The sequence below is a fragment of the Emydura macquarii genome, unplaced genomic scaffold, assembly GCF_026122565.2.
Source record: "Emydura macquarii macquarii isolate MOO-44397 ecotype Brisbane River unplaced genomic scaffold, CSIRO-AGI_Emac_v2 contig_2636, whole genome shotgun sequence".
Taxonomy (NCBI): Eukaryota; Metazoa; Chordata; order Testudines; family Chelidae; genus Emydura; species Emydura macquarii.
Window position 1 is genome coordinate 41,653,333 of NW_027132773.1, and position 144,179 is coordinate 41,797,511.

At 42.3% G+C, this 144,179-nt stretch overlaps 1 protein-coding gene across 2 annotated transcripts; it reads left to right on the forward strand.

Moving 5' to 3' along the window:
• The first annotated feature begins 17,531 nt into the window (after positions 1–17,531).
• GNAI1 (G protein subunit alpha i1) lies at positions 17,532–71,230 on the forward strand. Of its 2 annotated transcripts, none has more exons than XM_067564542.1 (9): positions 17,532–18,121; positions 39,601–39,640; positions 39,723–39,864; positions 49,784–49,941; positions 52,084–52,212; positions 64,667–64,796; positions 66,088–66,241; positions 68,835–69,041; positions 69,163–71,230. In XM_067564542.1, exons 1-8 carry the CDS (start codon positions 18,004–18,006, stop codon positions 69,023–69,025), a joined length of 1,062 nt encoding a protein of 353 aa, XP_067420643.1. In that variant the 5' UTR covers positions 17,532–18,003; the 3' UTR covers positions 69,026–69,041; positions 69,163–71,230. The 2 variants fall into 2 exon arrangements, with proteins under 2 accessions (XP_067420643.1, XP_067420642.1); XM_067564541.1 differs by having other exon boundaries at positions 17,533–18,121; positions 39,598–39,640.
• Positions 71,231–144,179: the final 72,949 nt, after the last annotated feature.

Genomic DNA, 144,179 nt, shown 5'->3' on the forward strand with positions numbered 1-144,179 from the left:
CGGTGACCTGGGGAAGTTCAGACTCCCCTCTCCTTGACAAAGTATCAGCTATAATATTGGCACTCCCCGATCTGGCCCCCTCCCTCTTTGGACCCAGTCTGTGTCCCAACCGGCTGTCCATAAACTCATCAGCCATTTTGCCTGCACTCCGCAGATACTTAGGCTTCTTGTTCCGCAGCCACAGCTTCAGGTCATGGGGACAGATATCGTACAGTTGTTCTAGACCCATCAGTTCAAAGACGTCCTCCCTGCTAACAGCCCCGACTCCAATGACCCATTTGCAGATGTACTCTCTCATCAGGGTGGTGGTTTCCAGGTAGGTCATCCCCGGGGTCTTTCGCATGGCCTGAAATCTCTGCCGGTATGCCTCGGGGGTAAGCTCAAACTTGAGCAGTAGAGCCTCTGTGAACTGCTCATAGTCCTTGGTCTCCACCCTGTCCATCTGGCTGAACACTCCTGTGGTGTTTGGCCCCAGGAGGCGTGTCAGGTACAGCAGCCGATCTGCAAGGTCCACCTGGTGCAAGCTACAAGTCTTCTAGAAGGCAGTAAGGTAGGCATCTATATCCCCTCCCTCCTCGAACGAGATCAGCAGATTAACATCTGTTTGCCTGGCGGAGCAGGTACACCGGGGTCTGCCACCATTCCCTGCCCCTCTGCTGGGCCAACTCCAGTTCATGCCTCCTCTGTTTTTCTTTTTCCTCTCTCTCATCTTGTCTTTGTCAATCTTTCTCTTCTCTGTCATGTTCTCTTTGCTTTTTTTGCTGCTCTAGCTCTTTCAATTGCAGCTTGATCTCCAACCACCTCACATCCAGGGAGGAAGGAACTTGGCCGTGAAACTCCCCTGCTGGCATCTGCCCCTCCAACTGCTCCAGCCCCCCTGGACATCCCATTTGGGTGAGGGTCCATCTCCCAAGAATGGTCACTCTCCTCCAGCTGGGCAATCAGCTGCACCCTTGTGAGCCTTCCAAAGCACAACCCTCTCTCTCTGCTCAGCTCTAAAATGTCCTTCTTAAGGAGACAGTGGTACTCCATCTCGCTGTTCCCTCTAACTCTCCCCTTAAACGCACTGCTCCTGAACCACTAACTGCCAGACACTCATCCATGGGGTGCATCCCACCACTGCCATCACATGTGATGGAGTCCCTCAGGAACGCAGCCAGTCAGGACTCTAGTGCTTTGGAGCCTTGGGTCTCCACACACCAGTGCAGCCTCCTCCTGACTCTGGCCTCGGAGGGTCCAGCACCCCTGCTCTGCCAGAACTCCTCCTGTGGGCCCCCTCTGGATGGGACCCTGGGGAGTTCTTCCATGCCCCCAAAGGGCCATCCATGCACCCCACCTTGCAGTCAGAAGTGATTCAGAGCCAGCGTGGGCATCAGAAGGGTTTATTAGATCTCAGGATCACAGTGTTGAAAGACTTTGCTAGCAGCTTCATTAGGAGTTACAGAAGTGACCACCCGAGGAGTCCCAGAGCCCCCATCCTTGGGCTCTGCTCCTGGGCAAACCCCCCATGGGGCACTGGCTCTTTCTGCTAGGCAGCCCATCATTCCCCTGCCCCAGAGCCATCCTCTTGCCCCTCCCCACCCTACCCCACATGAGAAGCTTTCAAGGGCAGTTATAGCCAGTGAGTTTCTGACAGCCTAACTGCAAAGAAGGTCAAGGAAGCAGGGAATCTTGGGTCTCTATACAGATTGTGTGGGACTTGCAGGTACTAGGCCTGAATTAAACTCACAAAGTGGAGGTGAGGGTTTTTACATCTTCTCAGCCTAAGACTCCCTGATAACTCTTGCCCAGCACAGATATTAAAACTTAAATAGAAGGTTAACAGGGAAAGCGGATCTTACTAAAACATGATCCCCACCTTAAACAAACTAAGCAAGAGCATAGATCTAATTTTAAAGGAAAGTTCAAATAGATTTTTAAAAATTTTGTTTTTTCCCCCAAACACTCAGTGTACTGACAAGTGTTCTAACAACTTCTCTGGCCAAGGGCTCGTCAATAACATTCAATACAGAAACTTTCCTATTTAAACTCCTTATAGTTCCCTATCAATACAAATGTTCCCTGTTTTTGTCCCCTCATAGAGATTTCTCAATGCCCAGCTTTCCTTATCTAGATTCTTAAAATTCTTTGAGTAAAGTCCCATGACTCACTTTAATAGTTCTGCTTCAGTCAAGGGGAAACACCTGAACCTCCCAAGTGCAGCTAATAAGAGATGCAGCAAACATCTTCCCCTCTCCCCCCAAGAAATTAATCTTAGCTATTAGATGGTGATTCTGTTTCACATTTGCGAATGGAAGAGTTCCTAAGAGGTTAAAAGTTTCAGTTTCTCTTTTTTATTCATGAAGAAAAAAAAGATTTAGAGGAAAGGAAATAAACTGTTACTCTACTACATACTCTACTATGTAAGTGTATATTTGCTTCACCCATTGTAATTTGAAAATGTTTAACCTATTTAGGATTACTCATCTTTCAAAGTAGGTATGTTTTTATATAACTTACCCTTTATTTTGATTTGTCTTGGCATTTTATTAATTAATTATTAATATACTCTGACTATTGTTGGAACAATTTTCAGAGATGGGGAGAAACAAATGTCTGACCACTGGTGAAATGCAGCAACAGGGAAAGTATCTTAAAGAACAGGATTTATATGCTTCAGGGCCAATACCTAGCTAGCTGGCTTATACACATTACTGAATGTTTCAGATGTTGCTGCTTACAGAGTTAAATCCTGGTCCCATTTAAAGTTAATGGCAAAATTTCCATTGGCTGCAATGGGATCAGGATGTAACTTATAACTGATCATTTTGACACTATTTTGTCTAATAAGCATTAATTCTATTGCTACAACATCTATAGATCAAATTATTAGTGAAAGCTTTTTTCCAGTTAGTTGCATTTTTATGAATACATTAAGTTTTCATTAGCTGGAGTTTTAATATCTGAAATCAGTGGACTTAATCCTGCAACCCTTACTCATATTACATGCATATGCAGTGGGTTTAATTGACTTCACCAGGGCTTCTGAGAGTTAAAGTTGAAAAAGTAGACCCAACTGTGTATTAGTAATAACAGAGGTGTGCTCTCCAGCAGTACTGACAGGCTTGGACAGTGGTTTCACAACTGCATTGCATTAGTAAAAGAGCAAGAAAAACTCCCTAGTTATGTGTTAATTTTTCTTTGAGGCCTAAACAAATCCATTGAGCGCACCAAGGTGGAACTTTTCTAACTTTGAAAGGAAAGATTATGTTTAGAAAGGTAATTTATAATTCCATGACCCCATTAAACATAATGTATTATTTAGCTAAACATCCTAATGGTATTAAATTTACTGTGGAAACTAAAAATTATTAAATTTGTAAACCATTTTGACTTTCCATAATAGATATGGAGAACAATATACTGTATAAGAAGAAAATGACAGTCTATATATTGAAAATACAACCTAGTACACACATTATGGATATTAACAGATAAGCACTATAATGGTACAGATAACATTATCCAAACAACCTGGGCCAGTTTTATCTCAATATACAAGGAAAAGGACTGTCTGCTCAAACAAGGAACACTCAAATTAAACTGACTGAGGGGCTAGTTTACTCATTCCTGTTTGTAAATTGAAAATAAATGCCTTAAATGTAACCCATATTTCCTTTAATGAGTCTAATAATTCTTGCTTTCCTTAAGAATTATTTATCAAATATAAAACAAAATATTTATTTACTTCTATATCCCTGATCAGCAAGTATCTGAGCATCTTCCACATATATATATCCTCATCCCTCTGATGTAGGGAAGTATTATTTCTCCATCTTACAGAGGTGAAATGAGGAACAGAGACTAATAGGTGAGTCAAAAGTTACACCAAAGTTTGGCAAAGATGAGAATCTAGGCACCTAACTTGGGGCAGTGAATCCCCACTGGGTGGCAGGGCAACTATTTGTTAGGCCTTGCAAATCTCAGTGTTGCAATGTAAAAGTCTCCTTTGTAAATTTAGTCCTAAGTGCTTTGCTGGATTAGGGCCAGAGTGTTGAGTACCTTGCAGGATCCAGCCTATGAGGAGGGAACATATTAGCAAAATGAGAATATGTGTAAGCATAATAAACCATGGCAAAAGCCTTCCTTAGGTCTGCTGAATGCTAACCCACTTGCCAGTATTTATTTATAATAGACATCCAGAATTACAGGCTTGATCATAGTTGTACTGAAGCCAATGACACAATGCCCATTGACTACAGTGGTGCAGGATCAGTTTTCAAATCAGTATATGCATATTAGATCAGGACACAAACCATTCTGCATTGTTCAACGAACACTAAATGATAGCAAACTGTTGTAAGCAATGAATACTTGCACCTAGAGGATGAGTGCTACTGCCAGAATTTTAGTCATATTCAGCCACATTTAAAATTTTAGTAAAAATAAATAGTATATATATATATATTTTGCAAACTGTATTCTTTGCTAGCTGCAAGTATACATGAAATCCATACCCTTTTCCTGCATTTGCAATTCTCAATCTAATCCATTAAATCAATAGCCTTTTATTCGATTTGTAGATTCTGAATTTATGAGATTAATTAAATGGTTCCTTATTAGCTTAACTTGTTTTCCTATCTCTCTGCCATTTAAATCACTCAAACTTCCATTTTTCTATATGGTTATTATACAGATGAAGTTTCTGGATATCTGGTAGCATGCCCATCATCATGGTTTGTTGCAGACTTGCCATGACAGTCTGTTGTTAACTTTAATGTCTTTTTATGGATTCAAAGCTTCATGTGCATTTCCATTTACACTTGAAACTGGAGAGTTGATTCCAAAAGTTATTTGCATTAACTGAAGGAATGGAAAGGTCACATACAATTTAAAAGGGAACTGTCTCTGTCTAAAAATGGTATGTTTTTAAGTTAGTTTAAAAAGATTCAGGTTGGTGGTATACACGGATTATCTTGCTATTTCATAGTGTGTATGTATATGTGTGTCAGTGTCAATTGCATTGATATCAGTATTAACCCTTCTGACTTAAAAACAATAAAAAATACTCTGTAGTGGGCACTTTGATCCATGCTTCAGGTTTTCATCTGATTACCTGTAGGGATCAGGAGGGAATTTTTTTCTCCCCAATGTATTCTGGGTTGTTTTTTTCTCCTTCCTCTGAAGCAGAGATGGGCCTTACTGGAGATAAGACAATGGATGGGGTTAGCTGATGCTCTGAAGCAGTACAGAAAATTGTTTCTCAGATGCTTGGCTGGTGGATCTTGCTTACAGGCTCAAGGTCAAATGGATGACCACTTTCAGGATCTGGAAAGAATTTCCCCCAAATCAGATTAGCAGGGACCTTAGGGTTTTTTGCCTTCCTCTGCATCATGGGCTGCTTGCTAGGATCATTTGGCTACCTCTCACCAAATCAATTCCCTGCCATTGCTGAGATCGTGGACATTGGTGCAATTCAGTCTCTTCTATTCTCTGCATTTAATAGTTTAAACTCATGAGGGTGGTAAGACTTGAGACTAAGCCAGGTTATTGCCCTTGATGTGGGGTAACTGGGTGGAGTATAGTGACCTGTGATGCAGGGGCCTAGACTGCATGATCTGGTGGTCCATTCTGGCCTTAAACTGTATGACATGATACAGCTAAGTTGTGTCTCTAAGAGCACCTGGCTGAATTATTTTAAGGTCCTCGTTCAAAGCACTAATTTTTGGCTCCCCAGATGATCAAACCACAGAAATAACTATATAAACATCTGTGGAATCTACTCATAAAGATGAACCTGCTCAACTTGATAACTTGCAGATTTAGAAGACGTGCTAATGGGTCAGGAAGACAATTGAGATGGTGGATCCATTCACTCTGCAAAATCTAGCTATTTGACTACTAATCAAAGAAACCACCTTAGAGTTAAATAGACTGTAAATCCTTAGAAATCCAAATAACTCTGCAATCCTTCATAGACTGATCAACTGAAAGGACAGACAAATTTTAAAATCAACTAACAGCAGTGCAACAAAGTGATAACATTGTCTGAATAAACACAAACAGATCCCAGTATGCAACACTTCCAAAAAAAAAAAAAAAAAAGTGAAATCCTGGCCCACGTTGAAATCAGTACAAGACAAGGGGGCCAGGATTTTACTCAAACTCTCCAGAAGTACCAAGCATGGCTGTGAGACAGCCTTCACCCCAACTATAGTTATCTTCCTTCATAACTTCAAAGACAGAATTTTACAAGTTGCTATGAAAGAGAGATCTTATTGACTCAAATAGGAAAACCTGTCATTTTTCAAGGTTTTTCTCTCCTTTTCTGGAGCAGAGAACTATATTTAGTCCTGCAAGAAAATTATGCAGAGATGAGGGTATCGGATATACTTTACTGTTTACCCAGCAATCATTAAGATCTTTAAAGGAACAGAAACTTTTGTTTAAAAAGCCTAAAGAAGTTGTTAAATTTGCAAAGATTCAAGAGCAGAAAAACTTAACACAAAGAATCTTTCTGGAATTCTTGTGTTAATTTAAGTATGTAATTTTTAATTTTACATGATTAGATATTTTAGATATATTTGAATTAATTTTTCTTATAAATTATATGTGCTTAGCTTCAGTCTTTGTTAACTAATAGGGGACATCTCTTGTAATTTTATTACAATTTAACTTTTGATCATTCTGATTCAGAGAAGTCTTTGCCTTCCATATATTCTGAAGACTATGTAGAAATAACGGTGAGGTCTGTATGAAATTTGATCCATGCCTTTTTCATTTATATAGGCCCCTAAGAATTCCTTATCATAGACTCATAGACTTTTAGGCAGAAGGGACCATTATGATCATCTAGTCTGACCTCCTGCACAATGCAGGTCACAGAAACTCACCTACCCACTCCTGTAATAGACCCCTAACATATGACTGAGTTACTGAAGTCCTCAAAAAATGGTTTAAAGACTTTAAGGTACAGAGAATACACCAGCGAAGCATGCCACATGCTACAGAGGAAGATGAAAACCCCCCAGGGCCTCTGCCAATCTGCCCTGTGGGAAAATTCCTTCCCAACCCCAAATATGGTGATCAGCTAAACCCTGAGCAAGACTCACTAGCCAGACACCCAAGAAAGAATTCTCTGTAATACCTCAGAACCCACCCCATCTAACATCCCATCAAATAGGCCATTGGGCATATTTACCGCTTGTAATCAAAGATCAATTAATTGCCAAATTAGGCTGTCCCATCATACCATCCCCTCCATAACCTTAACAAGCTCAGTCTTGAAACCAGCTAGGTTTTTTGCCCCCACTGTTCCCCTTTGAAGGCTATTCCAGAACTTCACTCCTCTGATGGTTAGAAACCTTCATCTAATTTCAAGTCTAAACATCCTGATGACCAGTTTATATCCATTAGTTGTATCCATGTTGGTGCTGAACTTAAATAACTCCTTTCCCTCCCTGGCATTTATCCCTCTGATGCATTTATAGATAGCAATCTTATCTCTCCTCAGCCTTTTTTTGGTTAGGCTAAACAAGCCAAGCTCTTTGAGTCTCCTCTCATAAGGCAGGTTTTCCATTCCTTGGATCATCCTAGTAGACCTTCTCTGCACCTGTTCTAGCTGGAATTCATCTTTCCTAAACATGGGAGACCTCTTCTGAACTTCTTTTCTTCCTCATATTTTCAAAAATTCACCTTTTTACCTGACCAAGACTGCTAAATAAGCTGAATTCAGGCTTTTACTCTCACACATATCTTACCTTTAGGTCCAACTGTGCAACCTCTAAGGTGGTAGAACCTCCATCCTTAGAGGTTTGTAAGGCCCAGCATGACAAAGCCCTAGCTGGGATGATTTAGTTGGGGTTGATCCTCCTTTGAGCAGGGGTTGGAGTAGGTGACCTCCTGAGGTCCCTTCCAACCCTAATATTCTATTATTCTAACACTTAGGTTGATGAAAATTTACTTAAGACCAGTTCAATGGAACTGCTTACATGAATAAGTGTTAACCAACATGAATAAGGGTTGCACAATCTGGCCCTTACTGATTAATGACTAACACAATTGAATGAAAAGGTTTCAATGGGACAATTGAATAAATATTAATATTATTATTAATAATTTTTAATCAATATTAATAAAAAGAATATGCAAATTTCAGTGATTTTAAATTTCAGTTGAAAAACTGAACTCTGAGGAAAGGTTAAAAAACTGGTCAAGTTTAGTCTTGAGAAAAGAAGACTGAAGGGGGACCTGATAAGTCTTCCAATATGTTAAGGATTGTTAGAAAGAAGATGGTGATCAACTGTTTTCCATGTACTGTGGGTGTTTAACTGGTTGGAAAATCATTCCCACAGAGTAATCATCAGTGGTTCAGAGTCAAGATGGAAAGGCATATTGAGTGAAGTCCCACAGGGATTAGTTCTGGGTCTGGTTTTGTTCAATATCTTTATCAATGATTTAAATAATGGCCTAGAGAGTGCACTTATAAAGTTTGTGGACGATACCAACCTGCGAGGAGTTGCAAGTGCTTTGGAGGGTAGGATTAAAATTCAAAATGATCTGGACAAACTGGAGAAATGATCTGTAGTAAATAGTATGAAATTCAATAAAGACAAATACAAAGTACTCCATTTAGAAAGAAACATTCAGTTGCACACACACAAAAATGGGAAATGACTTCCTAGGAAAGAGTACTGCAGAAAGGGATCTGGGAGGGTCATAGTGGATCACAAGCTAAATATGAGTCAACAATGTAACGCTATTGCAAAAAAAGAAAACATCATTCTGGGATGTATTAGCAGGAGTGTTGTAAGCAAGACACAAGAAGTAATTATTCTGCTCTGCTCCGTGCTGATTAGGCCTCAGCTGGAGTATTGTATCCAGTTCTGTACACCATATTTCAGGACAAATTGGAAAAAGTCCAAAGAAGAGCAACAAAAATGATTGAAGATCTAGAAAACCTGACCTATGAGAGAAGATTGAAAAAATTGGGTTTGTTTAGTCTGGAGAAGACTGAGAGAGGACATGATAATAGTTTTCAAGTATATAAAAGGTTGTTACAAGGAAAAGGGAGAAAAAATGTTCTCTTCAACTTCTGAGGATAGGACAAGAAGCAATAGGCTTAAATTGCAACAGGGGTGATTTAGGTTGGACATTAGGAAAAACTTCCTAACTGTCAGGATAGTTAAGCACTTGAATAAATTGCCTAGGGAGGTTGTGGAATCTCCATCATTGAAGATTTTTAAGGGCAGATTAGACAAATGTCTGTCAGGGATGGTCTAGACTATGCTTGACTCTACCATAAATGCAGGGGACTTGAGTTCTCTTCCAGTCCTATGATTCTATGTCCACTGAAGGCAGAACAAGAAGTAATAGACTTAATCTGCAGCACAGGAGACTTAGATTAGATATTAGGACAAACTTTCTAACTATAAGAATACTTAGGTACTGGAACCAGGAATGGTTGTGGAATCTCCATCACTGGAGATTTTTTAAAAACAGATTAAACAAGCACCTGCTAGGGATGGTCTAGGTATACCTGGTCCTGCCTCAGAGGGGGGACTGGCTTTGATGACCTTTTGAGGTCCCTTCCAGTCCTACATTTCTAAGATTAATAAACAGAATATGTACATTTCAGTGCATCCTCCCCTGGACAACACTCATTCTCCCATCCTTGTATTATCTGCACCTCTTACCGCTGCCACACAGAACTTGTAGACAACAGGGAGAGAGTCCAAGCTACATTTAAGCTACCTTTGTGTCCTTCTGATCCTGGGCTGTGTTGGGGGCTGGAGTGGCCCCGAATGTAACTTAGACAGTCCCAGAGACTTTTCTAAGTTATGGCATCCTTATGATCTGTTGCTTTATGATCTGTTATATGCCTGGAATCTCTGCAACATGCTCCTAACACACCCATCCTGCCCCAGCTACACCGCATATGCCAGGGCTTAAAATGAGGTCCTCAAAGGGCAGTTTTTTGGCTGTCTTCCACAGTGCTTATGTTGCAGAAATCTTCCTTCAGCCAGAATTGGTACTCTTTACACCACTCTGGCCCTTTTACCAGGTGTAAAGAGGCCAGAGCAGGGTGTAAGATACTCACCACTTTTGTCTTTGGATTTCAGGATTGCTCTCCATTCTAATGTGGGACATTCTTCCCAAAAGACTCCACATATGCCTGGGGAAACCAAGCAAAATCGTTTCTGCCAACCATCCTGAACACATCAAGTAGATTCTGACCACCAGGAAATGTCTGAAGAAATATCACTGTAATTCAATATCTGGAAGTGCAGCACAAAAAAAAAGCTGCACTGAAAATGTCAAGGGCTTTCAGACAGTGAAAGGAATGTTTTACTCAACTTTGGCAAAATTTTTGCTGATGAGAAAAATTGTTCATGAGTTGCCAAATTCACATCAGATGTGTGTTCCACTAGATATTCAAATCTAATGACATTTATGAATATGAGGTTTACTGTGAAGGAAATTCCATTTGTCCATGCCTAAAGGTGAACTTCAAATATGACTAAAAGTGAAATAATCATGATTTGATGTGCTGAATGCCCCAAGTACTTTAAACTGGTTTTTAAAAAATGCTTAACTCTCCTACTTGTGGCTTCTCATTCCTGCTCTGATGTGACAATCCTAAATGCATAATTATGTGACATCGAGGGTGCCGTTACAGCCCTGCAGAAGCTCAGAATAGTATTTTTAGATATTACAATTTTACAATATTACAATTTTGGAGAAGCATTATTTATTAATTTAATAATTATTTGTTATTTTGTAGGAGCTAAGAAATATCCTATCCCTCTTGCTTACTTGGGGCATTCAGCACACCAAATCATGATTATTTCATTATCAGTTCAGGTTGTCTGGGAATGGTGGGACATGGGGCCTTCTTTTGTATGATTGTTCATATTATATCTTAATAAAAAAACCTTTTCAAAATTTAAGCATTATACTACAAGAAATCCATTTACTAGAGCAGCTATGGCCTGATGCCATAACTCTACTAGAATCCTCATATCTATGACATCTCAGACCACTGCTCTCTGAGATTTCAATAACTTATAGTTGACCAGTGTGACTTGTGGGAAACCTGACCTTTTTTGAAAGGTTAATTTAAAATAACTTAAGCACTGAATGCCCCTCTACCTCTGTTATTTCAGGCATTTAAAAACACTTAATTTATCACAAAACATTTGAAATTAATATGCAAGGATTACTGGATTGCATAGTATGCCCACACACAACTGATTCTCCTCTCCCACTACTGTAATTAGAACTAATTCTACTGAAGTAAACAGAAGTTGCACTATGTATCTGAGGGCAGACTCAAACCCTAAATTATAAGGCATTCACCCAGCTCCTCATCTATCCAACCCTGTTACCCTTGTGCAACACGCTACATTTTATTTTCCCTGAAATCCCCTATGGCACTGATAGTAATTACTTGTACGCATTGCATTCTTATCAGTATATTCAAATTTGTATACTGTCCAGTTGCCTTCTCAGTCTACATAACATTATCCAGCTATGATACTATGAGATTTACAAACCACATGTTTAGTGGTTTTGGCTGCAACAAAAATTCTGGTTTGCATTAAATGTAGATAGGCAAGTTGATCACATAGATTTGATGAAGTCCATAGTGGAAAACCCATCCCTAGAGAGGTGTTACATCTAACATCTGGATGCTGTTCTTCACCAATGAAATTAATGAACTGGGACAGGACTCTAAACTAGTTTATTATCATCTCAGGCAAGTCCTGACCATTTTAGGTTTTTATTAACCACATTCCTGCACTGGTTATTTTACAAATGTTTGGCATGAATTTTAATGTCTAACAGGAGTATAATTTCCTATGGCATGCAATGACTTTTATTGTATCATAGTTGTCTATTTAAATAGGAGAGTAAATTATTCACAAGACCTTCAAGACCATTTACAATTTACCATCTCTTGATGGGACTCCAACCAAAAATATATTATTAGGTGGTGTGCTGAAGGTTATATAGTGGCTTCATGGGCCTGGATCCACAAATGGAACTTAATTGTTGGACAAAGTGTCACAATACCTAACTTTTAGGCACCTAGAAAATCACAGGAAGAACACTGCAATCCACAAAGGCTGAGTTAGGCATCCATGCTCCCTATACAATGAATAGGAGAGATAGGCACCTTAGAATGTGATGCACTAAGACAGCACACTAGAAAGGGAGATGCCTAAGTTAACCAATAGGAGATGCTAGTGAAAGGGGTGTGATAAGTCCCTTCCCTCTCACAAAGTTTGGTGCCTAAATCTGGGTTGCAGGGAAGCACCTATCTCTACTTGTGTTTCATAACCCAGGGAATAATAGGCATTTGGCTGCCTAAGTTGTGTATAGGGCTGGATCAGAGGTCGTCTAACTTAATATACTACTGCTACTGACTAGCCTATGGAATATACTAATGTGGGTCTCTCTCAGTCTCTCCTCTTAAAGTTTTTCCACTTTAATTAAATAATTGAATAACTAAATATTAATTGGGTCAGGTAGAGTTAAAATGATTCTTTAGCCCAGGAGTTAGGGCACACATCTTAGAGGAGGCAAAAATTGCTGTTCAAATCCCTTTGCATTAGTAAGAAGAATTTGAATTAGGGATCTCCCACATGCCAGGTGAGTAACCTAACCACTGGGCTAAAGGTTTGAAGGGACGACTTCCTCTCCCGTCTTTCCCCTACCCCATCCGTGTTGGGTGGTGTTAGGTGGACTCTCAGTGTATGCCTACTGGAGTGGGGCCCACACCCAAGTTAAGCAGCTGAACATTGTTTTTCCCCTGGTTCATGAATCACTCTGGGGCTTAGGTGGGAGATAGGGGCCTGAGCACTCAGACGGAGAACACAGTGCACAGGCTAAGAGGCAGAAACACAGGCACCTAAGGAACTTTTATTACAAACACATAGGTGCTGAGCGACTGTACGTGTCTATAGGGTTAGGCAGCAGCTGAGTAGCAGTTTAGTGGATTGCAGTCGTGCCTAAAAATGAGACTTAGGCCCCTAAGTACCATTGTTCTTCCCACCCTTATAAGCATACACGACTGAGAACAGATCATAGCCCATTCTGTCAGGCCTGGTACATCCGTTATATATAACAAATGCCACAAGACTACCTAAAAATGAGTTAAAGTCAATATGGGAAATGCCTATGAAACAAAAGCAAAATCCATCATTTATATGCGCTAGTTTTGGTCTAGAATGAGGTCCAATTATGCTCCCATTGGAGTCAATGGAAACTGAACTAGGTCCTCAGTTCTCTGGGCAGGGACTATCTTTTCGTTAGGTATTCATACAGTGAGTAGCAGAGTGCAGTCCTGGACTATGATTCGGGTCCCTCGGCACTATGGTAATACAAACAATAAATAATAATGGAGTGTTACAGTTACAAAAATACCAGGCAATGGGGAACTGGAACTCAAGTCTCCATCCAATCAAACTAATTGCATACTCACTAAGGATTAGATAATGCAACTGTTACTCATATTGAAAAACACTTTCATAGGTTGTCCCAGGAATTTCAGTAAGGCTATTGGGCTGAGTGGTCACCAACAAGATTATGGGTTGCACAGTTTAGCCCTATGTATAATACCTAGAAGATAATGTGACCCTTCTGCTAGGTATTGTCGGCAGTAACAATGGCTGGATTCAAATGGATAGGGATGCCTCTTGAACTAACCAAATACCACCAGCTCAAGCTCTCACCCAGAATTTTCTGGGATTACTACATACTTAATGTAATTAAGGTGCCCTTAATAGGAAATAATTCTCCACTTAAGGCAATGAATGTATTCATTAAATATTTAAAACCTTTATTTGGGAAAAAGGAAACAATATCAGTTAGGGAAAATGTATCAATATGAATAAAAAAATAAAACGTTTCCCCATGGTAACTTTGGCAGTAGTCCACTAATTCTGTTCCCCACCCGCTGGTGCCAACAGCCACTAGCTAAATATCCCTTTACCACATTACTTCTGACTTTCCCATCCACTGAACCCCACTTCTGTTGGTGTAAGTGAGTAGCATGGCTCCAGAGTCCGGAGGTGCAAAAATTGGTCAGGCCTGTCTCTAGTCCCTCAGATCTGGCTAATTGTGTCCTGTGACTATACAGCTATAGAGTGGAGTCGTTGTGTCCTGCATTAGTAGTTTCAGCTTTATTCAGTAGCTGCCCAGGAGGGTCCTCATTGGAGTTCACTCAGATCTGCTGTCATCCCCAGTTGCTTCAGCGAAGAGTTGCCCCTGTGTTGTCTCCTGCCAAAGAGATCTCTCAGCTGCACAGGATCCTCAGTGGAGGGGAAACAGTAGCATATAGGACACTAAAGCAGAGTCCTGGACATAAAGTAGGAGATCTTTCTTCTCTCTCAGTTCAGTTCCACTATCCAACAAATTCTGAGTTTGTGTACAGTTATGCATCGCTATAGGAATTCTGGGTGAAAAGCTTAAGCAAATGAAACTCTTTGTAGCTGTACTTCACCCTGTTCACCCATGGTGAGGGCAGAGAGCTCCTTCCCCTTTGTAGCTTGGTGGTAAAGGACTTACAATAACATAACACGACTGTTCAACTCCACACATACTTCAAGCCAACAGAAGAACAAAATGTCTTTAAGACATAGTCTCTTTTGTTATGTGCACCAATCGTAATTCTTTGTTCACCAGTGTCCCTCAAAGTTTCTAAAACAGAAACTCTGGGCCAGATCAACTTGTATAGTGGTTATTCTTGAAGAGGAGAGGGGGAACTCTGATAGTTGGAGGTTCTCCCTGATGGTTCTACCAGTAAGGCAAAATTTGTTTCCACCCTCGATGGCCTCAAGGGGACTCATCCTTTCAAAGCCACAGAATTCCTGTACTACATCCAGTCTAATTACCTCGTGCCCCCTGGCTTTCATGATTCCAATAGAAGTCGTACTCCCATGAAATACCCTAGTGTCTGCTGCCCCAATCCCTCCCTCAGGGAGAGGAGAGAGTAGTAAAATAGCTCTACAGATTTTTAGGGAGCATATGATGCCAAAGAGAGCAGCTATCCACTCTACTCCTCTGCCCCACCTCACTTGCAAAACCCAGGCTTTTGCACATGTGGAAAAAGGGGATGCTGTGGAGAAGACATTCTTCATTTTTGTACACATCCAACCCAAATTCTATAATTACAAATTCCATGTCTCAAGGGGAATGACCTGTCCCATTGTCAGAATTTGAACCACTGTGCTGAAGAACAATACATACATGCTGTGACTGCTAGCTCAAAAGGAGTAAGTTAAAAGTGACTGAACTCAAAACTATTTTTCTTTAATTGTAGATATGTACAAAAGAACTTGGTTATTTTACAAAAGCTCATCTGGAAATTCATACACATCACTTTTGCAACCCCCCCAAACAGCTATCCTCATGACCCAAATCCCCCTGATTTTATTTTATGGCCGCCATGCCTCCATCCATTTTAATCTTCTTTAAGGATTGCTGTTGTAGCATTATGCACCTCCTTCACAGTAGACCACAGGACCACAGGAATGGTTTGTTTTGATATGTAGTAATGCTAATAAACAGTAGAGCTAATAAAAATGTTAATTTTTTTAATGGAAAATAGTTTTTGGGGGGTGAGGGAAGGAGGGAACTGAAACTGAGCATGAGGAAAACACATGTGGCTTGAAGAGGTGAGAGCTGAGTGGGGTGGGAAGAAGAGAGGAGGCAGATTCTTGTGGTGGAGGAGGGAGGATGAGAAAAGATGCATCCTTCCTTCATGCTGCTAATTATACACATTTAGATTTAAGACTTCTGGCCCAAGCAGATGTTTTCCTCTGCTGGTTAACCAAACCATTTTCCTTCAAATTTGGCTTCATTTTATTTGCTCAATGAGGACTTAAATCATGCCAAGTTTGAAATGTTATGTTCAGACAGTTTGTGAGTTTAATATATTTTAATCAGGAATAATTTCTTCAATGACAAATGAAAAATTTTCAGCCATAATTTGATACCAGATAAACTCAAACTTTAAAAAGAAGTACACTTTGGTTGAAGTCACTTTGGCTGTGGACGTTTTCACAGAGGGGACTTTTTTAGCGTGTGAAAGTTAGAAAGAATTGTAAGTTTCTTATCTTTAACTAAACTATAGTCTTCACTATTCCCAAGAGAGAACCGTGACATCCCTTTCAGCGACAGTATCATTGATTGGCATTGTCTAGATCGATTCTGTTTCAGGTGTGTGTGCACCCTATGTGCATGAGCCCAAGTTCTTTTGGCCAACAAGCTCAGCTGGGCCTACACTTGCACCCCCACTCCCATCCCCTGCACTCAAGGGCCTAAATGGCAGAGCTGGCCAGGTACGGCTATAGTTGGGCAAGGGCACTTTGGTGGTAGGGAAGGAAGGCGGGGCATGCAGGCCAGGGACCATGAGCCCCAGTTACTGCAGGGTAGACAGGCCCACTGACGGAAATTCTGGGCCCCAGGGCAGAACAATCAATGACCCCCTAGAAAGGGATGGCTGAAGTCCGAGTGGGCTTCTGCCAGAAGCTTTCATTTATTAATAACCACGCAAGTTCCCGGGCGATTACTCAGCTCGCTTGGGTCTCTTGGACTCCCCAGGGAGATTACTGATGAAGCCAGAACCTGTGTAGCAGATACCAGCTCCTCAGCCCCCTGGGAACCTGCATGGAGCATAATAAATAAGCTTGGCTCAGAAGGCAGAGAACATGAGCAGTGGGGGGTCTCTGGAGAAGTGGGGTGAGGCGGAGAGGAGGAGAGGTATCTATCCTCCCATTGGCCCGGGGCCCTTTGCCCCCCTTGTCCCTCCTGTCGGCAGGCCTAAGGGTAGGTCAGCCACCCCTCTTGCCAGCTCCTGCCCTGCTGCTACTGACATGACTGGAGCAAGTTTAATGTGGGAATTTCCAGCCCAGCCCCTAGCCAACGTGGACCATCGGCCGGGCTGGCCACCCCACTGGGCCGCCCCCTGGGGCTAGCAAAGCCAATCAGCGCTGCCCCAGCCAGATTCCCTCTCCCCGCACGATGGAGAGCGAAAGAAAGGCCCTTCACACAGGACAGGAACGGGGGGGCTGTCGCTTAGGGCGGCTCTGCTCCCCCCCGTCAGCAAGGGGACAGGGCAGGTCCGGGCGAGGTCCGCTCCTCCCTCCCTTTGACTTTTGATTCCTGGGGCTTAAAGGTATTGGAGGGCTCCTCCGCCCCTCCCCCACTGCAGGGAGCCTGGGGCGGGGCTGAATCTCCCCGGCACGGCACGGCACGGCACAACCACGCTGAACGGGTGGGTTTGCTTTCCCCAGTCAACTTCCCCGCTCGTGTTGGTACAGTCTTGAATAACTCACAGTGACTCCACCCTTCAGCGACAGTGGTAGAGTCCAGTACTACAGTTATTGAAATTCAAAAAAAAAACTCTCAACGTTCTTTAAACAGTCGGCCCGGTGACGTCGCGCAGACGCAGCGTGGGTTGGGACAGGAGAAGCAGCTTGCCCCTTTCCCATTTTTCATCCGGGTTTCCTATCCCCTTCTTTTCCAATTCCTTTCTCCCGCAGGCTCTGTGAGGTGCTGCCGTGCGCATGCGCACTGGTCTCCCTGAGCGCGAGGAGGAGGGGGGACAGTGAAAGAGTGCGGGCGAGCGAGAGGCTCGCTCCCCCACCCCACGCGAGGTGGTGTTTGGAGCGCGCGCGCGGGCGTTGCTTGCTGGCGAGAGACGGGCGGCGCCTGTTGGGAGCTGGCCCTGGGGTTGCGCGTGCGGCAGCAGCATCATTGGGCTGAGGGAGCTGACCGGGACTCGGAGGCGGGTAGGGCGCAGCGGGCCGCGGCTGGTGCCTGCTCTCGGGGACCGTTGGCTCAACTGACGCCCCGTCCGAGACGGCTCGGAGCCTGCTCTGTGCCGCGGGTCTCCCCGGTGCGCGTGTGCGGGGTGATCTGTCACCTCCACGCCTATACGCGGGTCTCCGGGGGGCCGGAGGGGGGAGATCCTGAACTACTTGCCGCCCCTCGCACGCCCCACAGCCGGCCGCCGAGATGGGCTGCACGCTGAGCGCGGAGGACAAGGCGGCGGTGGAGCGGAGCAAGATGATCGACAGGAACCTGCGAGAGGATGGCGAGAAGGCGGCCAGGGAGGTCAAGCTCCTGCTCCTAGGTAAGAGACCCGGCGGCAGCACTTCCCTGGCTGGGGCGGCGTCCCCCCCCCCCCACCCCGTGCGCTGCTCTGTGGCTGCCCGGCCGGGGCTCCTCGGGGCAGGGACCCTGCCTCGGCTGTGCGCTGGTGGCAGTTGGTAACTCTCTCCCCGGGGCCGGGCACGGTTCTGGGGAACGCTCCTGCGCGTCCGCTGCCGAAGGCGGGGAGGTGCGGGCACTTAGAGATGTTACTGCCCCGTATGATGGTCTCTCTGGAACGGCGCCGTGGATGGCCTCCTCCACCCCCCTTATAAGTTCTCGGCGTGGGGGGGATGGGAAAGGCAGCCTCTCCCGTGGAGGGGCGTCCTTGGCTTCTGCTGGCTTAGAGGAGTGATCAGAGTGTGCAGACCGCGCTCTTGGGTTGGCTGATTTTACTCTAACATGTACTCCCTGGAGACACGCTCATTCACTTTACACTCGCCTTTTGAAAACAAAACAAAACAGACGTTAAAGGAACCCACAAGAAGGTCCTGCTTTAACTCTCCCAGTGCTCTCCTTCCACCAGCAACACTTACGTTTTACTCTAAATATCTGCCTTAACGTGACCGTTTGTGATTGGGGGTGTGTGTGTGCGCAGTGTGAGAGTCAATGAACCGCTCTATCTTTGTTTCCTGCATTATATGTAGTTGTGGCAGTCGTTTGTTAGTCTTGCCCATGATTATTTGGTGTGTGTGTGTGTGGGGGGGGGGGGGTTGGGGGCATATTTTTAAAAAACGTATGTGTGTGGGGAATGAGGGGGATGGCTCTTTAAACCAAAAGGTTTAAGAGGTTTCCGGAAAATTGGAAATGAGCGTTTTAAAACATTTCCGTAAGTGCACATGACATCATCCTTAGAGTATGTCTGCATGAGCATTGTTGTCAGTATTTGTTGGTAAGGGGTGTGATAAAACACTCCCTTAACCGACATTAGTTTCACCAACAAAAGCACTAACGTGGACAGTGGGATGCTATGTCTGTAGGAGCTGCTGTTTGTTGGGGTAGATTAATTATGCGGAGGGGAGACCTCTTTCCCTGATTGGCATCGAGCAGGCTACATGGGAGACCTTAGAGCAGTATAGGTCTCTACTGTAGACATAGCCTGAGTTACAAGTTATTTTTAAATTAATCCACAAATAAGGGAAGTGAGATTTGCACTACATTATTATTGTAAGGTATCTTGTATTATACATTTTTAAAGTACAAACTGAACAGGAGTATATTTACCAGATATTCAAACTCAGTGAGCTGCATGGTTTTTCTCTCTTTCAGAAGCTTCACTAGTAGTTGATGATAGTTTCAAAAAGAAAAGTTTCCTGATTTTTCCTGGGAAATGTTGACTTTGCCAGAATACTACTCTGAAATATTTTTTGCACAAGAAACAGTTATTGTTACATTAGACCTTTTTAAAAATTCTTTTCTATTCTAACTTCCAAAATGGCATGTTGGATATTTATTACAGAGGAAACTTAAGGTGAAACAAGCCTTGTGTAGAGAATAACAAATGTAATCCTACACTGCATTCATGCACTTGACATTTTTCTTATAAAAGAAAGCGACTGAGAATATTTTTCAGAAAGTGTCAGGCCTGTTTGGTTATTTCAATGCATCAGCAGCCATTGATTGTTGCATGAGATGTGTATATGGGGTCATTGTTAAAAGTGCAGAAGTTCTAGTGTTTCTGTTCCTGTAAGTGAGAGAAACTGTTCCTAAAGGCCCCAACCAAAATAATTTTTAAGCATTTCACCATTTTCCATGAAGTTGTTAACTTGTGCATGTACAATGCATAGTTTCATGACATCCATAGAAGCACACTTTGACTATAACCTGGAAAAAGCATGATTTTTAGATAATTGTATTTTCACTTTTTATATTTCACAATTGATAAAGTCCTCTCAGTAACTGTTTTCTCCTTAATTTAAGCTTTACAAATTCAGTATTTGTAATATAGGAAAACTTTTGAAGAAAAATACACATTCTTCTCCTCAGTTTTCATGCAGTTCCAGTGTATACAGCTATTCTGCTCATACCAGTACATTTTGAGACTAGCATATCCCAGGCTTTAAAAGCTTGCTTCAGTTAAAATGTGCTGTGAAAACTGGAGGGTTAATTCCTATTGCAGCTGGATTGTATAATTCTTGCACAGAAAGAAGCCATTGAAATTAATTGGACTCAGATTTTACATCATTAAGGACTGCATGATCAGGCCCATAATTCAGGTTAAATGTCTTAGAGTTCTGGTAAATGCCTTGACCTACTTATGTGGCTCAACATCTGTCCTGCACCAAAGTTGGTTTGTTTCTCCTGTTGTGTTTTCTTGCTATCATGTAGACTTGTCTGTCTATCCCAAATGATTAGTTAATAAGACAACATGAATCTAAAGTCTACAAAAACTGATTTTATTTCAGTACTTTGACTTAAGAGTTTCTTATTGGGACTTGTGCTATATATTCAAATGCAAGGTGTTATATATAATGAAAATATTAGTATTTCTTGCTTTTTTGTTACACATTTTATTAAGGGCTTGTCTAAAAGCAGAAATTGTAGTGGGTTAACTAAAGGTGTGATAAACTGATTTAGGGTCAACTATTTGTGTGGATCATCTCTCACTGGATTTGAATCTGGCTTACATTGATTTATCTTGCCATTGTTAAATAATAGCTGGGTTTAAATATTGTCCAAAGACAAAGTTGCACTGATTTAGTTAAATCAGTTTAATATAACATCTTTAGTTAAGTCAGTGCAGCTAAGCTAGGCCTTAGAGTATAGCTTGCTGAAATTTATTTTTTTCTTATCTGTTTTGAGTCAAAGTATATTACTGTCTTAATGCAGTGGTTCTCAGCCTGGGATACAAAGAGGTCTTCCAGGGGGTACCCAAGTCATCTAGATCAGTGTTTCTTAACCTGGGGGTTGCAGCCCCCCAGTGGGAGTCGGGGTTTTAGGGGAATCGTAAGTGCAGGCATGGCATTAGGGTGTGGCAAGTAGGGCAGTTGCCTGGGGCCCCGCAAAGCTAACTTTCATGCTTCAGCCCTGCTCGGCCTTCAGACAAGGCTCACAAGTGGAAAACAGGCTCAAGTACCACATTGAAATGTAAGTACCATATTTTATTCCAATTGATTTATTTTTTAATTATATGGTAAAAATGAGAAAGTAAGGATTTTTCACTAATCCTGTGTTGGGACACTTTTTGTATTTTTATGTCTGTTTTTGTAAGCAAGTAGATTTTGAGTGAGGGGAAACTTGGGGTACACAAGACAAATCAAACTCCTGAAAGGGGTACAGGGGTCTAGAAAACCACTGTCTTAAAGTACTGTTTTACTTGGATAATTTTGTTTTCTATATAGTGTTATGTCCCACATTCTTAAGGATGATCTTCCAACAATCAGAGATTTTTAGGGTATATAATCTCTCTGCAAATAACTCTCATTATTGTAAAACTTCATTTATCTTGGTGTACATTTTGTAGAACTTATTATTGGATTTTAGTAAATAAAGATGGAAAATGCCCATTGTTTTTGGAAGAAATGTCAAAATTAAAAAAAAAAATCCCATGAAATGTTTTTCATACAAGAGGTGAAAAATGTGCAGTTTCTGACAACTGAAAACTTTTTAAACAATTTTTTTGTCTACTTTTTGGTTGAAAAACTAGAAATATTCGTGTTGGTTAAGAGGCATTTTTGTTCAAAAATCTTTTAATGAAAATATTTTGATTAGTTCTGTATGGTAGCTTTGATGAATTCTTACATTTGTACAAAGTTTTTTAAGTATTGATTTAGACTGAAACAGGCAACTTCTAAATATGTAGAAATTTTGTTCAAGCACTTAATAGTCCCAAAGAGTTGATTGTTCATAAATTTCCATTTCTTGATTGACTTTTTTGAAAATAACTTTCCTGATGACTTGGCTTTAAGTAATCCTTTGGCCTTTTTCTTAATTAAACGTAAGCCCATGTATTCATTGGTAACTCAGAGGCAGCTTTCTGAAAAGCAGGGGGTATATCTTGACTGGAAATTCAGACTGACTTTAGATAGTGGAAGCAGTTTTGAAAAGCAAGTAAATTCCATTTTCAAAAGTGCCTAAGTCACTTTTGAAAATGTTGCCACCCTTTCATTCCTAGCTACTTAAAGAAGGCAAATAACAGTATAAGCTGTCAGAGTTAAGAGAGAGAGTCTTGCACATTGACATGAGGAAAATTAGATTGAGGCCCTGCAATTAGCATTGTCCTTGAGCCACCTCCTATACTTCTCTCCACCTAGGTTATCATTTGCATATGACTTCAGTGATCATCTTTATGCTGATGACTCAAGGTGCATCCCTCCACTCTTTACCTGTCTCCTGATGTCCAAACACAGAGATTGCCCTGTCTTGTTCTCATGGATATCCATCTGTCACTCAAGCTAAACAGCTCTTAAACTTTCCTTCCTTTTCTCAGTTACTGTGGACACCACCACTATCTTTCCTGTCATTCAGATAATTTCCTTTGACTTGGCTCTCTCTAGATCCTCACATCCCTGCGTTGGTCTGTTTCCTGCTGCTTTATCTTGCAGAGAATTTTGCCAGTCTAGCTTTTTCCTCTTTCCATGCAGATAAATCGCTTGTACAGGCTCTCATCCTCTCACTTCTCAACTAATGCAATATCATCTTCTTTGGCCTTGACAAAATCCATTTTTGCCCCATTTATATCCATTCAAAATGCATCTGCAAATATTCCTGGCTCATGGCTACTTCAGCCATGTCATCCCTTTTTTCCTCATCCCTCCAATGGCTCCTCTTCCCCCCTGCATCAAACACAAATTACTTGTCTTCACTTTCTTATCCACATTCTACATACTACACACACTACAGAGAGGTTGTTTTTGTTCCGTAAATGATGCCAGTCTTTTGAGCACCCGTTTAAAAAAAAAAAAATAGCACAAAGGTGTTTGATGAAGTTATCTCCCAAGCCATATATTATGCATTAGAAGAACTTCCTGCAGACATCTGAAAAACCACAGCAATGTGCTCCAAATCTTCTTTAAAGCTCTACTCTGCTGTGAGGCCTACAAAAAATTTCATGTTTGCATAGCTGGTTTATTGCAACCACTAAATTTCATGCTGACCAGTATCTTTTTCTTTGTTTCTTTTATCTTTATCCACCTCTTGTGTTTAGTCTTGCACTTAGTCCCTACCCCCAAAGAGTTTACAATCTGTCTTTGTTTATATACAGAACAATGGGACTCCAGCCTCCAGGTGCCACTATAATACCAAAATAATAATTATGTGGAGTTTAATGCCTGTATGGCATCCCATTTAAGTCATTGCAGCCCCTGGCTCAAATACTAAACTTAGGTAGAACAAATGAAAACCAAAAGACTCCCACAGCTCAGCTATCCTCCTGCTCTGTGCAGGCAGACCTATACATCTGTGGAGATCTGATTGCAAGATTAGGGTTTTAGTTCTGTTTTACAATTGTATTCCAACTATCTATTTAAAGGTGGTAGACTTTTTCTTCACATTTATTTGCTCAGTGCAGTATTATGAAGATATTGTAAACAGCTCTTGTTACTTATTTAAAGCTGTACTGTTGAGATGAAGGTCTTTAGTCATTTCATTTGTAAGAGGTTGTTTACTGGCTTATTCTTTCACAGTAATAAGCACTTTAACCTAAGAAGTTTTTCTACAAAATTACCACAGAGAAAATAACAGTGCTATCACCCATATAGTTGTTGTGCAGAATTAAGATGTTCTTCTGGGAAATATACTGATCTTTCTAGAAAGGACCAGAAATATCAAATGCAATTCCTTTTTTAAATTGCTCAGTACATTTGTAGTGTTGTGTTAATTATTTAATGAAAACTCTTGAGTTCTGCTTTTTCATATAAGGTGTAATTATGCAATTAAATGCACACAATTTCTACTTAAGATATTTGAATTAGCTTTGAATATTAAATATTTGAGTTGTATTGATTATTTTAATATTTGTGACTTGTATAACAATTTTCTTTGGAGCTATTGGTTATTTTGAAAGAAATATAAACGTGTTCGACATTTGTTTCCGTAATTACATATGACTTTCTCGTGAACAGTTAGGCCCCACTCTTGCAAGGTGCTGTGCACGGGATGACCTCCTGACTTCAGTGGGGCTTTGCCCATCTGAAGCATCTTACGAATGGAGATTTAAGTAATTAATATGGTTGATATATTGTGTGGTTACATAAGAAAATAAAGTGTATGTCTGCTGATAGAAACCTTGTGAGGGGGGTGGGGAAATGAACATTAACATAGGAATATAAAGGAGAGAAGAATAAGATGTTGTTTTGTCAAGTCATTTAAAAGTATGTGAAGTACCTCTTTTGCAATGTTAATCTTAATATTTATAAAAGATGTTATCTCACCCACCTTGTCTCTTTAATATCTGGGGACCAACATGACTACAGCAACACTTCATACAATCTTAATGTTTAGCTCACAGTGATATAACATCTTCCCATCAATAGGGCATAGAGAACTTAATTGATAGCTGGAGACCAGATATTGTCATCACGGAAGTTGTTTGTCCCTGGATGTTTCAATATTTACCATCGGGCTTTGTCTAGTTTAAGCTTATTATAATGTGTCCAAAGATATCAATTGACCCGTATCTTGAACTGTGACCAGGAATAAGTACTTGTGATGGTGGGGAACACTAAATTAGATCAGGTCAGAAATGTAGGCAAGTGCTGTATAATGTAAGGCCTTGACAGTGAGGACAAGAAGTTTGAATATATTACACAGGGAAATGGGTGCCCGTGAAGTGACTCAAAATAGGAGTGACATGGTTGAGCTAAGAAATAATTAGGGCATGGATAAGCAATTTGATTATTGGGGTAAAGGGAAAAAACACTCGTCTTTTGTGCCAAGACAATATTGTGCCCCAGGAATCTGTGTTCTTGGCACAAGATTTGGACTCCAGTCTTTGCCTTGGAGTTGCAAAGGGATGCCTTATGCATCTCCTCCATGGATTGGGAGGGAATGGGAAGTCAAAATCCTTTGGTTCCTAGGACTTGGCAATAGGTGGGGAGGAAAAGGAAGAAGCAGCTCGTTTCCATGCCCTCTCCTTCCCAAACTTGTTGCCTCTTGCCTGAAACTCAGTTGCTTCGTAGCTTTAGGCATGGAAAGTGGGATGCTGGAGGTGGTGGATCCATTTTCAAAACCTGCACTGTTTCTCTGAAATTGAGTGCTGTGTGGGTGATGGAAAGAAGCATCTCAGTCAGCATGCTGCTTCCCAATGCACAAAATGATCTAAAAATCATTCTCTGACTGTTTCCACATCTCTTGCAATCACAAAGGATTTGGGTAGAGTCAGTTGTGAGGTCAGCTTTTGGCCATTTCTAAGTGTCATAGACCCAATGTGATTGACTCAACATAGCAGTGATTTTTTTATCATACTTACATGAAGTCAGATGTATTAATAGCCAATATCGGCACCATTTCTAATTGGAAAAGCACAGCTTTACAATGTTTGTTGTATTTATTTTAGTTTAATTGTTATGGTTTAAAGTGTTCCTCTTAGAACTTAATACTGTTCCTTACAGTTCTCCCATCTAATAAGTCTGATAAGCCACTTAGCTGAAGAAGGAACAGAAGATGCTTTTCAGAACCACAGTGTTAAGTGTGGTGGGAAAACAGATTGCTTTTCTCTTGGATTCAGGGATTATTGACAGGACATTCATTGCAACTTCTGAATAACTGAAAAATCTAGTCTCAGTGTTGACATTGTTATACAAGTACAGTCTTTTTCCTTAATAAAAGGATATTGAAATCAGAAAATAAGATGTTAACAGGAAACAGATGAACTACCTGTTTTTTATAAAATTGATCTTTTCAAAGGCATTTTACTAGCAAATATTGCAGTTCACTGGGATAATATATTGATTTTTAAGTAAATTGTCATGTGTAATAATCCTGTTTATATACTTGTATTGTACTTGACATCATATCTAGCAAAGGAACCTAATTAAATATTTAGTAGGAGATAACAGTAACTAGGCAACAGAAAAACAGTGAAGGAATCTCTGCAATGATAGCTGTAAATGGGCTTGCTTTACAGAAGCATGCAGTATACTGTAAAGAAGATATTACATGTTTGAACAGTTGAAATTTTTACCTTCGGTGATACAATGATTAACAAAAGTGTCTATTTTTTTAAAAACCTCTCTGTAGTTGTTTGTGTGCTATAGCTATTGGAAATCTAATGATAAATGTCACTTAAAAAAGAATGTTCTTGGGCCCTGATCCTATATGTGCTTAGCACATTATCTTTATTCACATGGGTAATTCCATTGGAGTCATTGGGGCTACTCATGTGCATAAAGCTCAGTACATAATGTAAGTGTTAGCAGCATCTTTCTAAACTGTTTACTGCTTTCTTTTTCCCCTTGTTAATAAACAATTACTTGGTCTTTTGGTGGTGATGAGCTTTACAAACTAATGTTTCAAATGTGGCACATCTCATGAATTTAACAGGCCTTTACTATGGGCATGGTATCTGAGTATCCAATTTTGAAACTGAAATAACTTTTCTAGGATTCCTGCGTTAGGTAAAATATGACCCATAAACTGCTTTTGTTACTACTGGTGGAGCTGTACCCATGATGTCCTAACTCTCCTGGTTGATGAGGCCTTAGTTAGTTGTTTAAGCCTGTTTGTGGTAACAGTCTTCCTATCATTATATGTTGCAATACTTTCACCAGAAGTGGTCTGGGTCATGGGATGGAGGAGCTTTATGCAGAAATTTGTGCGCTCTCATAGAATGGGTGTTAGCACATGGAACAAAACACTTCTGATCTCTGGTCAAAAAGCAGACCTTATATATTTGTCCTGGAAGTGGATTTCTTAACTATATGGTGATTCAGTTACTGATCCCTGACAAATTCAGTAATCCCATAGTAAAACCATTATATGCTGCTAAAGCTTTTAATGTAATTGCCTGGGATTCCCAAGTAATGTGATTTAGCACCTCAGTCCTTGCTAGTAGGTGTTGTCATTTTACCTCTGCCCTGTTTGAATGTTGTCTTTCTGGGCTGTTCAGGGTTTTTGTTTTGTTTTTTTGTTTTGTTTTTTTTGGGTGGTGGACATAAGAGTCATCCTCAATAGTGTCCTCAGAAAACCAGTAAGTCACTTCTATTTAGGTATCTTCCTTTATGCACTTAAGCCAAAATTTTCACACTTATGGGTAGCTGCTGGCTTTTGCACACTACACCTATAAATGTTAATGTGCTGAACAGCTGAAGCCTTAATAAAGCCAACTGTTCAGCCATACTAAAGGGAGGATATGACTCTCTCTTCAAAGGGGAACCACTCCTCTCAAGTGGGGGAGACTGGGAGAGCATATTATTTGAAACTGTTGGAGGACATGAATTTGTGCTTGGATGATTTGAAAGTTTGATGTATTTCAAAGCCCTGTCAAGCAGAAATAGTTTGGGACTAGTTACCAAAATGTTGGTTAAATATAAAATATATTTAATATATATTTAAAAATAAGTTGGGAAAATAAGTATAAGCAGTATTTTTGTTTGTGTATAGTTTAGCACAAAGATAATATCTTTTAGATAATATATATGTGAAACATTCATCTGCATCTGCAAACACATTTTGCATATATAACTTAGAACCGGAGTTTTAAAAATAGGTTCCTGTATCTGAGTTCCTTAATGGTTTGCTTTGGAACATTGGTTAGAGCTTTAGGCCCTTACCTAGTCTCTTTAATCAAGAAGATTAAAGTTGGCTACACTTGGATTTTGGCTAAAGTTGGATTTTGCACTCCTGGTACTATACCAGTGCAAGACATCGAGTGTCAATGCCCTTCTCCAATGTAAAGCAGAGCACTAGGGCAAACTCAGCTTTCTTCTTCCAAGGCCTCAGTGTATTTGCACTTGTGGGATATGGCTCCCCAGGTATCAAGCTGTGGAGCTGCCTTGAAAAGCCATGCCAATTGACTGGTCCATGAGAGCTCTTTTGTGAGGATGATGTTATTGCTCTGCTCTCTAAGGAGGTGCAATCACCTGAGAACGTCTTTTCCTTGACTGTCAAATTGTATTGATATATAGAACTTTGAGGCAGAGGAGAAGGTGGGCCAGCCCTTGGAACTGTTACTGGTAAGTGATCTTTCTTCTTTGAGGGCCTCCCACAGGCAGTGGATGATGATCGGTGAGGAGTTCTTAGCTAAATATGGACTATATCACCATTCTCCTAAACTGGTTATTGTAGTGCCATGCTAAATCCAAGGAATAGCATCTGGTGAAAGGGTGCACTGAAATCCAAGTTTCTTCTTTGCTTATTTCCACAAGGGAAATCTGCCTAAACCATGCTACTGATAATATGGTGGTTCTTATTGGGATTTAAACCGGGGGTTACGGGTTTCAAAGCTAAAACATAATCTATACATCTAATCCAGTGAGAGTCTGTTTTATAATGGATTATCCTTGGCATCTCTCCCCATCTGTTATAAACAATCTATTCAAATTATTTAAAAAAAAAAGTCTTTCTGGTAAAAACAGAGTACATCTTTACATCTAGGGAATGGAGATGTTTCCCCCGAGGGGGACTGGAATCTGCATCAGGGGAAATATATTGAGAGAGGTGGAAATCTGAATCCATTTTTAGGTGTGAAACTCGGGTGAGGGGTCTCAGAGTGACCGTGTCCTTGTGGACCACAATGTGAAGTGGAGTGGTCTTCAAAGCACTAATTCACTCACATTCCTAGAAAATGTATTTGGTGTGAGAAAGATTTGTGCCAGAGGCTCATAAAGAGAGGCCCATCAGCTTTGATAGGGTAATATTTTGGTCCCATGAAAGCAGGGGCTCCCTAATGGAGGTAAACATATTCACTATGCCATTAAGGAACCTGAATATTGTAGGGTGAGAGAAGAGGGTTTGTCAACATAATTGTGATGAGCAGATATTGCTGTTATATAGACCTTTAGGAAGGTCATGCTATTAGTTAACATTTTTAATTAGCAGATTATCTTCAACACTGCAAACTGGAGTGTGGCTAGGTTGGGCTGCAGAATTCTCCTTTGCTGTTGAGACAGAAGGTCTGGGAACAAAAAGAGTGGATAGATATGGTGGCTCTCTGGCTGCAGGAAGTCTGGATACCAGTGCAGATGAGGCCACAGTGGGGCTGTTAGTATGAAGCTTTTTCTGTCCAACCTGATCATTCTTATGACTCGGACGATATATTTATCCTGGAATAAAAAACCCATGCATGGCTGTGGTAGACCTGGGTCAGCTGATCCAAGTTCCTTGGGCTTGTGGGGGGCCCAGAGTTTTGGTTCCAGTCCAAGCCCAAATATCTGCACAGCAATTTTTAGTCTCACAGCCCAAAAGAACCTGAGTCAGCTGACCCAGGCCAACTGCGTGTGTTTAATTGCTATGTAGATGGACCTTGAGGGTCAGGGCAATGGAAGGGAAGTCCTATAGGAGATGATGGCTCAAATACAGCAGAAAGCTCATCTGAAAGAGCTTTTGTTTCTATGCACCTTTATGTAATACACTTGATATTTGGTGTTTTTGTTCAGTCCACAGACTTGTTACCTGTGGCCCCCTCTTGTTACCAGTGGCTCCCTCTGTAAAATAGTATTGGTTTCATGGACCACTGGTGTTGATTCTGAGACCTCCTGCTGAGTAATGAGTCTTCCTTCATATTTTCTTCCCCAGAGAAAAGAAGTGAAGAGCTATTGGGTAGATTTGTTTTGGATGCATCACAACAGGAGTCTAGCAATCCTTGTATTCAGTGGAAGTCAGCTGTTGAACAGTGGGGTTCTGGAGCAGAGGTAGTCTTGCAACATTATATTTTCTGACGAAGGGTGGGCTTGGCCAGTAGAAAATATTGATCATGAATATTCCTTGTTTAAAACAAAAAAAATTACTACTGGCTTGCTGGGTTATCATATCAGGTTGTAGCCATGCATTCCTATCCTTGTCCTCCCTTATACTTCCTTTCATCTCTTAAAACCACTTGTGTGTTTGTCTTAATCTGCTTTAGCAGTACTGCTTATATGAGTAAAGTTGCTAATGTATAAAACTTAACAAGATCAGAGCGTAGAAATATGTTCTTTGGGGCAGGAGTTGTTTTTAATATGTATTTGCACAGACCCAGCATAATAGAGCTCGTGAGTGCTATTGCAATGTTTATATAGGAAATATTAGTATTAACAATTACTGTGTTCAGAGATTTTATTCAGTGGAGGTGCCAAGGGGGAAGTGATGTGATCTTTGCAATTGCATATGGGAGGGAAGGTGGCTGACTAGTCAGTCTCTGTTAAGATATGGTGCACATACTGGAAAAAACTTGAGAAACCTGGCCTATGGGAAATACTTCTCCCCAATGCATGGTCTGTTTGTTTGGGCTCTGTTTTGGGTCCGGGATTTTGACCCTCAGGTAATTGGCTATATTCTGGTTTCATGGTTTCAGTAGATGCAGGATTTTGTATTTGGAATTTTCCTTTGCAACCATAACAAGAAACTTAATTCTTTTTGGTTTTTTTAAGTGGAAACTTGTTTTCTTTAGAAACTGATGGGTAAGCACTTTATTTGCCACAGTCATGTATTGATGTGTTGAGCCTTCGTATGGAAAGACTTGGAGGTGATCTGAAGATACCTTGTTAAATTTAACTTAAATTTCAGGTCAGGAATCCAGAGATAAATATGGCTTTTAAAGGCTTGTCTTTTAAAGTTTGATAAAAGTGGAAATTATGGATTATTTTTAGGATTATTTTAAATTCCAATTTTCTTATGAAACATTGGACTACTTCTAACATACTCTTGTAGAAATAATGATGTAAATGAAAAATCCTAAATTACCTTATTTTTTGTCGCTTGGTTTAGACCTGATGAATTTTGTTACAATAATAAGTAATTCAAGTAATTTGACTTTAAACAAACCAAAACAATGTAACTGGGGGCTATGTGTGGTAAATCATTATGCTCTAATCTAAATACTTAACTGAGTTGTTGCATGATTACCCAGGTGATAGGACTTTAAATAAAATACAAGTAACTTTAAGTAGTACATATTCTATGTAACCAGCTAAATGCATTGTAATACATTGACTTTGTCTAGAGCAGTATTTAAAGACCAACCAAAGAAGAAATAAAGCAGTGTTAATTCATCTTTCATCTTAGTTTTCCAGGGTGCTTGCCAAAAGTCAGAGTGGATTGAAAGTTTAGCATACATGTGGTTTCTATTTCTACCTAATATCTGAGCGTTGGCTGATTTCTAGATCTTGAATTATCTCATATCTTCTGTCCAGCAAATCAATGTCATTATCACTTCAGAATCTTTTATGTTACTCTTGTGGCTTCTAACAGTGATGCGATGATCTTTATTTCATGCTTCAGTGCTTCATGGTTGAGTTACTGTAATATTTTCTATAGTCTGTAGGTACTATCTAGATAACTCTTTTTGTTTTGGAATTTACAAATTACTTGAAATGCAAACTTCTGAGAGAAGTTTTAAGGACTTAAAAAGAAAGTTAAGTGCAGTTCAAGAGAAGACCTAACATTAAGAACACCAATGTGTTAAAACAAAAAAACTCAGCTTGTGTATGCTTAAAGTTTCAGCATAGTTTCTACTTATGCCACTGGGAGGGCTTTTCCTGTCAGTATAGGTAATCCACCTCTCCGAAAGGGGGTTGCTAGTTCAACAGTAGATTTTTTTTCCCTGTTGATCTAGCACTGTTTGCACCAGTGTTTCTCAATTGGTGTTCCGCGGAACCCTGGGTTCTGTGAGAAAGTGACATCGCGCCGCCGAGAGCAGCTGTTCTCCATGCCGCTGAAAAAGGGAAGATGTCCCGGATTTTTCGGCAGAGGGTATTGAGTATGAGTGTAATTTCCCCACAGAGCCTAAAGGGTTCCGCAAGGAAATTTAATTGAGAAACACTGGTCTACACCTTTGTCATTGAGGGTTGTGGATTTTTCACACGTCAAGCGATGTGGTTATACTGACCAAATTTCCTAGTGTATACCAGGCCTTAGTCACTAACCTCTACACAACCCTAACCATGGCCCTGTTTAAAAAAAGGAAATAAACAACATTAATAAGGGCAGAGAGAAGGTGGTTTGGATTCTGGTGAGTAAGAATGTTTCTATTCGATGATCTGTATGTGCATAGAATGTTTAGCCTATTTCCATAATTTTTAATGCATGTAAGCTAGCTTTTAACACGTATATGTGTTCAGAGATACTTCTCCAATGGTGCTTTGCAACCTTAACTGTAACTTAGTTTTGTTTTGTCATTTCCTCTGTCTTTTTGTCTGATTTTAATACAGTGACAGGCTCTTACTATAGCACCTGGAAAAGCTGGGTGCTATATGAAAGTTTGTCAGTTAACATTTTCTCTGCCCTTTTTGAAACCTGTTTTCCTGGAGCAAATAAGGTTATTTTACTAATTTATTGGCCCTATTCCTGAGCCAGACTGAATTGGAAGCCCAAAACTAGCTCTGTTTCACAGCTCCAGGTTCCAGCTAAACTCTCTCTCTGGCTTCCTCTTTGCCTCACCTTCAATCCAGTCATTCCTCTTTTAATATCTACAAGAGGAGGTTTGTGCTTAGACCTTAGTCTGTGTCCTGGCCATATCCTAAGGTGCCAGCATAACATAGCTTGGGGCTTCCCTTCTTTGCTGGTCATGCTCCCTTGTGACCAACACAAATCTGTCACCCTCCAACTCGTGGCAGATTGGAATGCAGTTAAGTTCTTAGCACACAAAACTTTAGTTCTTTGTATATGGAAACTTTAATTGTTGGGCAGTTTAAAACTTTAATTGATAATCAACTGATGAGGATCTATTTTCATAATGAATTAAATGTTTTTGGTTTTTTTTTCCTGAGAAACAGGGTGGATGAGGTAATATCTTTTATTGGACCAGCTTCTGTTGGTGAAAGAGACCAGAGGCGTTGTCTGCACCAGCACTTTTGGTGGTAACATTTTTGTCTGGCAGGGATGTGAAAAACCACACTCTTGACTGACATAAGTTTCACCGACAAAAGTGCCGGTATGGACAGTGCTATGTCTCCTGCCGACATAGCTACTGCCGCTCATTGGGGGTGGTTTAATTATTCTGGCAGCAGAGGTTTCTCCTACCAGCATAGAGTGGGTACATGGGAGAGCAGCTGCAGTGCTACAGCTGTGCTGCTTTAAGGTCTGTAGTGTAGACATAGCCAGAGCTCTTCTTCAGGTTTGGGAAAGATAATCAGTGTTACAGCTAGTACTGTAAATACAGACTATTAAGCACAGAGAGTTAACACATGTTGCAAGAGACTATTCAAGATGAAGTGGGCTATTAACACCTCTGCTGTCACAGGACAAGGGAGGGTTAGTGAGTTGGGCTATGACTACACCACAGCTTATGTCTGCATTATTTATGTTGCTCCATAGGCGTGCGCAGCACATTTTATTAGGGTGTGCACCCAGGGAATTTTCATTAGGGTGTGCACACAGGGAATTTGCATAATCTTTATCTGGGGTGTCAAACTCAATTCCACCGGCGGGCCACATTTGAATTATCCGCCGGCAGAATTCTCGCCGTGTCCTAGTCTCCGCCGAAAAATGTCACGAAACTAGGACTTACAGCGGCAGATCGCGGCGTCTTCCCATCCGCCGCAAAATTTCACAGCTCCTTCTTTTTCGGCGGCAGCTGTACCAACCGCCGAGAAATCACGCGCCCTCCAGTTTTTCAGCGGCAGCTCTACCCTCAAACACATCAAGATGGCACCGCGTGCCACATCCAAAAAGGTACGTGGGCCATATGTTTGAAACCTCTGCATTAGGGTGTGCCTGGGCACACCCGTCACATCCCGTGCGCATGCCTATGCGTTGCTCAGTGGTGTGAATAAACCACTTCCCTGAGTTTGCTGTGCCGCTGTAAACTTCTAGTGTAGCTGTGCCCTTAGACTGTTGAAATGAGACACAGAACCAAACCAGTGTCTATTGATTCTATGGTTTTTAGTGTCTAGCACAGGTTTGAATTAAAGTTCCCAGGCTCATCTTTTGAAAGTGTTATGCAGGTTTCCTTTGAGGATGAGGACAGAGAGGTCAGATGATCAGAGTTATCATTTTGAAAAGTGTTTGCCCAGTTGTGATAGGATGATGATGTCTTATCATTTTTCTGTGAAAGTTTATTCAAGAATGTAGTGATTTGTCTGGTTTCACCCACATAGTTGTTGGGGCATTCGATGCACTGGGTGTGATACAGAACATGTGATAGGCATGAATAGGATCCATGGCTCTTGACGGGTGTGTTGGGGGGGTGGTATTGATCATCGTACTAGTGGAGATATGTCTGCATGTTTTGCATCTGTTATGGTAGGGTCTGGTGCCATTTTGAGTTGGACTCTCTTGTTTGGTGGGGAACTTGCTTATGATGATGAGATTGGCAGTTGTTTGAAGGCTGGAAGAGGGGGTTTAGGAAAAATTTCTTTTAAGATGTGGTCTCCATCAAGTATGGCTTGTAATGGTTTTGTGAAACCCCATGTGGGTTCTGATGTGGGGTTGTAAGTGACAGCTAGAGTATGCGGTAGGAGTGTGTGGGGGATTTCCGTATTGAAACAGAGTTTCTCACGGTATTCAAGTGCCTATTCTGTGGTGGTTCAGTCTGCATCTCTTTCTCATCTTGGGACCAACATGGTTGCAAACATTTTTTTTTATCAGTCTCAATTTCAAAGTAATGTGGCATATGCCTGCAGTCATGAAACTGTCTGTGAAATTGGGAATTCCGGAATGCTTGCTATGTAAGGAATATGTGGGCTGATGAAGCATGACACCCGGTATAGTTTTAATCTAATAACTTTTGACCTCTTAGCATTTCAATTTTTAATTGTAGACTTCTAAATCTGTAGAAGAATTCTACTTCATACCTAGTTTGAACATAAACTGATTTCTCCAGTCAAGTTAGAGGGATATTGAAAATGGGTCTTAAAATGGAAGTTTAGATACAACATTAGCTATGAAATGATGACCAACTTCTCTGTTATACCATATTTTGATACGTTGGTGCTTAAAATAATATATTATTATAACTTCCATATATTCTCTTTGCTTCTTAAATGATTGTATTTGATCATTCTGAAATACTGTTTATCAGACTTTTACAGCCCTAATCAGCTGTTCTTGAGGAAATTTGTGTGTGTAGTTATTTTAACTTGTGAACAACTACTTTGAAGAAGCTAGTGCAACTGAAGATGGAAAGTTTAACAATTGCGCCCATCTAATTTTGTGTAGTTGGGGATTTTGATCCAGACTATTTTGATCTCCTCTATCACTTATAATTTATTTACAATTTACCTCATCATTCATAAGCAGTGCTATCCACCACCTTTATCTTTATTTCTGTCTTTCCTGAACAGCACATACCCTTCAATACCTGTACTACAGTCATGACTACTATTCCATCATATATGTTATTTCTATATCAGCTGGTTCCTCTTCTTGCACCAGTAAGTCTAGTTCCTCCATTTTGTTACCCAGGCTTCTTGCATTGGTGTACAAACATCTTAGTTGTTTCCACTTGACTTCGCACAGACTCCTCACCCGATTATGTACAGTCATTCTACTGCCAATATCATTTACCAGACTGTTAGCGTCATTTGTTTGTGTTGAGCGGGTGGAGAACATTGTCCCTACCAAGTTTCTGCTAGAAGTAAGAAGTAGGCCTTTGAGGACTTAATCAAGTTCTGTGACATACTTTGTTATCAATCTGCACTGGCAGCACACTGGAGTCACTGAAAAGCTGTGGCCCTCAGTTCATGTACACTGAACTTTCCCTTAACCGGTGGCCAGCATAACTGACCATAACCTGTCCAGTGCCAGGCACCAGATAAGCCTCCACTAAAGTGCAGTGGTGCAGATTTAGTTTAACGAGGGAAGCATCTCCCCCATGGAGCCCTGACAAGTTAGGAAGGCCTGTAAAGAATATCCCAATACCTTAGGACTTGGTCCCTTTAAGGCAAGGGTCGCTCACACCCCTCCAGCCAGCTGCCTATCCTGTGACTCAAGCAACCCTTTCATAGCACCAGCTGTGTCACAAAGAGTGAGGAAGAGTTAAAGAAAAGGGTGTAGAGATCTGGTGTGTGCTTTGCCCTAGTGCTGCATCCATCTAAGGGCTTGTCTACAATGAAAATACGGCAGCGGTGCATTCTGCCCTCAGTATAGGTACTCCCTGAAAGGCAGTAGCTAGGTCAACAAGAGAATTCTCCCACTGGCCTAGCACTGTCTATACCTGGGGTTAGGTCGATTTAACTGTTGCTCAGGATTTTTCATTCTCCTTTCTGATGTCATTAAACCAACCTAATTTCCTAATGTAGACTATACTTTAGACTTCCCCAGGATAAAGGGTGGGGTTATGTTGAGAGAAAAAAGAACAGGCTCAGCCTTTGCATGGAAAAAGTCTGAGCTCCCATGCTGAGAAAGGATAGTGGTTTCAGCAAAGGACCTAGGGAGGACTGGAGAAGTCCCCTTATAAGCTTCTGGAAATACCTCTGATATAATCTCGGTTTCAAGTCCAAGGAGGGCTACACTGGAGACAGGAGCAGTTCTAACAGCAGAGGCTCCTGCTGGATGATTCACCCTCCTCCATCAAGGAGCAGGAATCAAACACAGGAACTGCTCAAGCATAAGCAACCCTAAAAATTGGCTTCTTCACATACCTAGCTCTTAGAATCATAGAATATTAGAGTTGGAAGGGACCTCAGGAGGTCATCTAGTCCAACCCCCTGCTCAAAGCAGGACTAACCTCAGCTATATCATCCCAACCAGGGCTTTGTCAAGCCTCAGCTTAAAAACCAATAAGGATGGAGATTCCACCACCTCCCTAGGTAACCTATTCCAGTGCTTCACCACCCTCCTAGTAAAAAACTTTTTCCTAATGTCCAACCTAGACCTCCCTCCCTGCAACTTGAGACCGTTGCTCCTTGTTCTGTCATCTGTCTCTTAGGAAAGTGATCTGGGGGAATACGTGAAAGTATTCCAGCTTCTTTAGAGTGCAGTACATAAATCCTCACTGGAAAATGCCCAAGGCAGGGACTTGAGGGGGCAATTTATAAGCTGTAGCTCTGCCTGCAGATGTATTCCATTGGGCCCTGCTTCTTGCTCTTGTAGTAGAAAGTATAGAAGTGGAGAAACCAAAGCAGCAGCCACTAGTGGCAGGGCGTCTCCTGTTTTTCCAGGTGTGTGCCCTTTGCCGATAGTTATAGGAACTATGTAGTCAGGTTGTATGGAAGGTACAGTTCAAGAACTCCAAAGTGAGACAAGCGGCAAGAGAGGAAGGTGGAGTATGGTGCCTCATGATCCCCTTCTATCCCAATGGAAATCAGATATTGAAATTGAAATTAAATCCGAGTATTGTTCATTAAAGCTCTGCAAGGAGAGAAGGCAGAGTTCTCCCACTTCCTGTGGGAATTAAGTGTTGTAATTGTCCCCCTCCCTTTCTCCTTGCTTCCCAATCTGACCAGTATGATTCAGATGATGTGGAATATTAGGTAGAAATTGTGCTATATTCCAAAGAGAAAGGAACATGCCAATATTAAGCTCTTGCTCACCACCTAAAAAAGCTAAAGATGAGATGCAAAGAGGGCAAATAGCTTATTCTGATTTGGAATCCGTAGAGAAAATTGTGGTTTTGGGATTGTTTAATTTGAGGGGGAGAGGTGGATTAACAAGGCTGTTTTTAAAATGTTAGGCCCACAAGACAAAGCTATTATTCACTATCTAAAACTTTTCCCCCTCATCCATTCTTGGTACAGGAAGACCCTGATCTCAGTAGATATAAATGGTGTTCTGAATGATTGTGTAGATTAAAAATTCCCTCAAGCTAGTTTTCCAGTCCTACTCAATAGCCCTCTTTTTTTTTTTTTTTTTTTTAATTTCAATGTCATGTCTGGTTTTGGCATGGTTGGTGTATTTTTTGTTTGGTTGTTTTTATTTATTTGTAGTGATGTAGCATGCTGCATCAATTAAAAAAGTTATTTGCATTAGTACAACTTGCCCCAGTTTGATGCTAGGGGGAAAGTTGTCACTTTTTACATCAGTACAGTGGAAGATTGCACCAGTGCAGCTATGTTGATGTAGACAAGCCCTGGGGGTAGGATGGAGTTATGATTATATTCCAGTATATGGTAGGCAGGAGGCACCACCTTTATTAGACATACTAGCTAGAGGCAGATAGAAAAGTTGCAGGATTCATTTAGCCAATCCTCTCTCCCTTTCTAGCAGTTGAGATGGGGAAACATTTGGCCCTAGAACTCACTGGCTCCCTTACTTTACCTATCATGTCTACCTGTGGCTGTATGGAATGTTATTGTGGTACCATATATAGGTTCTATCGATAGGAGTTTGGGCTGGAGTTTCATGAGTAGTGAAGCTATAAGTGAGTTATAAGGTCATCCCATATGAGTCTTGAGAAGAATATTTCTGTGTGCGCGCACATGTGCACGCACACACAAATACATAAAAATCAATCTACAGATTATGGTAAAATTTACCATCCCAGGCACAGAATATACATCTATTTTTTACTATGATGATGGTTAATAAAAACCCCAGAACACATACTTGCCCATGGAAGAGAGGGAATCATTCATTTTTATATACTTCATATGAATAACAACTTATTTATACAAATGATTTTTCAGAACTTTTTTTAAAAGAAAAATTGTTCTTAGACGTAGGCCTTGTCTACACTAGCACTTTCGCTGGAAAAATGTACGTTGCTCAGGGTGTTTTTTTTCCCATGCCTCTGAGTGACAAAAGTTTTGACAGCATAAGTGCTAGTGTAGACAAGGCCTCATTATCATACAATTTTTAGGCAAAGTCAAACTGAAAGATGTGTTATAAGTGCCAGAAACTGACTAATGAGATGATAGACATAGTGTGGAAAAAGGCGTATGTAGTTAGCATTAATGCAGTCCCATTGTGCCTGTTAGTTCGCACTAGCAGGGTCTACATGGGACAGGTGCAGCACAACACTTTGGTATGCATCGCAACTCTCACACCCCTATTCTGCATGGTGGGGCCATGTAGACAAGCCTTTAGATGTCACAGTAATGACATTTTGATTACACTGTCTTTCAGGGAGCATTATGAAAATGTGAGTGGTATAGTCAGTGGATTCTACAGATACGTATTTGGCCCTTTGTTTGCATTAGAAACTCCTGCAGTTTTTTAAATGAGACAATCTTGGGTGGCTTGTTGGAGCATAAGTCTGAATATAAAGTCATTTCATAGTGAAATCTTCTTCTATAAGTCCCAAAAGCAAGAAATTGTAATTTAAACTTCCTGTCTGATGTTAAAAGGTAACTTGTAACAATTGTATTTTAAAATCCTTCAGTCATTTATCAGCTGTTAAGGAATTCTTGAAATGTGAAAATCTAACTTTTGAGCTCCTAGCTTTGGAAACAAAGGGAAGTCAAGAAGGATGCCTTTTAATAATTTTTACACTTTTTTATTTTTCAGGAGCTGGTGAATCAGGAAAAAGCACAATTGTAAAACAAATGAAGTAAGTAACGTTAAAAGACATAAAAGGAATAATTTGCTTGCTTGCATTTGAATAGAAGATTTAATATCATTTTCCTCCATAGGATTATCCATGAAGCTGGTTATTCAGAAGAAGAATGTAAACAGTACAAAGCTGTTGTCTACAGTAATACCATTCAGTCCATTATTGCTATCATTAGAGCAATGGGGAGATTGAAGATAGACTTTGGTGACCCAACCAGGGCTGTGAGTATTGAAATACATACAAACACAGACATACAGCTAACATGTCATATGTTGTTCCAGCATCAATTGTTGTCCATTTTTATTTCATGGTAAAGATACTAGAATTCCCCCCTCCAGTCGCCCCCATCCACACTCAAGAGAAGAAAAAAATCCAAATTCCTTAATGAGAAAAATACTTTTCAGAAGAGCACAGAATCTAAAGAACATTGACATTATTTGCACAGACCTACCATATCTTACCTAATGGGTACAGATGAACAAAAAAATTAATACTCCACTTGTAACATACCATATAAATGAATGAAAATTTTCCTTTGCAGGGGGTTTGATTTATTAGAGCACCATAAATGGCATTGTATGTGGTATATGGCTGCTCAATTTGCCTTTCTTTCTCATGTGGAGAAGGGATTTGAACTTGTTTCTTACCTCCCAGGTTAATGCCCTAACTGCTACTCTACACCGTCATTCTTTCCCAGTGCGAAATCATTTATTTATTGGAACAGCTTCAACAGGAGACATTGTGAGGGTATGTCTACACTGCCGAGTGAAGTTGATTTATTTTAAATTGACTTTCACCCGCCAAATTTTAGAAGTTGCAGGAGTGTGATCACACCATGCTCATTGCGTTGGAATATTGCATCCCCAGTAGCCATGCTTGGGTTGACAACCAAAGCAGTGCAGCGTGGGTAGCTATCCCACTGTGCAACTAGATGCAGAGGCTTTTGGGAAGGTTGTCGTCCTCCCATGATGCAACATGTTCCTTCCCTCTCCTTTCTTGTCCCAAACAAATGGACAAATGCTTTTTCGTGCCATTTTTCTAAACCCTTCAGTCTTTGCTGCGCTTACACCGTTTCCGGAGAGGCATGGAGCCCGCTCAGCTCTGCACTATCTTTGTGAACATCACAAACACCTCACGACTTATCCTGCAGTACTTTCAAGGCTGAGACAGGAGCCACAGTACGGAAAATTGCAATGTTACTGAGGCCACCCTGCTACAAGCCATAAGGCAAAACAATTCCCGTTTGCTGCAGGCTGTCATGCAGCATCTTCAGTCGGTTCTGGTCCTGGGAAACAAGCACTGACTGGTGGGACTGCATCATTATGAAGGTGTGGGATGATGATCAGTGGCTGCAGAACTTTCGAATGCGGAAGGCCACTTTCTTTGAACTTTGTAGAGAGCTCTCCCCATCCCTGAAACGCATGAATACTCGCTTGAAACCTGCTCTGACAGTGGAGAAGTGAGTGGCCATCACTCTGTGGAAGCTAGCAACCCCAGACTGCTACCAGTCAGTTGGGAATCAATTCGGAGTTGGTAAATCCACTGTGGGAACTGCTGTGATGCAAGTGTGCTGGGCCATTAATAGACTTCTGTTAAGAAGGGTAGTGAGTTTGGTAAAGGTGCAGGACATAGTGGATGGTTTCCCAATGGGGCTCCCAAACTGGGGGGGCTGATAGGGATATGCGTGTCATCTATCTTAGCATCCGACCACCTTGCCACAGAGTACATAAACAGGAAGGGATACTTCTCAATGGTGTTGCAGGCCCTTGTGGATCACAGGGGACGTTTTACCGACATCAATGTGGGGTGGTCTGGAAAGGTTCATGATGCATGCATCTTTAGGAACTCAGGTCTGTTAAAGATGCAGGTGGGCACTTTCTTCCCTGACCAAAAAATAAATATTGGTGATGTTGAAATGCCAGTAGTGATCCTGGGGGATTCTGCCTACCTCTTACTCCCCTGCCTAATGAAGCTCCACACCAGGCAACTGCATAGCGAGAAGGAGTGTTTCAATAACAGGCTCAACAAGTGCAGAATGGTGGTGGAATGTGCATTTGGCCACTTAAAGGCAAGATGGTGCATCTTGCTCACTAGTTTAGACCTCAGTGAATGCAACTGTTATCCATGCCTGCTGTGTACTCCATAATGTTTATGAAACAAAGGGGAAAAGTTCCCCCAGGGTTGTGTTGTGGAGGCTGATAGGCTGACTGCTAATTTTGAGCAGCCAGATGCCACTGCAATGGTGAGAGCCAATCGCAGAGCGCTGCGCCTCAGGGAAGCATTGAAAACCTGTTTTTGGAATGAATCACAGTAATGTACATCTGTCAGTGTTGTGCCTTCCCTTCCCATCCCCCACCTTTGCACCATCAGCCCCCTCCCTTTCTTTCTCCGTCGAAAATCCCCACTCTCTCAATGAATAAAGGAATGTTTTTTAAAGCAGTACAGTTTTATTCGTGACCTAGTTCAGTGGGGGGGAAAGGAAGATAATTTAACATTCTCATCAGGCTGCTTGGCCATCCAAAGCGAAGTGTGACTATGCAAACAGCAAAGCACAGAGATTTTCAGTTCTTAAAGGGGCCATCACCTCTTCCTGCTCCCCTCCACTGGCATGGAGAGGAGCACGTACTGCACCCTGCTCAACCTCCTTCTAGAGCGCTTGGGGGTGGGGGCTGGTAAGAAAGTGCTTGTTGGTTTAGTGTTTTGAAGAGGCTAGAGGGAGTCTGTCCTGCTGCTGCTCTTCCTGAAGCTTTACCCGATGCCTCAGCATGTCAGACTGATCCCTCATAATACGCATCATCTGTTGCGTTGCACACTCCTGCTCCTGTGCAGATTTTCTGTGTTCCATGTCCATGTTTAGTTTTTCTGGCTAGGACATTCACTAGGCTCTGAGCTCTGTTTCAGCAGTTGTGGAGGCATTCATTAGTTCACTGAACATGTAATCCCGAGGTTCCCCCCCCCCCCCCCACTTTCTAATCTGGGAAAGGCACTCTGCGGGAGTAGAAAATGGGGTGAAGGCCAAGGTGTCCACTGTAAGGCAAGCAAAGTTGCCATTGTTAGCTGACCCCATGGAATAAAAAATGTTACAATGTAAAAAGAACTCCCTTTCATGTTTACAAGACAAAGCCCAACCCACATAGCAATCTGTACCTATCGCATGGGTTGGAGTGGCATTCCAGACATGGTAAGTAAGGGGCCCTTGCATCCATTTCAGGGAAGTCTGTAAGCACTAAATTGCCTAATCCACACATAACCAAGGAGAGGGATCATTGTGCTCCCCTTTACCATCCCAAAGACTGATTGGGGAGGAGGTGGTCAAAAGGGATTGGAGGAGGGTGTGGATGAAGTGTTGCTGGAGGACGGGAGGGGAGGAAAAGGGAGGGGCACCAGTTCCCAGACCCATAACGCCCATGCCAACAATATCATGGCTAGGAATTGTCTGTGTAGGGGCCTAAGGACACCATCCACAGCAGGGAAATAACACACAGTGAGTATATTGGTCGGGTACTGTAAACTTGCGCCATCTTCCCTAGGTGACCATGTGTGATATCAGTCTCCTGAGGGTAAGGGATGGAAAGGGAAGATTTCCTGCAAGCATTGGGGTACAGTCCTGGCCCTTATGCTGCTGTGCTGTGTTCTGCAATGATGCCTGCTTATTTAATAGCAGAGGTGGTGGGGAAAAGTGTCCTACCATGGTGGAAGAAATAAGACTTCCCTCCCCAGAAACCTTCTGCAAAGGATTGCAGAGTACGTACATGAAAGTTTCCTGGAGATATCCGCAGAGGATTCTCAGAGCATCCCTGTGCACATAAATAGTCTGTTCAGAGGGTAACCCTCTGCTGAAGTTTACCAACCTTCAGGAAGCCCATCACCACAAAAACACAAACTCCTTTTTTCCCAAAAATAAGAAGCTAGATTGGGGACGTAACCACAGAAATGTGATTTGCTGTACTCACTCACCAGATGTGCCTTCCCCGGCATCTCGGTGTGTAACACTGTCCTGTGCCTGTCTGTGCTGCTCTGGGGTAATGAACAGGTCCTGGCTCTGGAAGAATGAATACCCAGCTCTCCTGCCCCATGTCCTTATCCTCCTCGTCCACGGAGTCCTCATTCATCCTGGACTGGGATTCTTTGGAGGTATCAATGCTGCATGGTGGCACAGTGGTAAGGTCACCGCTGAGAATCACATGCAGCTCCTCATAAAAGCAGCATGTCTTCAGTGGCAAGCCAGAACGACTGTTTGCCTCCCAAGTTTTCTGATATGCCAGCCTCAGCTCTTTGATTTTAATGTGGTACTGCTGTGCATCCCTTTTGTGGCCCTTCACCAACATGCCATGCGATATCTTCTCATAGATATCTACATTTCTTTTTCTGACTCAGAGCTGAGCCAGAACAGACTCTTCGCCCCACAGACTGATGAGATCCAAGACCTCAGGTTGATGCCAGACTGGAGTGCATTTGGGGTGTGCAGTTGCCATGAGCAGTTCAGCTACAAAACTTTCTCCACACTGACCAAACAGGAAATGGGGATTCAAAATTTCCTGGTGCTTGAAGGGAGGAGCTATTTCCTGTTTACATGGCCAGGCTGCAGTAGAGTGCAAATGTCCAGAGCAGTCACAATAGAGCATTATGGGATACCTCCCGGAGGCCAATTACATTGATTTATATTGCGCTCTGCCGACACTGATGCTCGTTAGACCCATAGAATTCAACTTCAGCACCCTGCCACTTGCAGAGGTGGTTTTATTAAGTCGAATTTTAGCGCAATTTACGTCGGCAGAACTGCCATGCCAGCGGAGAAGCATGCTTTAGGTGATCGACGTACGCCACATTACATCGACCTCCATCAACCAGGCCTGAGACCCTGCACCAGACTATCCCACAGCACAGTGCTTGGGACGCTCACCTGAGAAATGGGAAATCCATGTTCAAATTGCATCTCCACATCAGGCAGAGGGGAGAATTGTACCCAAGTCTCTTTGGGTGAGTGCTCTGACCACTGGGCTAAAGGTTATAAGGTAGGCTTCCCCAGCCCTTTTGCATGAATTTAGGTATGTCCTGAGCACGCCTGCCAGATCAGGCTCTGCAGGTGAGTTTGGTGGGGAAATGCCTAGTTTGAAGATCTCACTGGGGCTGAGGCATAAAGAAGGTACCCATGCACCTAGATTGAGGCATCTGTGTACGTGCACACTGGCAGAAACTTGGCAGTCTGGAGACTTTAACGGGATACTCAAGTGCCAAGGGATTTCAAGTGCCTACAGAATTAGGCATCAGGTGAACTGGGGTTTTGATGATTTCAGTTGCACCCAAATGTTGGATTTAGGCACCTAAAATGGCAATCCATACCCTAGAATAAATAAGTTGTTGCATCCAATGAAGGTCAAGGTCAGTGTGTGGAATTTTCATTGGGTGCAACAGCTGAAGCAGGAAATAGCCCAGGTATGGGCTAGTCTTTGCAGAAGGGACGTAGAGGAAGGGGAGTGATTCCACAGATCATGTACTGAAGAAACTTGTAAAGTACTTAGACAGGGTCTCAAGTCATATTTACTTTTCCCTCTCACGTCAAGGTTACAAGTTTGAATGACAGGCAGGGGTGGGAGGGAACAAAGAACAAGGGGAAGAGAAGTGGTTTTATCAGGAAAGATGTTCCATTTTAAATGTTGATGCTTTGCAGTTGTATACCACTTTCCATTTGAAAATCTCAAAATCACATTTTATTAACGTAAATTAATATAGCCACAATGCCCCTGTGAAGTGGCCGTTATCATAATTTTGCAGGGAACAGTGTGTGAACAGAGATTTTCAGCTGTCTAAGACCACCAAGTCAGTGGCAAAGCTGGGAGTAGAACCCAGATCTTCTGATTCCAATCCCATGTTCAGATTATTAGATAATGACTTTTTGTTTTTGACAATTGTTTGTGGTGATGGTGAGACAGAAATGATATTGGTTTGGCTAATGGTGGTTACTCGTAAAATTAATTTCCTTGTTATATATACATTTTCTTGTTTCATATGTGTGTGTGTGTGTGTGTGTGTGTGTATGTATATATATGTGTGTGTGTGTATATATATATATGCGCCCAGCACCTGCTTATTTTGTACACAGCTAGGCTATATGACCTTGTTTCTATCAATATTACCCTCATTTTCCTCACCTGATTGTTAGTTTGTTCTCCAGCTGGTTGTGGATTACCTTAAATTAGATTGTAAACTCTCTAGGGCAGGGATTGTTCAAGCTGTGTGTTTGTACAGTGCCAGTTCAATGGAGTCCTGACTCTTAACTGTTGCTTCTAGGGGGTAATATTGTAAAAAGAATTCAGTATTAGAGATTGATGTTGGACTGACAGCTTTTGGGTGAGTGAAGGCTTTTAATTGTGATGGTATTCAGTAGCAATTAATATGTTTAATGGTAAAAAGAATGTGATGGAGGGGTACATTTGTGACTCATTAGGAGGAGATGACTAAATACTTTTTTTTGTTTTGTTTGGGGAATGAGTGAGTGTGTGAGAGACACTTTTTTCCTTTGTGTACTGCATAAATTTACAGTCAGGTCACTTGTTTCCTGTCTGCAGAAAGAGGACATAACCCAGTGCTGTTTTTGTTTTTGTAAAAAAATTACAACAGGCGGGAGTTCTGGGTGTTTATATGACGTTTTACTATATCACTCTCACTCTGTTTGGTATTTTGATGCTTTGAGAAAATAGGTAATTTAAATAGCTCTGTGGACTTGGCTCTTCACTGATTGGCTTCCTTGATGGAGGACAAAACCTTCAGCATATGTATCTCTGTAGTATCACCATTTACTTTGTTTTAAACCTTTCAGCAAACAGGCCTGTGTGTTGTGTGTGTATTTAAAATTTTATTTCCAGAAAATGACTTTGGTTCAGCTAAATTTGTCAGTGTAGTCTTGGTGTGGAAAATCAGAAATCAGGGAAAATTGTGTTTTGAGGCACTTTCTGTTTTATTGATTTTTTTTTTTTTCAGACCTCTCTTCCTTCCTACACTTAAGGCAAATTCAGAAAACTTGAAAAGAGCAGAAACCTAAGAGTCCCTAGGGGAAACAGCTTCATTCACAGACATTCTTCCCTATGGGTTTGAAAGGGATTTTGAAGAAATTTATTTGAAATGGAACTCAGGCTTGTGTCCTATGCTGTCACTTCTGGGACTATACCAGGGGCTAGTCATTGACGGGAACTAATCCTTGGAAGTGACTATAGTAGAACTGTGTTAATTTGACTCATCGTGTGAATAGCTGGTGATTAGGTGATCTTGCCTTAAAATTCTCCAGTCTGGAGATTGGCATATATTTAAAGAACTACTTGAGTTCCACTTTTCCCATAGACAGGCAGATCCTCCATCCTCGAAGGAGGATACTAGACTAGGAAGAACACTTTTGAAGAGACGGGCTGTAACTTGGCAAGTGGCTTTTTCATTTAAGTTAAAGGGTTATAGATGGGCTCCAATATATGAGACTCATTGTAAGCAGTTCAAGAAACATGGCCAAAATACTTCTTGCACACCATCTTGTTCAGGAAATCCAAGATAGAAATGGCAAATTCCTGAAGTGAAGCCCCTCTATTCCAGACAGTTTAAGGGTGGAGGGGAAGATACACTATTGTCTAACTTCATAAAAGGAAGAGTTGATCCTAATATCTCATAATATAGCCACATTAGGTTTGTCTGCTGTTTCTTTAAAGGGAAATGTGGCATTAACAGTAAGTCATGAAACAAAGTAGATTTGTTGATGGAGTGGAGGTAGGATGAAGAGATGCAGGTGATTTCTAATATTTGTGTCCTTGGCTCCATAAATTGTGCCGTGTATCATGCAGCCCCTGCCTACATGTCTAACCTTGTCACCATTTGAATCCAAGGCCTCCTATCCTTTTCCATTCCACCAAATTGAGTCTAATTGAGACCTACCCTTCCATCTTCTCTTGCAGGAGGTGTCAGTCTTTCTTGACATGCACCCCTTTGCTTATAGTACCTTTCTCAGTTCTGTTGTCAAAGCTTCACTACTACTTTTTTCAAATCATTCCAGAGAATTCACCTTTGCAGCTACCAAAAAAGTGTGCATACACTTTAAAACAAAACAAACATTTCAACTACACAGATGTATTTATTCTTAGAGAATATCTGTGTATTTAACAAATGTCCTTTCTTGCTTCTCCCTTTTCTTGGTGTCTGTTACAATTTCAGTTGTTTATGTAATCCATAGTTGAGATTGTCAGTTCGTTGGGTCAGGGTTTTTTCATCTTTGTATTTACTGGTAAGTGTGGAGAACAGCTATGGTCAAATTCTGCCCTCAGTTACACCTGTCAATTTAATTGTTCTTCAGTGAAAGTTACACTGTTGTAAATGAAGGCAAAATTTAAACTGCAATATCTTTCTTGGAGAACTGGGACCCATATTTGAGTTTGTGGAAAACAAGGAAGCGTTGCCTGTGTGAGAACAAGAGCAAAAAGACAAGCACGTGCAATACTGGTGATGTTGGGAGATGCCATTCCTGTACAGTCATTTCACAGATTTTTTTTCTTGTGTTTAGACTCTTGTGTATTGTAGGTCAGAGTAGTGTAAGTGTAAGAACAGAAAATTTTAACTAATGATACTATGATGTGACTTATGGATTCTGCACTGTTCTAATATGATAGTATAATGGTTAACCCACTCAAAACAAGAACTGCTGTCCATTTTCACTGTATTTGGAAATCAGAGGAAAAATAAAATGTGATAATCTGATATATGTATCACAAAAATTAGTCATGGTTGAACAGTTTTCTATATTCTGCTTTTTTGTTGGGCAATTCAGTTTTTAAAACCTCCACATTTGTTCTATTAAAAACTATTAGCTGGTTGATGTTGGCCAGCATTGAGAGAGGAAGGATTCTTGCTGGGTAAAATAGGCTTGCAGGTTAATACCTCTAGTGTTTGGAAAAAAATAGAAGAAAACATTATTTTCTAGTATATTGCAGAGATTAGCTTCCTGATTAGGGTCTGCTAGAGGAATTCTTTGGAAAGAGCTAGCAGTTTATGGCTTCTACCCAGAGCTGATTTTTTTGGAGGTCTTTTAAAAAACAATGTACTATAAACTGAGAGTTCGTGTAAATATAACTGCATTCAGTTGGTTTTGAGGACTAAAATGGGATTGGAGTTCGGCTTCAACTTGAAATATGTTGGCTCTTCACACAAATATTTGATTTACTCCCACTGTGTTAATATATTAAGTGTACTGTTAAACTAAGTTTTTATTTTCTACAGTTGGAATAAAATTGTAGTATATACTATTATATAATGTTTTTCTGTATGTTCTGTTTATTTTTCATCTCTTTTGAGCAAAGTTACTTATTTTGTTCCACAAAATTACATAAGTCTACTGCAAAATGTGGGTAATTGAATTATGAGGGATAATCTGTCATGATATTTTGAATTAAATAGTGATACTATGCAATGTATAAAAGCATAGAATGCTCAAAATAATCACCATTGTATAATAGACAGTGCATACATTTTCACAAAGCTTATCTATTTTAGGTTCCTTGTAGTTTCCAAAAAAATACGAATAAAGTGTGTGTGTTTTTTAAATTCCATAGCTCCACTTTGTTCATAAAAGTAAACTTAAGGTCTTGATCCTGCTGATACTTACTGATGGGAGTACATTTGTTCCTGTGACTGGTACCATGGAAGTCAATGAGACCATTCACTTCCATAAAATGTTTTTAGGATTGTTCCTATTGTGTGTGTTTATACAGCCTATGGCAGTGAGCCTCCCAGCCCAGATGGACAGATTCAGGCTTTTGCTACCATGCTAAAAATAGATATGTAGATATTGCAACTTGGGCTTTGAAGTCTGGGCCCGGGGGTGGGCTTTGGAGCTCCAGCTTGAGATGCAACTTCAAAGTGCTGTCTACACTGCTATTTTTAGTGTGGTAGTATGAACTCTGTGAGCCCTCGTCTGTCAACCTGAGTTAGGAGGTTCACTGCCACAGGCTCTGTAGAGATACTCACTTCCTTAGGCAACTAACTCATCTGTTTGCTGTGGACTGGGATGAGGCTTTTAAGTCCTTCCATTGATTTAAAGGAATGGGGTATATTTCTGATCTAGTTCCCCTCCCCCCTTCAAGTTTTCTGTGTCCATGTTTCTTACAGGATGATGCCCGACAACTCTTTGTACTAGCTGGAGCAGCAGAGGAAGGATTTATGACCATGGAACTTGCAGGAGTTATCAAGAGATTGTGGAAAGATAGTGGAGTTCAAGCCTGTTTCAATAGATCCAGAGAATACCAGCTAAATGACTCTGCAGCATAGTAAGTGTAGAACGGTCACCAAGCCTGTCCCTCTCCTGTAAAATGGTAAAGGTGGTATTTGTAACATGAAATTCTTTGAGGCCGTCTGATCCTATGTTGATGGGAGTCTTAAAAATACCTAGATAGAGGTGCTTGTTTCTGGGGTGCAACAGTCCAGAATTAGAAGTCTAAACTCAGAGAAAAGGAGTTGGGTGGAGAACTTCAGTGGTGTGGTGAAATTAGCAGGTCTAATTTGTGAGGAGTGCTCAGACCAATTAATGTGAGAAATGAACAGGTACTCTCAAGTGCATATGTAGCCAGTTGTTGTATGATATTTCTGTCTATATATTGGTGGAGGGGGGGAAGTTGTTGTCTCAAGGCCACCTGTTCTCAATAGGGAAAACTACCATGACTGTTAGCTCTGAATCTGCACTGTCAATTGAACTTTGCTTCCCTTCTTTTACATTAATATTGCAATAGCACCCAAAAGTGCCAATCACGATTTGTCTTTGTTGTGCCAGGCACTGTACAAATGTGCATATATATATTAGTCTTTGCCCTAATGAGTTTAAAACCAATTAAGACTAGATGCAGCAAATGAGGATAAACAGATGGAAAATAGGGTAGAAGAAGGAGTAGTAATAAGATTATACAATTAGACTTGTGATGTGTAAATCATGATTCTGAATTGTTTGAAAGTATTCTAAGTTTAATAAATCTACTATTCCTGATTGCCCTTCAAATTTGCTGCTACAAATTTTTTTCAGTAGAAAGGGAAGGGATCAGGGGCAAAGTGGTTGAAGCATATCTAAAGCATGAATTACCAACACTGAGCAGTACACAGGCTAAATGATTGTTATGTTTTTTAATGCTAAACCAAAGTAACCGATTCAAGTCCATATATAATAAACAAAAACATGATGCCATTGGTGCATTGAGATACTACAGACCAGTGTTTCTCAACCTTTTTGATACCAGGGACCAGCTTGTTGCCCTCCTAAACTGTGTCAGGAGATCTCAGACTGGGTGATTGAGAAACATTCCTAGATATCTCTGGCTTGCTTTTATCTGCTCTGAACCTGGAGGACTGCTTGAACTTGCTAGAGTCTTCAAGCTGTAGAGAATAGGGACAAACAAGATTAGCTCAAGGCAGCAAATAAAGTTAATATAAAGATAAGCCTGAATAAAACACATTCATGTTGAAAGGGACTGGAAAGTCACTTCTAAGGGTCATTTTCCTACTTCTGATAAGATCCCTCAAAGTCTCTCTGGCTTCAGTATTTTAGGGTAACTAGCTTTATTAGGGATTCTCTTTCCTGCAATTTCATAATGACAACACAGTTTACTTAACATCCCAAATTATATCCCTGAAGTTGATGGTTTCTGATCACATTCCTCTTTTCTGTTCCTTTTCAAAGTGAACTCAAATAAAAATCACGTGTACTGTATTTAATGCAATGAATTAATGGCATGCATCTCAAGAATTTCAGACAGTAATACACAAGGTTTTGCTTTTAAGAATATCTGACTAGAAAGTTACTGTAGCACAGTTCACCAAACCAGCCACCTAGTCATTAACAGAATTACAAAGCATTAAGTCACATGAACATCTGTTCTTTCAGTATTTTGGTTGGAACATTCTTCATACATTTTATTCATTCCCATTCAGGGACAAGATATTAAAATATTTCAATTGTGTAGACAGATGTAAAGATTTTTAAAGATAATAAAATACTCTCTGTTTATATATTTTCCTACTGCATAATTGCTTGCAACAACTGGATGAAAACCACACATGCATTCTGGGACCTAGAAGGCAGAATTATTTATAATTGAATGAATTGCTTAAATTTTCTTCTTTTTAGAAAGATTTTTTTTTCCCGTATGAATTTTTTTAACCAGTAAAGGCTTGCCAAACTCTTTTTAAAATTCTGTTTTAAAACTGGTAAGTAACCTGTAAGACTTGAATATAGTATACAGATTCTCAGTTTTACCCCAAAGAATACTGTCCCCTCATGTCTCTATGGATGAGCGCTAAACTGAATATGCTGAATAGGTGTGAGGATTTTTAGATGTTAACTTTTATAACAGATAAGAGATTTGCACAGAAAGATATTTTATCTTTTTTTGAATAATTAAAAGCAACGTTGCTTTTATCTTCAGTTACTTGAATGATTTGGACAGGATAGCACAAACCAGTTACATCCCGACACAACAGGATGTTCTCAGGACTAGAGTGAAAACTACAGGAATAGTGGAAACTCATTTTACTTTCAAAGATCTTCATTTTAAGTGAGTATTCAAGCTGTGCCCATAACACTGTGATATGTTTTATTTAAAGATTTAAATGTGGGTTATTAACTGTGAGTTCTTTTGCACAACTTATTTCCTGGCATTTGGAACTATTTTCAGAGAAGATGGGGTGGCAGCGGTGATGGAAGGGATTGGGGAAATGACTTTCACAATGAGAGACCAATTATAAAGAAGTAACTCAAACTTCTGGGAGATATATTTATCATGGAATTGCAGCATCAGGAAAGCCTATTTAATTCCCATGTAAATGTGCATATTTACATGAATAATGTGCACATGTAACCTTCTCTCAAATCTTTTTTGTGTAATGTTGAAGAAGTAGTGATTTAAAAATCAACTTTTCTTCTCCTTGATAATCAGTTGAAGAATTGATAGACTATGAACATTCACTGTTTGTGAAGTGCAACCACCAAAATCTTTTATTGTAAAGCTAAATGCTGCTTTCTATCCGTTTGCAACAATGCTTTGTTTACTGACTAATGTATACTCGACTTCCATTTTTTTATACTAGGTTTTGTACAAGTGATTTTAATATTATGATCTTTCCAAGACCAACTAAAACATATAACAAAAACATGGGCTGTTATGAATAGTACTATTTTTTATCTAATCTTTAAGTAAAATAGAAATTTTACCTAATTTTAATAAAACTCAGAAGTCTAAAACTTAACTTAGTTCAAGTTGTTGGTGTTTTGACTAACTGTATTGTGTATTTTTAAACCGAACTGTGTATTTTAAATCAAATACTAAAACTTAGTTAAATATAGTTTTAAAAACATCCTGTAAGAAGTCCACTGTAGTTGATGGATGCAGTGCAAACATTGTCTGTGCAAGTGGGCGAATAACTTTAAAAGGACAATGAACCTAAAATTTTGCAAAGCCATTTTTTCTTAATGAAGAAAAGAGACTTTGTAAAGAGAGTTCAGGAAACTTCAAAGGAGCTTAGGCTTTGTGAAGCGTTTGACTTGGTGCTACACTATATTTTGATTAAAAAACTAGAGAGAGATAAAATTAATTTGGCACACATTAAATGAATTAAAAATGGGCTAAACTGATATGTCTCAAAGTGTAAATGGAGAATTGTGATCCAGTAGGTCTCTTTCCAGTGGGGTCCAAAAAATATGCTCTAGGAATTATTTTTGGGGAAGTTCTCTGGCCTGTGTTATACAGGAGGTGAGACCAGATGATCATAGTAGTCCCTTCTGGCCTTAGGATCTGTGAATATGCAAACATGCACCATCAGTGCAACCCTATATTTTCCTACCTAGGTGACTGGCTGTTCATAGGACAATTGTATCAGGAGATGCAGGTAGCAGTCACCTCCTTATTCAACCTATATTACTCCTTGGGACTTTAGGTAAATCCAGGAAACTCCACTTTAACGCCTGCAACAGCTATAGGATTTATTGGAGCAAATCTAGACATGATTGCAGCCAGGACATGCTTAGCACAGGACAAATTCCTTGTGATGAGACATCATTATTCAATCATTATTTCAACATTATTCAACTTTAAACCTTCACATGACAGTCCAGCCTTGCTTTGTCCTGTTAGGCCACATGCACCTACGTAGCCCCCTTCGTGAAGTTGCACCTTCACGGTTTGAAGGCTTGGCTGAGGAGGATCTATGCTCGAAGTAGAGATTCCTTGAACAAAAGAGTTTCACTTTCTCACAGTCCTGACATCACTCCTCTGGTGGCAGAAGAAGGACAGTGTTTGTGTAGAGATTCCCTTTGTTCCAGTCCTATCCACAAAGACACTAGTTATGGATGCCTTTCTACTGGGCTGGGGAGCTCACCTGGATGACCACGCAGCTCTGGTTCCTGAACTCTGCAAGAGTACACAAACTATATCAATGTTCTCAAGTTTCAGGAAGTACATGAGGTGTGCAAGAGGTTCCCACCCTTCATAGAGTCCGGTCACATCCAGGTCAGGTTAGGCAACATGACTGCTCTTTATCACATAAACAAGCATGGGGAACAAGATCTGCTCCACTCTGTAAGGAAGCTATCAAGCTCTGGAATTGGTGCATCCAGCATTACACCACCCTCTCTGCAGTGTACCTCCCAGGAGTAATGAACTCCTAGCAGACAACCTCAGTAAGCATTTTCACCAGGATTGCAAATGGGAGCTCCATTTGTAGAGGTCCAGCAGAATTTTAGTTAATGGGGATTCCTATTATAGGATCTCTTTGCAACCCAGGAAGTGCCTGACCTGTTGCTTTCGAGATGCATGGGTAACAACTCCAGAGCGGATGCCTTCCTGCTGGGACTGGTGAGACCCATTTATATACTCCTTCCCTCACATCCTCCGAAAGATTCAAGGCAATAGTGATCTTAATAGCACAATGGTGGTGATGACAGGTATGGTTTGCCACAGCTCTGCAGATTGGCTCCTGACCATGGTTTCATTCATTCATTTCCGGATCTACTGTCACAGAAAGGAGGCAGAAGGCAATCTGGTATCCTTCCATCTGACAGCCTGGTTTTTGGATGGGCACTGGAGAGAGATCTTGCTTTTATCCCTCTCAATAGCACGAGACCCGGTACAAGAAACTGATATGCTGCCATATGGAAGTGGTGGTTCCTGTGGTACCCAGAGGCCACTTATCTTGGACTGTCTCCTCACACTGAAGTAATCAGGCCTATTCATTAGTTCACTATGGGTACTTTTAGCAGCTATTAATGCCTTTCGTTCTCTGGTGGAGCACTGCTTGGTTTTCACCTACCCCATAACATTAAAGTTCGTAAAAGGCATTATCAGGATGTTCCCTCCAGTATGAAAATCTATGCCTGCCTGGGATCTGAATCTGGTGCTGTTGGCACTCAGGAACCCACATTCAAACCCTTGGTCTCCTGCTTTTTCTTACACTTGTAGATGATGAATGTGGCCTTCCTAATAGCTATCACCGGGGCCAGGAGAGTGACAAACTTCAGGCCCTTATGGTGACCCATCTTATCTGATCTTTCACAGAGGCAAAATATCTCTGAGATTGCGTCCAAGTTTATCCTCAGGTTCCTTCTGACTTTGCCTTAAACCAGATGGTTCACTACCTGTATTTTACCCAAAAACTCACAATAATAGGAAGGACATAAAACTCAACTCCCTAGATGCATGCAGAGCTCTAGCCTTCTGGACAGGACAAGACCCTCCCTTTAAAAGATCTCTGGTGCTATTTGACTCCAATGCTGAGAAGTTGAAAGGAGCGGAAATACCTTCCCAAAGACTTTGCACCTGAAAATCCATGTCAATTTTCCTCTGTTATAAGCTTGCAGAAGCCTCTCCTCCTCAATCTGTCAGGGCTCGTTCTACCAGAGCTCAAGGTGCCTTGGTGGCTTCCTTACATGGAATCCCACTCTTTAAAGTCCGTAGTGCAGCAATCTGGGCCTCCATGCACTTGTTTAGCAAGCACTATGCCCGTATTCAAGCTTTGACTGGGAATACTTCCTTTTGTTCAATGATTCTGTGAATTGTGGTGCAGAACATTTTCTTACACCTATCTCCTCAATAAACACTGCTTGGGCATGTGACCCAGGGATCTGTTTGTGCCAACTGGTGGAAGGTAAAATTCTACGCATCCCTTGTACAGGGTTCCTCTGAATCGGATATATGCAAATTAGTTCACCAAAAGGTGGCACCTAAGGTCTGTACCAACAGCCAGTAGGCCACTGGTCATCATAATCATTTGTGAAATATATGTATAGATAATATTAAAGAAAATGGCTCTCTTGAAAATTGTGTTTTTAAGGATTTGAGATTAAGGCAGGTCACTAGGGATGTTCCTTTCAGGCAGGTGGTGACAGATGCTTATCTCCTATCTGATTATGTGTGCATTAGGTATTGTTTGCTTCACAATGTATGCCTGTTTGTATTGGAGCTGATGCTTATTAAGAGATTGTGAAATCAATGAGACGAAAGCCAGGAAGAAATGGTCGGATATTCTGCTTTTAATAAGGAGAAAGGATTGCATTGATATTTATATCTAGGGATACCCAGAGACACTCTGGATCCTCCACTGAGGAGGCTAGTAGACAGTATTGTGCCTCATGAAAAGAGGTTGCTGAGCACTACTATACTAGAAGTGAGACTAGTTAGTTAACTCTAGGTTCTAGACTGTATGTTATGACTTTATTTTGTATGTAGCCATTTGTTTCAGATATTTCTATTTGCTATCATTTGAAGCTCTATTCCTTGTTAAATAAACTTGTACTGGATTTTTCTGTGAATATATCTAACTGCCGTGATTTAAGCGCAGCAGTGATCTCAGGTGCAGCTGGTAAACTGGGGCATACTGTTTCTTTGGAAACAGTGGATCTGTGAATATTGAGTGTCCAGCCCATTCCACTGGGGAGACACTTGGGGGTTGGAGTGGACCTTTGGCTAACTAGTAGAATAGTGCTCCCCAAATTATTTATATGGTGCCTCCTCCCTGGGAGCTGGGGCTGAGAGCAGGGCCACAGTAGTGGTTGGGGTCGAGACTGGGAGTGAGGAAGCAATTAGGGCTGAGGCCTTGGGTCAAGGCTGTAATGGGGGGTGGCTCTGGGACCAGAAGCAGAACAAGAGCCAAGACGGGGAGAGGGGCCAGGGGCCAAGGCAGCGGCCAGGAGTGTTGCGATTGGATGCTGAGCTGGAGCAGAGTGGGGATATGTGGCGCTCCTTCCCTGTCCCCCATAGGGGCTGGCCCAGGCCCTGCAGCAGCCCCCGGCCCCAAATGTTTCTCCACGCCCTCACAGCTTGGGGATTTCTGCAGTAGAGGGACAACAGATTCTGCATAGGTCTAGAGAGGAGTGCATGTGTTGCCCATGGCCAGAATATTTGGGGAGCTGTCCCCTGGCAGGCAGAGACAAAGTTTCCTTACACTAAGATCAGGTGGTAGCAAGGTGCCTCAAAACCCTGGGTATCCCAGGAAACATCACAGGGAGTCGCCCATAGGGACTAGGACTCAAAAGAAATTAATGTTACTTACCTTATAGTAACTGGAGTTCTTTGAGATGTGTGATCTCTATGGGTATTCATGTTCTGCCCTCTTTCCCCTGGGCTTGGACCATCTTCTGATTTGCAGTAGAATAGACACTGGAGAGGTGTTCAGTCTGTACTGCCCCATATGTCCTCGGGAGCACTAGACGATGAAGGGCACAGGCACAGAACAAATGTACACTATTGAAGAATTTCTGGTCCCAGGCGCATGGAGCATATATGCACTCACACACCAGGTTTATTGAGTAAGGGCTCTTTGTTTACTTATGATCACCTTTTAAAATAGAATTATACTTGGGGATTGGTGCGTGGGAGGCTGTAACATTCTCGCTTCTCTTGGTGACTTGTATGAGTTACTCCCAACAGAGAGCTTCAGAAATTTTAAAATATTCTGAGCACTCCTGATGCTACTCAAGAGTCCATCAGAGCAAAGTGTGACTCTAAGTAGGATGCTATCGTTAGAGGAAATTACAGAAGTAATTAAATTTTTTAATCATAAATATGTTCACGGATATCACTTATAACAATGAAGATCAGTGTGAATATATGGCCAGCATGCATCTTCAACAAGAAAGGTTTTTTGGATATGTATGTTCATACATTCCATTATGGAGGAGCCAGCTGCAGCAGCAGATTTTTGTGGCAGAAGATCCTGCAGCTGTTTCTTTGATTGAAGCTCTTTGAAGTGACTCTGAGGTGGGAATAAGGAAAAATTTGACCTCAACCACACCCCAAACTGTAGAGTAGGTAGTAGTTGGTGTGTGTGCAAAAATCTTGCTAAGATTGAGAAGGCTGCTCTCAAATTCTCACAAGAATATGTGGCAGAGCGGGGTGAGAGAACCCTCCAATCTTTCCCACCTAGTTACCGCTCCAATTTTTTGAGATAAGAAGCACCCTTATTCACACAAGACTATGGCACGCAGTTGGTACTGAATTTTGGGGGTAGAAATGATGCCCTGGAGGGTTTCAGCAGACCCATTGCTGAGAAATGCAGCCCTGATCGTCAGTTCTGCCCACTGTTGTCTGGAGATCTGCCACAAGGCTTCTTGCAGAGCCTGACAGCTTAAATTCATAACTTGGTTAAACAGTAAAAATTATGGACTAGGTCAGGACACTGGATTTAGATCTCATTACAATAAGCTAATCCACTTATCCTCTTTTGTCCTATGATTGCAGAGGTGTTAATTGCCTACTTCATCTTGAGTGGTCCCTTGCAGCATGTGTTAATTCCTTATGCTTAGCAGTCTGTTCCACTTTGTATTTACCTATATGCTCTACTTACCTTTCCCAGACCTGAAGAGGAGCTTTGTGTAGCTTGAAAGATTGTCTTTCACCAACAAAAGTCTGTCCAATAAAAGAGAGTGCCTCACTCACCTTGTCTCTCTGAGTAGGCTTCTTGGTATTTCCCTCCTGGTGGCTTTTTAGTCTGTTTGGAGGGAGGACAAGATAAGTGACCTGTGTCGCCTTTGTCTTTTCTGAAATGGGCCTTTTCTGCATCCTATATTGAAGGGAAAGAAGTACCAGCTGTGCTTGCTGACAGAATCTTTGGTCACCAATGGACTGAGCAGAGAATTTTACTCAGGCTATTTTCCTTGTAATGGCCTGTTGGGCTTCACCTTTAGTACTTCCCTAATACTTCTCTTCAGATTGCCATTTCTTGGGTAGGGGTGTATGCTTCCCTACTTTACTCCCTTGTTTCCTCTCCCATGGCTTGGTGAGTTTTCACCCCAGATTGCTACATATTGGCAAATTATATCCTCAAAAGCAGTGATTCTGAAGAAGACTTAAGGGTCAGGTTGGGTACCTGGATTTATAAGCACAGAAATATTGCGCAGGAATAGAGAGGTAGTATTACTTCTAAACATCATTGGTGAAATAATTATTGGAGTGCGTATCCAGTTCTGGTATCCACACTTTAAAAAGAATGTTGAAAAATTGGAAAGGATTTCGGAAAGAACACCAAAAATGAGTCAACATGTGGAAAATTTACAATGAAAGATTTAGGGATCTCAATCTGTTTAGTTTATCAAAGGGAAAGTTGAGGCAACTTGATCACTGTGTTGGTATCTATAAAGGACTTTTTTTTTCTTCTAGCAGACATAAACCAGTGGCTGGAAGCATAAACTAGATTAATTCAGGCTAGAGATAAAGCACACATTTTTAAATTTGGGGAACTGGGTTAACCGAGGGTTGTGGTGGCTTCTCCATCATCTAAGTCAAGACTAGATATCTTTGTAAAATAATATACTTCAGCTTAAACACAGGATATTGACCTGGAGGAATTTCTGAGTGAAATTCTTTGTCTTGGTCAGATTAGATGATTATAATTAAGGATAAGATTATGTCACGGAGGTCACAAAAGTCACAGATTCTGTGACTTTCAGAACTGCAGTGACTTTTTCCAGCTCCAGAGTGGAGCTGGCAGGGGTCCCCCCCCAGCTCTGAGCCGCTGCGGGGGGCCCCCAGCTCTTCCACAGTGGAGATCAATCTCTCATCTCCCTGTTCAGGCTTCAGTCTTCCCTCCATTAGCCCCATGTTGTCAGTTATTTTTAGTAGAAGTCAGGGATAGGTCACAGGGTCCTGTGAATTTTTATTGCCCGTGACCTGTCTCTGACTTGTATTAAAAATAACCGTGACAAAATCTTCACCTTAGTTATAATGGTCCGTCTTGGCCTTTAATGAATATATGTTCTTATGAGGGGGCACAGGTGCCCATTCACTTCAGTTGTCTCACCTGTCTTTGAGGTGTTTGACATGTTTTTCTTTTTTTTTTTCCCATGTTGTTTAGGTGGATTGAGAGAAGGGCCAAACTTACATTTCCCCCCTCCCCCCATCCCTGCCTGCTCTATCCCTCTCCAATCCCAGGGGTTTTGAAATTTCTGCTGTTCTTTGAAGAAACAGAGCTGCTGCTTTTGCTGTGCTAGGGCTCCTCTGGCAGTGGTGCCCAAACTTTTCCTGTCATATCCCTTCCTCCCTCCCCCAGTAATGGAATCTGTCGGTGCCCCCCTTCATTACTGTACAGTTGGCTCAGCAATGGAGCTTGGGCCAGAACTGGGGCTAGAGGCAGAGTTGGCCTGCATGTGGAGAGGGAATGAGGGCAGAGCTAGGCTGGGGACAGAATGCAGCTGGGGACGGAGCGGGGCTGGAGTTGGAGTGGGGGCTAGGTGCTGCTTCTTTCCAGCCCCCACAACAGCCCCCTCAAATTTTCCTCTGCATCTCCCAGGACCACTGTCCTATGGTAATACAGATAGGCATTTTGGCTGCTCTATCTGGCCTCACTCCTTGCTAATATAAAAACATACCTTCATAGGAATGTTTGGGTTCCTCCTGTGTAGGAAATTGGGGGGAGAAATGGTCAAACCAGAGGCCCTTAACCATCCAGAATTACAGTTTTAAAGACCAAAATGGGGCTTTTATTTACTCTTGAATAGTAAAAGCATTTTTAAAGGAATAGAGTCCAGCTGCACTTTAACTTAATAATTAACCAATATTTTTTAAATCCTTGCTAGACCAGCCGATCTTTTGAATATGAAGACTCTGTTTATTAGTGACTTATCACTAACAATTATGGACCATTTTTGCCCTTTGATAAATGATTGCAAATTCCATTGAATTCAGTCAAGTTGTTCTACACGTATCCGAAAGTAGAAGTAGACCTTGAATTTCAGTTTTCAATTGATCTGGATGACTCTGATCCTGCTACAGTCATCTGTAAATCTTATTCATTGGAATGCTTTCGAAATGAATTCTTATGGTTGACTTTTTTTAAAGAGTTTAAAGTGTTTGTCCCCTGATAGGCTCACATAAGGTAGAAATGTGATGACCAGCTACCTGACTCTGCAAAGGAAACATACTGACTAGACTACTGTCAAATGCGTACCATAAAGTGTAATGAAAAATAAATAAAACTGCCATGTGATTTTAGGCGTTAATTGAAGCAATAATAGATACAATATTTTGGCAGAAGTGTGGGGGGCTTTTTTTGTTGACTTCTTAAAATAGTGTGTTCTATTTAGTTTCCAATTTTAGACTTTGGAAAGAAATCATGGGTCAATTCTTTCAGTCTGCTTTAAACATAAGTGATTTTGAAAATGGAAATAAGTTTTTCTTATGGAAAGATTTGCTTTACGTATACTGAAATAGCTTGTAAAGATAAGAGTAACAAACTTAGAAGTGACTCACTTATGGAGTACCATCCATTACGTAAATCGTGATTCTTGTGTACCAGCTGCACTTTATTCTAAATATCTCACTTTAAAAAAAAAAATCCTTCATTATTTATATTGATAGAAATGCATGGTATGATTTGATCAAGCCCATGTTTTAAGACTTTACTACATTGGAAATGTATTTCGTTTCTATGCTTTAGGACAGTGGTTCCCAACCTTTTTGAGTGAAAGCCTCACTAGTTAACACTAGGTAAAACGCGCTCCCCCTGCCACCCCTGACCTGACCATAACCACACACAACCCCTATAAACACATACAATGATGATGATAATACCACTAAATTGCATAAATAATAATATATTATTCTTACCTGAGTAGGAAACTAAGCCTTCCCTGTTGCAGCCATCACTGCGTGCCACGTGTGGCCCCGCCTCTTCCCATCCCTCAGGGACTGAGGCTAATGGAGGCGTTGGTGGGCTGGCCAAGGCAGCTCTGCTCCAGCCGGGCGCCCGGCTGGCTTGGGGTTGAGGGGAGGGGGTGCGGCTGATCCTCTGCTGCAGCTGGTGTGGAGCTCGGGGCTGCTGCTCCTTCAAGGGGGATGCTCGTCCGCTGCGGCTGGCATGGAGCTTGAGGCTGCTGTGCCTGGCCAGTGTGGGTTTCAAGGGGACTAAACGAGCTCAATATTACTGAAGCCTCACGGACCCCCTGTAATCTTTGGTGCCTCTTTTCCCTCCCCTCCCCCACCAGGGGGTCCTGCATCCCAGGTTGGGAACCATTACTTTAGGAGGTTGTAAATGTACTTAATTGTTTTTGTTCAACCATGAAAAAATGTAGCTGATGCAGCAGATGGAAATGAATCCTCTCTCCTCTGTCTCCTGAGCACTCTGAGAATTGTTTTTCCAGCAGTACAATTAAAAGTGCCACACTATTGAACATCTAGCCTCAGGTGTAGAGTGATCTGCAAATTGATTAGAAAAGCCAGGTAATTTGAAACCCCTGCGAGTGATAGCAATACAAATTGTGGGTTATTGGCCCCCAATTGTCAGTTCTGTTTGTTCTCAGGAAGCTGAAGATCTGGCTATTAAGTTTCTGACATCTTGTTAGATTACTTATTCAAACATTTTGTTTAACTTGTTTTTCCTCTTCTTGACCTTTACTTTGGATATAACTGTCTCAGTGCAGGTAGGCTATGGCTTATTGGTTGCCTGATTGCTTCCTTTTTTTTTCTTTTTTAAATGGTCCATAAGGCTAAAACTAAGTAAAATTTTCAGTAAAATTTATAGAGCTTTTGGGCAGAGCATCACAAATGTTAAATTGTGGTAGTTAAACAGGAGTGTGGGAAGTCATTGGGATTTTAGTTGCTTTAAAAAAAAAAAAAAAAAAAGACCGTCATGGGTTTAAAGACAAGTGTTGAATCAGTACTAATGATAGCTTACTTCTGACCAGGAATTTTTTTAGATGCAAATGGACAGGGACAGCTTTTGAAAGAGACATTTTAATATATCAAGGTACACAAGTAATTTAAATAACCCCATAACATTGTAGAGTTCTAGCTTAGCATAATTTTTATTCTTCCATCCCTTGTTTTCTCATGTCTGTTTAGAAAAAAGTTCTCTGAGGTAGGGTAATATTTCTTTTTTGTCTGTAAAACACCTGACATACTTCTGAGTACTGAATAAATCTAAAAGCAGCATGTTTTTTAATCCCATTTTGATAAACTGTGTCTCAGAAGTTTAGTCCTTTAAAAATATTTATTATTGATAAAATTTGTTTAAGGTTTTAAACAGATACTAATTTTGCAGAAATATATCAAAGCAAACTTTTTTGGTAGGTTCTTTGATTTATCAACAAACTTGATTGTGAAGCTTTGTTTTTGAGGCAAAGAATTCCATGTACATCAAACGTAACACGACAATTTCCAAAGTAAAGATAATCATGGTGAATATTTAAACTGAATACTTTCAAGACCTTTAGAGTATGTTTACATAGCCCGTGGTAGCCCGAGTTTCCATACCAAGTCAGTAGACTTAGGTAGTAGAACTCTCGCTAGCGCTCTAGAAATAACTATGCAGACAAGCGCTTTGAAACTGCAGCTTGGGCTTTAAAGCCCATTCCACTCTACAGGCTTCAGAGCCCAAGCTCCAGCCTGAGCTGCAACTTCAAAATGCTTTTAGGCGTCTTTAGCTAACGCAAGCTTTGAATAGTGAGGAAAATGAGGGAGGGTTGCCCTTTATGCCTTCTACAGTTGTATGAGGAAGCTCTAGGCCTTGATGCATGGTCCCAAAGGACAGTGCAATTCAAAAGACTCAGATCTCTCACACACACAAGGTGCATACGTGCCAACAGAGGGATCCACACTGACTAAAACAGCTCAAAGAACCAAATTTACTGTAGAGATCTTTCTCTTTCTTGGGCACTGAAATGTTTACCTCATCTTATATACTAGAGTTCTTTCAAGATAAACCTGATCAGCTGTAGGAAAGAGAACTGGATTTTTGTCTTAAGCATTAGAAACTAAAATGTTTCATCAAGTCCCAGTTGTATATCTGATGTGCACAAGTCAAAACCCTACTTGACTTCTAGGCTGAATTTGAAAAGTGGAAAGTTTAAAAAAAAAAAAAAAAAAAAAATTATAGTTTGACTGTTAATCGGAGTAAATTTGAATTAGAAATGTTGAAACAGTGAAAATAAAAGCCGGAAATGTCACTTTTACTAATTTTTCAGAGTATAATCCAAGCATTTTTATAAAAGCTTTCCCCAAAGCAGTGAAACACATAATTACTTTGTGCTCCTGAATTTATGGGATTTTCTGCCCTAATTCAGAGAGCATGTTTGTAAGAAAACAATTTTTTCATGATCTCTTGTATTTTTAGTGCTTGTATTTTTTTTCAGTAAGCCAAAGAATGTGAAAAGCTTTTCAAATACACATTCAATATAACTAAATCCAGGTGCACATTTTGCAGGAGTTTTTGACATCTTGCAGCTATAAATTGTTGCAGAGAAATTGTGTAATACAGATCGTGTTTACTTTTGTAGGGGATTGATTTAGTTCCAAATAATTTTTGGTAGAAAGATAATGCAAATTATTGTGTGGAAGAGATTTTTTAAAGGCTTTATTAAAATAAATTTTCTGCAATAGGGTATTACCCTTTCTCCATAAAATTATGTGATCAGATTAGTACAGTCTGCGCTCTAATTTTATGTGTAGCAATCAAACGGCTGGAATTTTAAAGGCTTGAATTCAGAATGCTAGGTTTTAACAGATTCTTTTTTTTTTTGTTTTGCAGAATGTTTGATGTGGGAGGCCAGAGATCAGAGCGGAAGAAGTGGATTCATTGCTTCGAGGGAGTTACGGCAATAATCTTTTGTGTAGCTCTCAGTGATTATGACTTGGTCCTAGCAGAAGATGAGGAAATGGCAAGTAAACTAATCTTGAATGGGAAATAGAAACTAAATGATCCTGAAAGAAGCTAAACCCTTTAAGAAATATGTGTATACTGGTGTTTTCACAAGGAGGTAATTTCCACTTTGCAAGTGTCAGAGTGGACAGTAGAGATGGTGGAGATAATTGCTATCCCTTTGAATATTACTGCCATAAGAAAATATATAGAAAGCTCTTTTTCATGTTCCAAAAGACATTAGTTAATGGGGTGAACACTTTTTTTAAGAGCATAGTAGTGGGTTAATGAGACAAATTTTGGTAGCTCTAACAATTTTTTGTGGAAAAACCACATGGCTTATTTAGACCACCACATTGTCTTTTCCCTATGTTTTCTTTCTTTTTTCCCCCAGCCTCTAGTCCTTCAATTTTCCTTTCTATATCTTTCACTGATAATTTTCCCTGTGTTTGCCGGTCTTCTTTAGCTATCTCTTTTTCTTTGGTTTTTCTTTCTGGCTTTTCTTCATTTCTTTTCTTTCAGGGTCAGATCCCCTAACAGCAGCAGACAGAAACTAGCGCCAGTCTTTATTCATGGAGCTGACAAGAGTGATCCTAGTCTGTGTTGCTCTGCAGCTGGCTTAATGAGTAAAGTACTTCTGTGCACTTCTGTGGTGCTGACTGTCCTGCAAATTGCAATTTGGGTGGATAAAGAAGTAACCTTCAAGTCAAATCTAGCTAAGTTGTCTCCCGGTGGGTGGTAGTCTACTGACTTAAACAGTTAGAAGCATGGCAGAAGCTATATGCATAACTGGAAAATGTTTGAGAGTAAACCACTTTTGGAGAAAAACACCATTCGTCTGATCTCCTGGTAAACTGGAGTACTAGACTATCTGGAGTAGCTGTCCTATTTGACTTTCAACTTCTTTAAGAGGAGCTGTACTATAATCAATTTGCACTTAAAGGTCACTGTCTTCCCTGGAATCCTTTTTCTTTATAACATTTACAGTTATGTACAGAAAAAGACTCTAAACTGTGCAATTGTTAGACATTTGAATATTCCGAACTACAGTCGTAAGTAAAATGAAAGAATGTACTCACCTCAATGCCAGCAAAAATTATTATAGGAAATTGTGCTTTGATTATCTTGTTCTCAGTTTCATACATCACTGGGATAAAGTTCTGGGATTCAATATACGAAAACACTTTTACAGGAGATTGTTATTGCATCATTGGTAGAGTTTCACTGTCCAAACAGATATTTTTTGTGATTTCATTACTATTGAAAAGGATAATGGGAGGTAGGCTGAAGTATCATCTTTTCAATTGCAGAATCGGATGCATGAAAGCATGAAATTGTTTGACAGCATCTGCAACAATAAATGGTTTACAGACACGTCTATTATTCTTTTCCTAAACAAGAAGGATCTCTTTGAAGAAAAAATCAAAAGGAGTCCCCTCACTATTTGCTACCCTGAATATGCAGGTATTCTGCTACTTATGTAGAAAGTCAAGTCACTTTGAGTTATGAAATCTTATTACTGGTTCTGGTGCATCGCAGTTTAATTGGGAATCAAAGTTGCGTGTGTAGCTAGGAGTTAGGGGAGACCAGTTTACAAGTAGAAAATGAACACATTTGATATGGGAGTTGAGTAACATAAGCATGAAACTTCACGGTGCCACTTTTAGTCACTTTATTATGGTGTGACATTCCCCTCTGCAATCTGGAAGTGGATAACTGAGTCACTCTAATCCCTCACTCCAGGAGCCCGTCTTGCTCTTCTTATAACTTGTGAACCCCCACTCCTGGGTCAGCCCACACACAGCCTCCTGGCAAGCAAGCGGTTCTTCCCTTAGTGAGTGAGTGCTTCTGGCCAGCCAACCATGGGATTATATAATAGAATGACCCCAGTAAACACCCCCAGTCCCAAATGCAGTCCTAGGAACTGCCATCTTAGAATTCAGTGTTGCCCACTGGACACTCCAACCTCATGTCTCTAAATTTATCAAGAAACTGATGTGCACCAGCTCTGTCACTTTAAATGAAGTCTCTACACACTCTCTCTCACGCACAAAAAAACTACATGCACTGCTTTAGATAAAACAAACAAATACGTTTATTAAGTACAGAAAGATTTTAAGTAATTATAAGCCAGAGGAAGGCAGGTCAGATTTAATCAAAAGTAAATAAAAGGCAAAATGCATTCTAAACTAAGCTTAACTCTTTCAGTAGCCTTATAGTCTTAGATGGTTCTCACCACAGACTGGTGGGTTGGCCTCCAAACAGGCTGTCTCCTGTGGTCAGTGCTTCAGCTGCTTGATGTTATTCGTAACTCGGTTGCAAGAGAGCGAGGAAGAGAGCAAAATGTCTCTTCTTTTAACATGTCCCTTCACCCCCCTCCGGGAGCTCATCTCTCCCCTTTCAGGATTAGGTAACAAAAGTATCCGTGCATGGTTTTCTCCACATACTGAGTCAATGAGCATCCCCTTATGGCCAGTCCATTGTCCTTGGAAGAACTGGGCTTTTTTTATCTACACTTTAGTGAGGCACAAATTACCTCTCTGCTTTTATTGTTTGCCTGGACCTGCTTCAAGTCATGTGAGACACATATTTGGGAATATTACATAGCACAGTTTCATAACCATACATATGACATTGCAAGAAACATACTACCATTACAATAATGTTCAGTATGTTGTGAGCATTCCAAAAAACCTTACATGACATACTTTGCATTAAATAATATTCAGTTACACTATAAGGATGAACATGAATGATACACAATCACACCATAAGTGTGTACATGGGGTACAGTGTGTCACATATGGGCCAAATGGTACTCTCCTTACTTAGATGACTAGTCCCACTTCATTATAGACCAGGAATGCTCCTGATAAACCAGTACTCACTATCTCTGGGGTACTAGCATTGACAACCTGAAAAGTCACAACTAGGTCTACAAATATTCCGAAGTACAGTTAAGTACAACTCAGAGAAAAAAACTGTCCATGGAAGGGGAAAAAACTTTCCCAAACTTGTAGACAGTTTACAAAATGGTAACTCTGAAGTCTTTCTAACCTAGATATATTGTAAATTGGTAGTTTGAGAGCATAGTTGGTACAATTTAATTACTAACATTAAACAAGAATTTAAAATATTTAATTGTAATCAAAAGTACTGTCACATTCGTGGTGTATTGAAAGTTGATGTCAAAAATCTTTTCAAATACATGGAATGTTTGGTGACATTGGATGAGAATCCACACACACATTTGATTCATTGTTTATCATTTAAAGTGTTTAAACATTCTTCATAGTGAGATCCTTTCAAATTTATTCTGATTGGGCTCTTCCTTTACTCAATTTTGTTCCAAAACCTTTAAAATCAAAGGATACACTCCTAAAGGCGTTTAGGGCATTTAGGTTTCCTAAATGCATTGAAAGAAAAAATATGGTATGCAAGAATTCTATAAGAGAGGATAATTTAATTTGGCAATGGTCCGTATTTAGATTTCTACTACCATAAAACAAATTTGGGCAGGAGGGAGGAAGAGGGTTGGAAGGAAGCTACATGAAAAAGAAAAAAGTGAGAGTAACAAAAATAGATGAAATGAGGGAAGGTAGTTTGGTTTTGGTTTTTTTTTTGTTTGTTTTTTGCTTTCCTCTGTATTTAATTTCCTTAGTGTTTAATCTGAAAGCATGAACAAACAATTCCATGGAAACAAAACATCACTTCTATTTGCAGGGCAGTTATAGCTCTTTAATAACCTGATCGACCTCCCATTGAAGTCAAGGGTAAAACTCCCACTTAAGTGGGAGTTGGATTGAGTCCTTAGCCTTCTGTATATGTAATTTAAAACATTAATAATCCAGTATGTTTTACCATCAGAAAGAGTTATATACTGTAACTTAAAACAGTGGTGATGAGGTTACTTAAAACTGCACACAATTTTTCCATTTATAAAGAAACGGTCAAGCAGTTTTTAAAAAATAGTTCATGGCTTCCTGCAAAGTGTTTAGTATTAATTGCGTTTTAGTCAAATTTAGTGTTTATTGATCAACATTTTCCCTTTCTTCAGGATCCAACACTTATGAAGAGGCAGCTGCATATATCCAGTGTCAATTTGAAGATTTGAACAAGAGAAAGGACACAAAGGAAATCTACACTCACTTCACATGTGCCACAGATACCAAGAATGTGCAGTTTGTTTTTGATGCTGTAACTGATGTCATCATAAAAAATAATTTAAAAGACTGTGGCCTCTTCTAGGATTTTGCATTTAATGGTAATTGTGTTCCTTGACCAGAATGTGTAATAGGACTTTTCATCATTTTGTATATGCCTCAGTAATGTAAAGCATTTTTATATGTACATAGGAATCTAATTCTCTTGAACTCTATTTTTAGATTTGAAGAATAACTTCAGACATCTAACCTGATGGATTTCAAGAAGAAAGAAGTACAAAACAACTTGTGCTGAATGACATACCAGTACTGTACTTGCCTGTTTTAACAGCTTTATTTATGTTTGTCTTGTAAATTTAAGTAATTAATATTAAGTAACAATGAAAGTATCTTGATTGTATGTATACCTGTAATTGTAGGAATGTTATTTGTATGAACATTGAACAGAATATTTTAATAACTTGATTTGTGTTCTGATGTTTTATGAAAATGCTCTTAAGGAGGACAAATCTTTCCTTTTGCCTTTGGATTATTTAAACATCTTGTAAAATATAATTTTTGTTTCATCTTAAATATGTATCCTGACATTGTTAGGTTTTGTTTGCAAAACTGTAAGTGTTATAGGCTTTGAGGTAGTCTAAAATACTCTTACACTTGCTCAGATTTAAAGGGACACTGAATTCAAATTTGCCCCGAACCTTAAGTTTTAAAAAAGCTCTTAAAAATTTCAAGACGAATACAAAGGTTTCTTTGATTTATGAAAATTTCAGTGGAAACAACTGATTATAAATAAACTCTCCTTGTAATCTTTTCAGCACAAACATTGCCACACTGAGAAACTGAAACTGGATTTGTTAATTTTCTTTGCCCAGGCTCATGGAAATGCAAATAGAAATTATTAGGATCAATAGCAGAAATTAAACTTTTAAAAATTGTATCTTCTGTTTCTCCTCTGAATGGCAAAACTCTCCTGGCTCTAGTGAAAGCCAGTGACAAAGCTGGAAGAACAGGAGGTTTTTTCCTGTTCATTCAATGGAGATAGAATCAGCCTTCTAATATGTTGCTATTAATTATAGATAAGAGAACTAGTTCTTCAAATTACTGATGATCATTAAAACATCATACACTACCAAAAGACAATGCACAGTGGAATCAGATATACTACAGATATTTTCTGTTGCGAATGTAAAGAAAATCTTCAGTATCTCAGAGATATAAGTATGTGGTAATTATTTGCTGACTTTTTAATGGTATGCACGTGTGATTTTTAAACTCAGTGTCCCTTTAAATAATATTGCATAGAATTTCCTTTCAGTTAACTTTTTCATTGTATAATTTACTATGTAAGGGGTATATTGTGCATTGCCTTATGGGTTGTGCTAAAACTGATTTTTATACATTTGAAACTGAAATAAGCTTTCATTTTGTAAAAAAGTTCTCAGATGGTTGTCCTGAGCATTTTGGTGAGCTAAGAAATGTAATCACAACAAATTTAGAAATATTACTTTCTATGATTGTTGGAACATTGTTTGTAACTACCATACTACTTTGTCCAAGACAAAAACACCTCTGAAATTGTTGCTAGTTTTCCATATTTTCTTACAGATGCATATGCTTAGAAGTGTTCATTCTAAATGTCTAATTACATTTATTTTAAAGCATTAACTCATTTTTGATTGTGTGTGAATTTGGTTTAAGGCTGTCAAATTGCCTTGAAATAATTCTTTTCCGATCTTTTCATTCTGGGAACTTTCCATTATTTGCCATGGAATTTCTAAATATTTTCAAATGAGAGATTACAACAAAGAAGCCGTAATATTAATTTATTAATGATGGTTGTTGAATATGTTCATACAGAACAGGCTCTTTTAGTTAGTAATTATGGTAAACAGTCTACATCTTGGAATGCTTTGAATTGTGCACTATCATGCTGGATTCATAGCTCATTTTATGTATCATTGAAATATTTTGTGACAATTTAACTTGTCTTTGTACTTAATATTAAAAAAAAAAAAAATTGGGATTAATCAAAAATTACTAAAGATTTATCTAAATTCTTTGTGCCTTGCCTAAAAGAAATGTTTTTCATTAAAGTTACTGATGGAAGACCTGCTGCATCCACTTTGTGAAGATAAATAGTAAAAATGAAAATAAATGAAATTGTGAATAAATTCACATCAAAGTGTATGTAAGTAAAATAAAAATGAGCACACATTGATAGACCATTGCTGATGGATTCCTGAACTTTATCCTGTATAACTTACTTACATCCTAATAAAATTGAGATTTAAAAAAAAATGTTTTCCTAAAATATGTACATCGTTTTTTGTCTTATGCAAAACATGCATTGAAAATATATTTCCTCATGAGCTCTTGCATTCCAGACTGATGGACATTCCTCTTTTGACTTGATGGACTGGCAGTTGGGCAAATTTCCATGAAGGGTTTCTCCCCCACTACTGAGTGGAATTGAAACTGGTTCTGTATTGGGAATCTCACAAGTCTGTGTTTTACATTTATGGAATGGCTTATGCAAAATAAGCGGTTCTTCGTGTTTTAAGACCTAAAGGGGTTCAATATGAAGCTCTAGCCTGCTCTCTTGTATAACACAAGCCATAGTATTTTACCCAATAATTACTCCCTCAAGTTCGTAACTTTTGGTTGATCTAGAGCATATCTTAGAAAGTCATCCAATCTGAAAGATTTCAAATGATGGAGAATCCCCCACATCCTTTGAGTTTTATCTTCCAGCCTATGAAGAGGTGTTATGCCTTTGTCCGATACAAAGAATTACCTAATATCAGAAATCTTCTCCCTATATATAGGTACTGATTAGACCATAATAAAATGATCTCTTCACCTTCTCTTCCATACATTAAATACGTGTTTAAGATTTCTCACTGTAAGGCAGGTTTTCCGGTTCTGTCCTCTGTGGGTCCTCTTACCATGACTAAGTTGAGAAAAGAGGACTTGCTTCGGAAGACAAGCATCAGCCATCTGCACACAATGACCAGCCCAGCAAAGTTGATGTTTCATAATCTTCACCTCAACACTGGTGATGTTCTCTGCGGAGAGAACGCTGGCATTGGTGTGACGGTCTTCCCCTCTGATAGAGAATCTTCCTAAGGCTGTGCTGCTGGTAATACTCCAGATGCTTAAGATGGCTTTGATATGTCTCACACTCATAAAGAAGAGTGGGGATGACCAGTGCATTGCAGATGACCATGATCTTAGTTTCCATCCGCAGATCTCTGTCAATAAAGACATGACGGAGTAACTTTCCAAAGGATTCACTGGCACAGCGGATCCTATGTTGGATCTCCACATCAAGATTGGCTGTCTGGGAAAGGTGGCTATCAAGGTAAGGGAAATGCTCAATGTTTTCCAGGGATTCACTGCCGATGACAATTTGTGGGGGGACAACTTGTGCTGGGGCAGGCTGGTGGAGCACCTAAGTCTTCCCAGTGTTGAGGGAGAAGGGTGGAGCTGTCCTGGGATTGAAAAGGGGTTATGCCATTTGAACTTAGCCTATAAATGGCTTTTGTTGCTTGAAAAAAGCTCCTTGTGTCATGTTGATCAGTGAAACTCTAGATCTCCATGGTCTTCGCTTGCCACCACTGATTCTTGATGTGACGGTCTCCTTTTGAACTACAGCTTTAAGCTGACGAACCCTGGAGAGGCACCACTGGGAAATGAGTGGGGAAAGTTAATTCTAATAACATTCTTCTCTTCAGTAAATGTGTGGAACATGATTTGCTTATCACAAATACCATCTTTAGACAGAGGGACAAATATAAGGCCTCTTAGAAACACTGACATTCCGAACACTGGCATTTTCGTGACTGTCATTATCAGAGCCTGTGATTGTACTGATGTCCATATTACACAAATGAGAGATACAGAATACTGCTGGACAGACCATCATTTAGTCAGACCAATCATGAACATGTGGCTTGCACCACAACATCATAAACAACCGAAAGGAATTTGGAAGAGATTTATCAAGGCACTTCAAAATCACACTAGTCATGACATAGTCTTCAACAATGCCTCACTGAGAGGCTCTCTGACCTACCTGACAACATCAATGACATCCAAACACATTGGGAGGAGTTCAAGACCATTATTTGCAAGACGTGCTGAATCAATTGGATATTCGACTCACCGCCATCAAGATTGATTTGATGAGAACAAAGAGGAAATCATAGCACTTATTCATCAGAAGAGAAACGCATTTTGTGCTTGACAAAATGAACCCTCTAATCAGCAAAACCAAAAGGCTAGTTATTTACCTGTACTGGGATCAGTGTGGACAAATGTTTAAAGGAGAAAGTGAGGTTTCTTACCTTATAGTAACTGGAGTTCTTCAAGATGTTTTTTTGTCCACACCAATCCCACAACCCTGTGCTCCTTCTCTACTGATATGTTGTCCTTTACCTGGATTATGTGTTAGTAAAGAAACTGAGCGGCAGTGGGGTTGCTCTGCTGTTTTACCTTCACTTGGGACCGGGGTGCAAGGATGTGCAGGGCACATGCACAGCCCCGAAGTACTCAGCTGGCTAAAAGATTTTGGTCTTACGTGCATGGGGTGCACACTTCTATAGTGGGACCCGCTGTAGGTGCAGACGAACATCTCAAAGACTTCCTGTGAATTAAGTAATTTCTGTCAGGTTGGAACAGACCAAACCGCACGTCTTTGCTCATGAGTGAGACTGATTTGCTGTTTTTTAATATGGGTATTTAATAAGGATTATTCTCATCTGTAACTATTAGAAAGATCAACAAATTAAGTAGAAAAACTTCCTTGACACATCTGTGTGTTCTGAATTCTTGTTGCGTAACAACATGAACCACTTTCATAATGTTCCACTTACTTCTCTCTTCCTGTTCTGACATACTTGTGCCTTGTTAGTAGTATTTTAGAATCAATTCTGTACATTATTGTTTTTAACTGTCTGTACAGATTAGTTTATTTCTTTAAACCTACTGAGTGCCATAACAATTTCCAAGTTATCATGGGAGCACGTTCTGCAGGTTGATTAGTTGTACACACAGTATAATTGTTGCAAGAATATGGTGTCATGTTGAGATCTTTCAAAAAATAAGTTCATAGCTGTATGCTAACAACGTGCAGTAGATTAAGATACAACTCAGTTGCTGAATTTATTTTTGCAGTGTCTTGAGTTGGCCTTTAATATTTATTCATGCTGGACTGTACTCTTGCCTTTGCCATGGATGGTACAGAATTTCTCCCAGAAGTAGAAAAGAATCAAGCTGTTTGAGAAGTAAGACAAATGTGCATCATAGACTTTGTGACGTTTACCTGTTTTCCCCTTCCATTCCCCCATCACATTTCTTTTTTGACTAGACTAGAGCCTCAGTTTTAAATGTACAAAATGTAGTATAAGTTCTTGTACTGACATGTGTTTATCAATTTAGGGCACAGTTCTGGCCCACATGATGTGCCAATGCAGGGGGGTAAAGATGTGTAAGTCACTAATTTAATTCTCTGTGTGGTCTACCCATCTCACAGTTCAGGGTGGAGAGCAGCCTCTACAGGGCTTCTGCCCTACCTCCCCTGCAGAGGTGCAACAGTCAGCACATTTGAACCGAAGCAGAGAGGAAAGTAATCTGCACAAGGTGTAGGACTGGTATAGGTCATTTCCCAAAATGCAAAAGGTGACCAGACACCAGATTGTGATTTAGGGCTTGTCTACACAGGGAAATTGACTGGAATAGCTATTGTGGGATAGGTTATTCTGCAATATCTCTGTAAATATTTTTATTCCAGAATCAGTGTGTCCATACTGGGAGCTATTCCAGAATAGCTTGTTCTTCAATAGCTATTCCGGTCAATTTTCCCATGTAGATGAGTATTGTTGCTTGGTCCACATTTTTGGGGCAGATGTTCTACCCTGTACTTAGGACTTATGATAAAACTACAATTCAGCCCTTGGATTGTAAACTAGTTGGAATAGGAAGCCATTTTTCCCTGTGAAGCATAGTACATGCTAGTGGTGTGATATATACATTTAATCTTTTCCTTATAAAAATAGCTTGCTGTGACATTGGCCTATAGGGGAGCCGTGGTGAGATAGCTTAAACAGGGCAAACTGCAAAGAATGGGACAGGCAAAGCCCTAAGTACTGGTGATTTTTCTTCCATAAGATATACCAAGCCAGCAACAAACAGCTTCTGATCACCTCACTGGTCATTCAGAAGACAAAAACAGGTTTCTTAAAATTATCCAGCCTTTTGGCTACCACCCAGACAGCCAAGTCAAATATGATAGACAAGATTTTCAGTAATCCTTATCATATGTAAAAAGAAATTCTACCACTCCCAAAGGATCAGACACATTACCAAATAGGTCAATGAATATATCAGATCTGACTCAAATACACACTTAAGCCAGTGCTTATTAACTAAGCTAATATTTATTTTTTTTAAAAAAAGTATTGGTTAAAAGATCATATACATACAGATGAGAATAAAATTCATGTCAGTTTCAAAGTAGACATGATAGCCGAGTTGCAAAGTTCTTAATTTGCAGTCTCTGGAAATTACCCAAACAACCTGAGGACAATCAATCCTTGTTTAGAGTTTCCTTGTTAAAAATCCAGTTCAGAGAAGTGAAGAGTAAATAGTCCATGTAGAGAGTCTGTATAATTTCAAATAGCAGGGTGATTTCAGGATGATGCTGGAATCCTAGTCTTGGGATCCAAACTTTCCCTGACAAAGGTTGGAGAGACTTGAGATAAAAAGGATCAGGCCTTAAGCTTCCTTTATAGTTGAAGCAAGATGGGTGCTTGCAGATAACTCCCTCATATGGGCTTTGATGAAAGCAAGCTGACAGTCATTGGGTCCTTCCTCAGACAATATAATCAGTGGAGTGGAAAATAGCAATGTATATTGGCCTTTGAAGTGAAACACTAGGGGGCACCTACCCTGACTCGACGGGTGCTGCTAGGGGAAAAACCTTCCCACCTAAAGGAAAGCTTAGATTCTTCTCTGAGTGTTCTCTGCATATTCCCACTCATGAGATGTGCCAATGGTGCAACTCAAAGGAAGCTTGTGGAGCAGGCACCTTAAATCCTACAAGTGTGAATATGCAGAGGCTTATCTCACAGATTTCCTGTTACAGACCGTTATTTCTTCTTCAAGAAGAAATTCCTACTGTGCAATCAAGCCACCTGCGTCATGAGCTTTCTCATCCCTATGCTGTCAACACATTGCGTAAGTGTGAATGTGTAATGTACATCTTGAAAAATTCTGGTTACAGGTGAGTAATTCAGTCTGGACAAAATGAAGATATGCTGTCTGGCTACTTAAATACAAATAGGCTTTATGTTGAACACATTCAGGATCGGGGAAGCGCCAGCCTCTTCCCAATGAGGGGCTGAGGTGGGCTAGACAGAAAATTGGGGGGGGACCTGTGTCCCCCTCACCACAAGCCTGTCCCCTGCTCCTCCTCCAGTAAGTGCCACTCCTCCTCTCCTCCCCACCCCCGAGGTTCTTCCCCCTCATCAGGCTGGAAGCCAGTAGCCAGAGCCGGGCAGTGTGGGGTGGCTGCTATACAGGCTGATGCCATTGTGAGGGTGGCCATGGAGCTCCCCCGTCTCCTCCTCTGGCTGCTGCTGGTGCCTGGGCCTGTGGCGGCTCCTCAGCTCCCTATCACCCTTCAACTGTTTGCAGCCAGTGACAGCTGCCTGGGTGGGGGGACCTGGCTCCAAGGCTGACAGAGCCCTCGGGGAGCAGGGGGTGGGCCCAAGTACCTGGGCTGGAGCGGGTCAGTCTGGGCTGCTGTTGGGAGCCCTGGACCTTCCATCTGCCCTGGGCAGCATAAACCAGTGGGTGGGGACACTGGTCAGGGCTGCTCTCGGGCCCCCTACCTCTCTGCCAGGCTTACTTCTGCACTGGTTCTGTCCGGCCAGCAGCCACTGCACTCTGCTCTGCCTTCAGAGGTGGGCAGCCAGAGACCGGCGGCTGCTATGGGGAAGCTAAGACAAATTTTGAGGTGGCTCCAGCCCCCACAAGTCTCCCCCCCAGTGCCTCTGGATTTCAGTGGAGCTGTACTAATTTACACCCAAAAGTATAATCTGCAGTTACACAAATTTAAAATAAATGGATAATCCATCAATCCTTCTACACAGGTCTGAAGATGATCAACAGATGAGTTCACAGAAATACGTTTGTCTCAGTGTCTTTCATTAACATTTTTTATGTAAAGCAATAGGTTAAAAACAGAACAAAAATTAAAAATATCTTGGGATTTTATGCTGCCTCTACTTAAGAAAACATAATCATAAAAACAAGTCAAAACTTACTCAGCAATTTGGATTGATAAAATATTGTATTATATTGCCTAAAAGTTTAATAGGAAACAACTCAATAAAACGTATTACAGGATATTCTATATAGATTAAAATGAAAGTACAGCTATTCTGGTTAAAATTTGTGGCTCCTACCAAACTGAAAGAAGGAAATACTCAAATCTAACGTTTAAGGGCTTTGTGATTAAATAAAAAGTATTATTTAGGATGATTTTGCAGTTAAAGAAACTATACTATTAATTTTCCATTTGTGGAAATAAAGTTACAAGGTGATTTCAATTTATATTCAGTGCTCAGTTTATAAAAAATTTGAATTATTTTAATTATTTTATAACCTTTAAAGTGTGTGCAATGTTGGTAAACAGCAATAACTAGATGATTTTACAAATCTTGTTCAATAACTTACATATGAAAGAACATTTATTGCAATACAGTATGTGATAAATTATTGTTGCTCTATATTTAATATCTTTATGGGATATATATGTAAAGGCACCAAGGCTAGTTAGGCACCCAACTCCCATTGAAAATCTCTCCAGATTATTACGGTCTTAAGTAAAAATATACAGTTTTTAATCGTTAACAGGACCATTTTATTTTCCAGATTCCGTGTCAGTGGCTTTCCAGTTCTTCAGATATTCAATTTTAGTTTTACAGTTAGAACACACTGAGCCAAATTCACAGGTGAATCTAAGATTGTCACTTACACCTTCTTCCAATCTCCTCTGCACATAAATTAAACTAACAGTGACTCAGATGTCCTTAGATTCCCTCATTTATCTACCTGCAGCTTGCATCCCTTACATAATTCTCTTTGTTTGGCAGAATGTCTATAAACTGGATTGGTATAATTTATGTATCAAGGCGTTGGAAGAGAGGAGGACAGGATGAAAAGCAATTATCAGAAGGGTGTAAATTAAGGTCTGGCTCACTCACGTTTGTCATCACTTGCCTTTGTTTAGGGGGGCAAAAGGGACAACATCCAAGATGATTTGTGCTGGTGAGGCATATGAGGAGAGATTCTAATAAAGCAGAGAAAGAAACGCTTTAGAGAAAATACTGGTTTGTTATCTGAATAGTGTTCCTTGTCCAGTGTTGGAAGACAGTAACTTCGTGTGTAACTTTATCATATTCACATGATGAGGAAAAAGCCATGTCTCTTGCCATTACCTGCAGGATCATCAAACCCACAATCAATTGTGTGTGTGTGCGTGCGCGCACAAACCTTATTGTTGCCTGAAGCTCTCAGGGTATGGCTACACTGCAAGTAGAGGTGTGCTGGTAGGATAGGTTGGCATACCCTTGCTAACTTTAATCTAGCTGGCATAGTTAACAATAGTAGTGTAGATTCTAAGGCCAGAGGGGACCATTGTGATCATCTACTCTGATCTCCTGTATAACAGGCCATAGAACTTCCCCAAAATAATTTCTAGAGCAGATCTTTTAGAAAAAAATGTCCATGCTTTATTTAAAAATTGTCACTGATAGAGAATCTACTATGACCTTTGGTAAATTGTTCCAATGATTAATTACTCTCTCCATTAACATTTTTTGCCTGAATTTCCAGTCTGAATTAATCTGGCTTCAACTGCCAGCCATTGGATAGTGCTATACCTTCTTCTGATAGATTGAAGAGCCCATTATTAAATATTTGTTCCCCCATAGATACTTACAAACTGTAATCAAGTCACCCCTTAACCTTCTCTTTGTTCAGCTAAATAGATGGAGATCCTTGAGTCTATCACAATAAGGCATGTTTTCTAATCCTTTGATCATTCTTGTGACTCTTCTCTGAATCCTCTAAAATGTATCAACATCCTTCTTGAATTGTGGACAGCAGAACTGCACCCAGTATTCCAGCAGCAGTTTCACCAATGCCAAATTCAGAGATAATGTAACTTCCTCATTCTTCCTGAAGATTCACCTGTTTATACATCCCATGGTAGTATGGGCTTCAGCATGCGGTAGTAACCTGAGTGAGTACGCATGTCTCCAGTGGACCTGTACTCAAGTTGCTAGCCTGTGCTGAAGTGCATGCTTTGACATCTATGCAACTATTGTTACTCATGGTGAATCAAGCTTTTGCTTGGAATGTAGACATTCACTCGGTGTGAGCATGTGTGCTCCTGGACGGAAGCACGTTATTGAACTTGTTCTCGGATCTAATCTAAGGCAGAGCTTGGAACTCACTGATGAGAGGCGTGAAGTCAAGATGTTAACGGAACTTGATGGCATAGAAAGAGAATACTGGGTTTGGGAAAGGAATATTTATCTGAGAGTGTGGGGGAAATGGTAAAGTTAAGTGCCTTTGGGCTAAGAAAAGACTGAACAGCAAGAAATGGGACAATTTTAATGGCAACTGCTATGCCTGTGTACTATCAACTAAAAGAGAGGCTGTGAGTGTTTGGAAAATGTACCTTTTACATACCAAAGGTTCTGTATTTTAAAAAAAACCCCCAAAACTAGCACTTGTTTTTATTTGTTTTTAGTGCTGAGCATAAGGAGCAGCATGAAAGAAGTTACAAATTAAGGAGTTATGCAAAGAGTCAGAATTCAAAGGAGACTGGAGAAGCATGAATTGGTGAAAGGAGTGGGTAGTAGGAAATATAGCTAAGGCAAAGTTACGCAAAGCCTTGAATGGTAAGACATCTGAATATAGCACTGAATGAGAGTTGAAACTACTAAAGGTATCTAAGAAAAGGGGAGACATTAAGAAAAGTTGGAAGGAAGGGGACTCTTGGCAGGCTCCATTTTAGGTAGATTGAGAGGGAGATGAGATGGATAGGCCAGAAAAGAGGAGGCCCCAAAGTCAAGGTGAAAAAATCAAGGCATTGACCAGCATTTCAGCAATAGGGATGAAGAGATGTAGACCATTTCTAGGGTACTGTAGAAGAGGGATAGCACAAAGACCTGATTGCCTGTGTTGGATGAAAAATTTCCATCAAGTTTGTTTTTATAGAGAATTGGGTTTCTGTCTCAACTAAATTTTTTCTTTTTTTAAGGGAAGGGAGCAGGGGCAGAAGCAAATATTTTGGTTTTGGCAGTTGTCATCTGGAATACTTTTGGGGATGGTTAGCCAATTATTTTCACTTTTCAGTTGCTGAAAACCAAAAAATGTTTGGTTTTCCAACGACAAATCAATTTTTTTGGCTGAAAATATTGATGACCGTGAATTTTTTAGTTTTAATGGAACGTTTCTGCAGCGGAGAAACAACTATTTTCCTACCAATTCTACTGGTTAATTAACGAGATGCATGGGGGCAATCATAGATTCCAAAGACTGAAGGAACCACTGTTATCGTCTAGTCTGACCTCCTGTCTAACATTGGCCATAGAACATCTCCAGAATAATTTCTGTTTGAACTAGAGCATATCATTTAGAAAAATATCTAATCTTGATTTAAAAATTTGCTAGTGATGGAGAATTTATCACAACCCTTGGTAAACTGTTCCACCAGTTCCAACTGTTAAAAAAAAATTATGCCTCCTTTCCAATTTGAATTTGTTTTGCTTCAGCTTCCAGTCATTGGTTATTGCTGCACCTAGACTGACGAGCCCATTACTAAATATTTATTCCCCATGTAGGAATTCATAGACTGTGATCAAGTCACCCCTTAACCATTTCTGTTAGGCTAAATAAATTGAGCTCCTTGAGTCTACTACTATAAGGCATGTTTTTTGAATCCTTTAATCATTCTCATGGATCTTCTCTGAACCTTCTCCAATTTTCAATATCCTCCTTGAACTGTGGACACCAGAACTGGACACAGTATTCCAGAAGCAATTGCAACAGTGCCAAATACAGAGGTAAAATAATCTCCCTACTCTCACTTGAGATTTCCCTGTTTATGCATCCAAGGATCGCCTTAGTCCTTTTGGTCACAGCATCACACTGGCAGCTCATGTTTAGCAGATTATTCACCACAACCCCTATAACTATTTTTTAGCATTACTGCTTGCCAGGATAGAGTCCCCCATCCTATAAGTACGGCTTGCATTCTTTGTTCCGGGTGTATCCATTTACATTAAACTATTAAAACATGTAGTGTTTGCTTGAGCCTAGCTAACGAAGAAATCCTGATTGCTCTGTATCAGTGACCTGTCGTCCTCAATATTTATCACTCCAATTTTTGTATCATCTGCAATTTTTTTCAGTGATAATTTTGTGTTTTCTCCCTGGACATTGATAAGAATAATAAAGGAGGCCAGAATGGTCCAGTGGATTGGGGATTAGACTGAGAGTCAGAGGATCTAGGTTGTATTCCTAGCTCTGCCAGTGACTCAAAGAGAGTAATTATCCTTCTCCCTATTTTGCAGATGGGGAAACTGAGCCACAGAGGTGACAAAGGTGTCTAAGGTTAAAAAAAAAATGTAATTGGCAGAGCTAGGAGTACAACCTAGGTCCTCTGACTCCCAGTCTAATCCTCAATTCACTGGACCATTCTGCCCCCCCCCCCCTTTTTATTAAAACCATAAAGAGATGAAGAAAATACATAACTTTTAAATACTTTTAAAATAGTTATATATTGCATACCCATGTGGAGTGTGTACGCAGCATATTCTCAATACACCCCTATTTTCATTTAACACTGTCAGTATTCCAAAGAGAGGATTCACTTTAGAAGCGACTTCCTTTGAAACATGTTCTAAGAATTTTTACTTAAAGTGCTGGTTATTTCTGCCTTTGATCTCGTCTAGAAAATTGAAATCTATTTTGCAATGATCTGCACAAGCTTTACTTGAAAAGGCCTTTCTAAATTCATATTTTGAATCTGAGCCAAGTTTTTAAAATACTTTTGAAAACCACTAATAAGGAACAGCACTGATAAGACTGATATAACTGAGCTGGCAAAAGTCCCTAGTAGAGATGCAATTATATTGGCAAAACTGTGCCTTTTCTGGTATAGCTTATTTTGTCTGCTGGTGGGGCTGGAATCAGCTATGCTGCCAGAAATGTGGTTTTGTCAGTATAAAATGAGTCCATATTAGGAGCCCTGTGTTGGGATAGCATACCTGTATTCCTATACTAGCAAAGCTGGCCTAGTGTAGACATGGCCTAGGCTATGCTAGTATAAGAACATTCATACCAGGATAATTGCATCCACACTAGGGAGTTGGACTTCTTTAACTATACTGGTGTATTTAAAGCTGTACAACTTTTATGTGTAGACAAGCCCTTACAAAGTATTCTATCAAGATTTTACCCTCATTTGTGCCCCTCTCTCCATCTTCCTGTGTAATAATGGGTATGTCTTCACTGCAGAGTTAAGCCACTTTCCCCAGATTTTAGCTTAACTCCCCCTCCCACTCCCCCCATCTGCTTTAAGATGGGCTAGCTGAGCTTGCTGGGAGCATGGATTAGAGCCCAGGTTCCATTTTATCTTAGGTTGGAACACGCCCACTTTGCAGTGAGGAGGCAGACAAAATCACTTGAGGGCTGATGCCCTTCCCACAATGCTTCTAATGCCTTTCCCACAATTCCCTCTTAAGGACAGACAAGTTCTCCCTCAACTGACAGGGAAAGAATCCTAGAGTGTCTCAGCATGAAGAACCATGGGCTGTGCCCCCAGGCGCACACAGGCTAGTGCAGAAGCTGTGAGAACATAGTAATGCCGGGACGGCTTTGCTGTGGGGACTCTCACTCCTAGGCTAGGCTAAACCCAGGTGCTCAGACCTAGGTGCCAATCACCCAGATTAACTGTGTAGTAAAGACCTACTCAATGAGTTGTATTTAAATAGATTCTTTGTTCTCAAAATGCTTTATGAACATTCATTGATTTCAATGAAACTACTCATGGAGTAAAACAGCTCAGCATAAGTAAGGCTGAATTTGGCCCCAATTGACTTTAAAAAAAAAAAAAAAAAAAAAAAGACTGAGTGATAGATAGGAAAGAACAAGACAGGACAACTGGGAATGTGTATGTGTGTCTATGTAGGGATGTGTGCATGTATGAATGCATACACACATTGAGAGTCAAGAAAAACAAAATCAGCAAAATATGGTTTTATCAAAAAACCCTCATTTGCTCTTTAGACACATTTAATCAAATACTTCTGGATAGTCTGTCCTATTTCCTAGACTGTACAGAGCGCTTAGTCCTGCTCAGCGATGGTAACGTGTTTTGAGTCCCAATTTTGTAGAATGAACTTGTTTGCAATTAGATTGGTTCTCAAAATAAATTAGTTTTGCTTTTTGTTAAATATTTGTTTGAATTCAGACACACCAGGATGAAGAACTTTCCCCAGAGGCAAGACCATATAAAGTATCATGTTTATTCTCTAAAATCTGGGGAAAGAAACTGTGTGGCAGAGTTCCAATGAGTTTAAATAATAAGACACAGCAGGAATAGAGGAGAAACAGTTTTTATCCCATCAAAGCATGTTCTGAATCAACTAAGAGGAAAGACATTGTTATTGAAGACAGTTTGAGCTAAATACTGTATATATTGAACTTAACTGACAACTGATTAATTATTTATGAATAACATTCCAGTTATGATAAGCATTTAATCTAAATTTCTTTTCCCAATATCTTCTGGCCTTTTTTGGTGATTTTTTGGGTAATTTAACTCTGATTTCATTGCTTACATGCTGTAGCATTGTAAACGAGCTTTTATTAGACAAAGTCCCTGTCCTGACGAACATGTAAAGTAAACTGGGCAAATACAACCCATAGGACAACAGTGGAGATGTGGAGTTGCTTTTAGTGAGGTGATGATGATCGCAGGAAGGCTTGTTGGCCTCAATATTGATTTGGGGGCATTTGGACACTATCATTATATAACCGTTTAGTAGTAACAATGAGGGGCCAGACCTTGTTGCCATTACTTACCTTGAATAGCACCATACTCCAATAATAGTCCCATTCAGATCAGTGGATTAGATTGTAATTTTTCAATCTGCCTGGAGTAAGGGGTGGCACTGCCCCAAAAATAAATCAGAGTGAATTGTGAATCAGACATGCTATTCCTCGACTGCTCACTTTTGCTCTGGGGAGGGAGTAAGATAATTCTCCCTTTTCATGGAACAGCTTACTTCCTGCCGGGCAGCTAGCCAGCTATTCTGGCCATTAGGGGCAAAGGATGGAATCAGGGCTAGTCCCACTTCACTCTACCTTCTTCCATTTGCATCAGGAACGAATTGGACGGCTATCCCCACTGCAGCCAGAGTTTTTGGACACAGCCAGCAGGATAATTGGGAGACCTTATTCTCTCTTTCAACCCTGTCAACCCATATGACAGTATAGCTCAGTGGATCTATATGTGGAGTAAGGTGCTACTGAATAAGGGTGTGGCTATAAAATAAGAGAAAGGAGTTGTTTTTAATGTACAAGAGAGGGAGGCTCTTCCATGCATAGGGGAAGATACTCTGCTCCCATGACTTCCATGTGAGTTGGGCATGTTTAGCCGATGACTGAATCAGGTCAAAGGAGAGATGGTTCATAGCCCTCTCTTTTAATGGATGTATTGTTGTTAACCGTAGGCCTCAGTGAAAATCAACAAATACAGAAAATACAAATTCACAAGAAGAAAATAAGTATTTTGCTATGGTCAGGAAAACAATGATCAACTGTGTATATGTCCATGGGAATGCTCATGCTTGACCCTCCTTACCTGATCCCAACCCCTTATGTGTGTTTCCTTCTAAACTACAAGGCGTGGTTGAAAAGATGATGTGGTTGCAGAATAATTTTTTGCTTGATTTGAATCAGGAATTCTTAAGAGTCTTTCATGATCTCAGAGATTTTAAAAGGAAGTTGATTAGAAATGGGTTAATTTCCTAAAAGTATGTTTGAATTTGAATGAAACAGTCAGTATCACTGATAGTGGGGGATACTGTCAAATAATTAACACTGCTTCTGTATTTTAACACTTCTCAAAAGATGGACTGAAAGGTATAGTCATTTAGACAATGCTGTTAACATTTGGATCTCTTGTAAAACTCATTCCACAGCACAGAAGTACGTCATCCTGCTTCATTTTTCATCCCCTAACAGAGATTCACAAATATATTTATGGGATAGCAGAAGGAATGCAACATTTGAGTCTCTCTGTGATCAGTACCGAAATATTATTGTAGTAGCATGTTTCACTATCTTATGTCTCATAACGTGTAACTAGGGTATTAGGAAAAACTTTTCCTAACTATAAAGATAGTTAAGTACTGGAATAGACTTCCAAGGGAGGTTGTTGAATCCCCATCATTGGAGGTTTTAAAGAACAGATTAAACAAACACCTGTCTGGGATGGTCAGGTTTACTTGGACCTGTGTCAGCTAGGCAGCTGGACTAGATGACCTCTTGAGGTCCCTTCCAGTCTACATTTCTATGATTCATAATTTCCATGGAAGAGCCAGTAAGAGTCAGTGGTACTTCTTGATTAGATTGTTCTGATCAAGAGACACAAGTGTTTGCAGGTTTGATGAAGAGGAAAGATGGACTATAGCAATAGCTCTGAGCAGTGACTCTGAACATGATATTGTCATAAGTGCTCATGTCACATGTCAGTGCTTATGTAAGATAACTACCCCTTGAGATCTGGATAGGGCTCATTCACTAAAATGGCATTTCCTTCAATTGGCTTCCAAGTGAAAGTTTATTCCATTCTTAACACGAGTTTGCTGCCTCAACAGCATGAAAGGACTCAAGAGAACAGTGAATGGTTCTGTTAGAGGTGCCATCGCATACTTAAGTCAGGAAAAATCATAGTGATACTGAAGAAATTCCCTGTACTCTATTGTGTGTTCCTAACCTCCATTTTGTGTCTCTGGCTTCCCTTTTTAATAACATAAGAACAGCCATAGTGGGTCAGACCGATGGTCCATCTAGCCTGGTATCCAACTGATGCCAGGTGTCACTTCACTAATTGAAAGCTGTAGGTCACTTACCTTTGGATGATGTAGGCCACATGACCAGAGCATGCCCACTAGAATGTAGAATGAAATAAGGTACGACCACTATGTGTTCCTGGGCTGAGCATGCCCAGTACAAAGAGTGGGGTGAAAGTTCAGCTAATTGACAAAAAGCTAAGAATTTCTAAGATGGTGTCTTGGCAAAAAGTCAAGTAGGGGAAAATCATAACTCTGAGATAAACAGCAGTGAGCATGTGCAAGGCTATTGGTACTGAACAAGACCAAGCAAGTCTGGACATGTCTGGGCATGCCCAAAATTGAATGTCGCTACGAAGCAAGTAAGCATGTGCAGAATGAGATAATGCTCAGAAGAATAGGGAGAGGTCAAACAGTGCCAGCCTGGGCTGGTTTGGGGCTGCTTTTTCAGATGGTAGTAAGCAGGCCCAGTAAACAAGGACGAGGTAATGATTAGTAGTGAGCGTGCTCAAACAAGGTCTGACGATATAAAAGGCAGTGTGCTGACAGGCAGTTAGACACCAGCAAGAAGAGCTGCTGGAAAGGAGTCAGGAGAGCGGCTGCTGGAGAAGAGAGAATAACAGACCCAAAGCTGCAACAGTAACAGAACGAAAAAGCAGCAGCTGCAGCAGAAGATGCAGCAGAGAGAGTGCAATAGAGTCAGCGGAAGGAGAGAGTTTATCAAATAATGTTACAATTATAAGTATAAGTTACGTTATAGCGTAGTATAGTTTTAGTCTAGCATTAGTGCGTGTGTGTGTTACTCTAATTTTCCTATGTAAAGTATAAATTAAGAATTGCTGTCAGTAACCTGTTGCAAGCTGACCATCTGTAGCAAATTGCACTGCTTAGAATCATTTAAACTACTGTGGTTTAGATGCTCTTTAACTTGCAAAAAGGGATTTGTTTGATTTTCTATCTTTCGATTACATTATAGTAGGGATTATTAGTTACATTAATAAAAAGATACTTTGTTTTGAAAAAGACTACTGCTTGTGTGAATCATTTTATTGGAAGGTTACATCCGTGTCCTTTAGTGTATTTCCTTAATGCCTCGGAAACCCATACCTCAGGAGGGATAGAGTCAACACCTAGAAGATAATAAGGTGATAAGTAACAGTCAGCATGGATTTGTCAAGAACAAATTGAGTCAAACCAACTTAATAGCTTTCTTTGACAAGGTAACACGTCAAAGGAACTTGTGGCTAGGGAGGAAGCAGTAGATGTGGTATATCTTGACTTTAGTAAGGCTTTTGATATTCTCTCACATGGTCTTCTCAGAAATAAACTAGGGAAATACAACATAGATGAAGCTAATATAAGGTGGGTGCATAACTGATTGGAAAACTGATCCTAGAGAGTAGTCATCAGTGGTTCACAGTCAAGCTGGAAAGGCGTATCAAGTGGGGTCCCACAGGGATCAGTTCTGGATCTTGTTCTGTTCAATATCTTTATCAATGATTTAGATAATGGCCTAGAGACTACACTTGTAAAGTTTGTGGATGATATCAAGCTGGGAGGGATTGCAAGTGCTTTGGAGGATAGGATTAAAATTCAAAATGATCCGGACAAACTGGAGAAATGGTCTGAAGTAAATAGTATGTAATTCAATAAGGATAAATGCAAAGTACTTCTCTTAGGAAGGAATAATCAGTTGCACAGATACAAAATGGGAAATGGCTGCCTAGGAAGGAGTACTGCAGAAAGTTATCTGGGAGTCATAGCGGATCACAAGCTAAATATGAGTGAACAGTGTAGCACTGTTTTTATAAAAAAAAAAAAAAAAAAAAAAAGGCAAATATAATTCTGGAATGTATTAGCAGGAATGTTGTAAGCAAGACCTGAGAAGTAGTTCTGCTCTACTCTGTGCTGATCGGGCCTCAGCTAGAGTATTGTGTCCAGCTCTGTGTACCACATTTCAGGAAAGATGTGGACAAATTGGAGAAAGTCCAGAGAAAAGCAATAAAAATGATTAAAGGTCTAGAAAACATGACTTATGAGGGAAGATTGAAACATTAGGTTTGTTTAGTATGGAGAAGAGAAGACTGAGGGGGGACATCATAATAGTTTTCATTAAAGGTTGTTACAAGGAAGAGGGAGAAAAATTGTTCTCTTTAACAAGGATAGGACGAAGCAAAATTGAAGCAAAAAGAAGCAAAATTGTTCTCTTTAACAAGGATAGGACAAGAAGCAATAGGCTTAAATTGCAAAAACGATGGTTTAGGATGGACATTAGGAAAAACTTCCTAACTGTCAGGATAGTTAAAGCACTGGAATAAATTGCCTATGGAGGTTGTGGAATCTCCGTCACTGGAGATTTTAAAGAGCACGTTAGACAAACATCTGTTATGGATTGTCTAATACTTAGTCCTGCCTTGAGAGCAGGGGACTGGACTAGAAGGCCTCTCAAAGTCTCTTCGTCTGATTCTATGATTAAGAGGGCAATAGGCAGGTTATTGTAGAAGTGCCCCAATCCATTTTTCGGGGTAACACTTGCATCTGCATTAGCTGACGGGAAAAGAAGGCCAATGAGCAGTAAAAAAAAAAATCCTAACCAAACAAAAACCGAATTTCAAAGCTAAAAACATATAGATTTAATGAAGGCTTCTGCATTCCCCCACATAAACAAGGGTGCTCATAGAACAACAGCTAGAGGCATGATCACAGTTAGAAGTCAGGAAGTCTTGTCTTCTAATCCCATTTCAGCTTCTGATTTACTTAAGTAGCTTTGTGAAAGTCACTTAGGCCTCTGTTTTTGGGTGCCCAACTGGAAATATCTTGGGCCTGATTTTCAGAGAGAAGCACCTGAATCTTCCCTTGACTTCAGTTGGAGTTGTGATGGTTCATCACTTCAGAAATAAAAGCCCAAGGGCCCAGATCTTCAAATGTGAATTAGATGCCTAAATACCTTTGAAGCTCTGGGCCCATGTGCCTTTATGCATCCAGAATTTAAGATAATTTTTGAAAATGGTAGCTTTAACCTCTCTGCCTCAGTTTCCCCAAGAGGAATAATAATATTAGGACTGTGTGAGATGGTTGGAAAAACTTGTAAATATCCCACCCAATTTTCAGCAGAATTTTTCTTGACATGAAACTTTGTGTGCCCAAGAATGTTTCACAGATTGGTTTGCAAAATGCTCCTTTTAGTTCTAAATTTTGTAATATTGCTCAGTCAAAACTTCACTGGAAAATACTATAGCATCCATCTTTGGCAAGTTTTGCTTGTTGAAAGAAAATGGAAAGAACATGCAAAATGTACACACTCACACATTTCCATTATGTCCTCTACACAGAGACACTTAATCCTACAGGATATGGAAGGGACAGAAATGGCCTATTTCTGTGCCCCTAAATCCTGCCCCAACCTTGTGATCTGACCATGGCAGAAGGCTGAGGTGAAATGCCAAAGAATCAGCAATCTCGTCAGCAACTGCCAGATTTTTCTGCTGAGAGCAGACAGTCATATAATATGATCATCTAGTCCGTTTCAGCATAACACAGGCCACAGCAATTCTTCAAATTAATTCTTGTTAATCTAGAATATATCTTTTAGAAAAACAGCCAATCTTGATTTAAAAATTGATAGTGATGGAAAATCCACCACAGTCCTTGGTAAATTGTTCCAAATATTAAACATTTGCAGCTTATTTCTAGACTAAAACCGTCCAGCTCCAACTTTGAGGCATTGAATGTTGCTATACCTTTATCTGCTAGATTGAAAATCCCTCTGTTATCGAATCCCTTCAGTCTGCCACTGTAATGGAGATTTTCCAATTCTTTAATCACTTTTGTGGCTCTTCTCTGAATCCTCTCTAATTTTTCAGCATCCTTCTTGCATTGTGGACACCAGAGGGCAAAGTATTCTAGTAGTGGGTACACAATTGACAAATCTAGAAGTGATATATAACCTCTGTACTTTTACTCAATATTTCTCTGTTTATAAGTATAAGTCAGCAAGTGTTTAAAATATTTCTCTGGATTTTCTTTTGGGAGAGGTAGAGGGGAGGGTATACAAAAGATAATCTTTTATGCAAAAATATCTGCCTGAGTTGTCATCCTGAGTCTAGAAATTTCCTTTGCAAAGTGGTTAAGTGCGGTGTCAAAAACGATTTTTAGTTGAATAAGTGGCAATTTGATATAATACACTCTAGTCTTTCATCTCTGGATGCTTGATTCAATTTCAGTTACCTCCACAGGGGTTGATTGTGCCTACTTAAAGCAGTGCAAGTCAGGAATAACTCCATTAACTCACAGCAGTGTGAAACAAGTGTAAGTGAAAAGAGAATCAGGCACCGTGTTGTGATCATCCATGAAAAAATAAGGATAGCTTTGGACTACTGAGAAAGTCAGGCAAGCTGTGGAACAGCTGAGCATCTTAGGTGTCTGATAGAAGAGTGGGATGCATCCAGCTAGAGTTGTTATCCTTTTACCTAGATCTGTCTGGTTTTTACTTCATGTCCACACCAAGGCATTTCTCTGCTAAGTACCAGTCATCCTGACTGGATTCAATTTTAAACCAGATTAGTCTCTGATTTAGAATGAGGCTCATAGGAAGCGATTCCCTCCTGAGCTGTAGACTTCTGACACCATAGGGTCAGTCCACATCACAAACTAAGGTGTGACTGGCATAGAGGTAGTACCAGCATTAATCTAGCCAGTATGGCTAAGAATAGGAGTGAAAATGTGGCAGCACACACTTCAGCAAGGGCTGCATGTCCCATTACTAGATTGCCAGGGAGCATGGGTCTGTATTCAGGTTGCTAGCTGGTGCTGAAATCCATGCTGCCACATCTTCACTGTTATCATCTGTGCAGCTCGATTAGGGCTAGTGTGGGTATCCCTGCCCATGCTACAATCACACATAATTTATGGTGCAGATGTACCCAATATCTCTAAGGGCACTTTTACCGCCTGAAGCGGGGCCACCCAGGAGGCATGGAGCTTGGGATGCTGGGGCAGAGCCTCCCTTAGGTGTGACAACCTGGGAGGTGGAGTAATGGAATTTGTCACATCCTGTCAGATTCAGTTCCTAAGGCATTCATACTAGATATGGAAGATTTTTTTTTCTCCAAAGGCCGTGGTAGTCTAGGTCAACTGATATTGTCATGATCTGTAATGGGAGGGGCACACTTCATGACAGGGAGCCTCAATCTAGTCCCCAGTGGGACACAAATCCACTTTTCAGAAAACACCGCAAAATTTGACGCAATTTATCTCAATCTCAAAAAGTTTTCAGATCATAGGACTCTGCTACAGTGGTGCTATTAAAAATTCAGCCCTTAAAACACCCACTTCCTCGCAATATGGGAGACAAAGCGGCTATTTCCAACACTGTGCCTTTGGATACCTGAGGAAATGTTACCCTTTTAGAATTCAGTGGGGAACTGTCAGATACGCTGATACAAGGCCAAGTATGACTTTACAGTCATCTTAGAAAGGGCAGGTTGTGTTCAGCACAGTCAGCTAGTCATGGCCTAACTTATGGGGAACGGGGTATGAGCAGGACTAACACCGTAACAATAATAAAGGCTGTGTCAGACTTCACATTATAAAATCATTTTCCAGTGAGATTATATCTCAGCCATGAAGTTTAGTATCCAAAATCCTAATCTGATTTCAATTTTATTTATTCAAAATTTGCGTGTATACGCAGCAGCGCATACAGCACAGCATATGAAATCACCTATTTTTTACCCCGTGTTATTTAGCAGGGAAGGTTAGCCCTCATTTCTGCAGAAAGACCTTAACATTATTGTAACTCAGAATTCTGTGAGAACTGTCTAGGCACATATTTTCCAGAAAATAAATGATAGCAGACAGCTAGGAACATCCCAGTCAACGGACTCTGCTTCATCTCCCCCACTCCTTGCACTGTTGTGCGGAGAACGTTTTGACCAGATCTAGTGTTTATATGGCCCCCGTCAACACAGTTTCTGAACAAGTCACAATCTTTAGTGTGTTTATTCTCTTTTTAAAGATGGAAACTGAGGCACAATGAGACTGTGACTTGCACAATGTCACACAAGAAGTTTATGGCCGAGCAAGGAATTTAACTGAGTCTCAGGCTGTCATCCCAACCACTGAACCAGCCGCCTTCTCCAAATGCAGTACATGGAAAAATGGCCCAACCTTTGAGCAGTCTGCTCTGGCATAAATTGCTGTTCCAGGGAAACAGATTAAAACTCTTTCTTGGAAGTGGCAAAACATGTATCCTTTTTCTCAGAAAATGCATGGCTATTGCTCTTGTCAGGGTGTATTTTTATATGAATCTTATTTTGTGTTAATCCATATTTTATCATGTTTTTCCCTTCTATTAGAACAGCACGTGGTTTCCAGTAGGCTCTAACTATACTTCCTGGAAATATATTCCATGGCAATATTTTAACATTTTGTACAGTTGTCAAACCCAGTTGCAAAGTAGTTAGCATTATACAGTAACACTGTTTGCAATTTGATCCTCGGGGTCTCTCAGCAATTCTGCTAAAATAAAAACAATTCTATATTAAAGGATTTATAATCAAAGCATAAATTGGTCTCTGAGTTGAAATTGAAATTGGCAGGCTTGTTGCAGTTGAGGGGTGCTTTTTTATTTTAATTTTTGAATAAAACCTCTGAATACAGAAAAAGAGCCTGAAGGAGATAGGAGAAGAGCTTGAAGGAAAGCGAATCAATATGGCTAAAAGAAAATGCCATGAGCGATGTATTTGCCACAGCATTTTCCGAGAGCTGGGCAGAGAATGGTAACTGCATTTTGCAGAGGATTTCAATATTTTGTTTTATTCTGATTCAGAATAAGGGATTCAATTCAGAAAGGGAACAGAGCCCCAACTCTGGATCAGCCTACCTGGCTGGCTGCCCTGAGCCACAGACCCTAGGAGCCTGGAGACCCCGACTCTGGGGCAGTCTGCAAGGTGAACTGCTGTGGTCTCTGGAAGCCCAAACTGCCGAGGAGCCGGACAACTGGGCTGATGAGGAACCAGGAGCTTCCAAGGGCTTCCGGGCTCTCAGCTCCCCAGTAGTCCATGAGGCAGGCTGACGAGGAGCTGGCTGGGCGAGTTGGCAGGAAAGCAAGCAGGTTTTGCAAATTGGCAAATTCTGACCAAAAAAGGGGTGTGTTGGAATTATTTTGACCAGGTCTAATTTTCGTAATAAGATGAGGCCCACCCCTGAGACATGCTGAAGGCCCCCTTCTGCCATTGATGACAACAGAAGTTGAGGGCGCTCAGCACCTCACCGAAGATGCTTAGCATTTTGCAGGATTGAACAATCAGCGTACTGGGGAGGAAGTGTGGCCCAGTGAATAGGGTGCTATGCTGGGAGTCAAGAGATTTGGGGATTATTCCCATATCCCAGTTTTGCCACTGACTTGCTCTGTGTCCCTGGGCAAATTACATCACTTTGAAGTGCTTGTGTTGCCTATCCCACCCTTTGTCTCCTTTGTCAGTTTAGATTGCCAGCTGTTTGGAGAAGGGATTGGCTCTCACTCTGTGTTTGCCCAACACCTAATAAGATGGGGGACCATGTCTTGTTTTGGAGTGATATATGCTTCTGCAATGCAAATAATAATGAAGAATTATTATGAGTAGAGTCCAGTGACTAGTTCATAAAGTATAATTTATTGACTGAATTATGCTTCTTTTTCTTTTCACAAATTGTCCACAAGATGATTGCAATTTTTGCCAATTTCTTCACTATTTATAATTATTTGCTCAATAACTTCTGCAAGTGGTTCATGATCCATTGACTGATTGCACACCGGATATTTGAAATTCAGGTTGCATTGGTTAACTCTGGTCACAGAGGTCATGTGATCTGTTTCTGGTCTCTGATTGGATGAGAGTAGGTCTCAGCCCCAGGTCTGTGATGAGAATAGTCACATTTAAGAGTTCAAAATTTATTTTCAGTCAATATTCTTCAGAATTCATGTAAAATTCACTGTTTCTGGCAACCTTCTTGCTAACCAACTAGTTTGTAGAATAGTCCTGGAAAGTGAACACAAAAAAGGAATTAAAAGCATATTCGTTTAAACATCTGAATGAATTTTTGTGGGACCTTTTCAGTGATATTAATCCATCGCCAGTTATGGGGCATCAGGTATGAGAATTAGGTGTTATCTGAAACATTAGGTATTAGCTTATTCAGGTGGAAAGTTACTGATTAGATGGATGTTGTATCACTTTGCTATCCCATTTATTTGTTTGCGGCCTTTCCCTAGACAAAGAATTTTTGGCACTGATATATACAGTGCTAGTTTAAAAATGAGAAAATTTACTATTGCATTTTCATTATTGCTGTCACCAAAGAGAGCTATACAAATAATTCTAAAAGGTTTTATATCCCTGGTGTAGAAGTGTTAAGTGAATTTAAATCCATAAAGGGATGAAAACTGAATTACTGCAATACCTTTCCATGTCTAATGTGAGTCGTTGGTATACTCAGATTAGATTATACTCTTATTTTACTTCAGTGCATTTAGACGAAGGAAAATACCATCTTCTGGGCTATGGTAGATTATTCACTTCGAACCTCGGTTTGAGTGTGTTGGAGATTCAACACATTTGAGAGTCTCAGCCTTTGCTCACAAAAGTTTGGTGAACAATTGCAATTATTATACAGAGTGGAGAAGCACAAATCTCACTTAGTCTCCCTCATTCCCCAGCAGCAACCTGATAGTGTATTGGCCCCAGTTCAGCAAAGTACTTTAGACTTGTCTAACTTTGTGTAGTCCCGTTGAGATCAATGGGAATTGGGCCCCAATTGCATGCTAGGATTATGGGGCATCTGCCTTACCACATCATTTTCAGATCATCTCTAGGAGCTTCCTAGTTGCTGCATAGACTATGGTTTATCTTTCAGTAAAACTGTTTACCAAAGGGATCAGGGGCATTTTTCCCACTCTCACCACGTTATGGAGGTGATGGTAGGGAATGAACGGAGACAGTCACTCATTTCTCTTGGCTCTCTGAACCCTCTTCTGTAGGAAGTGGCCATTTGTGGCCTTAAAAACCTGCAGGAAAGATTCAAAGTGGCACCCAGACCCCAGCAATGAGAAGCAGAACCCATCGCTAGCCTCACAGGACATTGTGTTGGAGCCGATTTGGAGAAGGCGTAGCTGGTGAAGGAGAGCAGCTCTCCTGAGGGGTGGGGTAGGGAGAAGGAAGCAGCTGGTGTAGCTGTGGCAGAGAGGCATCCGTATGTGGGGGGTGGGGAGAAAGGCAGGGAGGTGTTGGTTTCTCTTGGAGGTTCCCTTTATCAAAGTCAGACCTTCAGGGATAGGTTTGCATCCATACTGCAGGCTCAGTTTGCCATCCCCTTCATGGTCTGAGCCTTGCGGCGCTTGCACGGCTCCAGCTGTGACTCAGTTTGCATGGAAACGTAGGCTCTGACCTCTAATTCTTTTAATCTCCATCTCCGTAAAATATATTAAAAAAAAAAAACCAACAAAAAACAATAACATGATTAGACTGTGCTTCACGCAGGTGTGCTTTGCTGCCTGCATGCACAAGTCCAGGAGCATAGCCTATTTATCTTTGCTCTTTGATTATGAAAAGCAGTGGGATCAAAGGGTTACAGCCATTGCACTGTTTGCCTATAGATATGCCTGCCAGGAAACATGCCCAAGATTGTTTCTAAAAATAGGACCTGCTTTTCCTGCACGGCTGTGAACATGGACTGAAAAACGGATCATTAAGGCTGGCACACTGAGCTGCAGGAAATCAAATCTCTCCCTGGTTAGTTTACTAGCAATTGGTAATGATGTCAACGCTATACAAATGTGATTGAGGGCATAAGAACAGTGTTGTGTTTTGGTTTTTTTTTTTGTTACACAATAGTATGTTTGACTCGACCCCCAGTGAAGTGATATACCTAGTTTAAGGTATTTGCCAGAACTGATTCAGTATGTATAGCACTTAGCATGGAGGAAAAAAGCATGGTGCCTTTAGTTGTTTCAGAAGAATCACTGCATTTTTCCTCAAACACTTATTTTCTTCTCCTGAAGTGAGGCTCCCAGGATATAACTCATGTATTTAACTTCTTAAAGCCTGGATCACTGGATAAAGTCCCGATTTTGCAGGCACTTACTCATGCTATTAGTCCAATTAACTTAATGAAGTTCCTTTGACTCTCAGGCATGTAGTAACTTTACTCAGGTGAATACTCACATTGGCCTAGACTGTCATAATCTGGATTTGTCTCACTCCCATGCTTGGATTTTGACTTTGGCCATGGTGGGAAGAGGAGGGGCTACTCAGTGGCTGGGTGAGAAACCTCCAAGGAACTCCTGGATGTTGCAGGAGGTGATGCTGGTGATTCGGTAGGTGATGGTTCTACTTGGAGTGATTGCTCATATCCATTCCAATATAGGTGAGTGCGCGCCACCGTGCCCTGGTTCCCGGAACTTTTTTCCCCTTAGCAAGCCCCATAGGGTCGGCTTAGGCGCCCCCTGGAGTGCTGCGCTCATGCCGCGGTGTATGAGGCACCGCTGACCCTGCAGGCCCTCAGTTCCTTCTTTCCGCTGGTGATGGTTGCTGGAACGTCTGTCTCTTGCTCTCTAGTAAGTAGTCCCCCTTTTTGAACTCTTCTTGTTATTTGTAATTAATTAGCGTTAAGTAGTTGTTAAGTATAGTTGTTAGTAGTTAAGTATAGTACTTAGATTAGACCTGAGGGGCTTAGGGTTGGGCCATGCCTGGCACAACCGGGTTTAAGTCCTGCGCTGCTTGCGGCAAATCCTTTCCAGTGAGCGACCCACATGACCGCTGCCTCTGCTGTCTGGGAGAGCAGCATGGAAAGGATAAGTGCAGGATCTGCAAGGCCTTCAAACAGCGCACACAGAAAGAACGAGACGCACGCTTGAAGGCTATCCTGAAGGAGTCCGCACTCCGCCTGGACTTTGAACCGGCGCGTTCTCCTGTGGCACCAAGTGTCTCCTCGGTGCGGAGCACCCCACCGGCACCGGAGTCGACCCATCGCCAGTCACCAGTGCCGAAGAAGAAGCGCCAGGGCACCGAGCGCCGGGACTCCCCCACACCACCTGCGTGGCCTGGGGGGAGTCAGGAGATGCACCAGCCACGGGCCGTTGAGTTTACTCTGGTACCTGCATCTCCACACCGGGAGCCTCCCCTGACTCCTGGAGGTGGGGGAGCACCCCTGCAAGGGCTGTTGACACCGGAGGTGTTCCATGCGGCACGTGCCCTCATGGCCATGCCCACACCTCTGTCCCCCCCTCGGCCGAGGATGCAGGGATCGGCGTCTCGGGGTAAACCCGTGCTGGGTGGCCCCGGTGGGTGGTTGAGACCACAGTCCAAGTCTCCCCACAGACGGTCAGAGAGGGAAGAGCATGCGGGCTCCCCGTGCAGCTCTGACTCCCGGTCGTTGAGCTCCTCCACTCCGCGGCACTGAGGATGGTCCAGGGCACCAGAGGGTTCATGCTTGAGGTGGTGCTGCTACAATTCCACCTCGCATGAGGTGCGCAGCTCCCGCTCCCCGGCACCGAGTCCCTCACCACGACACCAGTCCTGATTCCCGGATCGCAGTCCGGCGTGGATCCCAGTGCTGAAGGACTTGACACCGGCGGCGCAGACGTCGGCACCGCACCGCCGCTTGCGCTCCTCTGAGTCGGACTAAGCACCACGGAGGCACGATCAGCACCGCTCCCAGTTCCTGAAGGGGAAGCGCCATTGGAAGACCTCGGCACCGAGACAGAGGTTGTCCTCCAGATCGTCGAGCAGCACACCACCCCGCCAGCACAGTACGCGATGGCATCGGCGCTCCTTGTCTTCATCGATGTCATCCCGGAGCAGGTCCTCGACGAAGGCAGGCAGGAGCCACAGACACCGCCGGCACTGATCCAACGGCTTGGGGTCCCACACGCACCACCCGGACGCGCCGCAGCCAGCACCAATGCTGGCACCAGGATGGCCACAAGACCGTGGCAGTGGCCATACTGAGGGTCATGGGGGGCGCAGATGGGACAGGGCACTGTCTCTGTCCTGTCGTCAGTGGCTCAACCAGCACCCCACCCAGCCAGCCGCCAGCTAAGGGCCATTCCTCAGAGGAGGAATCGGACCATGAGGAGGGACCCTCCACTGGGCCCCTCCCACAATCCTCCTTCTCCTACCCTGACGAGGCGACCACCAGGGAACATAGGGCGTCCCTGCCAGATTTTAAAGCACACCAGGAGCTCCTTAAGAGGGTGGCTAGGAACCTCAATCTTGAACTAAAGGAGCTCTCTGAGGAGGAGGCCCCCCTCTTTGGGGTGGCTGGGTCAGCAGGGCCATCCCGAGTGGCCCTGCCTGTGCATGAGAGAGTCCTGAAGCTGGCCAAGGCTCTTTAGCAAACCCCGGCCTTGGTTGCCCCCACATCCAAGGACGCCGAGAAGAAGTACTATGTCCCATTGGAGGGGTTTGAGTTTCTATATACCCACCCAGTCCCCAGGACCCTAGTGGTGGACGTGGTCAACCAACAGGACAGGCAGGGTGGCCCGGGCAACACGCCCAAGAATAAAGACAATAAAAAACTGGACCTGTTTGGCTGGAAGGTCTATTCTACCGGGGCTCTGCAGCTGAGGATCGCTAACCACCGGGCGCTCCTTGGCCGCTATAATCTCAACCTCTGGACCTCCATGCGGAGGTTCACAGAGGGGCTGTCCCAGGACCAGGCGGCGGACTTTGCAATGGTCCTACAAGAGGGCGCTGCTGTGGCAGGGGCGGCCTTACAGACTGCCAGCGACACCGCGAACACTGCCAGCAGAGCCATGGCCTTGGCTATTGCCATGTGGAGGTGTTCATGGCTGCAGTCTTCTGCGTTATCCCAGGAAGTACAGCAGTCTATCCAGGACCTGCCCTTTGATGGGGCAGGTCTCTTTTTGGATAAGACTGATGAGAAACTGCATGCCCTGAAGGACTCTAGGGCCACCGTCAGATCACTGGGGCTGTGCACCCCGCAGGCCTCGAGGCACCAGTCTCGGCCACAGCCCCAGTGCCGGACCCAGCTCCTCCCAGGCCACCACTCAGGTCCTCCCAGCCCCAGAGGGGCCGTGACAGGAACAGGGGCTTTGGCCGCCGCGACCGATTGGGGTCATCTGCGGCCTCCCAACAGGGTCCAGCCAAGGGGCCCAACAACAATAAGCGGCAGTTTTGATGATGTGCCCGAGGGTGGCACCAATACCCTTTGCCTGGATCCATTCCTTCCATTTTCAGAAAGGCACAGGCCCTAGTATGCCGAGTGGCAAAGGATTACATCAGACGTCAGTTTACGGCCTTCCCCCCGAACTGCCCCCGCACCCCGTTCCTCTTCAGGGACCCCTCTCACGAGCAACTCCTGTTGCAGGAGGTGAATTCCCTCCTCGTCCTCAGGGCTGTGGAAGCAGTCCCTCCACAGTAAATAGGGAGGGGATTCTACTCCAGGTATTTCCTCATCCCCAAGGCAAAAGGGGGCCTGAGACCCATATTAGATCTTCACCGTCTGAACAAGTTCATCAGACATTTCAGGTTCCATCTGGTTTCCCTAGCCTCCATCATTCCCGCACTGGATCCAGGAGACTGGTATGCCGCCCTTGACCGAAAGGATGCTTATTTTCATATCTCCATCCTTCCCAGACACAGGCGCTTCCTCCAGTTTATGGTAGCTGGCTGCCACTACCAATTCTCGGCCCCGCCCTTTGGTCTCTTGTCTGCCCCCAGGGTCTTCACAAAATGTATGGCAGTGGTGGTGGCCCACCTACGCCACAGAGGGGTCCAGATCTTCCCCTACCTGGATGACTGGCTGATCAGGGGCAAGTCCAGGGCCCACGTGAGGAACAGCCTGGAGCTCGTCTGCACGACATATACCAGACTGGGGCTGCTCATCAATGAGCAGAAGTCCACTCTCTCCCCAGTGCAGCGCATAGACTTTATCAGGGCCACCCTGAACGCCACTCAGGCCAGAGCCTTCCTTCCACAGCCTCGCTTCAAGGCAATGGCCGCCATAATCGACCATCTCCACAGGTCCCCCACGATGACAGCCAGGCACTTCCTGCAGCTGTTGGGACACATGGCGGCCTGTACATATGTGGTGAGGCTCGCTCGCCTCAAGCTCAGGCCTCTCCTGGCGTGGTTAGCTTCGGTATATGCACCAGTTAGGCACTCCTTGAACAGGGTGGTCATGGTTCCCATACAGGTCCTGACCTCCCTGAACCGGGGAAGTACTGAGGGGGGTTCCGTTCCGAGACTTGGCCCCATCAGTCACCCTCATTATGGATGCTTCGGATGTGGGGTGGGGGGCCCACATCAGCAGTGACCTGAGCACCCAGGGGCTCTGGTCGGAGGAGAAGAGGAGCTTCCATATCAACGTCCGGGAGCTCAGGGCAGTCAGCCTGGCCTGCAAGGTGTTCCTCAGATTCCTGAGGGGCAGGATGGCACAGGTCCTCACGGACAACACAACGGCCATGTTCTATATGAACAGGCAGAGGGGAGCGCGCTCCCATTCGACTTTGGGACTTTGCGGTGAGGCATGACTTCCACATATCTACCTCTCACCTCCCGGGGGTCAGGAACGACGAGGCGGACTGCCTCAGCAGGTTGTTTCTACCCCGACACAACTGGTCGCTACATCCGGAGGTGATAAGTTTTATCTTCCGCAAGTGGGGTGTTCCCCAACTGGACCTGTTCGCATCGTCCTGGAACAGGAAGTGCCCAAGGTTCTGCTCGCTCTGGGGTCACGAGCCAGGCTCCATCTCCGATGCATTCCTCATAGACTGGACAGGGACCCTGATGTATGTGTTTCCCCCCTTTCCGCTGCTGCCCAAAGTCCTCTTGAAGATCAAGAGGGAAAAAGCGGATGTCATATTGATTGCCCCAGCGTGGCCGAGACAGCACTGGTTCAGCATGTTGCTGGACCTGTCCATCGCCCTGCCAGTGCTTCTCCCAAAGTGTTATGACCTGCTCTCCCAGGACCAGGGTTGCCTGCTGCACCCGGACCTGAACTCCCTCCACCTGATGGCATGGAGACTCTGTGGCTGACGTACTGATGAGAGCAGCTCGCTGTTGACTTCTACCCACCGCCAAGGTATGGCTATTCAATCACCTATATTGGAATGGATGTGAGCAATCACTCGAAGTAGAAAACAGAGTTACTTACCACTAACTGTTGTTCTTCGAGATGTGTTGCTCATATCTATTCTACACCCACCCTCCATCCCCGCTGTCGGAGTCGGCAGAAAGAAGGGACTGAGGGCCTGCAGGGTCGGTGGTGCCTCATATACCGCGGCATGAACACGGCACTCCAGGGGATGCCTAGGCTGACCCTACGGGGCTTGCTAAGGAGAAAAAAGTTCCAGGAACCAGTGCACGGTGCCGCGCACTCACCTATATTGGAATGGATATGAGCAACACATCTCAAAGTTACTGGTAAGTAACCCTGTTTTTTCCTTTTGAGGACTAAGCCACGGCCACAGAGCAGTGATAGAAGCACTGTATTACCAGAAGTTAAATATTTTGTACGATATTTGGAACTCAGGTCCTGACCACTTGATTGAATTCACTGAAGATTTGTTGACCTTTTTTCAGTATTTAGAAGAGTTTGGTGTTCTGGCCAAATTCCAGTGCAAGTTGTTACGTTCTGTCTCCTTAATCTTCCATGTAATTAGAGTTGAATGAAGCATTCTTACTTCTGCTACTCACTGATGTAGTCCTGCTGAAAAGTAGCTGCTATTTTCCATCAGAGATGACCGCTTTTCAGTGATGACTTGATCCCTGGATATTCCTTGCTTATGTCTCAGAGGTGATGTGAGGCTTTGATAGCTACTGTCTGGAAAGTGCTTGAACATCTCTGCATATTTTTATCCATTTTAAGCACTGATCTCAGAGGATACTTTATATTGTATATTGCATTTCCTATTACCCTTTTAAAAATGATCTTTCATCTCATGCCCACTAAAGCAGAGGGAGCAAACCGTTTAACATAGGTGTAATTTAAAGCACCTCAGTAAGACTCATAAAAATGTTCTACACAGTAATTATACTTAATTCTTCTAGGGTGAGGAGAATACATAACCCTGAGCATCTATAATCTTAGTTATCACTGCAGTAAGTCTTGTCTGGGTTTTGTGGTGATCAAGGAAAAGTTATGCTCCCTTACAATATGTGCTAACTGCTCATGCTAAACTATCTGTTCCATCCTGTATTTTGCTGTGTTGCTGGAATACCTTTTTCAGACCTGGAGAAGAGCTCTGTGTGGCTCAAAAGCTTGTCTCTATCACCAACAGAAGTTGGCTCAATAAGAGATATTACATCACCCACCTGGTCTCTCTGAGATCCTGGGGCCAACGCAGCTACAACTACTACACTGCATGCAGGATTTGAACAGTGAGACAATCAATATTCACCTAGCGCAATTCTAGTGCAAAGGGTCAAATTTGGCTCTTAGCTATACCGGCATTAATAAGAAGTCACTCCAATCAAATCAGTGGGACCGACTCATCATCTTGGGATCTGCTGGCAGAACAGATGTTCCCTTACCTCAAAGGCAGAAAGCATGACAGGGATGGGGCCGTAGTGGTGCAAGCTGCCTGCCCAGAGGTGTGCGATCAGCTCACAAAGTTCCAAAAATGGACAACACAGGCCTTGGCAGGGCATAGCTAGGTTGACTGGAAGACTGGTGGGTAAAGCATTGGACTAGCATACAGGGGGCTTTGGTTTGATTCCTTGTTCTGCCACAGACTACCTACACAGCTTTGGACAAAGCCCTTAATCTCTGGCAGAGCACCCCATGTGTAAACTGGGGATGATAATACTTTATCCCTACTTCACAGGGTGTTGTAAGGAGAAATTTGTAAATATTTTTGATGTGCTCAGGCACTGCAGAGATAGGGGCCATTTAAATACCAAGATGTGGAAACTCAGCTAGATTTTAAAGCTGCTTTTCTTCACATTATTTTCAGATCACTAGTTACTCTGATGATAACAATGCAAGCTTTGTTTTCCCTTCATTGCCAATACCATCTAACTCAGTACTGCCCTGAGAGCTAGATATAAACATGGTATAAATAGTGCAGTTCATTGTCAAGTGTCTTTTTTTTTTTTTTTTTTTTCAGTAAAGATTTATTTATTTGTTCTGTCCTTGAAATACTGAAGTATGATTCCTCAGGTGAAGCCAAAAGAGTTGTTATGAGAATTGTCTGCATGTAGCCATCAAAACTAGAGCTGAGGGAAAAACAAAACCAAACAAAACTGATTTCCTTGAACAATATCAGCTAGTAACTGGTTACCTGGCTCGCTGGAATGACTCGCCAGCTGAGTGGGCTAGTAAAATAAAGACATCTGACATCAAATTAACGTTAATACTACTTTATTGCAACCTGGTTATTACAGACTTAACTGCTTCACTGACTGTGTAACAAGATTTTCCCAATCTAAACTCAGTCAGTTCCTAAGTGACCTTGGAAGGAATGTAATTTATCATGTAATAGGAAATGTAGGTGTGACAATTTGGTAATCTGTCTAGCTAGAGTTTATGATTTCTACTTGATATTGGAGACTATCTGTGTCAGACTGCAGATTTCATTTTGACAGCTGGGTTTATTTACCTTCTCTCCTGTCTTTTGCCTCCTTAGTGACCTAAAAGCAGGAGGTGACCGGAGAAATTCTTGCACATGGCACAGGGCTAACAGCGAAGGGTTATTTAAACTCCGATGATAGTCCGTTCAAATGGAGCGCCCTTGGACAGTAAGATGGCTAATGTCCAGGGCAAACCAGTTTTTCACATCTGAACTCCAGGGCATGGTAACTAAGCAAAGGATCACCCGACAAGACTGAGGAGTCACCTAACCAAGGGCACTGGAGGTTTATAAAAGAAAACCCTTTCTTTTATTCTCACTGGCCATTTTAGGGAGAGAGAAAGAGAAGAGATCAGGAGCAGACAGCTGGCAGCAGAGTGAGAAGAGACTTCATGTTCCAGAGGAGAAGTCACATGCAGGAGGAAAGGGGAGAAGAACGATTCCGGGCTTCTTCAAAATCTCTAAGCTCAGCCCAAAGAATGCGCAAAGTGGTGAGGAAACTGAGGCAGGGAAACATATATAGACATTTTATTGTTTTGTCTAGATCTGTATAGTCCTTGTGACAAATGGTATTCAGGTAATCTCACTATGCGCATGGATTTTGAGCATTTTGTAAATTAAAAGAAGTTCATGCTGAGGATGTATACTGGGAACCCCTTAATCAAATGGTCCAGCATTTGCAGCACAAACTCTACACATTTTCAAGACGATCTTCCTGTGCATATGGATTTTAGCACTCTTGGATTATTAAAATCAGCTATTGGGAGGGGGCGGGGGCTATATCTAAGGAAGCCCTTGACCAAGTGACTCTCAACTTGCACCACTGACTCTTCTCTTGGTCCTAATGAAAGCTTCATAATAGTTAAGATTATACCAGTATCTTCATCTTAACGGGGTGGAAAAAGGCCTACCAAAATGCTGTCCTTTGGATAAGAGTACATTTTAAAATTTTATTGTCGTTTGTGCACTGCTTGATTTTTCTATAGCGGTTTGTAAGGGGGAAATATCATTTGAGGTTTGCAATGGTTGATTAAAAAAAAAAATTCTCCAATGTCTAACATTTCCTTTGGACCCCTTTTCACAGAAACGACAGCACTATGGGGGTTGAAAGCCTGTGCTTTGTGTAGCGTGGATAAATTATTGTAGAAAGTGGAAATTTGCTTTCTGTCTTTATATTTAATGATAAACACAAGTTAAAGTTTTCACTGACCACATTACCTTGGCACTGCATTTATTAATGTCAGCATTACGGCAGCCTTGAAAATAGGGATCTCTATTACGGATGTGTTTCCTGGTGCTCAGCAATTCCTCTTGATTATGCTGGCATTGATGAGACTTGTAACTACCTGACTGTCTTTGATCGCGCTCGGTCCCACTGTTTAAGAAACAGGTGAGGACCATGAGGCACGTTTACCTAACCTTAAGGCCAGTCTTCATTACAAAAGTTTGACTGGGGTAGTTAACCCAGCAAACTCTCCTAACGTAAATGCAGCTTACAGTGATAAGAGCGTATTTCGGTGTTACAGCTTATACCAGTTACCAAATGAAATAAGCTGTACTGGGAAAAGTACACTTTTGCTGATATAACTGCATCTACACTAGGGCTTTTGCCACTATGAAAATGTCATAAAGAACCATACATTCAGCTGATATTACTATACTGGTAAACGTTTCTAGTGTAGACCTAGCCTAATGCTGCTGCTTCTAGATAGAATCTTTTGTCTTCCCTCTATTTATTATCAGTGTTCTCCTCGGCACTAAAGTAAAAACAGAGCATGTATGTAGATTTTAGACCACTCTGAAATATCCACTTGTAAACAGGAAACTGCTCTCAGGGTAAAACTTCCAGAAGAAGCCCCTACAAAACACAGGAGGGAGCAACCAGTGGGCACAAGAACTGTCACCTCAGGCCACACTTTCCCTCTGACATCAGCCTGCCTGTAAACACTCCGGTTTGCAACGGAAGTGCAGTCCGGCCGCACATGTACACATGATTTTCTCTGTCTCTCCAACTTGGCTTGAGACATTGTAGCTCTAGCTTTCACCATGAACAACTTTTAAAATATTGTTTCTCTAAAGGGGCAGTAGGTGCTGGACACTGCTGAAATCAATACCGAGTGGATATTAGAAGCCTCTGGTAGGTGCAAAAAAGATCATAAGACCTGTAAAATGTTGGTGTCACATAACCTATTTGGGAGGGCCGTGCTTCAGGAACCCTTTGCTGAAACCACCTCAGAATTTGACCATTAGGTCCCTATGAGGCCAGGGGTGTGTGCAGGAATTTATATTTGGCTTCTTTTGGAGGGACTCTTTCTGTCTTCCCCAACCAGCCCCAATGGAGCTCACTTTTCCCCTCCTGCCCTAGCTCCAGGAGCAGCTCGCTCTTCCCTACTCAGCCCAGCAGGAGCGCACTCTCCCCCTGCCCCCACCTCCACGGCCCTGGGGCTGGAAGAGTTCTGTGCCCCTGACGATTATTCGGGGGCCTGTGCCCCTGCTTGCCACCCTTGTGCATGCCCCTGTGTGAGGCACAGTAACTTTCAAGACAATCCAAGTAAGAGTGTGGATTTTAGAACCATTAGGAAAATCAGCTGTGAAGAAGTAAGCTAGCCTGAACCTTAAGTTTTGTGCGGCCAACACCACACGATAATTTACATTATAAGGTCTTCATGGCGGGGACTCTCTTTTATTATGTGTATATACAGCACCTAGCACAGTGGGGCCCCAATGTTGGTTGGGGCTTACAGGCTTTACTGTACCACAGGCAGTAATAAAGAAAAAATTCAGGTCCGAATACTATTACTCTTTAACGCTTTATCTCTTTGAAATGCTTACTGAACATTAACTCACAACCCCCCATGTGATGTAGGGAAGGGAGTATTTCTAGCCCCATTTTACATGGAACTTGCTTTGTTTCCTTCCTTGCTTGGCAGTCTGCACATGTGTATTTCAGGACGTGATTACATCCTTCATCTTCCTCATGGGGCTGAGGATAATAAACCAGTTAATTCAATCTAGATAAAGAATCTGCTCCGATGGTCTTTCCAAGAAGTTGCTCCATATGCTAGTTTATAGATGAAGCAAAGCGGGTTAGCTGCTCATTTGGCAAGCCTTATATGAGGACTGCCAGGACAGACAGTAGTTAATAGTGGCTTATCAAGATGAATTGTCCAATCTGTAAGCAATTTCTCCAGTTTTCCCACAGTTCATCCCCTTCTGCTTTACTACATTTCCTGTTAGTAGCAGGCAAGGTATCGGATGTGAATGCAACCGTTCTTTGAGTTCTCAAAGTATGAGTCTGAGTTAGGACTTATCTACATGGTGACTTAGTGCACGGCAAGCCAGGGTGTGACTCTACAGCGCATTTGTATGCTGCGCACTGAGTCACTGTGTGGACCCTGCTTCTGAGTGCTAAAAGTTCCGTAATGTGCTTTGACGTACTCCGGTTTAAGCTGAAAGGCAGAAAGGGATATAACAGTTGTTTGAAAGGGGTGAATGCCAAAGAGCACTATGGAACTTTTAGTACCTGGCAGCAAGGTCCACACAGCGATTTAGTGTGCAACAAGCTAGCGCATTGTAGATTCACACCCAGGCCTGCTGAGCACTAAGTCATTGTGTAGACAAGCCCAGAGCAGAGTACTGTACTTCACATCATAATCTGATTCATGTCAGTCTAAAATCATAGTCTGGTGAAGCAAGTAGTTAGTAGAAGACAGTAAAATAGAGCTGGATGTGTGCATGTGTGTGTGTGTGTGTGTGTGTGTGTGTGTGTGTACATAACTGGGATATTGAGGCAATTTAAGTGCAACAACTGTTATGCTCACCTTCGGTGTAAATTTTTGCTGAAACCTGTGGCAGCGTTCTGTCTTCTCAGAAAGCATTGCACCGAGCCAAACCCAGGGCTACTGTCTTCCAAACCCTGAGCTTGGATCTTTTTAACTAATTCTCAGTTCCCTTCACAGACACAGCACCACACAATTGCTTATTAGCCAAAAGTTTACATTTGATACAAATATTTGCAAAACTCTTAGGAATTTTTTAAAACAAAATCTATTAGGTAATAAGTCTACCAGTCTGTTTTCCTCAGTAGACTTTCACAAACTCCTTTTTGGGTGTGTGGCTTGTAAGAATGAGTTGTTACATCGGAATGTGCAGTGTCACCCATGTACGTGCATTCTTTTTTCTACTGATTTTCTTCATAGGCCATTTCTCAGTCCATAGTACGGCCTAAAATGTAGGTAAACTCTAAGCTCCCCCACAATCTTTAACTTGTGTGAAAGCTGAAAACTGCCTTGTCTTCCCTAGGATTTTAGCTCATGTTAGTTGAGTTAAGAACACACTTTTTTCCAAGTGAAGACATGCTGTAGGGGTGACAGAAACTCTCTTCCTCCATAAAATGTAGTGAGCCATACATTATTTTGATTAAGGGTTTCCCTAGTAGGTAAAGACCGGAATTACATTCACCTGTAGCCAAATTGTTACAGAATTTGATACCCAAACATGAGAGCATTCATCTCTTCTGGCATGATTATTATTATTTGTATTATGTAGGGCTTAAGGACTCCAAGGATTGGAGTTCCATTGTGCTCAGCGTGGGACAAACATAGAGTAGGAAACCATCCTGCCCCTAAGGGCTCAGTATCTAAATAGCCTTTCATCATCATCATTGAGCCAAGTCCATGGGATGACTGGCTCACCTCTAAGACTGAGGATGTGAAAGAAATGCAAAATTGCTTGTGCATAATGGTGGCTTCAAACATTGGCGTCAAAGAAGTTTTTGAGCATGCTCAGTTGGTACCACACGCCTCTTGTGGATATTTCTGGGCACTTCTGGCCATGTCCCTGCTCTTCTTTCTGCACATGTATAGAAACACAGATGATTCCAAGAAAAACCTTCCTCCTTCCCACCGCTGCTCTCTTTTTCTTTGTTTGTGGACTAAAACAAGCACAAAAAAAAAATGGGGGGGGGGAGGGGGCCTGTATAAAAGCATGTGGTTTACATGTGCACTTATTGCATGGGGCATTTCAGCCACAGGTGAAGTGATCCCTATGTATGGTATATACTGACTTAATTTGCTCTGATTTCTCTCTTAGAAGCAGCTGGCCACTTGAAAAAATCATTTCTTCACAATAAAGAAGGTGTTAGTTCTATTCCTGTAACACTTAAAGAGGAGCTGTGAAAGCCGAACAGTGGTTGGTAGAAGGTGGTATGCTTCAGAACTCCCATTACATATGCATAGGCACATTATGCCCAGCAATATATAAGTTTATTTGAAGAAGGATCCATTTTCCATGTAAACTCAGTTCTGGATCATATCATTTGAACAGAAAAGGGTTTTGAAGTTGTGTTTAACAGCTGTACAGGTGTAAATAATGACACCAGCCCTGTCAATCCCTGCATTACAGGCCTGTTTCAATGCCCACTGAAGATTCCCATCAAGTTCTATGTAAGGCAATGTTTTCAGAGAAGCCAATAACTCAAAAGCCACAGTGCATGTAATTTTTCCTTCCTGCATAATAAAAGCAGGGAAGCTATGACTGTCTTTGCACAGAGTTAAAATAGCATCAGCATAGATCAGCCTGTATCTATTGAGGCATTACAATAATATGCTGTCCTTTTCTTTTCTACCCAAGGTATGTAGCTACATGCATCTACTTGCATCGGGCCATGGTTGTCACAATCAGATAATTCGCAGACATTTTCACCCATATTTTAAAAGGCTCTCCCAGAGAAAGAGAAAAAACCTTGCAAGCAGTGAAAGACAATCAGTAGACAGCTCTGGTATTAATTGGCCCTTTCTGATATAGGTAAGCTAGTGATTCCATGTGCCGTTCAAGCAAGTTGTGACAAGCAGTAAAGGAAATAGCAAATTTTGCATGCACTTCCCAGCAGCAGAGCTTGTGTATTTTGTTCTACAGTCTCTTCTAGCTGCAACGTGTAGCAGTGTCAACCCCCAATAGGGGGGCCAGGGAGAGGATGGAAAAAGGAAGACGGGACTTCTTAAAGCCTTTATTACATAAAGATCTGGACTTTAGAGCAAAACTAACGACATTGAACTGAGGTAAATTTAGTCTTCCAATGACATTTAGGAATGTTATTAGTTATCATGAACAATGCTTTGGCTGTATCCAGATAACCTTATACACCTGATTAAGCTTCACTCGCACAAGTAAACTTCAATGAGAGTACTTATGCAAATAAAGATTGCAGGAGGCTAGTTTCCCAGCTACACAGGGGCTGATCCCAAGCCTACTAAAGGTAATGGAAAACTCACATTGACTTCAGTGAGTTTTGGATGAGACCATTAATGAGAAGAATGATCCAGAGGTGATGGATTTCTTTTCCATTTAGACGAATAAATACACAAGTCAGTTGCAAAAAAATCATACATAAACCCAAAGAGTCAGTCTTTCCTGATGCTTTGATTTGATGCAGGAAGTAGAGAGAGAGAGAGAGAGACACTGAACAGACAAAGTTATTACAAGAATCACTACCCCAGTGTTTAAGCTCTTTCTTTAACAAAATGGAGAGTGAGACATAAGTGACCTTTAAAAATACAAATTTCTACCAGAATATGCAATTTAAGACAAATTTGAATGTTGCCATGAAGATGGACATTTCTTTGATAGTGAAAAGACACATTTTCCAGTTCAAGCTTAATACTTTCAGAACAGAAAATGATTAATTATTGGTCATGTTCACTATTGTCACTGCAGATGGGTTTTATGGGCCACAGTTATTGGAATGTTCTGGCTGCTTTGTGTCACTCTGGCAATGCAAAGCAGGCTTAATCAGTCAGTTAAAATTAGTTTATAGCCGTTTTGCATCACTGGAGAGGGTATAAACAGGCAGAATATATCAGTGAATCTGGCCCTATATTTTTAAAGGTGCTTATTTGTCATGCCTGGCAATTGGCAAGGAAAGACACAAAGCAATTGCTAAAGTTAACACATTTTTACTTCAGCAACTGATCACTTGATTTCACAAGCCAAGATTTGCAGCTGCTTGGGTCTGTGGGTGAGAGAAAATGAGGAGATTAAATGCTATCATGGGTCTCCCAGATTAGATATTCTCTGAAATGGGTACCCATTCCAGGATAGACATTTCAGGCTTCCATGAATGCTTCTCTAGTTTACTTCTCCCTATTATTATTTTATTATTTCACAGGAACCACAAATGTGCAATAGAAACAAGAAAATGCTGATCCTACACCAAAGACCTTCTCATGCAAGGAAGGCACGAATGGAAGAGTGGGGTGATGGGGAAGAAAGAAAGAGAGCCTCCAAATTCTTTGCTACTGCTACCTGACTTTTTTTCAGCTGTGTGTGCTCTGTGTCACGATGGAGCTCCAAATCCCTGTCTTGCAAACGTTAGAGTGGGGTTTGAAGCTGCACAGTCTCGGTTGCTGTTTAAAGCAATGCACTTGTAGCTCTGGTGCACTAAGGGATGGCAGCAGATCTGGTGGGTTAGGAAGGTGACATGGTTGGAGCATGTGATGGTACCTTGAGAACTGCTGCCACCTGGGAGAGGTAAGAGCAGCTCCTCCAGATTCCTCTAAACTTTGTCAGGGCCAGGGCCAAACAAAGACTTAGATAGTCCTAAATGGCTCCTTGATGACACTCACTCTCTGCTACTCCAAGTGGAAATTTGGTACATTAGGGTATTTAGCCTGTAGAACCTGCAACTATTATTACAGATGAAATAATAGCTTGTTCCTATAAAAGCAAATGTTTGCTATTATCATTTGTTATTTCAATAACTTACATGTAGTAGCAATATGCATAGTAATGAGGCACTTAGTGAAGATCTAATCGGAGTAGACCCAGCTATCATGTCTGCTCTTGTTAGACAACAGCCTCAACAGCAGTGACATTATTAGCAGCCATGACTGCAAACATTGTGGTAAGATTCATAGCATTGTAAATGTTGTTAATGAGCTGGTGGTGAAAGATTTGAGCTGTGCTGATATTCAGGCCCCACCTCGGAATGTGTATGAAGACTAAAAGGGGAAATCTATTCCATTATGTTAATACACTAGAGGAATGCAGTGATGAACAGTGTATTATTTTTATCTCTTGGAATCTCTCTACTTCATGTCATGGTTCATACATTTTATTAATCTGAGATGTAGCTGAGCTGTTTAAATATGGTCCTGTTACTGACTGCTAGTTTCCTGGCAAGTTGCACATAATTATGTACTACCGTTGATAAATATGTGTCAGGGAATTTATCTTAAAATTACACAACTTAAACTCCACAATGGTCATTTGAGGTTTTTAAATTCTTAAAGGGCCAGGTCCTCAATGGGTGTAAATCAGAGCAGCTCAATTAAAGTAATTGGTTCTATGTCAATTTACACCATCTAAGAGTTTGGGAGGGCCAGAATTCTTTATCATATTCCAGTGAATATTCCCATACAGTATTGCCTGCATGTCATGATTAAAAATACAACAGAGTTAAAAAAAAATGTGTAGGTCTAGGGATGACATTAAAAACTGTCACTGTCACGGAGCGATGAATGAATGGTCAAATACAAAACGACAATAGTGATTCAATAGTTCTTGGTTTCCTTCCGGCTGTAAATCTTTGCAAATGATGCTTTCCTTGGTTTTTGTAGTAGATGTCAGCAGCCGTATTGGCACTTGCACAATTCAAATAAAGCACATTTAAATACATGCTCTGTAATAGCATTGGAGTGTGCATAGCCAGATGCTTTCCAAGAGGAGAGACTCTAGAATTCAGCTCTAGCCATTATGAAACAAAACTGTAAGACCTACATGTGACTGTGGATATCTGAAATTCTGTATGTCATCAGGTTTCTTTTCTCGTACATATCTCTATCTTTCCATTTAACAGATGGGGCAACAGAGAGATTCAAAGAAACTTATCTAGAGGGACTGTGATTAAGTGGATGAAACAGAAATCCAAATTCTGGGCTCTAACCCTAGTTCTAATATTAATTTGCTACGTGACCTGAGATATAACTCTCGATTTAGCCACCTTTTCATCAACTATATAGTGGGAGTAAACATGTTTACTTTATTTCATAGGGCTATTATAAGGCTTAACTAATTAATTTTTGTAAAGTATTAGTATTAGTATTATTAGTAAGATCAGCTTTTTCAGACCAAACCTTTTAAAAAATGCCTCAGTGGGGGATTTTGCCTTCTGTCTACTGCATTGAAAGAGTTTGTGTCCAATTAAGCAAATGGGATTGAAATGCATATCCAGAGATGTACCCATCAAGGCCATTTGCATTGTAGGGTGCATCACTCCTATGGAGACTGACAATAGCATCTTTAATTATATTCACTGATGTATTAACCTTTGCCCCTATCAATCATCAATCATGCTATACTTGCTGCAGAAAAGTGTAAGGAGACTTGACGCGATAAAATGAAGATTTATCTCAAAGTTTATTCTTTCTTTAACAGCACCCACTAATCCATTTTTCATCATCTATCCAGCCTTTCTCAGGACAAAACACTTTATGCTATGTTATTTGTGTCAGTGGACCAAATTCACTCCTGCTGTAACTCCATTAACACCAGGAATGAATTTGTCTATAGTATTTTTGTATTCTATCATATCAGGAGTTAAATGGTTGCAACAGGACTGTCTCAGGTGTTTTTGGCTCAATCTACTGGGCAGCGTGGATCTGGTGTTTCAGATGGGGTTAGAAGCTGATGAGGTGGATTTTTATTATTAATTATTTGTATTTCAGTAATGCCTAGAGGCCTCAGCTGAGATCAGTGTTCCATTGTGCGAGGTGCTACATTAGTTACAGACCAATCGTTCCCTCCTCTGGTTTGAGCTGAGATGCATCTTTCTTGTATAGATGGTATGGAACTAATTCCAGAAGGGTCTGAGGGAAAGTACTGCTTAGCCAATAGACCACCAAACCCATAGTCTGCTGGGACTGGAGAGGAGCTGTGAAGATGTAGTGTTATTCTTGTTTATTATATGGTGTGCAGGCATCATTGTGATGTGTACTATGCAGTTGGATTGTATTTGTACTTTACATTTTAATTATTATGAAGCATCCTGAGTGAAAAACAGGGGTGCAAAAGTTGAAATACATGAATGAATCTGACCTAGAAAAGCCTAATGGTGAAATTCTAGTCCCACTGAAGTCAATGGGAGTTTGGGCATTGATTTTTGTGGGCTTAAGGTTTCTCCCCATGGGCTTGAACTTTATTTATATGAAATGTATTTATTAAGATAAATAGGAATATTGACATTCTTTAAAATGTCTCCTGGACATTCTTGCTGGGTTAGAATTATTGGCTGTTAAACAGAGTGAATTTGGTGTCAATGTAACAATCAGTTTTCATAAAATGGTAACTAACTCAGAGTAACCAGTTGCTGGCCTGATCCTTAACCCACAGCTCTCACTGAGAAGTGCACATGCAGCACCTTGCCTCAGCTCTTCATTGCCTTCCTAAAGCTTTTCTCTCTATTAAGGCCAGAGGTTCTGCACACCCTCAACTGGTACTGAAATGAGCATCTTGTTTCATTTTAAAAAACCCAATTGCAGTAGAGCAGTGTTTTTCAGCCTGTGGTCTGCAGACCCCTGAAGATCTTCAGACTATGTCTAATGGGTCCGTGGAAGGTTGTTGTTACAATAGAACAAAGTGGTTTTCAACCTATGGCCCACGGATTCCTGGAGGTCTGCAGACTATGTCTAAGATTTCAAAATCTTACCTCCATCTGAAACTTTTTAGGAGTCCGCAAATGAAAAAAGGTTGAAAACCACTGCAGTAGAGCAATTATAATCCAAATGAGGTATGTTGCTGAAAATTACATGTCATTATAAACGGGGGGTGGGGGAAAGCAGTCTGCTGACGTCACATTTTTCTTGAATACATTGTGATAATGATTACCCATGTCACGAGAATTTGTATCTTGTGCTTTTATTTTATTTTAATTTAATTTTATTTTATTTTATCAGGAATTACTAAAACCACTAATATCCTGCACAGAAGATCATGCACTGTCTCCTGTATATTTGATGCAGAAAAGGAGTCATTGTTTTTATAGATCATCAGGACTATGCTAGCACTGTAAAAGCATAAAGGCAGACCATTCCTGCCTTCAGGAGCTCACAGACTAAGCTAGGTGTTTGATGTGTGAAGCTGTGAAACTCATTTTTGTGTATGTGTGCTGTACCTTTCCATTTCCAGGAGTCTGCTGAAGACAGTTGCCATTTTTACAGATACAGCCTGTTTTGGAGGAGACACACTCTGTGTTTTCTCATGGCAAGTTCCTTTTGTTCTTGCTTGTTTTGGTGTTTGCTCTTAATCTGAGATAAAAATTATGCAGAATCAAGGTATATGATTACCATTTACTATGGAAAACATAACTAAACAAGACCATACATGGGTCAGACACTTATTGGATAACACAAGTTGAAAGATCAATTTCCTAGCAGTGGATTTTGCTTAATCTACCTTGGTGGTTTACCTCTGAAAGAAAGAAATATGTTTTCAGGGATAATTTGAAGGCTCACACAAGCAGGAGAAACATTTTAAATTACAACAGAGTTTCTCTGTTAGCTGCAGGTGTGTTTTGCTTTAAGAAGGTGCTTTGCAATTTAGTGGTAATATCTAATTTCATGGGATGTCATTGTTGCCATGGAAACTGCATTAATATTGAATGTGCACAAAACACGCAGAGACATTCAACATGCCGGTTTCTGCTACCCTGAGGTTACCGTAACTTACTCATCTTTTCTTTTAAAATTGTTTTTTCTTCCCCCCATAAATATGCACCTCACATGGATGAGCTTTTCTTAGTTACTAATTCTTATGCTGTGTAGGTGGGAGCTAGCCTTTTATCAGCCTCCATCAGAAGGGATGGAGGCATTAAAAAAAGGCTTATAACCCTGCTTTTCTGGGCCTACACTGAAGCTAGAATCCTGATTTCTTTTAAAGCAGCCATCTTTGCAAATGTTGCATGGAAAATGAAGGGACGGGGAAAAACTACAGTTAACAAGATAAATGATTTCTGATCATGAGACAATTTTCTCCCTGGATCTCTGCTGCATTTCTGACTCCTCTTTACTCATCACTTTTTTGTTTTTCCTTTCTCTCCCTAACGTTTTCAGGTGAAATCCTGGCCCCATTCAAGTCAATGGGAATTTTTGTCATTGATTTTGATGGAATCAGGGTTTCATCCTCAGTTTATAGTTAATTGAGGACTCACTGGAACAACTTTAGGGTAGCAACAAAATTCCTGTGGGTCTCAAAGCTCCAGATGGCAACATTATACTGCCCTGCACTTGCTTGGTATATTGGAAATAGCAGTATGGAGGGAGAAAAGCTTCAGTGGAAGAGAGAGGGGCATGAACCCACCTTATTCTTGCTTCTTGTGAGGTGATGGATAGGAGGAGTGCACTTAAGCACAGGGAATATCGCTTTTCCTGACCCCTGTGCAGAATGGGCCTGAACTAAAGCCAACTGAACCAATTAAAAGACTCCCTCCAACTTTAGAGGGCTCCTTGGATACACCCTGGGTTGGGGGTTCCTGTGTGCAACTGCACCTTATACTGGTGTGTATATACTTGCACACCAGTATAAGGGCAAGGGATGATCTGGCCCCATGGTGACTAAGCATAATTTGACAAAATTCATGTAGAAATCACAGCTAGTGAAGTACTGAGCAGCCTATTAAATAGCATTTCTCTGTGTGGGAACATGAAACCTGTGCTCTGCTATTGGCACTGGCTGCCTATTGGTTTCTGGGTATAGCGTTTTAACCTATAAAACCCTAAACAGGGCCTACCTATCTAAGTGACCACCTCTCTCCCCTTGCCATACCGGCACAGCTGCAATCAGCAGAGCCTCTTAAGCTGTGGTTCCATGAGTATAAGAGAGAAGGAGTGGCTAGCCTCATTAGGCTTCTGCACCTTTGAGACTTACTTACTGCCAGGTTTTGTAACAACCTAAGTTTGGTAACATTTTAGATCCGTCCCTTTTGCTCAGCCCATTGGGAAGTTGGAGAATGCTTGGAGGCGGACTCTGGTGGTGGTTTTGGTAATGAGTTTTATATTCAATTTGTGTTTCTCTCTGTTGCTACTGGGTAGTGTTATCAGCAGGAAATTACTGGGGTCTGTTTATTTTACAAGATGTATTCTAAGTTTGTCGAGGGTGCCTGTAGTTGGGCTAGGTGGTGATTAGTTTATCGTAGTATAAATCTGATTAAAAAAATAAAAGCTGCATCTGTATGTGACAGACGTACGAAGCACAAGATGTAATCTATTGATGCATGGGGACCTTATAATTAATTTGCTCATGGCTCTGGCATTTGTCTTCAAATCGTATTTGGAGAAGTGTAGTGTATGTGTAGATTAACCAAAGCATGTGACAATGTGTACATATGAGGTCCAACCAATGAAGCCGTCACACATGTTAAAACTAGGTATACAAAATCTTTGCTCCTCAAGATTCCTTGCATTTAATCATACTCCTTGGCTGTGTTCCATGCTGCTTATTAAAGCTTAAAATTCAGGTTTGCTACTTTCTTTTTCAGCACCTGAAAGATTTCCACTAATTTTATTTTCTGTTCCACTATTGCTTTAATAAATAATTGGGGTTTTTTTTGTGTCTGATTTGCAGCTAGCCACAAGATGAGGTGGCAACAATAATACACTAGACTGAGATAATACATTCTGTTGAGATTTTTCTGACAAAATGAAACACACAAACTGCAACAAAATTTGATTATTAGAAAAGCAATGAAAAAGATTTCATTGAAAAATAAGACACTGGCTGCTAGGTTTTGTCACTGCTGATAACTAAAGGCTGGTTCACACTTACCGTGCGATTCGGCGGCAGTCGACGGGAGTTACGCAGAGTAATTTGCTCTGCTTCCCTTCTGCACGCTGTTCTCACTGCACTGTGCTCCTTGAGGGGATGGATTTACTCAGTCGACTTCCTGATCGATTGCGTGGGTCTAAACTGACCGCTCAATCGATCCAGAAAGATCAATCTGGCGGGGGCGATTTTGCCACCGTCAGTCTGAACATAGCCTAAGATTATGTTTCTAGAATGGAGGTTGAGATTAGATTTAGCTGGGAGGTTGTAACACACGATAAAAGATATTGCAAAGCAAGGGCTAGATTCTGAGTGCAGCTACACTGGTGTCAATGCAGAGCAATGTTACTGATTTTAGTGGAATGACTCTGATGTACACTGGTCTAGCTGTTTGCAGGAGCCACTGTGTTTTTGGGAATGGTCTAGGATCAGAAACTCTGAAACCCGTTAAGACAGGCTTTTGTGGTGTTTCTAGATGATCCAGAAGAAGAAAGTATCACAGATTTAAAGGAGAAAATCCTTCTCTCCTGAGTTTTCTAGTGCTCTTGGTAGGACAGAGTTCTGTTGAGAGCACAATTATTGTTTATTGGTAGCATTGTTACAGCTATTAGCTACTCCAGAAAGGGATAGGGAGGGGGCATGAATGTGCCTTCACCTTTGCTTTGTACAAATCAGAAGATCTGGGACCCCAGGGTGTGCGTACTATGCCTGTTCAAAGGGTAATAGAGCTGCTGCTACAGCATACACTTACTCAGATATCTTCTGGCAGCTTTCACTGCAGAATGGCATATACCTTCCCCTGGCATGGATTGTAGCATGGAGCTGGCCCTATAGCTCTACAGATCATTACCTTCACCGTGAAGGGATGCTGAAGAAAAATACTAAAATAAACCTTTATTTAAAAAAATAAAAGGCTGTTTTTAAATGCATAGTTTCTTTACCGTTACAGATGGCTAGCCCTGGGTTCCCCTGTTTGCAAGGATCATTCTGTGCTAATGTGTTTTTAGAATCTAATCATTAAGGTCTTCTCAGGTATTCTTCACACTGGAGCTAGCAAGGTTAACAGTTTCCAGTTGCAGCCTATCTGGAATTTTACTCCTAATATCCTTTCCCTAGCTATTGGAAGATGTCTATAAAAAGTAACCCTCCAATCAATATTCAGCATACCAAGTGGAGAGCAAAGCTCTACAATTTCAACAAAGAGTCAGTTCTGGGGTTCATGTCATGAATCTTGATATTTCTTAGATGGGCTGTTCCCTGAAATATCCAACCCATGTTGCTTTTATTGTCGTCACTTTCCAGGCCCAAACCTGAACCAACTGAAATCAAAGGCGAATCTGTTGCTTTGGCTTTGAATAGAATCAGGTCATCCATGTATATCCTCATTTTCTGCTATAATGATTCTAACTTACCATGTAGTTAACTCCATTTTTCTCTATTCTAAATACTTCTAAAAACTGTATATTTTCTAGGCTGTCTAATTTATCCCTATCTGCCTGTGTAGACTCTATCCCTTCATAGTTCTCTCTCATTGAGTTGTGTGTGTAGGTTATAAACTGGTTTAGATCTTCAACATGAAACTGAATTTCCTACAGCAGGAAGTACTATTTCTCTGTGGAGTGTGATTTAGGATTGGGAAGGTCATGACACCCCACAAAGCAGAGTGATCTCAGGAAGAAAATTAAAAAACAAACTAAAACAATTTCCTTGTTGTGTTCCCCTGTGAAAATGGAGTGGGGAAGGGGTTTATCTACTCCAACCCTAAACATTTCCTAACCCATAAAATATTTAGAAAAGAATAATAAATTCTTAACTTTTAGAAATATTTGACGAGGTTTTTCAAAAAGTATTTTTTGTGCTGTTATCTGTTATGGTCACAGCAGACACTGACATACTGAGAATTTAGATAAAAACAAATAACTCTTGCTGAAATGTTACAATATAACAATATTTTATTTGGTAGAATTTAGAACAACAACACACAAAACCCAAAACAGAGCAAGACAAAACAGGCTGCTCCCTGAAACAGCGCGAGGCACAATTCTTCCCACCTTGCTCTAGGCTGAGTCTCTGCAGAACTGACTCTGGTAGTCCCAGATTGCACCTTACCCAGTAGAACCCCCTAGCCTGTAAGCAGGGCCAGGAAATCCCCCTGAGCATTTTATGTGGGAGCTTACACTTTTAATACAGTTTTCCCTATACCACATTTTTCCCAAGGGGTGTAGCAGACTCCATGTTACCTGTCAGAGTAACACTGAAATAGTGTCTGGTGCTGTTCAGAGGTCATTAAGGAATTAGATCAGCTTTTTATCTATTGAATATATTTGCTTATTATGTAAAGCAATGTGGACACATAGGATTAAATTCTGAGCTATATACTCACAGCCCTTCCATGCCTCTAAGTATGGATCTAAGTTTTTCTGAATGGGAAAGACATAGGCTTCCCCCAGAATGCTGTGGAGGGCTCTCTGTAGGTCCAGCTATCTGCACAGGGAAGGGGGCAGGCTGGGAGGAGGAATGGGATGGGGTGGGTGCTGGAAGTCAAGAATAAAGTTCTCCTTGGAAGGCAACAAATACCACATGAGGCTGTATTACAGTGTGCAAGGAGTCATCCCTCAACAGGGAGGATGCACACATCAGAGGAACTCTCAGGGCAACTGTTGAGGGCACAGCCCTAGAAGTTTGGCTTCACTGGAGTGATAGGTTAGCTCAGTTTCCCTGAGTAATGCTGCTATTCAAGTGAAGGACAAGCATTCTAGCTGGCAATAATCTCTTTCCCTGTCAGAGGCTGCATTTTTCTCTTTATAAAAGCATGCATCTACAGAGTATCATTGAGCACTGGGACTGGTCAGATCCCGCCAAGAACAAAATGTTATGTTCTTGCTATGCTTATGATTTACTAAGCTCTTGCTGTTACTCTCCATGCTGCAAAATATATACCGTATCATGGGGCAAAAATGTATTGGCTGTGACATTAAAACTGCGTTTCCCCTGGGAGTGAATTTTAAAATGAGACTGAGCACTAACTAATTCTTAGAAGGCCCTCCTTTTTATTTGGAAGCAAAGGAATTCTGATTAGCATGCTGTCATTAACCGTGCTCAGTTACAGTGTTTCAGCGGACTTTGGATCAGGCCCTAAATCTAGCCAAAGTAGATTTCCAGTCTATGAAAAAAACAAAACAATCTGTGCTAGGGTTACAGGGCTAGCTGCACCTCACTCCGCTCTCTGGTCTCTGAGTGCACTCCTTGACGTGACAGGCCTCATGCCCTTCCCTTTCCTAGGGTGGAATCAAGAGGTTCCCCCTGCCTTAGACCAGGCCCTGGGTTACCTCAGCAGGACTGGCAAGGTTTGACACCTGTGGTAGGTCTATGACCAGTCGTGAATAGAGTGACCAGACAGCCATCATAAAACTGAAGTAGTGTTTAATCTTCACAGTAGGAACAAAGTATAACGTAAAAGAAAAGTGTTGACCACAGCGAATGGCCTAAATGAATGTCTGTCTTTCCTAAAGGCTTCCCATCCCCCGATGGAAGCCTAGGAAGGCCTAACTTCTTCGGACACACTAGTGGGTGTCTGTGTGTCTGAAAAGCTTCTCAGCAGCAACTCTCTGACATTAGAGAAAGTTACTTTTATGTAGTCTGAGTTCCTTTGTCTTCTGAGTTCCCCAGGCTTTTTGGAACTGCTCTCAAAACCAGCCTGATGGTCTCATTGGGAGGCCAAGCCACTTCCCACAGTGTCAATAGCTGTCTCATTGTCCTGTAACAACCCTCAAGTTTTTGTTGATGGCGTTGTCCTATCCAGAGTCATTGTTTCGTCTTCCTGCTTATTTCCCCTCAAGCCCTGTTGACTTAACCCAGAATAGTTATACAGTAATGATCTCAGTATTTAACCTAGTCTAATCACACAGTAATTATTCCAATAACCACCTATTTATAAATTAGTACACAGCAGCTCCACCTCCATCATAACTTGTATTTTTGCAGATACAGAAAAACCTCCTATTCACCTGCTCCTTTCTCTTAATGAACCCATCTTCTCTCTAAACACTCCTACTCAGATCAATTCATCATCCTGATGAGCAACGATCTTCATTAAACAAAATACATTTCAATGAAAATTGTGACAATATCGAATACATTGATATGATTACTGTAGAGGGTTTGGTCGGCCCTCCCTGGCAGCCTGGGAGGGAGGCCACACCCCCTCACTACCCTGTCTCAGCAGGGGTAGTCCCAGCTCGGGGACTGGTGGGGGAACAGTCCCCGAGCTTTACTTAGTTCAAGGCCCCCGGTGGGGCAGTAAGCTGTCTGTAGGCCCCCGGCGGGGCGGCAAGCAGTCTAGCTCCTCAGGTGCGGTAGCACACAGTTCGAAAGCCCCAGCGGGGCAGCAAGCAGTCTAAAGGTCACCGGTGTGGTCGGGAAAAGGGGGAGGGGGACGCAGGTGCACCCGACTCCACTGCGTTCCAGCTCAGGTACCTTGCTGTAGCTGAGAGGTATGCCATGGGGTCCGCGGGGTATGCCGCGGGGTCCCAACTGCAACACGCTGACTCACTGTCCGGCTCCCCGGCTTCCGGACTGTGTGGCCCCTCCCCTGGGCTTCTTCCTTCCCCCTGTCCCTCAGGTACCTGGGGTTCTGGTGTCCAGTCACCCTCATCGGGGTAGGTGCCCAGAGGCAGATTGTAGAACCCCTCGATCTCATCAAGGAGTGGCAGGTCGGGCAGCTCTTCGGGGCGGTCAGCGAGGGCCACCTCCTCCATGTCGGCATCGGGCAACTCCTCCAGGTCCTCGCCCCTGGTCCGACGGGATGGGGGGATCCAGGGGTACCGTGGGGCCCCAGGCCTCGCGCTGCTCCTTCGCCTGCTCCCAGACGCCGGCCCTGGTCTACTTCCCTGGGTATCTGGCTTCAGTCAACAGCCCTGGAGGGCCAGGAGGGACGTCCTTCCCTTCTCGGAGCCGGCTGCCAACTGAGCGCCTGGGTCTCTCCTATGTACTTCCTGCCCCGCCCCCTCGCTTCCGGGTTGGTAGACAGGCAGGCTCTAGCTCCGCCCCCACTGGCCCAGTCTGGTTCTCCCTGGCAGTCTGGGAGGGAGGCCACACCCTCTCACTACAATTACATAGGCAGTAGCTCTGCAATGGGATAACCTGGAAATATGTCCACTGTTTGGACCAATATTTGGACCACTGTTTGGACCTGGAAATATGTCCACTGTTTGCCCTCCTCACTGTGATGTAACTCACCCATCCTTGCATGTATATATATACCTACCAAACTGAATTTTCCACTTCATGTATCTGATGAAGTGGGTTTCTGCCCACGAAAGCTTATGCCCAAATAAATTTGTTAGGGTATGTCTACACTGCATAGTGAAGTCGACTTACTTAAAGTTGACTTTCACTCACCAATTTTTAGAAGTCGCTGGATCGTGTCCACACCATGCTCCTTGTGCTGGGTTCATGTGTCCACACTCACCACGCTTGTGTCAGCAGTCAAAGCAGTGCACTGTGGGTAGCTATCCCGCAGTGCACTGTGGGTAGCTATCCCACAGTGCAACTAGCCGCGGTGACTGTTGGGACGAGATTAATCGTCCCAGGACGCAACGCTCCTTCCCCCTCCCTTCTTCCCCCAAACCAACAGGAAACCAATTTTTGTGCTGTTTGTTTATGCTGTGCGCTGATCATTGCTGCGGAGACATGGAGCCAGCTCAACTCTGCACTATTATTGTGAGTGTCACAAATACATCGCGGGTTATCACTGAGTATTTTCAAAGAAGAGCGAGAACCCAAAGCACAGGGAACCACAATGCCACCGAGGCTGCCTTGCTACAAGCCATTGAGCGGAACAATTCCCGATTGCTGCAGGCCGTAATGCATCATCTGCAGTCCGTGGAGTGCCGGTTTTGGTCCCGGGAAACAAGCACAGACTGGTGGGACTGCATCATTATGCAGCTGTGGGATGATGATCAGTGGCTGCAAAACTTTCGTATGCAAAGGCCACTTTCCTTGAACTTTGCTCAGAGCTGGCCCCATCCCTGAAGCGCGTGAATACTCGCTTAAAACAAGCTCTGACGGTGGAGAAGAGAGTGGCCATTGCTTTGTGGAAGCTGGCAACACCTGGCTGTTACCGCTCAGCTGGGCATCACTTTGGAGTCGGTAAATCTACAGTGGGGGCTGCTGTGATTCAAGTGTGCAGGGCCATCAATAGACTTCTGCTATGAAGGCTAGTGGCTTTGGGAAATGTGCAGGACATAGTGGATGGGTTTGCCGCGATGGGGTTCCCAAACTGCGGGGGGGGGGCGGGCATTGATGGCATGCACATCGCTATCTTAGTACCTGCCCACCTCTCAACCGAGTACATAAACCGCAAGGGTTACTTTTCCATGGTCCTGCAGGCCCTTGTGGATCACAGTGGTCATTTTACTGATGTCTGTGTGGGGTGGTCTGGAAAGATGCATGACACGTGCGTATTTCGGAACTTGGGGCTGTTCTCCAACATGCAGGTGGGCACTTTCTTCTCAGACCAAAAAATTCACATTGCGGGTGTTGAAATGCCACTAGTGATCCTGGGGGATCCTGCTTACCCCTTGCTCCCTTGGGTAATGAAGCCATACACCGGGCGTCTTGACAGCAACAAGGAGTGTTTTAATAACAGGCTAAGCACTTGCAGAATGGTTGTTGAATGTGCTTTTGGGCATTTAAAGGCCAGATGGAGAAGTCTCCTCACTAGGCTGGACATGAGTGAAAAGAACATTCCCTCAGTGATATCTGTGTGCTGTGTTCTTCGTAATGTGTGTGAAGCGAAGGGGGAAAGGTTCCCTCAGGGTTGGGCTGTGAAAGCAGAAAGACTGGCCGCCAATTATGAGCAGCCAGATGTCAGCAATACGCTGAGAGCTAACCGCGTAGCACTTTGCATTAGGGAAGCATTGAAAACCAGGTTCTGCAGTGAGATGCAGTACTGATTTCTGTTCCTGTATGTTATGTGCCTTTGCTTAACATCCCCCCTACCATGGATATCAGTACCCTCCAAATCCCTCCCAAACAAGCTTTGATTTAATAAAGAAACGTGTTGAAACGATGCAAACTTTTATTTATGAACATTCAAGTCGGTGGGGGCGGGGGGCTAGTGTTCATTCACAGTCTCAAATGGTAGCGTGGTTGCTTGCAGGCCAGCTGTTAGTGGGGCTGCCGCTGTTTTCTGCTTGCCTCCAACCAGGGTGGAGTGCACCACATACTGCGGCCTGGCCATTCTCCTCTGAGATTACCTGGGGGTGGAGGACGGGGAGGGCAGCAAAGCCATAGGCTGAGGAGTGTTATGAAGGGGCTTCAGCGGGACTGTCTGGCCGCCTCTCCTCCTGAAGCTCCACAAGCCTCCGGAACGTCTGCCTGGTCGCGCATGATTCACAGCATCTCCTGCGTGGTACTTCAATCATGCTCCTGCATTGCTCTTTGACTCTCCCTGTCCATGTCCATGTTCTGGGGCAAGGTCAGCCACCACAGTTGGAGCTCTGTCTCTGCAGCCATGGAGGCGTTCATGAGCTCGCCAGACATGTCGTCTCTTTTTTTTTTTTTTTTTCCTCTTCCTAATCTGTGATAGTCTTTCCGCAGCAGTTCGAGCAGGCTAGGCCAAGGCCGAGGTGTCTACATAACGAAAAGATATGCACAACGTTGCCATTGTTAGCAGACACAGGGAAATGAAACAAATGCAACAATGTATAAAAAACTCCCCTTGCTGTGCAAAAGAGTAAGACAGACCCTCATTCCATTCCACACATCCCAGAAGGGTCGGCTTGCTGTGCCGTTACAGAGATGGTAAGCTAGGGGCACTTTACAATGATAGAGAGAGGATTAAAAAACCTCATTTCAAATGTCCTGTGCCTGGGTGCCACAGTTTAATTAAGACGACCGTTTTGTCACAAGGTGGCCACAGGGAATCTCGGGACAGCGCGTGGGGGTTAATAGTCTCGTCAGAAACCAAAGCAAAATAATGAAAGTGACTTTAGTAGGACAATATAATGGGGAAGAGAGAGGTACAGGTACATGCGCCATCTTCCCTAGGTGACCATGAACGATATCAGTCTCCTGAGGGTAATGCTTGAGGAATGGGAAGATTTGCTGCATGCAGCGGGGTACCGGCCTGGCCCTTATGTCGCTATGCTGTGTTCCACCATGATTCCGGCTCCCTTGATTGCAGTGTGGCATGGCAAAGTATTCTACCAGGGAGGAAGGAACAAGGCTGCCCTGCCCCGAAACCTTGTGCAAAGGATAACAGATTACCTACATGAAAGTTTCCTTGAGATATTAACTGATGATTCTCAGAGCATATCTCTGCACATAAATAATCTGTTCCAGGAGTAGCCACGCAAGACAGTCTGCTAAATCCTTGAAATCCCCTTTCCTCCCCCATCCACTAAAAAAGAACCAAACTGCTAAGAAGAAGAAAAAACTCACCAGATGTGCCTTCCCCGAGATCATTAGTGCTGTCCTGCGAGCTGCTGGACTGCCCTGGGGTCAGGAATAGGTCCTGACTGTCTGGGAGAAGGGACAGCCCACTCTCTTGCACCCTGCTCTCCTCCTCCTCGTCCACGGAGTCCTCATCATTGTCCCTGGAGTGGGATGGAATGGCAGTATCGATGGTGTGTGGCGGCACCATGGTGGTGTCCCTGCTGAGAATGGCATGCAGCTCCTTGTAGAAGCTGTATGTTTTGGGCGAGGAGCCAGAATAGCTGTTAGCTTCCCTGGCTTTTTGATATGCCTGCCATAGCTCCTTGATCTTCACGTGGCACTGCTGCACATCCCTGTTGTGTCCCTTCTCCAACATGCCCTGGGATATCTTCGCGTAAATATCCAAATTTCTTTTGCTAGCTCTGAGCTGAGCCATAACAGATTCCTCACCCCCAAAGACCGATGAGATCTAAGACCCCTGGTCGACTCCATGCTGTAGTGCGTTTGAGCCTTGCAGTAGCCATAGGGAGTTCAGCTACAAGCTTCCTCCATGCTGGCCGGACAGAAAATGAAAATTGAAAATTTCCCGGGGCATGAGGGGAGGGGCCATTTCCAGTGAGCGTGACCACATAACAGCAGAGCGTGAATGTCCAGAGCGGTCACAACAGGGCATTGTGGGATACCTTCCGGAGGCCATGAACGTTGAATTAAGTTACGCTCTGTCTACACTGACGCAAAATCGAACCAATAAAATCGAATTAGGTGCTACGCCACTTGCGGAGGTGGTTTTATTACGTCGACTTTTGCTGCACGTTAAGTCGACGGAACTACCATGACAGTGTAGATGCAGGCTTTCAGAGATCAACGTAAGTGACGTTTTGTCGACCTCCATCGCCAGTGTAGACCAGGCCTTAGTCTTTACGGTGCCACAAGTCTCTTGCTGTTTTGCTAAAAACAGACTAACATGGCTACCCCTCTAGTACTTTAAAAGTACACCATTCATTGCTATATAGCTATAGTTATTTTTCTTTGTCTTTGAGGATAAAATACATTATTTTAGTTTTTCAATGCTTATTACTGCTGTGCAGCAATCAAAAAAGATTGTATAGGCAATTTCTTTCGAAAAAGTCCAACAATACTTCACTTCATTTGTATTTCCTCCTGAATAGAGATAACAAACCATCCTCTAATACTGTATGTAAATTCATCCGGGCTGCATTGTTTGCATGTCTTATCACTGTTTATATAGCGCTAACAGGTGTTAATCCTGTACATGGCAGTGGCAGTGGCAGTGTCAGCATTATAAAGCAGCACAACTGCTGCTAAAAGCTGCCACCTGCTTTTAGTGATGTGTTAAAGCAATAAACCAATTTAGAAAATCATTGGTTTAAAAATATCCTTTAAATGAGTAGAAGAGAAAGGGAAAAAATGTCTGGTGCACCCAAAGGCACCATAATACCACCAATAATTTATCAGTTAAAGTAATATATTTTCTTAGTAAATACCAGAGTATTTGTAACCAGATTAGTGCCCGGTCATCTGCTCTAACTCATTTGAAAGTGATCTTACACATTTGGATATATACGAAGTTCTTATTGAGGGTCAGTTCTTGTCACTCTTACATGGAGTAGTGCCTTATTCCATGAATACTGTCCCACTGATTTCAAGATGGCAACTCTGGGCCCCTGAGTATTTACCTATGTGTGACACTGGGAATTTTAACTCATTGAACACTAAAGGCAATAGGGTCTGGATGGATGGATAGATAGATAGATAGATTAGATTGTTGAGTAAATATCTTTTCACCTAAGTGCCTGTGGAGCTCCATGACTTAAACCTTGACTGTTAGCCAGCACACAGCACAGAGCCATACTCAGCAAAGGGAGCACAGAAAAGACAGATAAATAAGTCTTTGAAATGACCACATGCTGATTTCGGACCCCTACCTCCCCGCATGTACGTTCCTAATAATTCCTATGAATTAATAATTAATATTGATAATTACAGCATTGCATTATTTAGCCAACTATGGGAATGTTCTTGGTGTGGCAGGGACTTTATTGGGGTTTTGGTTAGCCCACTCTCTAGACTGTGAATTATTTCTGTTTTAGAAACTCGTATTGGGAGTAGAGACTGGGGTCATTCATGTGACTCCTCTACAGATGTTACTGTCCACAAAGCTGGCTTTTGGGTCCACTTGATCAAGAGAAGCCACTAATGCAAAGACAGTCCCCAACTTTTATCATGTTTTTTACCTTTTTTTTTCCTTTCAGAGAACCTTTAAAACATGAACAAATATACACTGATTGCTAGGATTGAAAGGAACAAAAGATGGGCTTTATTTCTGCAGCAGGAGTCTGGGGTGGTGTCCTAAAGTTCTTTCCACCCACACACTTCAATCATTTAAGTGTGGGCTGATTCCCAAAGAAACATCTCATCACCCTCCACAAAATCTCTAGGTGCAAGTGGTGTGAAACTGATGGGACAGGAACTGGTTATGCTTAGGGTGGGATGAGGGGCTGAAGTGCTACGGCTGACTCACTGTTATTTCTGAGACTTGGGACCAAATTGGTGTAAATTGGCATCACTTGTCTGACCTCAATGGTGCTACTCTCATTTACACCAGATGAGGATGTAGCTCTTGGAATCTGATCCTGCTTTCAGTGAAGTCACATTCAAGTTCATATTTAATTTATGTAGTATGAACAGACTTTCTGCACCACAGAAAACAGGTAGAGGTATTCTTCCATAATCCTAAAAGTTGACATTGACATAAAGGTAAAGGGGAGAACATGTTCTTTCAAAACACTGAACAGCTTTGTCCTGGAAGGAGAAAATAAACACATTTGTTAGTAAAAGTGAGGAACAAAATGTATCTTCCCTTTGTTAACAAATTGTTTTTACTTTGATAATAGGTTATATTAGCACTTCAAAGAAGTCTATGGCACCCAATTAAATCACTCTCATTGATGAAGCAAGCAGCAGCATTTTCCCTGTGAGAGAGGTCAAAGTTTCAGCCTAGCATCCTTAAAGTCTCATGTTTACAGTTTCTGTACTAGTGCAGTTGTCAGCATTGCCCAAAGTCACTGAAAAACCCCAAACACTTTGATTTAGAAAAAAAAGATAAATTTCAAATGTGGAAGAAAGGAAAGAGAGAGCATATAGGAAACAGAACTTCAGTGCAAAGTAGTTCTAAGTGGGAGCTCTTCATCTTGTAAATGTGGTTTTGGAGATTTCACTACAACAACTGTTTTCCCATGACTCAACCTCCTTTTTACTCTACAACCAGGTCTCTCATCCCACTGAGTGAAACTTTGGGTGGCTCAGAAATTTGCAAGGTGGAATTAGAGACAAATGGTCATCCAATTTCTATTGGTTTGTTTAGAGCTTGAGCCTGTCCTTAAAGCATAATACCTGTGAGTTTCCTAGATGGAACACACTTGATATCACACACACATTGCACTTGTTCTGAAACATGTCAACTCACAATGGGTCAAAGTCAATCTTGGGGTCAGCTAGGGTTGCCACTTGCTCAGCTTTTCCCTGCATCATTCCTTTTTTTGAGGTAGCAGTGCTGGAAAATCAGTAAGTCTCCCCAGGCTTCAGGCTGCCAACCTCAAAAGTCCTGGTTTTTGTTAGTTACGTAATAATACACCACTCAGCACAAATGTGATCAAAGCTCTGGCTGGGAAGGGGTGGAGGAACAGTCACACTGTGCCCAGCTTTGCCAGCCTGGCAATACAGTTGCCTCCCCTCACTGTGGTGCTTTGGCCCAGCCCCACCACCTCGCTCCCTCCTTTCCTAGCACACCCCTCAGCATGACCACAGCGCCTCCAACCGGAGAATGGGGCTTGGCCAGTCTAATGGGGTGAAGGAGCTTGATTTATTGAGGGAAGACCACACGAGAGAGGCCCCATCTCTGACCTCAACTCTTACCAACTAGATCTCAGTTCATCCCTCACTGTTCCACAATACAACACACTACTGGCTCTGGCTCTGCATCGTAAAGGTCCCGTTTATTTTGTAACTCCGAGGTGGCAGCCCTAGTGTTACTAGGTGCAGCTCTACTTTGTTCAAATGCCCATCTGCAAATCAGTGGAGCTGAACGTACTTTACATCAGGACTGAACCTGGGCCTGTCACAGGATGAGCTAGGCCTTTAGGGGAAGCTCCTTCCCAGCCCCTAGCTGTGCTTGTGTGTTCTCCTAGATCCGGTGACTGAGGGGGATTGTGCGAGAGCAGAAACATATCAGACTCCCTTCTGCTCACAGAGGAGGGCAAGAAGGGTCTGCATGGCTTTCTTCAGTGGAAAGCCAGGGAAGAGGCCTGAGAGAGGTGCCTGGAAAGAGCCAGGATCAGAATCCTGATGAAGGGTAGGAGCGGATTTCCAGGGGCAAAGCTACATCTAGCATAGTTGAGCGCAGAGGCAGCTGTGAACAGAGCCCATGAAGTACTGAGCTTGAGGAAGGCCTAGGAGGGAGAAGCTGAGGAAGTCTATGGAAGGGCCACAGTGAATGCCTCAGAGGTGGATTAGCTGAGTAGGTTCAGAAGTAACCCACTGGGAGTAGTGAAGTGGGTGGTTGAGGCTGGAGTGGATGACTGATTCATCAGAGTGTTGGGGCTAGAGCCCATAGCAGAGAGCGGCTCAAGCTCTATACACTGCAGCTGTGCCTTCTGGAAGGGGTGACCTTGTGTGACACACTGCACCCGATGTATGTCCTTATGGTGTGATTGTGTATCATTCATGCTCATCCTTATAGTGTAACTGTGTACTGCTTAATACAAAGTATGTCATGTAAGGTATTTTTGGAATGCTCATGATGTACTGAAGATTATTGTTATGGTAGTACATTTCTCGCAATGTCATATGTGTGGTTATGAAACTCTGCATTGTAATATTCCCAAATATACGTCTCACATATTTTAAGGCTGATCTAGGCAAACACTAAAAAGAGCAGCAATTTATGTCTCACTAAAGAGGCATAAAATGATCCAATTCTTCCAGGAACAATGGACTAACCTAAGCATCTGATAAAGTGATGATCCTTGACTCTACATCAGGACCAGACAGGAATACTGTTCATCACCTGATCCTGAACGGGATGGGGGGGCATGATGCCCCAGAGGGGGGCACAGAGACATTTGAAATAGGGGGACATTTTGCTCCCAGGACATTTGAAATAGGGGGACATTTTGCAATCCATCTACAAGACAAGACTGTCCACGTGGGGAAAGCCTGGTTGGGGACCGACCAAACAGCCTATGGTGAGAACCATCTAGGACTGAGGCTACTGAAGTGTTAAGCTTAATTTAGAATGCGAATTGCCTTTTGATTAAATCTGACCTGCCTTCCTCTGGCTTATAATCACTTAAAATCTTTCTGTATTTAATAAACTTATTTGTTTATTTTATCTAAAGCAGTGCATGTGGTTTCGGTGTGCAGAGAGCCTTCGTTTAGAGTCATTCCCTTCCAAATTGGGGTTCTATCCAGAAAAAGGAAACTGAGCTACTGGAGGGACACTGATACAGAAGCTGTGTACCTGATTTTGGAGAGGTAAGTTGACCCCTGTAGGTCAAAGCAAACTGTCTCTGTTCTATCTTAAAGTATTGGAATAAAAAGAGAGAATTCTCATTTTCTCTGCTGTCTGAAGGAAATGTGAAGCATGTACTTTTACAGCTCTGTATCTATTACCTGGAGCAAGCACTCAATGTTTTCCAGTGTTGCAGTGGAGTTACATTTGCTTACATCACATACAAACTTGACCCCAGATCAGTTTTTGTCCTGATTTATGCAATCCCTGTGCAACCCCATTAGATATGGGGGAAAATGCTCTAGTATGAAAAAATTTCCAAGCTATTGTACAGTATGAGTGGGCACAGGTATCAATGAACTGGTGGCAGATTCTGGCCCTATGTTTATATCTTGGCTAGCTATGCCCTCCTAGCCTTGATTTGTTTGCCAATCTGCTCAAATGTTTAAAATGTTCCTTCAGGTCACTGAACACTGGCTCACCTCAGTCATTCACACACGTGCTACAAGCAATTTTACTGAAGATCATTGGGACATAGCGTAATTCTATACTGGAATGTCTTCTCATATGCCCTCTCTTAAAGCCATCCAGATGTGGACGGGGTCAGGGGCATCTAGATTTTCACAGTGCTCTAATTTTACATGTTCTTTCTGATGCTATGGAAAACCAGGGCATTAAAAAAATGTAAATTGGATCCTTGTTAATATTGAGACTGAGGTCCCAGAATGTGTATCCTTGCTCAGCACAACTTGCCTTTCTGAAAGTCAGAATGGCTCAAATGCCATGCCATTGTGTGGCTGAGACTGGGGCATGGATAATAGCTAAACTTCACTCTAGATAATACTGAATTAATGATGATAGATTGGGAGGAAGCAGTTGGAGGACAAGGAAGAGATTATCAATCCCTTTTGTTTGACGGTGTTCATCCCCCATTGTTCACCGACATCTGCAGGCTAGAGATGTTGGATCTCTGTTTGCTTTTGGATAAGTGTAGAGCAGCAGTGGCCAGGATAGCATTTGTCCATCTACATGTGACCAGGAGGTTGTAACCTTTTATTTTAAATGCAGGCCTCAATAAACTGACCCATGTCTGTTACATCAAGATCAGACTATTGCAGTGTGCTCTCCCTGAGGTTATACATTGTCAACCCAGAAATTGAATTTGGCATAGAATGTGGCATACACCACTTAATAAGAAATCTCTTATGGGGAGCAAACACCACCACTGGCTTGCATTGCTTCCAGGTAGAGTTTAAAGTATTGTGTTTGAACTTGGCTAAAGGCTAAAGACCTGCCTTAGAGACTGGCTTTCTCCCTGGGCCATACTTCCACAGTTGCAGTCCGCAAAGACACTTGAATTGGAGTATAAAAGAGCAGGGGTTGCTGGCTGTCTTCTATGCAGGACTCTTAGCCATGGAAATTATTCTCTTCATTAGTTCAAAACAGCTCATGCTTGTGGAACTTCAGGGTGCTCCACAAAGCACTAATTTGCTCAGGTGAGGTTAGGGTCAGGGTGTGATGGGGGTTGGAGATGGGCTGGGTTAGATTGTGCTACGCTGAGTTTTGGATTTTGTTTTACTGCTGGGTGGTTATTCCAGTGTGGATAGTTATTCTAAATACTGTCAAGGCACCTACAGTTGGGGATAGGTGTCCCTCTTGTAACTAAAATTTAAACATCTGCAACTTCATACTTCTTGAAGTCCCAAACTTGCTCACTTCATAATCTCTGTGTGACTTGGGAGAGAGAGACTGGGTGTGGATACTTTTAACTCCTGGTACTTGAGTACTGGTTAAATTGTCCACCTGTGTGGAGGGAGGGAGTCTGGAGAAGTGGGGGGAATGGGGTTTTCATGTGGTTGATGCTCTGTCTGTTAAGAACAAGGAGCTGCACCTTGTGCTCAACAGGAGGCCACATTCCCATGTAAACATTCTTGCCTGGCCTGTAGAATTCCAAGGCCATTGTCATGTTTAGAACTAGTAGAATACACAATTGTTAGTCAAATCCTATTTTACTAAAGCCTGAAAAAGGGCTGATGTAAATTGACATAGTACTGACATCAACTGAGTTGTGGATCTGGTTGTCACCCTGCAAAGAGTAACTCAGCTGGGAAGAGCCAGGGTGATACCTTATGTTTGTGGGCAGGCTACTGGTGTCAGGAAATTGACAAGGCAAGGCATAAAGACCTCCAAAGTTATAGGGTAGCAGTGAGAGAACCTTTAACTGGTCTGGGCAGACCCCAAAATATCACAACAGCACTTCCAGCCCCGGGTCTCCCAAGATATGTCCTTCCTGAGTTCTTAATTACCAGACACTCAAACCATTCCCCTCTGATTCGTTACCCCTGTAGCCATGAAGCCATCCCCCTAGTTATCAGTTCACTTTGGGATATGCTTTCCACACAGAGACCTTCTTGGGATGAAAATAAACAGTTTATTTAATAGAAAAAAACACATATTCAAAGAGAAAATAGTAAGGGAAAACAAACATATACAAGCTACACAGACAATGAACAGGAAGACGCAACCTCAGGCTTTATGCTTCCATATTAGATAAAATCCCTTTTCTACTATATTTTGCCTTAAAACAGTTTTCCAGGGTACCCCCTTGCCATGTGAGGGATCCAGAGTTCATGGACAGCTCCCTGCCTTCATGACTGTTCCTAGAGTTCTGAATAAAAAAGGCTTCGTTCCAAGTCCGCCTTGAAAGCCTTTCCCCCCCTCTATTTCGGACTACAGTGACTCATGGTTAATCAAAATAGGGAAAGTCCCTCTTGACTGAATGTTGCAGATCTGGGCTGTTCTTTTCACCTTCGAGTTGTCTCAGTGTCTTTCCATTAACTCTGATGGTCCTCCATTGTCTGTACTTGGGAGTGAGCAAGGGATAGTTACTTGCAACTAGTCTTGTCTGGCTGGGGAGGTAGTCTTTCCCTGCCTCATTGCTTCCCTGCCCTGTTGTGAGGGGACGCTGAAGTCAGTTACAATTACAGTGTTCTCTACAAACACACACACCTTCATAACCATAATCTATATACATATCTCATAATGACCATTAAGTTTAGCGCATTACAAGCTTTCATAAAATATCTTCTTTGACATACTCTTACATGTTTATTTTGTGGGGTTTATAGCTTTTGTAATCCCCTTGGGATATCTGGACTGGATTGTCACACTGGTGACATGGTCCATGGTTCATTAATGATAGATGCTGAAAAGTTAGAATATGTGCCATTTGGAGAAGGTTATGTAGGTTTGTTTTCCCTCCAGTGACTTCCTACTAAGACTGGCCTAACTGCTCATGGACAACATGTAAACGGAGACCGTCTAGATCCGAGTATTGGTACAGGTTTATCCTCTTGCCTAGACAGACTCTAGCAGCCATTATTATACTTTTGACAAGGAATGTTGTATGGCATGCACAAAGACTGGAGACTACTACTTCTTTAAAAGGTGGAATAAAAGCATCTTTAGGGCCAGTGGATTTACTCTGAGTTTACAGCAGTGTATCAGTTCAGAATCTAGCCCTTCTCTGGTGTTAGAACAGGTGTTTGAGTTATATTCTTCCAGACATGAGCACTGAAAGCTGTGCTCAAGACAGACCAGAATGCAGGGCCTCTATGGGAAATGGGCTGGCTCCTTGTGAACCAGCAGCTACAGAACTACTTGAGCTCTCATTGCCCTGAGCAATGAGATGACCTGGCAGCATTTTTTGAAGGGCCCATGTACCACTGTGCTGATACTGCAACTTGTGGCATCATATTCTTCAGGGTCTGTAATGGTTTAGTTTTATTAACCAAACAGAACTTAAATCCAAAATTATTTGGGATGCGAGAGGGAGGCAGGACTGAGAGAATTGTTTGTTCTCCTCGTAGTGGAAAAGAATTAAAAAACGAATTTTGGCTGCAAGAATGTTAGCCCCAAGAGAAAATTCATGCCATTGGTGATCCACTGGGGACCAGGTTAAAAGCCAGTAAGATAAAAGAGGTAGAAACACAGCACTGTCACCCAAAGGCCAGAGCTACAAGTGTGCGTGGCTTCTGTGAGGAGAGGACTGATTATTGAGGTTCAGGAGTTAGAGTAGTACAAGAGGTGGTGAATAACAGCAGCTCTTTTGAAGGTGTTTGCCTTTTGCAGGGTATTAATAGGAGAATTTTCACTTTTTAAAATTTCTTGCGAAATACCTGATACATTTTGAAACTTCAAGTTTTGTTTTTGGCTTTTCCCCTTTCTGTCTCTCAGTGCAATAAAATGAATGATATGCTGTGTTCCCCCCACCCCCACTCTTCATTTTCTTTCGGTTTTTCTTTTGCCACTCTGACTTCTCAAATCATCAACTTTAGAAAAGCTACAGAGTGAGTAGCAGAGTTAGTTTTCTGTTTCCTTTTGCTACTCTGTAACTTTCCTACATTGAGGGCGCTTTGACAGTGAGCCCTAATTATTATCATCCCCATTTTACAGATGGGAGCCAAGATACAGAGAGATCAAGTGAGTTGAGAGACTGCATAGCAGAGCTGGGAGATGAAGTTAGGCTTCTGCTGCCTAGACTAGTTGCTTAATCGCAAAACCATCCTTCCCCTCACTGATGAAAGTGAAATTGTGTGTAGCATTTGGGAGAGAGGGGGCAGGACAGGAATGGGCCTCCAGACATCATTCATTCTATTGCATTCAGTGGTATGGATGGAAAAACTTCAAAATCTAAAGTTCTCTTTTTCTTTTTCTTTTTTTTTTGTAGAAAAGATACATTTTGGAAAATGAAGAGTTTCTCCTGAAAGTTTTCACTGTCCTTAAAAGGCAGATTTGAGCAGCTCATGAGTTCTCCTCTCCTTATAGAATTCTCCAGTGTATGCAGTTGGAATATCTTTTAAAATCCACTTCACAGCAGGCTATGGAACTGGCATTCCTGGGCCCATGGAGTCCTAGAAGGCTTCACATTTTGCGGGCTGCCAGTCAGAACTATGTGCACACTGGTGAGCCTGTCGGAATGAGTAACCAGCTGAAGGTAATGAAGCAAATAAGTCAGCTGAGTGGTCAGCAAAAGCTCATTTTAGAAGAGAATAAAAAGAGTGCATGCACAAATAGCTAGTTGGATAAATATAGATGGAGTAGGCTTATTGTCTGTAGTAGACCTTTCCCTGCCTCAAATGTCTTTACATTCTCTGGAACAGTTATAGTCTAAGCATGTCAGTCAAGCTGCTCACTGTCTGTGACAATCATAAAATTGCATATTGGGCTCTGTGTTGTCATGGAGGCTGAGCTGAAGCACTAAGCCAGCTGGATATTTTATCAGCTCTGAGCACAGTGTGCATTAGAACTGCTGAAATGAAATGTAACGTTCAGCTCCAGTTAAAAGCATCCTATATGCTCTGTGGACATGATAGTTGAATGGCGGGAAGAAAAGGAAGCGAGCCCAAGCCTTCAATGTAATAGAATAACAGGAACCAAGTGTACGCTAAAACTCAGGGTATAATGTTCCCAGTGAAATAAAATTTTCTTGAAATCATCTGGAATAAGAATGACTAAGAGAACAAATGGGGGAAAAATAAACTGGACTGTAACTATGTACTTGTTTTGGCAATTTCGCCATTATCTTATGCACCGAAGACTGGGAGTGGAAAGCTCACAATATACCGGTATATCCATCTTATGGGGACGGAGTTCATCTGCACCCTGGGCAGTTTTGTGGTTAAAGCATTTGTGAAATCTGAGTGAGAGTGTCAGATCTGCTTAAACATCTTGTGTGACTTGGGCAAGTCATTTAATCTCTCTGTGCCTCTTTCGCCCCTCTATACAATAGGGAAATATTTGTTCGCTCGTGTTGGGGGATAAGCCCTTCCCATCAACCCCCTATGGAGAAGTATGAGGGGATAACGAGGGGAAAGGGGCACCCCCGTGGGTCCAGTCTACCAGACTGGGTTTCCTCAGCCCTGAGTCCTGCAGGTCTGAGCCCTATCAGCTGCCTCTAGAGACGGGGCAGGATGGCCTAGTGACCAGAGTCAATAGTTGCCCCCGGGTAAGGGCAGCATGGCCTACAGGCCAGTTTGGATAGTGGGGCGTCCCTTTTGGGCCCTATTGGTGTTGGGGTAGTCCTACATTGAGTCAGCAGGGAATCATCCAGAAACATGGTGCCTCTCTCCATCCCTGGTTACACCATGAAAACCTCCTGGACTACTTCCTACCCGGTCGTCGATGGGGCTGTCACTTGGGTCTCCGGGTTATCTGGGTTCCCCCGTCTCTGCAGCTGCCGTCCGCATCTCCCCTGGGTCTTGGGGTCCACTTGCAAAGGCAGTTGGCTCTGGGCAGCCAACAAAGGGCAACTGGTCTCCATCAAGGTCTCCCAGACTTCTGGCTCCCACCGTCGGGGGCTGAATCAGCTCCTGACTCAGAGCCTCCTCCTCCCTACTCAGTGGTCAGCCCTGAATGAGCTGTGCTGCTCCTTTTTATGCTAGGGAAGCAGTTGGAGCATGTCCAGCAGAGTCTGGGGGCGGAACTTCCGCCGCCCACAGAGTAGGCTTAACTCTTTCAGTGTGGAGTAAGCCCTTCCCGTCACACACCTCCCCATTAAGAAGGACCCCAATGGGGGACTGGTTTCCCCGTCCTCCTTCCCCAGCCTGGAAAAAATGTCCTCACTGGCATGCGCCTTACCGGGTCGATGTGTCATGCGGAAGTCGTATGGCTAGAGGGAGAGATACCACTGCATTATCCAGAGGATGGTGTCCTTCATACTGTGCAACCACCATAGCCGTGCGTGGTCAGTAACTAACGTGAAGGTTGTTCCAAGGAGATAATAGTGTAGGGCGTTGATAGCCCATTTCATGTGTAAGGTCTCCTTTTCAATTGTTGAATAGTGTGTTTCCTGGGGAGATAGCTTCCGGCTTAGATAAAGGTTGGGGTGCTTCTCCCCATCAACCTCCTGGGATAACACTGCACCGAGTCTGACCTCTGAGGAGTTAGTTTGGAGCACGAACTCTTTCGTGAAGTTGGGGTGTATGATTACTGGTTCGTGTGCTAGCCGCTTCTTCAAGGTCTGGAAAGCCTCGTCACATTGGTTGATCCACTTCACTTGCCAATGTTTGGAGCTCTTTGTTGGTTTGGGGCCGGGGGCTGTGATCACCGTGAAGTCAGGTACGATAGTAGCCGGCCAGTCCCAAGAACTGGTGTATCTGTTTCTTCATCTTTGGCGTCGGCGTGTCTGACAAGGCCTGTACTTTATCTACCAGTGGTCACCTTACTGTTACTCATCTACCTTACTGTTCCCGCCACATACCTGAGGTAGGTTACCTCCCATTGGTTGAGATGACACTTCGTCGAGTTAGCGGTGAGGCCTGCGTCCCGGAGGGTCTCGAACACTCGACCTATGTGCCGAAGGTGCTCATCTCAGCTACCACTGTAGGCTACTATGTCGTCTATGTAGGCAGTGATGTACTGATCATGGGACTGTAGCACCTTGTTTATCAGCTGCTGAAAGGTAGCCATGGCACCATGTAGCCCAAAGGGCATTGTTACAAACTGGAAGAGTCCAAACAGCATGGGGACAGCTGTTTTTGCGCGAGAGTTCTGTGTCGGGGTATCTGCCAATATCCTTTGTTAGGTCTAGGGTGAACAGATACTCAGCCCCCCAATCATTCCAGGAGCTCTTCAATGCGTGGCATTGGGCACACGTTGAACTGGGAGATGGCATTGAGTTTCCAGAAATCGATACAGAACCGGAGGGTTCCATCTGGCTTCGGTACCAGGATGATCGGACTCCACCACTCACTTTGCGATGCCTTGACCACCCCCATCTTGAGCATCATTCCCAGTTCTTGCTGGGCAGCAGACCACATCTTACAGGGGAGGGATTGGTGATCATCCCTCACCTTCTGTCCTGGTAGTGTCACAATGTGATGGCCAGTCTGCCATAGCCTAGTTGACAGAATGTCTGGGAAGTACCATAGGAGGCATTGCAGCTCTTGTTGCCCTGGGTGAAGGTCTCTTCCCAATACCACTGGTCGTGGATCTGGTGGGATCCCCAGCTAGGGGTCCCAGCTTGGGTTCTGGTGTGGGCGGAGCTATCCACAGGGCTTCCCTGGTTTTCCATACTTTCAGTAAATTCACATGGTACACGCGTACCTCCTTCCATCACCCTGGCAACTTGACTTCATAGTCTACTGGTTCTACCTGATGAGACACTTCAAAAGGGCCCTGCCACTTGGCCAGAAGCTTTCAGTTGGCCGATAGTAACAGGAGCAAGACCCGGTCCCTGGGTTCAAAGGTGCGTGTATCATTCCTGATCGCTCCTGTGTCCATTGGGCACATAGTAAATTCTCCTGGACAAAGATCCCCAGGTTTTGGAGTTGCTTCCAAAGCCGCAGTACATACTGTATGGTTCCTAGGAAGTGTGTTTCTTGTGCCTCCCAATCTTCTCAAAGGAGGTCGAGTATGCCTTGGGATTGCCTTCCATATAGGCGTTCAAAAGGGGAGAACCCAGTTGAGGCCTGGGTGACCTCCCATATGGTGAAATGTAGGGCTGGCAGCAAAGAATCCCAATGCCGGGGGTTATCCTCCATGAACTTGTGGAGCATGGACTTCAGGATCCCATTGAACTGTTTGACTAGGCCGTCTATCTGTGGGTGGTACACGGAAGTCCTCAGGGTCCAGATGTTCATGAGCTGGCACAGCTCAGCTATCAGCTTGGAGGAGATGTTAATTCCTTGGTCCGTTAAGATTTCTTTTGGGATCCCAACTCGAGCAAAGATCTCGCTGGAGGGTCTTCCTCCTACCAAGATGCCCAGCCTAAGGCACCTCGTGGGCCAAGTGTAGGAGGCCTCGGTGTAGCTGTCATGATACTAAGAGCTGGTAGGTCGTTTCTCAGGTCTGGGGGTCCTGTACCACTCCATACAGGTAGTCCCCCCATATCTCAAATAGAGGCCCCTGCGGGGTTTGGGGGCTGCCATGCTCTTCCTGATTTGGGGTGGTGGCCTGCTCCCAGGCCTGACTCAAAGTCGAATCCTCCCACTGTTCTCAGATGAATTCCCTATCTCACTCCAGATTCCCCTTGGTATCTTCTACGAAGCAACCCTGGTCAGTATTGGGATCTGTGGCCGGTTCCGGGGGTTTAGATGTCCCTTCCCTGGGGTCGGCTCCTGGGAGGTGGCCCAGTAATTCCCTTCTCAGGGTTCCTGCTGGTCTCCCACTCAGAGGATGCTGGTCATAATTCTGCAATATCTCCCAAAATTCTGGCCAATCCCTCCCCAGCACTGTGGGATACGCTAGTCTGGGCACAACTCCAACCTGAAGGACTTCTGTTCCTTGGCCCACCATGAGCCTTACATGAACGGTTGGGCAGGGTCAGATGTCACTGTGGATACATGGTAAGTGTATCGCTGACCTTGAGAAGTGGAGGTCAGGAATCAGCCTCTCCCAGATAAGGGTCTGGCTGCAGCCAGAGTCAACCAAAGTGAGTGCGGGCATCTGTTCAACCCACATGGAGACCAGGAGCTTTTGTGAAGTCCGTTCCTGTGCTCTTGGCCCAACCAAGCACTCCCATCCGTAATTACAGTCCATGTAAAGACAGTCCTGCCGAAAGTGTCCTTCCTGGCCACACTCCCAGCAGCAGTCATGGGTTTCTTCTGCCCAGGGGCCTTCTCGTAACAGTGCACATCCTTTCTGTGGACTCCCTCCACCTCTAGCCTTGGGTCAGTGGAGAAACTGCTGGTGTTTAGGGCCAGCAGGATGAGCTAGGGGCGTGGAGGGCTGTGGGAGCTCCCTTGTCTCAGCTCTATGGTGCTCCCCTCTTGGTGGTCTGTCGCCCTTTCATGGGTCCTCTGGGACCATAAGCCCACTCCCTCAGCCACCAGGTAATCTTCTGTCAGGGTGACGGCCTCTAGCAAAAACGCTGAGTGATACCACTGGATCACTCCTTCCCCCCAGTGGGCAGGATCTGAAGAAATTGTTCCAGGGTGCCAGTTTCGATGACATGGACTCCAGTCTGCTCCTCTGGCTCCAGCCAGCACCAACAGTCATCTCAGATCCGCTGGGCCCCTAATGGGTACCACGCATGCCGAAATCACTGTCGGTACGACTCGCGGATGACCCCAACCTGGTCGATGATGGCCTCCTTGACCTTTGAATATTCTAGGGACTCCTGGGGGTCGAGGTTCCGGTAGACGGCTTGGACTGGCTCCATCAAGTAGGGCGCTAGGAAGGTGGCCCAGTGTTCAGGCGGCCACCTGGCAGCAATGGCGACCCACTCGAAGGTGACAAGGAATGCTTCGGGATCATCTCCTGGGCCGATCTTCATCAGGCGCACCAGCAGACTCATCAAGCCGCCTCCTGTTTCCGGCCGTCCCGAGGTTGATGTACCTGGCGTAGTTGGCCTGACAGCATTGACATCTGTTAGTCTAGTCTTTCCTGGTGTCCTTGATACTGGGTGGCCAACTCCCGCATCAGCTGTTGCTGCTGCTGAGCTGCCTGCAGTTGTTGCTGCAAAGCCATCTGTTGGAGTAGCTGGGCTTGTTGTTGCTGCTGCTGGGTGGCCTGCTGTTGTTGGCTCTCCAAGAGCCACTTCAAAATTTTATTAGTCTCCATCATCGCATGGTATGACAGCTAGGCAGAAAAAAAAAAAGGGGGAGAAGGGCTACCCTCACCACGATCCTTGCCCCTGGGGCCCTTCCTCAGGGCCCGATCATTGCTTGCATTCTCTACCACGTATTGGGGGGATGCCCTCCTCGTCATGCCCCTGGCGGGGAACTTTGAGGGGAGTAATGAGGGGAATGGGTGCTCCTGCGGATGCTGTCTACCAGGCTGGGTATGATCAGAGCAGCATGGCCTAGTGGCCGGAGTCAATAGTCGCCCTTGGGTCAGGGCAACGTGGCCTGGCAGCCTGTTGGGGTAGTTGGGCACCCCGTTTGGGGTGGTAGTGCCTCGGGTAGGGGGGCTCAGGCCCTCCCTGCTCCTCTAAGCTCCAGCCCAGGGCCCTATCGGTGTCAGGGTAGTCCGACACCAAGTCAGCGGGGATCCTCCAGAAACAAGCTGACTGATACCTCTCTCCATCCCCAGTTACACCATGCAAACCCCTTGGGCTACTTCCTACCCGGTCATCCATGGGGCCATCACTCAGGTCTCTGGGTCATCCAGGTTCCCTCGTCTGAGCAGCCACCATCCGCATCTCCCCTGGGTCGTAGGGCCCACTGGTGAAGGTGGCTCCTTGGGTGTCTGGCTCTGGGCAGCCAGTCTTCTTCAAGGTCTCCTAGGCTCCTGGCTCCCACCGTTGGGGGCTGAAGCGGCTCCTGGCTCAGAGTCTCCCGCATGCCCCCTCACTCCTCGGTGGCCAGCCCTGAATGAGCTGGGCTGCTCCTTTTTATGCTAGGGCAGCAGTTGGACCATGGGGGGGCAGGATTGCCGCCACCCATAGAGTAGGCTTAACTCTTTCAGTGCGCGGTAAGCCCTCCCCATAACAGCTTGGCTAAGATCTAAGAAACAGGGGCTGCCCCTTTCTGTGTCTGGGCACGGCCTAGCACAGTGGGGATCTGATGTCAGTTGTGTCTTCTTGGCTCTACTGTGATACAAGTAAAACTAAAAAATGTCTCCTGTGTGTCCTCAATAGCTTGCTTTAAATACACTGCAAAGAAGAAATTAGAGGGTCATAGTCTCTCCCAGTGAAAATATTATGGCATAGAAAACACAGCTATATTCCCCAATATACACAATCTATTATGTTAATCCTGGCAATATATTCTTTTTGCTTCTCTGTAACCCTTTAATGTAGTATCTCAAAGCACTTTACAAACATTACTTAATTTACACTCAATTTTTTATGAGATAGGTAAATATTATCTCTAGTTTACAGCAAGGGTAATGGACTTTTATGGAACTGTCCTGTAGAACTTAATAGGGACAAAATCAATAGTCCTATATAAATTAAAATAGGATTCTGGTTTTTTAATCTAGAGAATACTATTTCCTTTAATTCTATGGATGGGTTGATCTTTCTCTGTTAAATCCTATGGATGGGTTGATCTTTCTCTGTTAAATTCTATGTCCATTATCCATAATGGAAGTCACATGGTAAGCCTAAGGATGAATCAGGAACAGAACACAGATATCAAAACTCCCACAGCTGTGTTCTAACCACTGGACCATGCTTCCATACCTGTGACACAGCTATCTAGTCAGTCAACTTCTATTAGCTTTTCTGCTGTTGGTGCACAAACAGTACCATGTATGTTTTTAAATAAATGGTAAAACCCAAGAAATAGCTTGTCTTTAGATATTCATACTTCCCAAAAACACTTCTCTGGCCTGAGATCAAGCAGGAAAAGTTCCCATCCAAAAGGAGCTGTACTCCTGCAAAAGCTTCAGGGTTTGTGTATACATGCATGTGTGTTTTAAATAGGGTATAGTACAGGCTCAGACAGGGTTTACAACCTTAACTAAGAGGTCAGTACGGGCACTCAATAATCATGTTAAATTATTTACAAATAAAAACGTTTCAATAGCACTATGAAGTGATGTGCTTGGGATATTTAAAGCCCACAAAATGAAGACACTGAGCCAGATTAGAGAAGACCTTGGTCTATGGCTGCTATATTGGACACATCACTTATGAAAAATCCCTGCAAATCACTAATCCTATTGTGACGTTGTCTGGATTAAAGGTGACCTTTTAGAATATTATTTAATATCAATATTGCAAAATTACAATGATTCATACGGGATATTCTATGTCCAATACTATTGGAAAGATTATAAT

What these genes read in the sequence shown, in the direction of transcription:
- GNAI1 (XM_067564541.1), top strand. Translation starts at nt 18,004, where the DNA reads ATGGGCTGCACGCTGAGCGCGGAGGACAAGGCGGCGGTGGAGCGGAGC. An exon ending in TTGGTGACCCAACCAGGGCT is followed by an intron (nt 39,865 to 49,783) that starts GTGAGTATTGAA and finishes TGTTTCTTACAG; the next exon opens with GATGATGCCCGACAACTCTT. An exon ending in TTCAAAGATCTTCATTTTAA is followed by an intron (nt 52,213 to 64,666) that starts GTGAGTATTCAA and finishes TTTGTTTTGCAG; the next exon opens with AATGTTTGATGTGGGAGGCC.